The 144,179-nt window shown below is 37.7% G+C and overlaps 2 protein-coding genes across 3 annotated transcripts; both read right to left on the bottom strand.

Moving 5' to 3' along the window:
• Positions 1-22,057: 22,057 nt before the first annotated feature.
• On the bottom strand, positions 22,058-42,930 carry ALDH8A1 (aldehyde dehydrogenase 8 family member A1). Its single transcript, XM_060167836.1, has 6 exons — positions 42,793-42,930; positions 39,494-39,641; positions 37,396-37,551; positions 35,648-35,797; positions 30,666-30,922; positions 22,058-22,835 (listed from the first exon to the last, which is right to left on the bottom strand). The coding sequence occupies exons 1-6, from the start codon at positions 42,928-42,930 to the stop codon at positions 22,383-22,385; spliced, it is 1,302 nt and encodes a 433-aa protein (XP_060023819.1). The 3' UTR covers positions 22,058-22,382.
• Positions 42,931-49,961: 7,031 nt separating this feature from the next.
• Positions 49,962-131,829, bottom strand: HBS1L (HBS1 like translational GTPase). 2 transcript variants are annotated; one of them, XM_060167742.1, is made up of 20 exons: positions 131,643-131,829; positions 128,152-128,217; positions 119,825-119,953; positions 116,535-116,729; positions 115,088-115,306; positions 88,597-88,719; positions 79,804-79,912; positions 75,137-75,399; positions 74,500-74,665; positions 71,679-71,796; positions 68,951-69,097; positions 67,199-67,273; positions 66,361-66,478; positions 65,667-65,735; positions 62,789-62,893; positions 59,837-59,927; positions 59,301-59,409; positions 55,124-55,224; positions 52,459-52,603; positions 49,962-50,485 (listed from the first exon to the last, which is right to left on the bottom strand). In XM_060167742.1, the coding sequence occupies exons 1-20, from the start codon at positions 131,683-131,685 to the stop codon at positions 50,474-50,476; spliced, it is 2,403 nt and encodes an 800-aa protein (XP_060023725.1). In that variant the 5' UTR covers positions 131,686-131,829; the 3' UTR covers positions 49,962-50,473. The 2 variants fall into 2 exon arrangements, with proteins under 2 accessions (XP_060023725.1, XP_060023724.1); XM_060167741.1 differs by lacking the exons at positions 88,597-88,719; positions 115,088-115,306.
• Between the last annotated feature and the right edge of the window lie 12,350 nt (positions 131,830-144,179).

The raw sequence follows: 144,179 nt of genomic DNA, 5'->3' as shown, positions 1-144,179 counted from the left end.
AAACAGATCTTTTACTCTGTCCACTGTGATTACTTCTTAGCACAACTCTTACTTGCTATTTGTTAGTGTGCTTGAAAGCCTCTCTCTCTCTCTCTCTCTCTTTCATTTCCTCTCTGACTCCCCATAAAAATACAAGTTTGTGTATCTTGTAGAAGCGCTCCACCTCAAAGCGCTCTATTATAAGGACTCCATTCCGTTATGCTTTGTATGTGCCCTGCCTCTCTTGGGAGACAGAAAAGCTTCAGGAAGGGAAAACTGAGGAGGAAAACCATCAGGCCACCAAAAATGTAGACATAGTGTTGTTAAAAACACTATGCTTTTCAACAAAAGATGCTTGAAAAGCATAGGATGCTTTTCAAACGTATTTCCTTTGTAGAACATGTAGTTTATGTGCAGGTTTTCACCCTTTTAAATAAGGTTGGAGGAAGAAGCATGTAGCTAAATCATTGGGAATATTTAAAATATTTTCTGAAATAAACTCCTAAAAGTGTTATTGCTGATGGAAATTTGTGCACATATGTATACAGATTGAAAAATTACTCTCTAAAAATTTTGTTCCAATTAACCCTTAGCAGTATATGAGAGTGCTTGATTCCTTAGTCATTGGCTATTGTCCTTTTTAAAATCTCCATTAGTCTGATAGGTAGCAAATTGTATTCCTTGTTTAAATTTGCATATCTATAAGTATTCATGCAGTTGGATGATTTTTCTATCTTTATTAGCCATGGTGTTCTGCTCTCATTAGCTCTTGGTGTTTAAATTCACAGTTCAGTTAAACTGTTTGAGAAGAAAGCCTTAGCTCATCTGCAGCTTTCCCAGTGGTTAAGGCTCAAAGCAAACTATGGACCCAAGTACCAGCCGGCAAAACCAACTCCAGCGTTGGATTTCAGGCCAGGAGCCTGCAGTTCTGAATCGCTCTCCACCACTTTCAAGCACTTAACCAACTCTTGAAGCATAATAGATTTCTTGGTTACAGATTGCCCTGGGACACATAATTTAATCAAAAAACTTTGAAGAGTTCTCTGTGCTACCTCGGAGGAGATAGATAAGCTCAGGGGTCTTGGAGGATGTAATCAGATCAGTACAGCCCTATTGACCTAAGAATCAGGCTTGCAATAGAATCTTTGCAAGATAAATTTAAATAACAATATACTCTTTAGTGTAAAGTTAAAGAGAATGAGAGCCCAGCTCACCTCTGCACAGTCCTCAGGGTCCCATTGTCATTGATTAGTAATTCCCTTCCTTCCTGCCTGCCTGCCTTTAGCTCTTCCTATTTGGAAATACCTGTACAAGGTCTTTGGAATTTCAAAACAAAGAAAGTAAGTAATAGACTCTGTTCCAAAGGTATGCATAGGACACACATTCAGAAAATAATTTTTAAATTAGGGTTTTTTTTTTTTAAAGGAAAAATCTTTCACTGTTTTGACACCTTTGCTTACTACAGCCTAGTAAAAAAAAGGAAGATTCCCAAAGGTGAGCTATTCATGTTTAAATTTTTGTATAGATGAAAGTAGCAAATGTTATTTTAAAAAGTTAGGCAATATAAAATTGTGTAAAGCAAATAGTAAAAGTGGCCCCGTGCACGCATAATACCACCGAAAAGAAGCCACAGATGTTTCACTCCCCAGTGTGAATGTGCCCTTGCGGACATTTTCCCATGTCCATGCACATTTGTAACACATAAGTAGCAAAATGCTGCATAAGTCTTCTCCCTTAGTCTTGAAATTTTGGCTAAAGTTCCAAAGCTGAGGCCGGTAGTCTCAACATAGCTTCATGTTGTAAACACAGTGCCAAGGAGCTGTCCCAACTCCCTTCAGCCTTATAAAGGTTGGCCAAAGGGATCCCTTACCCTCACCGCACTGCCCCATCCATCCTCCAGAAGCAGGTCAGTCTCATGGAAAGAGAAAGGGAGTCATCCAGGTAGTGCATAAGGTTATACCCAATTAGGGTGGGTCCTTAATCCAGTATGACTGGTGTTCTTATGAGAAGAGGAGAAAAGACATAGAAACGCAGGGGAATGATGGTGTTCAGGGCAGGTCACCCCAAGAGGTGCGACTCTGGCATGCACATTTCAAGCTGAAAACAATAGAGACACAAAAGACTCAGGAAGAACCTTTGAACTTCCCCCTCACTGCCTACAAGAATGTATGACAGGAGGCCTGTCCCAGGAAGGAGCTATCACCTTGCATAACTATAGTAAAGATTAGGTGTGGTGAACAGGGAGGAACCTAGCAGAGCCCATTTGATCCAAGTCCTCTCTGTGTCCCATTGTCTTTGGATGGCCCAGCAAACATTTGTTTTGTTCTGTGAATTTGAGGTTCTTGATGTGAATTTGAGGTTCTTGATGTCTGTGAATTTGAGGTTCTTGATGTCTCATCACAGAAAGAATTCAGCGAGAGACAAAGCTACAGGTAAGAAGTGGATTTATTTAGAGAGGAACACCTACAGACAGTGTGGACAATCTCAGAAGGTGAGAAAGCCTCAAAATATGGCGTGGTTAGTTTCTATGGGCTGGGTAATTTCATAGGCTAATGAGTAGGAGGATTATTCCAATTATTTCAGGGGAGGGGCAGGGATTTCCGGAATTGGGCCACCGCCCACTTTTTGACCTTTTATGGTTGGCCTCAGAACTGTCACGGCGCTGGTGGGTGTGTCACTTAGCATGTTAGTGTATTATAACGAGCACATAAGGAGGCTCAAGGTCTACTGGAAGTTGAATTTTCCACCATCTTGGACCCAATTGGTTCTAACCTTTCTTTGCCATGTCCTATGGCTCTGTCATTCTTTTAAAGGGTATGCCCTGCCCCCTTCCTTCCTGTTTCAGTTTACCAAACATTAACTCTGCTTATCTTCCTGTGAATGACCTTACTTCCTCTTAAAGCCCCAGACCTCTGCCTCCTTCTCCTTCGTTCAGAATATGTACTTCACCTTACCTTGCTGTCTTTGGAATCTTCCTATGTATGCGAATTCCTCGTGCACACATAATCAATTCAATTTTTTCCTATTAATCTGCCTTATGTCATTTTAATTGCCAGAAAAGAACAGAGATGGGAAAGAGGAGGTTACCTCTGCCCCCATAGGAGAATGCCACATGGTAACAGAGGCAGAGATTGGAGTGATACTTCTACAAGCCAAAGAATGTCAAGATGACCAGAAACTAAGAGAAAGGCATGGAATAGATTCTTCCCTAGAGCCTTCACGGAGAGCATGCCCTGCTGACACCTTGATTTTGGACTTCTAGCCTCCAGAACTATGAGAGAATAAAGCTGTTGTTTTAAGCCACCTCGTCTGTGATGCTTTGTGAGGGCAGGCTTGGAAAACTAATACTGAGGCCAATTGATGTGTGGTCAAGAAGAGGGAGGGATCAAAGATGACCTAGAGGGCTTCCCTGGTGGCGCAGTGGTTGGGAGTCCGCCTGCCGATGCAGGGGACGCGGGTTCGTGCCCCGGTCCGGGAGGATCCCGCGTGCCGCGGAGCGGCTGGGCCCGTGAGCCTTGGCCGCTGGGCCCGCGCGTCCGGAGCCTGTGCTCCGCGGCGGGAGAGGCCACAGCAGTGAGAGGCCCGCGTACTGCAAAAACAAAAACAAAAACAAAACAAAACAAAAGATGACCTAGATATGCCTGGCGTGGGCCACTGGGTAGATGCTAGTGCCATAAGCAAATAGGTAGGGGATCCCCCGAGAAAGAAAACCAGGCATGGCTTTCTTGACATAAGAGAAGCCATTTTTGACCTAAGCCATTTTGTGATCTAAGCCTGGCCAAAATGCGTGTCCTTGAACAGGTCTCAGTAATTAATGATCTTAAGAGAACAAAAGAATGCAGGAACAAATGACTGTTATCAGGCAAGAGAAGTAACAATAGCAAAGATAATATATCATCGCAAAGACTCCCAGGTCCATTTCAACGGTAAAGATTAGCCTGAAGCGCTCAACCACCAGGTCAACTGGAACCTAACAGATGATGATGTTGACCTTTTCTGACCCTCAGTGACATCAGTCAACTAAAGCGTGGACTCTGTCAACCTTTGCTCCAATTCTATGCTGAATTCTCCTCTGCTCAAACCCTATCATGAATATGCATACACCACCCAAGCCCCTTCATGAATATGCATGTACTCTTAGCTTAAAACTTCCCCAATTTTGCTGTTTGGGGAAACACAGCTCTGGGAAAGATCTCAGTGTTCCTACTTGTTGCAAGTAATAAATCCTTCCTTCTCCCGATCTTTGGTTTGGCTGTGTCTTTTGGCTCGAAACCCACCAAAAGGTGAACCCAGTTTTCCAGTCACAGTGCCATGAACTGTAATAATGGATACAGAAGATACACAAGGAGGGGCAGTTGAGTTGGGGCAGGGCACGAGTAATGAGTTCGGTGCCTGACATGGTTAAGTCACAACTTCACGGTCCACCCATTTGGATATGTCCAGTCAGTGTTTAGAAGGCGAAGCTAAGCAGATCAAAAAGTACCTGGAGGTACAGGTGATGCCTTGGGAGATGTCATCTTCGTTTGAAAAGTGTCCATATTCAAACTGGAAAGCCTTCATTCTCTCAAATTGACAGACTCTGCTCTGTGATAGAAACATTAATTTCTTGGCAGATTTATACCCAGAACCAATCTGGTGAGTTCTGAGAACTAGATTTATTTCCCACCCACAAAGGATCCCCATCTTGAGCTGATAACTCTAGAGCTGACATGGGTCTGCTCTGGCTCCCTCCGCCCCACCCCCTACCCCCTGTGTGATGCAGGCAGCCCGGCAGCCCAGAATGTGTGAAACTCACTGCAGGAACCGTGGGAGGCGGGGAGTGGCATGGCCTGTCCCTGACTAGAGGGCAGCCCTGGCCGGGATGCTTAACTCTCAGAACCCCATTCACAGTGAGAAACCACAGTGGGACGATACATAAAGGAGAGTGAGAACTGAAGTAACCTCACAGTCAGTAAAAGCAGTTTATTTTACAGAGGAGGAAAATCAGACCCAGAAAAGTTCAGTGGTTTACTCAAGGTCACAAACAATTGGGGCTCAGGGCTGAAACTGGAAAGTGCTCTTTTCATTACAGCATTTCTAAGGTCTCTTTCAGCCTTTAAACCCTATGCTTTATAAAAAGTTTATAAATAGAATGGGGGTGCTAGAAGTTTCTAAATAGCACCACACACCAAACACTGCTATTTATAAGAAAGAACTAATTGGAATTCGTCAATCTCACAATTCAGTCTCACATTAATTTTGTGCATTGGAGCGAAACTTGTATGGCAGATCATTTGAATGCAGGTCGGTCAATCCGATTGCATCTTCAGATCTTCAAGAATGTTCAAGAGGTCTGTCAAAATCCTTTCACGGATGTGGGATTTTCACTGATGTTCCCTGCGACCCAGCAATTGGGTTGATTAAAAATTTTCCCCAACATGCCCCACTCCGACTCAAAAAGGAAAGCAAACGTGGTGACAGCAGCCTTGCCCTAATCTCAGTATCTGGAAATTGTGAAAAGTAGCAACTGATGGCTCTCCTGGGTGAGGTGTTCCCTGAAAAAGGGCTTCCCTCAGGCCAAACCAAGGCAGGCTCCTGGGGCTGAGCTGAACTTGGAGTGTGTCTGACAAATGAAGGGTGGGGTCTACAGAGGAGCAGCCTGCGGGTGCATTCACCTGCCAGCTTCCACCCCCAGAGGGAATCACAGACCAAGACTCAGCTGTTGCTGGAAGCTGCCAGCTATAGAGCAGACAGTGAATCTTCCAGAGAGCAAGAGAGAGGAAGGCAGAGAGGATGCCCCTCTCCCTGACCCCATCTCTTTTTCTCTCTTACTCTTTTCTCTGTCTTGGGCCGTCCGATTTCCCCTCCTTCCCTTTTCTTTGTCTTCATTCTTATTCTTCCTTCTCTGTTCCTCTTCTTCTTTTACATTTTCCCCCTTTACCATGTCTCTTCCCCCAAATCCTCTACTCCAACCCTGATCTATTACTGGATACATAGAAATGAAGTCACTTTCAATCAATATAAGTCAATAATTTCAATGCCTTAAAAAGATGAGTTTTATGGTAATAAATGGGGTCTGTTCTTTCCTCCAAAAAGGCTGAAGTGAGTACAAATGGTCATGGACTGGCCACCATGGAATCAGGGATCACCAGCCCAAAGAGGACACACCAAGCGCCAGAAAGGCAACACCATCTTGGTTCCCTGATTTCCTGGATGGCCAAGCATCAAAATCTTCAAAAGTTAATAATATGGATTCCTTGCTCCATTTCTTAACTGAGATGGTAAACTGGACGTACATAGGAACTACCCCTTCTACTCCCACCATATAGAACAGGTAGAAATACTGGATAAGACATATATATTCATATATACATACATATATATATATATAATTTGCTATATAACATATCTATATGCTGTATAATACAGCCAGATTCAAAAGAAAGAAATAAAATCTTGAGGATAAGACGTCTAAGGACAAAGCTGTGAGAAGGTGTTTGAGCCCCGTAGCCCTCATGTGTTTCGGGAGGAGCTATGTGTCTCAGAACTGTTGCTCTAGAGTTTTAACCTCAAGCCCCTACTCAGCAGGTAGTTGGAACTGCGTAAAGCCAAGAGTGAAAAAGCCAAGTGCCATCCCTGAATGAGTGCCCAGAAAATTCTACCCCAAAGTTATAAAGCTGGTAGCATTTCTTCCAACCACCTTTGAGGCTGATCAATCCATACCTCTAATAACCGGCCCTCCCTGAAAGTTTTAATCTATGCAAATGACAGAACCAGAAGAATCTTGCAGTGAAACCTGCTTTAATTCTGTATTTTGCATCTCATGTCAGCAAATAAGCAGTTATCACAGAAATAGGCCATTGATATCTACAGCCAAATCTTTGGAATGCCTGGAATCAATCATTCTTTTATTTGCCCAAATTCTGTACCAGACATAGGTCAGATGTATCCAACAGGCACCCATTACTGGGTTTTATGGATGTTAATTAACAGCTTCATTGTTGGCAGGCCATTTAGAGACACTCAGCTGGAAAGACGGGCTGCTCCACTGAAGCTGTGGATGTATCTGGCCTCCCATGGAGGCTGTAAGTCTTAATGGAGTAGCAGCATGGTAGGGTGATTCAGGCCCATGTCGATTTTGCAGCATGCCTGTGAACAGCTGTCTCCTGTCCTGCTCTTATTTTGATTCTAACCCTTTCCATCCGCCTGGGAGGGTCAGCTTCCAAATACTAACCTAAGGAAGTGGTGGTCGCCACTTACCCTACAGGTCACCGAAATATGAATTTACAACAGGCTTTTCCACGCCCTTGGGTAGTAATGCCTACATGTGTGTAGAATTTTATAAGTTTACAAAATACTTTCACAGGATAACCCAGTTCCTCTGAGATAGAACACAGGGTCCTGGTTTCTAACCACAAGTGAGAAAAAGAGGTCAAGGAGGCTTGGTGACCTGCTCACTGATGAGCTGGGCTTGGGTCCAGGTTTCTGGCTCACCTCACCAGTGCTCAGGTGGCTTTTCCTTCCAATGACCATGACCTTCTATTATCCCTCTCTTGACACATTGACTTTAGCTATCCCATACTTTTTTTTCTTATGGTGGTAAAATATACATGACATAAAATTTACCATTTTATCCATTTTTAAGTGTACAGTGTAGTGATATTAAGTACATTTGCCTTGTTGCGCAAACATCGGTACCATCTACCTCCAGAACTTTTTTCTCATCCCAAACGGAGACTCCATACCCATTAAACAACACCTCCCCAATTCCTGGTAACCACTGTTCTACTTTCTGTCTTTTTTTGTTTGGCCTCGCCATGCGGCACGCGGGATCTTAGTCCCCCCACCAGGGATCAAACCCGTGCCCCCTGCAATGGAAGCGTGGAGTCTTAACCGCTGGACCACCAGGGCAGTCCCACCACTGTTCTACTTTATGTCTCTATGAATTTGATGACTCTAGGTGCCTCATATAAGTGAAAGCCTACACTATGTGCCCTTTTGCATCTGACTTATTTCAATTTGCATCATGTTTTCAAGGTTCATCCATACAATTGCAACCATCAGAATTTCATCATTTTTAACACTCAATAATATTGCATTGTATGTATACACCACATTTTGTTTATTTATTTGTCTGTTGAAGGTGCCCTGAACTCTCATCTCCTTCTCTGGGAAATAACACTTCCATTATTTTTTAAGAAATTAGCTCTGCCCATTGGATAATGTCTGGTGGAAGTATTGATTACGATGTTCCGGGCTGAAAGCAACCCAAGAAGCTGCTCTCTCCTAGAATTTGAAACCCAAGCAACATGATAAAAAAGAATAAAAATGGAATAGGCTTAAAAGACACAGCCATAACCAGGTAAGACTGAGTAGTAGTTTTGGCTACATAGAGATGTGCCGGTGTTTATTAATCCCCAAGCCTGGTCTTCTAGCCTTCCCTTTGATTATGTGAATTACACCACAGCAAGTAGTAGATTCTGTTGCTGGAAACCAAAGAACTCTAACATTCTTCGAAACCGAATGAGGGGTACCTCACTTCTACAGCCTCCATTCTAGTTATGGGCATGACCTATGGTCATCTTAAAGGATGTATTCAATGTTTATTTTTATATTACTTATCTACATACATATGGGTGGACAGGGTACAGAGTGCAGGGGGTAGGGAGAAGGAAAAATAAAATTTGTTGGCCTCTATTTGCCCTATCAGTGAACTTGAATTTCCTTAAAGAAACTACTTATCTTCACTTTTGCTTATTTTTAGGTCAAACCTGGGCCTGATGTATAAGGACTTACTTAATTGTCAGTACTCAGAGTCTTTATAGCTTCCTCCAGTCTGGTCTCCCCAAATTCATTGGGAGTCTCTGAAATGTGTTTACAGAATAACCTACTTTCATAAGCTCTCTACAGTATCGAATACCAACAGTCATGCTCCTGTTTTCACCTACAAAAATAAGTCCCGTTTCTCTCAAAATACTCATGCATTCAACAAATAATTAGTAAACACCTGAAATATACCAGGAACGAGTCTAGGTTCTAGGGACCCATTAGCCAACAGGACGGACAGGCTCTCTGTCCTCATGAAGTTGTTTTCTAGTGGGAGAGACCCAAGGTAATTAAATAATCAGGCAAACTATGTAAAATTCTACCTCAACTTGGAAGGAAGATGTTGCCCAGCCAGGGATGCAGGCTTCCCTGAGAAACGGTGATGGAAATGAGTTTTAAACGCTAAGTAGAATAGGTAGGAGTGACTGAAGTGGACGGTGGGAGCCTGAGGGGGGAAGGGTTTGACAGAAGAACAGACAGTACAGGCAACTGTTCTATGGTTGAAGATGGCCTGGCACCTCTGTTAATGAAATTTCAATCCTTCCATTCTTATTTCACCTAATAGTTTTCAAGTGGATTTTCTTTTGTAAGTGCCGTATCTAATGTTGAGCTCACAATAGCTCTGTTAGACTGAGAAGGATCCGGTTTGGGCTCGGTCCCAGCTTCTGCAGCTGTTTCTCACTCCACCTCCTTCCATCTTCCACACACACCATCCACTTGAACTTCATACACAGGCTCATCAGCCCTGCCAGACTGAGCATCCCCTGGGCTGGGAAACAAGGGATCAAAGGAGCTCCAGGCTCAAGTCAATATGAAGTCTGGTCTAACCCTGACCTTGCACATTAGTTCTCATAACCAAGTCCCTAAGATAAGACTATTTTACCTGTAAGACTAGTGACAGCTCCCCCCTGGGTAACCGTCCTGTTGCTGGCATTAGTGTCTAGCACTGGGGTTCTGTCTTGCTTTTTCCTACCTCCCTTCTGGAAATCAGAACCGCACCCCTGAATTCCAGCAGAGCCTTCTGTCTACAACCACATCTCCTGAGACCAGCCCTGCTTGCCAGAGTTTGGGAACCTCTGCTGCTCTTCCTTTCTATTGTAATGTCTGCCCTTCTGCTTCCAGCTGTTTGCAGTGACTGCTCCCTGGTGGTCATTGCCTCAATGGTTCTCTCGCTTCCTGCCCCAGCTCTGCTGGGCAGGCCCTCCAGCACCTGCCCCACTTCGCTGGGGACATCCAGTGCAGGGTCCTAGCTCTTTCTAGACTTCTACAGCTAACCAGGCCATGCCCCAGCCATACCAGACCCTGTGTTGAACGATACAGCAAAACTACCTGTTCTTACCTTACTAGTCTAAGCTCTTCTCACTCCGTTCAAGTCCTATAACCAGTAAATAAAACTATGTTAACTGGGATTTGTGAACTCCAGTTCAGATGTAAAAAATAATTCATGCTCAGAGAGGCATTTTCTTTTCATTACTTGAGGAGCACTGTCGTCCTCGGCATGTACTTCCTCGGCTGGTCAAGAAACATTCATAATGAAGCCATTTTCAGCCCGACGAAACTCACACTGTCTACAGATTGACAGAGACCATGAGCCATAAACCAAGTGGCCAGGATCCATGATGCTTAGATCAGGGTATACAAATAGATCTGACGAAATCTCACTCACTTCCCCTCCCAGAGGTCCTCCAGGATTCTTGTGGGGAAAGGCTACACGTGGCTGCCGGGGTCACCTAGCTCTCCCACCCCAGGGCTCTCCCACCCCAGGGCCCTCAAGACAGCAGAGAAATGAAAAGCATCAACTCTTCCCAATACAGAGCAGCTCTGTGCAGGAAAACAGCCAGCCCCAAAGGAGCCCATATTTCCCCAGCCACCTTCCATCCCTGTACCAGGAGGGTACTTCAGTGCACATCAGCTCATGTACCAGGTCAGTGCCAAGGACGACTAGCCAGGCTGGACTTTCTTTCTGTTCCTTCTCTTTGGCACAATTTGAAGCTAGACGAGTGTCTCCTCATCTGTCCCCATTCCCTGCCACGGACCAAAACAAAACCACTCAGCCATTTCCTTAAAAACTGCACAGGTTGCAGAGAGGCTGCTCTCAAAAACTGCACCAGGGAACATTAGTTGTCATGCAAACTCACATGCTGTCTCAAGAATCTGTAACCTAATACAAATCCCCATAATCTCAATGCTTCATCTTACTTAGCAATATTCAGTGACAGAAATGCGTGTACAGGTTGCAGGGGAGCCCGTGATACAAGCTCTGAGCACAGGCTGTTCTGACCGTATCTGAGAAATACCTTAGGGTGGAGAATGTTTGATGAGGCAGATATTTAAAAAAAAAAAAAATTCCAGAGACCGGCACACAGATAAAGTTACTCTATAAAACATACCAAAAATAAAAAATGAAAAGAACAAGGTGTTCTACATCCCCACTCCCAGGTGAGGGGCCCACACAGGCATCACACACACCGAGGCAGTTGCTACTGCAGGCCCTCTGTCTGGTTCTACAGAGAAGGTTTAATAACATTTGTAAAAGGAGTCATCCCGACCTCCTCAGCTTTGGTGAGCTTATGTCACCAGGATGGGAAAACAAACAATTATTATTCTGTTGTTTTTACTGGCTGCCCGGCTTGCAGGATCTCAGTTCCTCAACCAAGGATTGAACCCGGGCCATGGCAGTGAAAGGCCGGAATCCTAACCTCTAGGCCACCAGGGAACTCCCAGATAAATTATGTCCCAACCCAGTGAAGCTCTGAAAGCAAATGAAGCTGAGTGCTGTGGTCCCAGGTCTCCCACCACAGTTAGGAAATGCAATTCATTAATGTCATTCCCACTGAGGAGGATTTGAGGTTGGGGATAACTAGTTCAACTCCGGATTCTATTTTTCCCATTACCTTGAAGTCATGTGCCAGTCACTTCAGCACTGCCCAGACCTTGGTAAATGACCCCCCTCTGAGCCCGCCATGGGTCAGGCGGCCTCTCAGTATTTTCCATCCATCGTAAGGCAGAGTGAGCCAAGTGGGACTCAATGACTGAATAAGGTCGAATAGGATTGAGGCACGGTGTGCCCTTAAATCTGGCCAGGTCCAATATGTACATCATTTCACAGCTCCAACAGAGGAGGTAGGTATAGAAATATTTGCATTTTAAAATCCCGTGCTAACATCTTTAAGGTAAACCCTGCTAGAGCAATGTAACAGTTTGCAAACTTAGCCTTCAAAGGATTTGAGAAGTTGTTAAAAGAAAGTTTTTCTTACAAAACATGTGTTTTTAGGGATGCGATTATTTAATTCAGGAAATCTCCATTCAGTTAAAAAAAATCAGGTCAAAAATAAATATCCAAATGGGGGAAATTCCACACCATAAAATAAACATCGAACAGGCCAAGGAAAGTTTAATGGGAGATTAGAAATTCCTGGAGGAAAGCAAATGAGGATGTGAAAAATCATCGTGAACCAAATAGCTCCCCAGAAGACAGTGAGTGTCCCCAGATTAAACAGAGACTCCCAGCACCAGAATGCATTGTTTCAGTTAACCTACCTCAGAGGACCTGGCTTCTTTTAAGGAAACTCACACTGAACACAATTCACGCACAGTTACCTCAGCCTGGGCAAAGGGATAAAAGAGATGTCTGTTTAGAAACACTCCTCTTTTGCAAGAGCCACTAAATTCACCAATTCCTGAAGAATGGAATCATCCTCTAGAAAAGAGTAACATGATCACAATAATGTTTTACTAAAACTGTCTCCATGCTCATAAATGCATTTCCTTTTCTAGCATTTCAGTAACCCACCCGTTAACTAAACCCTGTGCTCTTCCAGACTTTCCTGACCATTTCCTATGAGGAAAATACCACCTTGTGATAATTTCCACCTTGCTTTGTATTTTATTTACTTATATGAGTTTGCGTTTTAATTAAAAATTTTTAATTTAATTAATTGTAATTAATTATTTAATTTTGTTTTTATTCCTTAGTCATCTTTTTTCATTCTCCCTCACTTAAAATCTCTGTAAAGCAAAAGACTCAGAATCTGGTCTTCTTTTTCTGTTTCATTGTATGACCCTACAAATACAAAGGGCGTTCAAAATGTTCTCATTGAATATTGAAAATATAACATTCTAAAAATCAAACCCTTGATGAAATCTCTGTTCTAAGTTATTACTGAAAAGATTCGTTTCAGATACAAAATCTTGAGAAAACTATGAAAAATGTCCACTTCCATTTCACACTCATGACCTGGACTTCCTGTCCACTTTACCATAACAGACTAGTAGTTAGACTTGGTAAAGTCCTTATGGGTTAGTTCAACTCCTTTTTTCATAGACCTTCTTAAAATGATGATTCTACCCACTGGAACTCACCTTTTTCATTTCTGTCCTCGAATAAGCCTGGAACCCAGAAATACAGAATCCGTACTAGCCCTTGCATTTTCTCCTTGTTCGTATGCAGCTCTCTGAGTACACAGGGCCTTGCAAACCCTATGTTTAAAAATCCCAATTACTCACAGCATCCACATCACTTGCCCTCCAACTGGGCACGTTTTTCTCTCAGAATATTCTCATCCAAGTGTAACATCTAAATATTGTTTCACTTAGACTGTAATGGGCATTGTTTTCTTTAAGAGATGGGAAATATATAAAATAAAGGGGATCAGTATATGCCACCCCAAAGTATACCATTATGGTATAAGGATTATTTTGAACTGAAAGCAAAATACCTACCAAAAAACGGCATAAATTCCCCTTGTGCAGGTGTCCCCCACCCTCTCCCACACCAGAAAGAGAACAACCTTTATCACCAGAGATGGAGGTATCACCTAGGTGAGTCTGCATCAACAAATCTTACTAAATAACCCTTATCTAGCATTAGTTTCCCCCATATACTTACCTTCCCACAATTTACCATCCCTAGAAGTCCTAACTCTCTTTCCTTCACTTAGTCCCTTCTCCACGATTTATTGCCCTTTGTTAAAATGGTATATAATCCCTTCCCCCCAGGTATAACTGCCTTTTTTGGGGGGGCTTTATTTCTTTTCTCTGGAGCCCCCATACACATAAAATTAAAAATAAACTTGTTACCTTTTTTCTTGTTAATCCGTCTTTTGTTAGTTTAATTTACAGGCCCCAGGGACAAACCTAAGAAGATAGAGGAAAAGTTTTTTCTATACTACAGCAATAAGATGAATATTTTTGTTTCTCGGGCATGGATGTAATTCAGAACTTTACATATTCCATGATAACAGAACTATCACAGGAATAAAAAGGGGAAAAGGGAAGAAAATGGCTTCAGGGTTTTAGGCACTGAAAGTAGAAGTTGTGAATGACACGTCCAAGCTCTGGCCCCAGGGACTTTTCTGGCCCCTGATGTCACCTCCTCATTAAATGGCCAGATTATTCCATTCATTTTATAAGGTATGAATGCATTGCTTTAGTGAGTTTAATCTGAAACACTTAAGTCAATACATATCTGATTTCAAATTCCCACAAAAATGTTAGTTCACGCTGCCAATTTGACTTTTTTTATTAGATTTATTTGTTAGTACCTACTCTCTCTTAAGTTTTCGAGTACAAGGTGTTTCTTCCTCCTTCAGATCCCAGACATACACTTTGGAGAGCATTACAGAAATTCTGAGTCATTCTGGGAGAACTAAGGCACTGGTGACACAACCACTGCCTTTCAGCCACACAGTGGAACCAAGGCCCTTGAAGAGTGGTGGTCAAGGGGTCACTTTTAATGAACTCTCTGAATACAATGCACTTGAACAAGGCCTGGGCCAGGCCACACCTCCTGAGTGGTCTGAGGGCTCTGGCTCCACTCCCCACCACTTGGGCCACCAACCTTTTGCCAAGAACAAGCACCTGGCATCAGACTGTCTGATGGGCCAGGACGCCTGGCTTCTGTATTCTTGTTTGTGGGATGAATGCACCTACCCAGAAATAAGTAAAGACTAGCCTAATTATTACGACTTGGTTTCAGTCTCATCGTAAATAGTATGTTATTTCTCCAGAACACAAGACAGTTCATACAGTCATATAGTGATTTTTATTTTTATTAAATTTAGTACAGGAAACTTGTATTCAGTCTCCACTCTGTCAAAGGCACCAGGGACTTCCCTGGCAGTCCAGTGGTTAAGACTCCGTGCTTCCACTGCAGGGGTCTGGGAACTAAGATCCCGCATGCCCCGCGCCACAGCAAAAAAAAAAAAAAAAAAAAAAAAAAAAAAATCCTGGCATGCATCTAATATAAAAAATAATCCCTGCCTTCTGGGAGCTTGCAGTCTGTGGAGAATAGAGGAGTGTTGAAATTCATCTTCAGAGCACTGCGTGGGAAGCATAGGGATGACACTTACGTGTTTCAAAATATACAAATGATGACAAAAGGGAAAACAGGACTGAGCCACCTTTAGATCCTTCAGAGCTTGAAAATTAAATGTTGCTTTCTGTATGGTTGACCTCCAAAGCCATCAGAATAGGATATACAAATCTATCTATTGCTGCCAAGGTTTAAATCATTTTTCCAAAAGGGGTTGGTGAAGACAGAAGGAGATTTCTTCTGTGATGAAGGAGAGGTGAATGACAGGGAGAGCGTGTTGAACAGTCTGAAGTAATTACAGCATTTATTTAGGTTTCTGGAGCTATCTGGGTTCTTGTGATAGATAGCAAAGCAAAATGAACAGTCAAAAGGCAGAAATAGCAAAGCTCATGTTATCATGCCACGGGATGTCATATTCTTTCTATAAACAATATAGTGCAAAGGTTCACGGAGAGTGAGAAGTCTGGCCTGGAGCAATGTTTTCAGTACTCATCATTTTTGACAGTTACAAGAAATCAAGGGAAGGGATTTTCTTGTCTAATTATTTCTAACCTTAAAGTTCAGGGAGTTAGTCTTTCTCAAGATTAGGATGCACTATGAACATCCTGAGGAAAGGGTGCAGTACATTCCTTGTGACCACTGTCCAGGAGCTGTGAACTCTCTCCCTTTATTTAGGCTAACGGAGGAAGGGCAGGAGAGGAGAGGAGAGGGCGGTCACAACTCGGAGCAAGTGCTTCATAAGCGCTTTATGTCACTGCCACAGGGAACAGGGCAATATCCATCCTGATGATGGAACACAGTCTGACCACAGACCACTAACTCAGCCCAAGTCCCAGCCAGGGGCCATGGAATCCCAGGGAGTTATAAATAACCCCTTGGAACTGCTTTCTGGTGATTTATTACTACTTAGTAGGAGAGTGCACTTCACCCAAGATACCTGAACTGAATGCAAAAAGGACTCCAGAAGCAGGTATTCTGCTCAACTTTAAATATCAGAGAAATAGTTCAAAAATCCCCCTGAAGAGACAAATATGCTGATCTTCAGGTTTTTACCCATCCTGATGATTCTTACACGCTCTGATTTCTCAAGGATGTTGCGTGAAAATCAGATTTCTCCTGTTTAGAAATTTGTGCGCCCCTGCTGCTTATTTCCCAGAGGGAGACCTTGTGATCTGATATGTGGACCCCTTGATGAGATGCTGCATGCTACGGAGAGAACGTTTGATGCCCGTGCGGGAATCCGCTTCCACACTGGCAACCGGCACCTGGTGAGCTCGTGCTGTCACAGAAGTTACTCCCAACCCTCACCCCTGCAGCTTATCTGCCCCTGACAGGGGCACCAGCCATGCTTAGAGTCCAGAAAGGGGCTCCCACCCTCCTTCACCATTCATTATTTCTGAGATTGAAACATTCAAATGAAGTACTTCTTTTACATAAAAACTCAAACTGTAATTAAGAACCTTTCCCCCACCCCCCATATCTTATCCTCAGTGGAGATAGAGGCCAGCTGCTTACTATCTGTGGGAGGAATACCAAAATATTTACCAGAATTTGCAATTATTTCCATTGTCCTCAGAATACCTCTACCTCTTTGATACTTGTGTATTTCTGTACATCCAGTTCCAATGAGAGGCTCTATTTGCTGTAAGATCTTTGGCAAGTCAGTTAATCCCTTTGTGCTTCAGCTGTCCATTTGGGAGTGGGAGAGAGCTGTACAGGGTGATCTCAAGGTCCCTGGAGACTCTACCTGGTTATGATTCAGTGACTCCACCAGTCCTTAGTATTCCAAGGAGTATTTTTCAAAGTTTTGTTAGAAACTGTTGAGTCACACTGGAATGGCAGTTATCTGAGATTGGAGTATAATGGTATCTCCTGAAATAAAGACTGGACTAAGGATGTGGATGAGAAATGCAATGAGGTGTGGGATGTGAAAGCTTAATCAGAGCATGAAGAGGGCATATCCTGGGCCAACAGACAAGATTAGGCAAATTCCAGACGTTTGATGAATGGCCGGCTGCAATCAGAAATATGACTCTTCCCAGAAGAGCTACCTAGCATTTGTTTGGCAGAAGCCTCAGAGTAGTGACGCCAATGGTTTGCCCAGGCCCTGGGTGAGTCAGTACTGACTGCAGCGCTGACAAGTGTGGCAACAGAGACTGACAACGTGAACGCTTGGGACCGTTAGACTAATGAACACCGGGACATATTCCAGAAGGCTTGCTTTAGATACGCATGAGCAAAATGTCTTCCTAAAGGTACACCTGGAAACGCTCATCTGCAAAGCCTGAAGTGAGGGGCTCATCACTGGGACAGCTTGGGGAGGATCTACCTACTGTTAATGGTGGTGACAGGAAGCTGCAAAGAGCTCCAAGGAAAGGACACCAGAAATTGCCAGGAGCTAAGCAAATCCAAAGCAAAGAAGGACCACAGATTTTGAAGATTTCTTTTAAAAGTCTGGGCTCAGGCTTAGGGGAATATCCATTACAGACGGCCAGAAGGGCCTCTCACCCTCCCTGCGTGGGCAGGAGGGAAAGAACAGGTGAGGTGGGAGGAGGGGTCTCCTGGGTCTGCCTCTCTAGAACCTGCTGCTGGGCAGACCTGCAGCACTCAGGGCGCTGGAGGACATCTTCCAAGGTTAATTTAGGTAAGTTTCCAAAATAGTTTGACTTTAAAAACTGAAAACCAGTAACAGGTATTCAGATATTCAAAATATATAAATATTAACTGCAGCATCAAGTAGTATGTAAGGCCCATAAAGATGGGAATGTGATTTTATGCTATCAAAAATATACACCCCCCAAAAAATGATGGAAAAATGGATTCTTTTTACTTACACCCCTTCTATTTTTCCAAGTCACGTCACATTTCAGTTTGCTTTGTCTTATCATGATATCTGAATAGTTTTTGTTTCCTTTATTCTAATGGATAGAACAGCCATACATGTACCTTCTTACATATCTAAGATCTTCCAGATTATTAAACATGTTCTTCAATCACTACTTCCTGTCTTCCTTGTTCTAATTTGGGCCAGTTGCCTTCTAGGCCTGATTAACAGCTGGTAACTGGAAACATCTTTTCATTTTATTCCTCAGACAGTTCTGTTCGTTGGATTCAGTTTTCCTTTTCCTGCACTACATCCCCAAGTCATTCCAGGAAGAGTACACAGGACAAACTTTCTCAGTCATTGGATATCTTATTTTGTCTTAATTCTTGAGTAACAGTTTGCTGGCTATAATTGCTGGCAGAAGTTCAAAATAATTTTCCCTGAGAATTTTGAAGTCTTGCTCCACTGTCTTCTAGCATCAATATTATTAATCTTCTGGGTTTTTTGTTTTTTGTTTTTTTGTAGGTATCTTGGTAATTCTCTCTGAAAGCTTTATACTAGGAATTTCAAAATTTCAACAGAATAGTTCTTGGCACATGGTGGGTATTTTCCATCTGAAAGTCATTTTTTAGGTCAGGAAAGTTATCTTTTCTAATTTATTTGATTATTCATTTTTGTTCTCTAATCTTGGATTAGTTACATATGAATAGATTTCTACATCTATCCTCCATCCCAACTTTTGGATACTTTCCTTTTCTGTCATTCTCTACATTCTGAGCTATTTTCTCAACTTTATCTTCCAGATTACTGATTTAGTTTTCAGCCATACCAATGGTTCAATTCTCCTGATTTTTAAAATGTATTTGGGGAATTTTTAATTTGTCATGGCTTCTTTCATGTTCCCTGCCTGCTCTTTTTTTTTTTTTTTTTTTTTGTGGTACGCAGGCCTCTCACTGTTGTGGCCTCTCCCGTTGCGGAGCACAGGCTCCGGACGCGCAGGCTCAGCGGCCATGGCTCACGGGCCCAGCCGCTCCGCGGCATGCGGGATCCTCCCGGACCGGGGCACGAACCCGTGTCCCCTGCATCAGCAGGCAGACTCTCAACCACTGCGCCACCAGGGAAGCCCTCCCTGCTCCTTTTTCATAGTAGCCTCTTCTTTTGTGGGAACCCGCTATTGCCTCAAACCACTCTGAAGATGCTAGTTCACTTTTTCTTGTCTTCTTTCTTTTATCTGTTTCTCCTGTGGTGAGTCACTCTTTTACACATCTTGACATTTCTCTTTTACCAAATATTTGATGATCCTTGATTGGTCATTAATATTTTTTTAAATAAGAAAGTATGTTGGTTGGTTATTATAGGTAGTTGGCAAAGTTATTCTTTGCAGTTTGGAAAAGCAGTTTACTCATAAGACCCATCACTGAGTGGGGGACTAACTGTACAGTTCCATGTGTGAGAGGGTCAGCGACAGGCTTCTTTCTAGGGTGTTCAGACAGTTCAGCTTGTATCCTCATAACCTTCGAAGTGAGGCGGACTTTATCACAGATGGTGACACTCTTCGGTGGATCTCACCCTTAGGTGGAGTTGCCTTTCCTTCCGCCTCCTCTGAGTTGCATGCGAAGGGCCCGAGTTATCTCCCGCTTTGTGCCAACAGCCATACAGGAGGCCTCCCCAGGAAGCTCTTCTACCCTGGTTTTTGAGCACTTCCTTTGTCTCTAGGAGGGGCAGATGCTGCAGCCAGCTGCTCCAGGGACCTGGGGAGTGGGGAGACACCTGCACCCGTGTTTCACAAAGTGTCTTCTAAGTCCTTCCACACTGAAAGTGTAATCAGGTCCCACCCCAGACCTGCTGAATCTGAGTCTGCATTTTAACAAGAGTCCTCGGTGAATCAGAAGCACATCAAAATCTGAGAAGTGCTGCTCCGCAGGGTCCTTGTTGCTGCCCTTCAGCTCCTGCTCTCCATCCCTGCTGCCTGGGCCCAGGCCCTCGGAGGCTGGCATGGCTCCGCCTCTGCTCAGCACTCTCCTGGGCATGCTCCAGGTTGCCTTTCACATCAGCCACTCTCCCTTTGCTATATAAGTATTTCCTACTTAGGAAATAGTACAGTAAATGCCCAAGTGCCCAGTATCCAGCTTAGAAATAAAATGTTACAAATATAGTTGAAACCCTTGTGACCATCTCTCCTGATTCTCTTTACTTCAGTTCTGAGCACAGCCCCATGGCCACAGAGGTACCACTCTGGTGGGACTCTGTAGTGGGGTAGGCACAGACCCAAATGGCACCCTTAGCTGATGTGGGGCCTGAGACAGTATGAGATGGCCAGGGACGGGTAAGGTGTTAGGACTAAACTCACCCACTTGGTTGGGATAGAACAGATGAGGAAAAATCTAACTGGGGAGCTAAGACACTGTAGCCAATGGTTTGAACTGAGAATAAGGCAGTGGTGAGTTGAGGGAGAACAGCATTTGGTCAAATCTGCATCCATGAGACTGACACGTGAGCCCACAGGAGCTTCTAGAGACCCAAAGAGACACAGATACAGGGAAATGGCATCCAGAATGTGTCAGTAGGAAGCAAGCCCCTCCACAAGGTGGGATCCAGAGCCCAGGAAAGAAGTGACAAGAGCAGGGCTGACTCCAAATCCTAGAGAGAACAGTCTCCTGGACAGAAAACCAGTGTGGTGGGAGATGGGTATTCAGGCACTGGGAGCTAAGAGGTTCAGTTGTCAGAATTTGGAATCAAAATAGGGCTTAGGTCTTAGAAATAAGGATGAGCTTGGATCAGACCAACTACAAGAGTGAAGATGCAAATTCTTAGACACTGGAGCTACTGAATTTCTTTCTGCTGACACTCAGAACTGGTCCTAGACTTATCTGATCAAGGTCAAGGAACCTCAGCCGGGGAAGAGGGAAAGCAAGGAAAGGAGAGGGGAGAGGAGGCAGAAGCTAAGGACCAGGTACGATCCGACACCCATCACTTGACCTCAGAGGGACTTATATTTTTCAGCATTTGTAAACAAGCCAACATATGCCAAGTTCTACACAGAAGTATAAAGATTATTCTGCACCCCCTGACCCAAACCCCCAATCGCCACGCAACAAATACCCCAGTGCCCCAGGAAGACCTCGTTCCATCCCATAACTCATTTTGAGCATCTTCTATGTGCCAGGCACTGGGCTGTGAACCGAGTCTTCAAAGGGAATAACACCTGCCTTGACCTTCAGCAACTCCTGTCCCATCAGGAAATGAGACATGCAAACAGATCGTTTCAGTCAGCATGGAAAGGGCTGTACTGGAGGAATTCCTGGCTTCATGGAGTGGGTTGCATGACTGAGTGGAGTGAGGTAGGAGAAAAGGGGTGGGGGGGAGGAGAGGCAAAGCAGGAGGGAAACACAGAGGGGACACCCAACACGATGTGTTCCATGAACCATAAGGACTTCGCTGCTTCTGAAGCACAATCCAAGGTAAGCGCGAAATGGCCAGAGATCCTAGGGTATGGAGTCTGAGAGCCCCGGGTTCAAATCCTTCCTCTGCCCCACACCATTTGTGTGACCTTGAACATGCTACTTAATCTCTGTAAACCTCAGATTTCTCCTCTGATTATTGGGGGATTCAGGAAACAAGTGCTAGATATACCACTGTTACTTAGTAAAAGGTCCATGCTCCTAAGAGGATGAGGCTAAGGATGAATAAAAGACAATTCATAAACAAGGTGTATGCCATACTGCTTACTAAAATTGCTTAACATTTATTGCTTCCTTTAGGATTAGTAAATTTTAAGTCTCCTGAGATACATACGCTAAAAATTGGAATTGATTAGACTCCACAGTAGGAATGGATCAAACTCTCCTTGTTCTAAGTTTCCTCCAAAAGTAGTAATTTTATTCTTCTTTGTCCTTATACAGATATATTTAGTGAGACCTACCATATATGCCTGCTCTGACAAACCCCACGTAAAGCACATCATCAACATTCACGGCCCCCTTGCATAATGAGGTACAGTCAATTACCAGTGGGCCATGCCCGTGTCTGATGGATGGGGAGACAACCTCTACAATCTCCCCAAAGGTAGAAATTATGGTGATTTCTCTTGGCTTTGTAGATTATTTTTTTTATTTTTACCGTATACTTGCAAATGAAAAAAATAAATCTGGTTATCTGTGAATTTCCAAGAATTTTATCAAAATGATGAAAAAATACTATGAAGACACAAGTTAAGAGGAGCCTGATCATTGTCTGGCTTCCTTTTTGTGCCTTCCTATTCTTCAACTCTTCACTGAAAAGAAATAGCATATCTTCACCAGAGGGTAAAAATACTAAGTACAGAGGATAAGCTATAGAGATAACCTTCTGCTGAGTCAAGACGTGGCTGAAATTTATGCCAGGAATTCCGTTCATCACACTGGATGACTGATTCTCTCTGCAGCCAGGCGTCAACTGTAACAGCTTCTCCAATGGCCAAGGTCAGTGTTTAATGGTGATGGTTTTGATTTCAGTGAAGAATTCATAAGAGTCCTTGGCTCCTTCTCTACCCACACCAGAACTCTTCATCCCCCCGAAAGGCAGGTTCAGCTCTCTGATGAGCCAGCAGTTGGTCCAGACCAAGCCTGACTGTAACTTCTTGGCCACCCGGTGGACACGCCCCACGTTGCCTGACCACACCGTGGCGGCCAGTCCATATTTAACACTGTTGGCTCTTTGAATCACTTCCTCTTCACTATCAAAGGGGACGACACACGTCACCGGACCAAATATCTCTTCCTTCATGCAGCAGGACTCGTCCTTAATGTCTGTTATCACCGTGGGAAGCATGAAGTACCCTGCTTGATTCCTGGGGGGGAGGTTTAACTTATCCACTCCCTCACCGCACAGAATTTGGGCTCCTTCCATGCGAGCTTTCTTGATGTAACTTCTGACCTGGAGAGGTAAAAAATATACTAACAACTTATCGTTTGTCTTCACACAAAGCACAGAAAATTCAATATTTTTGAAGCATCAAGATGTATAAGGTCATTCCCCCCCAAAATCTAAGGTTGATTATATTTTCACTCAGCTGCTAAGTAAGCCTGAGTGCAGAAGTGCTCTAAGTATTATCTGGGCGTTCAGCCCTCATAGGTAAGAGGAGGAGAGTTTTTTATTTAATGTCTAAGTGCTAGGCATGCAGATAAATGCTTTTCTCACATTCTCAGGTAATTCTCTCAAAACCATTATAAACTACGTATTATTATCTCCTATTTGCTGATTATATAATTGAGCCTCAGAAAGGGCAGAGGGTTCAAACGGATAATAAACAGTAAAGCTAGAACTCACACTCAGGTATATTCAGTAGTTAAATACACAGACTAATATTTTCTCACTTTGGGGGAGACTATGTCCATTGCAGAAAATGGGAAGTTGAATGGTATATAAGACTTAATTAAAAGCCAGGGTGCCCTTCAATAGCTGAGCTTCCAGAACAAATAATTTCTAATGTCTCATCTCAGTACTGATTATATTGTGAAAATATATCTAGGTAATAGAGTAAAGCTCACAATAAGGGGAAATAAATTATGTAATAAGTTGACCCAGTGACTCGGAGATAATGACAGATTTTTTTTTTAATATTGGTTACAGAAATGCCTCATTATAATAATGGCATATCTATTTATATTTGAAAATGTTGTTGAAGTCACAATGATACACTCTTCTACCCTTGAGGGGCGTTATAAGCATAGGAGAAGTAGAAAAGTAATCTCCAAAAGTAAAAGTCTAAAACAACAGTCAAATAGTACATCAAAGGCAGGGTAAAGTGTGGAATGATATTTTGGAATCCTACGGATTATCATGTATCTATTTGAGCATTCTGCCCCAATATTAGATTAGTACTCCATTGTAGAACTATATTCATTGTAGAGCTATATGTTTGCCATGTAAAAATAAAAAGATAATGTCTCATTATTAATTTTGCTTCAGTTTATAGAACACTTAATAAGCCATGAAGTCAAAGACATTTGAAAAATAGAGCATTTGGTAGAGCTTTATATTCTCCACTATTCCTCCTCCCCAACATGAACAATGATCTCAAAGCTTTCCCAGAAAAGCTCTCATTGAGTTTGTGGGTAGAGTCCACAATACATCTGGACTTTTCCTTCCCCGACTCTCTTGCTCTTTTGAAGCAACCCGGTCACATTAATTAAAAGATGCCAGAGGCAGCATCCTGTGTGAACAAGGCGAGTGCAGGTGAGTCTCCAGAGGCCCCTGCTGGATGTAGAGCCAAAACTTTTATCAGTGATTCAAACAGTGCAAGGAGCGCTCTGGTTTGAGATGATTGTGTCTAAACAGAACTACATGATTCTCTCTTTGAAGCTCTTGGGATAATAAAATACCAAGAGAAGTGTCAGTTTTCAAATTGTGAACTTATCAAATTATTTAACATATAAGTTACACACTAAACTGAATTTCTTTTCTAGAGAAAGTATCACTGGATGACACAATGATATCTATACTTGCAGCTCAGAAAAACAACTTTGTAACTGTTAATGTGCTGTAAAATGCAATGAAATATTCTTATAAAACCTTTTCTTGAGAGGAGAGAGCAGAGAGTAGTTAGCACTTAATATTGAGTAGTTTTGGCCATAAAATCAAAGCATAGAGGTTAGAAGAGTGGGCTTGGGAGCACAGCAGTGCTCAAATCCCAGTTCCTCCACTTATCAGCTGAGGGATTTTAAATGCTCTACACCTGGACTTCCTTGGTGGCGCAGTGGTTAAGAATCCATCTGCCAGTGCAGGGGACACGGCTTCAAGTCCTGGTCCGAGAAGATCCCACATGCCGCAAAGCAACTAAGCCTGTGCGCCACAACTACTGAGCCTGCGCTCTAGAGCCCACGAGCCACAACTACTGAGCCTGCGAGCTACAACTACTGAAGCCCGCACGCCTAGAGCCCATGCTGCACAACAAAGAGAAGCCACCGCAATGAGAAGCCCACGCACCACAATGAAGCCACAATGAAGCCACAATGTGGCTCCCAGTCACCACAACTAGAGAAAAGCCCACACGCAGCAATGAAGACCCAATGCAGCCAAAAATAAATTAAAAAAAAAAAAAAGAAGAGCTCTACGCCTCAGTTTCCTCACTGGAAAAATGGGATTGACTGTGTCACCTGTTCATAGGGCTCTTGAGAGGACTAAATAAAATAATATACATAAAATACCTAGTGTGATACCTGACACATAGTAAGTTTTTGAAAGTCAGCTGCTGTCGTTTGCGTTGATGTTCCTGGTGATGGTGATGATGATGATGATCTAATGCACGATCTGACACTCACGAGCTAAGAGATTTCAGGGATGCTCCCCACTGTGTACATCGGGGTGCGGGGTTAACTGACAGAGGAGGACAGGAAACCGCAAGAGTGGACCTTAGTGTGGACCTTATTGGGGGATATACCCGTGAACTTCCTCTGTGCTTCCCCCCCACCCCGCCTCACTGTCAACACTCAAGGATTCTCTCTCTCTGGCTATCTGCATCTTTGGAAGTCTGGCCTAGAGCCAGATTCTCCAGACAGTCAAGCAGGGAAGGATTCTGGAGAGTCAAAAGGAAAACAAAAATGAAAACAAAAAGCAACCCTGTGAAATAGGCAAGGGAGATTTTTCTGCATTCCCTGAGGATAGAATCACCTGCCATTTCCTGTGGGGTCCGCGCCACCGTCCTGGGAACCTACGAAGTCACACTTGCACTTAGGAGCCCTTGGCCATTACAAAACAACTGTCACAGCCTCTAGCTGGATTCTTCTGTCACTGCATCACCATCTGTTGTGACAATCCCACAGGATGGAAACAAAGATCCCGTGGCTAATTTGATTTATTTATTTATTCATTCATTCATTTATTTTTGGCCGTGCACGGCACGCAGGATCTTAGTTCCTGACCAGGCGACCAGGGATCAAACCCGCGCCCCCTGCGGTGGAAGCACAGAGCTTTAACCACTGGACCGCCAGGGAAGTCAATTAATTTGATTTGGAGAAGACAGAGACCTACTGCAGAAGAGGAGGGGTGGAATGCAAGGATGGCAGCCGGCCATTCTTTGGCTCGCAGACCCCAAAGCTTCCTGGCGAAAGGAGAGGGAAGACGACTCTCAGTGGAGTGTACCTGCTGCCGCCTTGATCCCAGATCAAGGTCTGGCACACTGAACTGAAGAGTCACAGCCTGAAAAAGACACGCACACACTTCCCAAGCTGCTTCCACTGGGTCCCTCTCAAAGGGCAGAGACACCTAGCGCTTGCTCACAAGACCTGAGCTGAGAGCCCCCCATCAGGGGCCCACCTGGTGAGAGACCCAGAGGGTAAAGCTGTGACTCCTTGCATCCAGGCACGTGTTCTGGGCAGAGTAGTAGGGATGGAAGGTGTCCAGGGACCCTCTGAGCCACAGCAGGAAGGTTCTGAGACTTTATACTGGGGAGGGGTGGGGACTCTGAGCACAGCTGAGGGGAGGGATCCACCTACAAAACAAGGGGAACCCAGAGCTACCCGAAGTTTTATGTGTGATGGGATTATGGAAATACCATCTTCATTGCTCTTCCTTAAAAAATAAAAATAAATGGCTTACGATAAACACTATTTTTAAGTTTTTAACTATGAAAAACTATTTTTAACACTGTGCAAAATCTTCCCCCTTAGAAGCAATAGAACCGTGGAGCTGAGATGAGCTACCATCTTTCCGAGCTGGACTTCTTAAAAGGGCAGCGCATGAGCTCAGCACAACCAGGCTTTAAGTCACATCCTCTTGGCTGTCTCGTTATCATGGGGCATCATCTAAGGGGCACCCATGGGACCTTGATTATCATTCTCCACTGAAAGGAACCAGGGCTCAGTAGACAGAGGTCCTGTTGCCCGTGTGGGGCAGAACAACTCACATGGCCTGAGGCTGCTTGCTGTCAGAGAGCAGAAATGCTTCGGGGAGGGCCTGCGGTGGAGCTCAGGAGGGCATTGGGGGGACAGGCTAAAGAGAGGACCCCTTTGGGCCAGCAGGGATACACTGAGCATCACAAATATTGTATTAAAGCCCACAGGCGTTACAATACACTGAAACCTGGTGAGCCTGTATTTGACCCAAGTTCACTATGTGGGGAAAAAGGGACAAACACTCAGAGTACAACAGAGAAAAGCCCTAACTACCAATAGGAATCAGTGAACGGCATCAGTTTCTCTCACACACAAAAGACAGGGGGCTACAAATCTTTCAACCGCTACAGGAAAGTCAAATACTTTGATTTGTTTCACTGATACACCTCCCCTCATTGGGGAACTTAAATAGTTATTATAACAGCGCCTACGACGGAAGAACAGTTTTTCTGTTGAGTTAATAAAGAGAACTTTGAGTCTCTGGTGAATGGTGAATTGCAAAGGGGACCTTAGATGACACCATGGCCTGAGTCTACTGGAAGATGCTTCTGGGAAGTTAATTCTGTGCCACAGAAAGCATTCGGGAACATGCAGGAGGTTATTTTTCACCACTTATTTGCATGTGTGGGCAGGTAGCGTGTATCCCTTTGCCTAGAACCGCCAGATAAGGGAGGACAAGGGAGCCTCTTGTATCTGGTGATGCCTCACTCCACAAGGGTGGGAACATCCACAACTGTGGGTCCACCACAGGCACTCTGGGGACAGCTGCCCATGTGCCTGCAATCTTGTAGGTGAATGTGACTGGAGGAAAACACAGTCATGCTGGCCGGTCTCACTTTAAATAAATGACCACATATTTATTTAATGTGATCATAAATGATCACAGCTCCAGGTGAGCCCTTGGAGCTGCCCCAGCAACAATACAGTCACTTGGAAGCCCATTCTCTCTCTTGATCTCCTGCAAGACTATCTCACACCTTTTCCTCCTTCTTGAAACCTTCAACACCATCTCCCCTCCTCACCCTGCTTCCCATTTTACTGAGAAAACAAGTACGAAAAGACCAGCAAGACTGAGACTACACCTTCCCACCTACGGGCATCTGTGCTCCACACTATAGTGAAGGTAAAAGTTAAAATGTAGTAAGTCTACCAAATCTGTGCAGTGTCAGAGAGTTCTTCAAACTTAAGTGAAGGCTCTGTCCCTCACTGGTTAACTGATAGGGGTGTATTACCATTACCCTTGGTTGGCCTGAGTTACTACAGCTGGAAATGAGGTCTTTTTAGCTCTGAAATTCTATGACTTATTTTGGGAGTCCCACCAGGTAATGAATTAAAATGACCTTGAAGACCCAAATTCCATAAGCCACCCAGAGAACATCAATGGCTTCTCCCACGGAGGCTCCCACAAGTCACCCCACCAACTAAGGACCGCATCATTTGGATTGGATTCGCACTTCTAGACTCCCGTTTGCTGTAAGCCAGAGGCAGACCCTTACTGCCTGGGGACTGACTGGGAACATTTACCGGTGGAAATCCCTGCCACTCTCAGCTCACATCATTCTCATCACCTGACCTTTATGCTCTGCAACTTGCCTTCCTCACTCTACTGGTGGCATCTCTTTACTGACTTCTCAAGTTCATTTATGCCATGTAGACGCTGCTTTAACCTGGACTACATTTCTGTATTCATCTCTAACATTTTCAGACTCTGTATCCAGAGACAATTTCCCACACATCATAATTATCAAAAAATAGGGTAGTAATTAACAGTATTTCAAAGCACAGATAGTGTTATGCCTCACGCTGAGCTCCTCTCAAAATAAGAACTCTTTCTGTAACTTACACACAGGGATTTACTTACTTTCTCCAAATGAGCTTTACTGATCAGAGCTCCCATGTCGGCTGATGGGTCAGAGGGAATGCCAACTTTCCACATTCTGGTAGCTTCTACAAACCTCTTTAAAAATTCACTATAGATGCTCTTCTGGACAAAGATCCTGCTGGTGCAGAGGCAAATTTCACCCTGCCAAGAATGACACATGCGGACAGTGACAAAACAGGAGGGCCCACTCCTTCTTGGATAGATAACCCTGCACTTCTGAGTGCCTGTCACGTATCAGGCACTGGTCTGGACAATGGGAGACAGTGGTAAACAAGATGAAGTTTCACCATGTGGAATGCACTGTCTTATAGGGAAGACAGGCAAGAGCACAAGTAAAGCTCAATGAACAATATAACTTCAGGTTGTGACCAAAACAATACAAGAAAACTAAGCAGAGAATGAGAATAGAAAATAATGGGGGGGGCAGCTTTTACTCCCTTTTATTAAAGGGAGTCCTGGAAGGCACTGGTGAACAGGGGATATTTGAACTGACCCTTGATTGACGTGAAGGAGCTGGATGGATGAAGATCTGAAGGAAGAGAATTCTCAGCTGTAAATGTAAAGGACCTGCCACAGGAATGAGCTTGGAGTGTGTGAGGAAAGGCAGGAAGGTGAGTGGGGCTGAGGGTGGGGATGGAGGCAGGGACAGGGGTCAGAGGGATGTAGAAGACAAAGGCAGGGGGCGAGGAGCGAGGCAACATCACACAGGGTCTTACAGGCTCATAGACTCACAGAGAGCTTGCATTTTATCCGCAGTATCATGAAAGGACCATGGAAGGCTTTAAGCAGCAAGATGATGGGATTGGATTTACATTTTAAAATGATCATTCTGGCAGCTGTGTGGAGAATATAATTGGAGAGAAGGAGAGTGGGAACAGGGGAGTGTTAAGAGAGCTTTTCAGACATTTGGATAAGTGGAGGTAGCTTGGACAAGGCAGGATCAATGGAGATGAGAAAAGTGATAGGAGTCCACTGAGGTTAACAAATTCTTAAAGGGGCATGGGACCCCAAAAGCATAAGGAAACTGGCATAGATGCTCTGGAGAAATGATAGGATTCAGGATAGATTTTAAAGATAGAACTAACAGGACCTGTTGGTGGATTAGTGAGGTATAAGGAAAAGAGAAAGTAAGAACAAGGATGAGTCCCAGATTTGGGGCCTGAGTCTCAGAGTGGATGGTAGTCTCTTCCCTGGAGAGGCAAACACAAGGCGGGGAGAGCAGAGGTACCGCAGGGAAAGGAGAGGGAGGGGAATCAAGAGTTCTGCTCTGCACAGGTTAAGTTTCAGATGCTACTGGACATCCAAATAGAGGTACTGAGTGTTTCAGGGAGAGGTGCTAACAGATTTCTGAGTGAAAAATCATCCTTATCATCATTTGAACATAACATGTAATAGTTTACAAACCACATTCTGGACTTGTCAGTATTGTGTATGTATGATTGTACATATATGCATAAATAAATATTTTCATCACATTGATATTTCATCTTCACAACAACCCATCCAACAATCAGGAGAAACAAAGTTGCCCAAGGCTCCTCCATGACGTTAAGTTAAGAAACTTGCTTGAGACTTGTTCAGGTATTTATTTCTAAGTGTGTGAATGCATTTGGGATGCTTTGGGGAGGGATAATAAGGTTTCCAGGAGCTAGGACACCTGGACAGCAAGAAAAGACTGGGAAAACTATAAATAAAGGAATGGGGAAGCTTGGAGAAGCAAAAAAGAAGTCATCACCTGATAAAAGCCGTGTAACTCAAGAAGAGGAGTTCGCTGCACAGGAGACGCCACAAGGCTTCTGAGTGACATTATGATTGAACAGATAGTCAATGGAGTAACACAATGTAACCATTCTCCTTTCACTGAAATAGTCCTGGATTGACTTACTCACCCCAGTTTTGCACTGTGATGCAACAGATCCAGCTTGACAGGGCTACTGAGTTAAAAACAAGCAAATAAACAAAGGGGAAGAAAAAACCCAGAGGACATACCTGGTTGGCAAAGCTGGACCTGACTGTGGTCGGAACACACTCCTCCAGGTTGGCATCTTCAAAGATGATGGCAGGGTTCTTGCCCCCCAGCTCCAGCGAGAGCTTCTTGCAGTGGGGAGCACTCAGCTGTGTGATCCGCTCAGCCGTGGGCTGGCTCCCAGTGAAGGAGATGAGGGGCACCTCTGGGTGGGACACCAGTGCCTCGCCTACCCTGGGTCCCGTTCCGAACACAATATTTACAACACCTGGTGGAACACCTGGGTGGGAAGCAGTATCGGTTTCAGTGATTCTTCTCAGTATGTCGAGGACTTCAGGTTACATGGAGATTCTCCTTCAAAGTTCAACGGCGTGAATGGGGTTGGGAGGGAATGTTAACGGCTGTCTCTGGTTCAATAGCAAAACAAAGACTACAGCATCACCTCTGCCTATACTATGCCCCGGGCGGGATTTCTCCGGGGGCTTTGTCCTAGAAAAATGCAGGGTTGAACATTCTATATAATTCATTCCATAGTATTGACTGGGCCTCAGGGGCTGAAGATACAAATACATCCTCAGGCAGGTCGGGCCCCAGGAGGGAGGAGAGCCCTGCTCCAAGCTGGCATCCACGACTCACAGTTCAGTGGTCAAATGTGAAGTAGAGGGAGCATTCATGCACTAAAGAAACCAGAGAAGGGCTGGGCTTCCCTGGTGGCGCAGTGGTTGAGAGTCCGCCTGCCGATGCAGGGGACACGGGTTCATACCCCAGTCCGGGAAGATCCCACATGCCGCGGAGCGGCTGGGCCCGTGAGCCATGGCTGCTGAGCCTGCGCGTCCGGAGCCTGTTGCTCCGCAACGGGAGAGGCCACGGCAGTGCAAGAGGCCCGCGTACCGCCAAAAAAAAAAAAAAAGGAAGCCAGAGAAGAGACTGACTACCTCGGCCCAGGGGAGTGAGGGACGGCTCCCCCAGGAAGGTGAGTCTTGAGGTGAAGGTCCACCTCCCCATGATATGGACGCACCATCACCCTCTAAGACTGACTGACCAAGAACACCCCCAAGTAGGTGCCCCAATTTTTCTATCAGGAAACTCTACTGCTCTATATCTGCATGTATTCATTTATGTGTTTTATGGATTTTCCTGTTCATTACATATCGACCACTAGAAGGTACTCCAGCTAAGGGCAGACATGGGGTCTGTGTTTTGCCTTTCGTTGTATCCACTGTGCCATGGCCTACTTTGCCCTATAGAATGAATACCCATTAAAAAAAATTTTTTTTAACACATCACATTTAAAATAAATTAATGATAGCCATTATCAAAAAATCTGGAAACAATAAATGCTAGAAAGGGTGTGGTGAAAAGGGAACCCTCCTGCACTGTTGGTGGGAATGTAAATTGATACAGCCACTATGGAGAACAGTATGGATGTTCCTTAAAAAACTAAAACTGTAACTACCATGTGACCCAGCAATCCTACTACTGGGCATATACCCTGAGAAAACCATAATTCAAAAAGAGTCATGTACCAAAATGTTCATTGCAGCACTATTTACAATAGCCAGGACATGGAAGCAACCCAAGTGTCCATCAACAGATGAATGGATAAAGAAGATGTGGCACATATATACAATGGAATATTACTCAGCCATAAAAAGAAACGAAACTGAGTTATTTGTAGTGAGGTGGATGGACCTAGAGTCTGTCATACAGAGTGAAGTAAGTCAGAGAGAGAAAAACAAATACTGTATGCTAACGCATATATATGGAATCTAAAAAAAAAAAGGTACTGATGAACCTAGTTGCAGGGCAGGAATAAAAATGTAGACATAGAGAATGGACTTGAGGACACAGGGTGGGAGGGGAAAGCTGGGGCAAAGTGAGAGTAGCATCGACATACATACACTACCAAATGTAAAATAGATAGCTAGTGGGAAGCAGCAGCATAGCACAGAGAGATCATCTCAGTGCTTTGCGATGACCTAGAGGGGTGGGATAGGGAGGGTGGGAGGGAGGCTCAAGAGGGAGGGCATATGGGGACATGCGTATGCATATGGCTGATTCACTTTTGTGTACAACAGAAGCTAATGCAGTATTGTGAAGCAATTATACTCCAATAAAGATCTATTAATAAATAAATAAATGAAAAATAAGATATAATGCTACATATGTATGCTATTAAAATAATTTTAATGAGAATAAAAAATAAAAAATTTAAAGAGTACCAGTAAACGTTCACATTTATTGGGTACTTCCTGTGGGTTGGTCATTGTTGTAAGTGGGCTACACCCTATAGATCTCCCAAAGCTCTGTGAGGTTCGTCGTATTAATACATTGATTGATTACGTTTCTTTGAGCTCCGATGTTAATAAGTTAAGAGCTATCTACTGGCCAGTACTTCTCAGAACCATTTTGCCATTTGATCCAGACACTAATGAAATTTTTCTAGATAAATCTGCCTTCTACCCTTAAAAGATTCTGGTTATAAGAGAAAGAAGGCAGTTTAATTGGCAAATAACAATTCAGTAAAACTCAGAGTAGGAGGCTAAGAGACAGGAAAGGGAAGGAAGTCCCTCCAGAGCTAGGATGTGCCTGGGTCACGACAAGGAAAATTTTAAGCTTAAACAGAGCAGAACCAAAATTAATAGGAAGGGCCAGAAATCTGCCGTCAGTGGACACTTCAGGAATGAGAGCAAACGTTTGGTGCCCACAAGGGAAAAAACCAAATATTCTAGGGCTCCCAAAGAGGTATTCATGGTGTATCTATATAAATATTCGATGATTTTATTTCAAAGAAAGTTCATTTACCAAGTCTGTTTGAATGCCCCGGACTAGAGGAGCTGGCTGTTGACATATCCAGAATGCCTTAGCACGTTGTTTTAGCTTTCTTTTCTTACGCAAGTTTCTCTTAGAGTGCTCTAAAGCAGAATTAAGTGATGTCATTCACACCCTCTCCCAATCCCAGTGGAGAAACTGAGGGCTCATGTCAGGTGCAATTGGACCATCATACTCTCAGTGTTTGTTGGAGGAGGAAAGTTTGGCAAAGCCAGCCCAGGGAGGGAGGGAGGATGGGAGGGAGGGACAGACTGTCTCGGTACAATAGGTTTATTCATTCACAAGAATAAGAGCAATGCTGGGTAAATAAATGGAAACATAAAACTCTCAGGCAGACCAGGTTCTGGGTTATATGAAAGAGGAGGGTGATTAGAAAAGAGAAATCAGGGGCTTTCCTGGTGGCGTACTGGTTGAGAATCTGCCTGCAAATGCAGGGGACACGGGTTCGAGCCCTGGTCTGGGAGGATCCCACATGCCACGGAGCAACTAGGCCCGTGAGCCACAACTACTGAGCCTGAGCTTCTGGAGCCCGTGCTCCGCAACAAGAGAGGCCGCGATAGTGAGAGGCCCGCGCACCGCGATGAAGAGTGGCCCCCACTTGCCACAACTAGAGAAAGCCCTTGCACAGAAACGAAGACCCAACACAGCCAAAAATAAATTAATTAATTAATGTCAGATGTAGGCTTGTGACATCCTCTGTCACATAGGGGAGGACGTAAGTCAGCCACCAGCAGATAAACAAAGCTTTAAAAAAAAAAGAAAAGAGAAATCATCATAGATCAAGACGTAGCTGATCTTAGGAGTGAGTGGTCTCTGGAACACGGCTCTGTGGCACCCTCCCCAGCTCCCTGTGTATCCAACACAGGATCAAAGCAGAGCGGAGGCCCCACTTCTATCTCACACCAGGGAACCGGCAGTCAACAGGCAGGGAAGAAACACCTTGGACCTTTGCAGATACTAGAGATTCCATTTTGCAAAGAAAGGGATAGAATGCGGTCTCTTTTGTAAGGGAGGGATGGCACGTTCTGGGACAGGAGGGAGGTAGGGATGTTCATATCATGCACCTTCCAGAGGCCTGGGGCAGCCATCGACATCATCCCAAAGACCTAGGCTGGGTGGCCTCATTCTTCCATAGGATACAAGGGAAATGGGCAGCTAAACTAGGGTCATGAGGCCCAGTGCTCTTCCCTCAACAGGCACAATTTAACCTGTCATCTAAAACCTGGAGTAGGAACTGGCTCAACTTTCCTGGAAGCCAATGTGTATGTTTTTGCTTTGAGAGAAAAGGCATACAGGAGAGAGATGGGCTCTTACCAACCACTCCTTCTATGGATCTAAGTGAGCCCAGCAACACCTTCTTTGTGGGCTTGAAGGAAACGAGCACAGCAGAGACTGACAGAGCCTGTTCCCCACCACCTGCCCATCATTCCCACCCAGGCTGGGCAGAGACATGAGCTGAGGGCCTAACAGTGAGGGGCTTCCTGTGGGTTACAAGCTAGAGCCTCCTGCCTGCAACCTTCCAACCCCAGTGCAGTGTTGGCTGAACACTCCAGGCGAAACCAGGAACACACCTTCCACGTTTTAAACCATCGGCAAAAGGGGGACAAGGAACCATAGTATATCAGCATCTCAGCAGTGGTTCCAAATGCTGGGAAAACTGAGGGGTGTATATTCAATTCTCTTGAAAATGGGCTGTTTCTCTTAGGCATTCTATAGCTGTGCAAACCAGAGAGGTACCTAGCAATATTCTTCTTTGCATCAAAATCCACTGTTGTTTCAAACGTACTATTTAAACTGACTATTGGAGACATAGTCTGGGGCAGGCTGGTGTCTGAGTTTATCAAGCTCTTTAAGCCGTTTGCTGTACTGCTATCCTATGCTCAGGGGACTGCCTGTGGAGCCCGTGCAGGGAGGAGCTATCCTGCAGTAGCATGTTCTGGGGATGAAGAAAGGAAGCAGTGGGTACGAGCCCTGTGGATGAAGGGGATTTCTCAGAAGAGGATCAGGGAAACGAAAAATCAGAGATGTCCCTGGGATCTGTTTTGGTGCTGAGCAGATTTCTATCCAAAATAACTTTTCAAATGTCAGTGACCCTACGGTGGCCGAGGCCTACAAAACATACATCTCCAAAGCCAACCGCGTGCCCCCCCCTTAAACCCCATCTCCCAATTACCTGCTTTCTCCAGGAGTTTGCACATCATCCACGCGGTCACAGAAGTCAGCTCGCTGGGCTTGGCTATCACAGTGTTGCCAGCAGCGATCGCTGGAGCCAGCTTCCAGGTCAGCAAGTAGAGGGGCAGATTCCAGGGACTGATCAGACCAGCTAACAGAGGATAACAGAAGCATTGCCAGCAATGACATGCCCCTCAAAGCAGATGGGCCAGACAGGCTTTATGAATGCAAACTCCTTCATGCTACACCAAACTTCAGCTTACTCTTCCAAAATCCCAAACTTTTGTAGCCAACTTCAGGGAACTAATTCTAAACTGTATTACAAGCAGCTGTACCTTTTAAGACTATAATCAGGACAGTCTACTCTTTTCTTGATGATTACAATTATATTTATGAACAACAGCAATATAAGTTCTGGGGCTAAAAGACTGTCACCTGTCCCTAAACATTCTCAGAATGTGATCAGTTTTGAGATTTATAGACTGATCTCTGTACTGTTTAAACTTCTCCCTCCTCATTAATCAAACAGGCCAGCTACTATTTCTTCTAAATTTCTCCATCTCTGTTTCTAATCTCTTGTGGATTGAAACATAAAAGTTCTAGCTGTTCAGAATTATTTGTAAAATAAGAGCAATAGGTTCTGAGACTGTGAAATCCATTTTCGCTAACCCAGAGTATTTTTTAATTAAAAAAAAAAATCTTTCTAGGTTCTCACCTGTATCCTGACCAGATAGGTTTGCTGGGTAAGTAACAGAACCAACATCTGCAGTGGGTCTCCATGTAACATTCTGAAACCACCTAGGCTTCTGACCATAAAACGTGTAAAAATAAAACCTACATTATGAATCAGTAAATGGATCCACCTTATTTTATACTCTGCCCTCAAGCCTGAGCTATGAAAGTGAACATAGTTTACATTATTAAATTTCCCACTGAAAAATCTGCTCTTTAGGGGATAACAATATTTTTGCAGCATAATGTACTAGCATACTTCTTAGGAGGAGGTTTGAGCTTTCATAACGCCTTGAAAATACCATTTCCGAAGGGCTCAGGTAAAATGTTCCATTTTCTTCCCCTTTAACTTATCTTCTTTTATTCTATCATAAAATATAACTAGTAAAGTATGGACAGTAGTTGGTTTTTTCTCAGAGGAAACAGTGACATCTAGTGGAAACTTTTAGTTATTGCAGATATTTATATGTCCTCTAAAGGGCAGGAAGCAGAGAAATGAAAGAGGGAAGTAGATAATCCAGTCAAGGCTTATTTACCATGTACCTGGCACTGTTCTAAGTGCTCTACACTTACTAACTTACATAATTCACACAAAGATATATAAAGATAAAATTAAACGATCCTCCCAGTTTCCAGATCAGGATACTGAAGCACACAAAATTTAAATCACTTACCCCACACATAACCTAAAATCTATGATCTTAATCACAACGTTCTCTGGAAATAATTTGGTTTTTTTAAATTACAAGGGACAAAAAGTCCTGGATTGTGAATTTACAATCAGTATCATTCTTTTTTTCTGTGATTCCTCCAGAACAAGTTTCCAGGAATAACTAGGGAATTTGACACAAAGAAAATAAACTAGAATTGGATTTTTAAGGCCAATTAAATTTCAGATAAAGTAGAAGAAATTTCTACTTTCCTTTTTTTAAAGTCTGTTCCTTTAGATCAATTCTACAGGGCTGACTGAGCATCTCTACGTACAGCTGTGGTCCAGGCTTTCACTGCAGCACCTACCGATGCCCACGGGGGTCCGAACCGTGTAGTGGAGACAGCCCAGGTGGTCCATCTGTGTGCACTCGGACGTGTGGTGCAGGATGGAGGAAGCGAAGAACCGGAAGTTCTGTACAGACCGGGGAATGTCCATGGTTCTCGCCAGGGTTAGGGTTTTCCCTGTAAGAAGTCAACAGCAGAAGGCGCTGTCAGTGTTCTTCACCTCAGACTGGGAGGAAGCAATACCACACACGTATCCTGCTCACACTGAAGTAGCCTCTGTTTCTTCCAGCCTGGGATGGGCATTCATTGGTTACAGAGAGCGTTGATCATAGTTTGATAAAACTGTGAAACAATTAGATGTGAGGTTGTAAGATGAAGTAGAGGCGGTTAGAGTTGAGTCAAATAATCTTTGTTTTGTGGACTGAACAATTCATAGCTATCATCAGGAATTCGCCAGATGCTATCACTTCACCCACACCAGCTCTTTCAATTCAAAATCACCAAGCTTTGGACATGCTACAGAGGGGTTGGAATAATGGGTGTTAAGACAGCTGTATTTGCACATCACCAAGAAAGCACGTGATGATATTAACTGTCCCCTCAACACACAGTGGAGTCACTAAGATGGACACATGGCAGAACCGCTGGTGGGAAGCTGGCACAGGATGCTGTGTGGCCCTTGCTCACCCATCATGTGCCCCATGCACATCCTAGATATATGCTTCCCTGGATTGTTCCTCAGTTATCTATAGTGATACAGGGAGACTGCAGTGTCAGGAAGCATTTTTTTCTTAAGGGTTTGGAGTCAGGCTGCTTCTTAACTTTAGGCTGCTTTACAGCACGCATGTAAATTAAAAAGATCTTGGCCTTTCCTAACAGATATCATTACAAAGATTTACAGACATTTACTCCATTACCCTGACTTCTGGGAAGCAGTTAAAAAAATTGGGAAATTGTGTTGGGAGTGGAACAGTGACCGACATATCAGAAATCTTTCTAAAAAACTGTGTGACTGCTCTTCAAGTTATCTTTGCCTTTAGCAAACAAACTTATGTTTACCAAAGGGGAAAGGAGGGGGAGGGATAAATTAGGAGGTTGGGATTAACATATACACACTACTATATATAAAATAGATAACCAACAAGGACTTACTGTAGAGCACAGGAATTATATTCAATATCCTGTAATAACCTATAAGGAGTAAGAATCTGAAAAAGAACATATATATGTATATATACATACATATATACATATATAAGACAATTTGAAGAGCTGTCACATGTATATGTATAGATATAGATATATATCTGAATCACTGTGCTGTACACCTGAAACTAACACATTGTAAATCAACTATACTTCAATTAAAAAATAAATATCATGCCACAACTACTGAAGCCCGTGCACCTAGAGCCTGTGCTCTGCAACAAGAGAAGCCACCGCAATGAGAAGCCCGCACGCCACAACGAACAGTAGCCCCTGCTTGCCACAACTAGAGAAAGCCTGCTCGCAGCAAGGAAGACTCAATGCAGCCAAAATTAATTAATTAATTAATTAAAATTTTAAAATAATAAATGAATCACGTAGTGAAAAGAAAAGAAACAAATTTGCTTTGAAACTCTCTACTTAGAACTAGTGGAGGGCTGCACCCTCAGCCCTCGTTCTTCCTCTCTCCCCATATCCACGCCCTTTGCCATACATCTTTGCAGTTCCTTCCACCAAATATACAGTGTATTTATTTCCGTTCCTCCTGAACTGGCGTTGGGCCTTGACTTGCTTTGGCCATCAGAATGAAGCAGAAGTGGGCTAGTTGCAAGCCTCGGCCTTCAGAGGCCTTGGCTGGTTTGGCTTTCCATCCTCTACCACTGCCGTGAGAAGCACATGGGTGGGCTAGCTGATAGGTCCAAGTGGGTGGGGGTAACATGAAGAAAGTGTCCTGAGTTCCATCCACACGGTTAAGAGGCAAGAGATCAACTGACAACCTGGAAGGAGCGTGTGAACCGCCAGGAAGATAGTGCGTGCACTTCCCATAAAGAAGGAACAGCGGCGCTAAACCCCGGCTCCGCCAGAGAGAGCAAGCGCGGGAAAGAGGGAAGAGGCTGGCACAGATGCCTCTCACCTTGGTCCCTGGATTCAGCCTGGGCCAGCTCCTCCAGGGACTGTTCCAGCAAATCCGCCAGCCGCTGCAGCACCTGCGAGCGCTCCTGGGGGCTCCGGGAGGACCAGCCCGGAAAAGCTGCTCTGGCGGCCTCCACCGCGGCTTCGATCTCGGAGGGGCAAACGGCAGAGGGTCGCCTTAGACTGTTGCTCCCGAGGGTTGGATGAATCCAGAATCCACAGGTCCGTACATGGCTAACGTTTTTTCTGCCTAATTGCAAGTATTCGACACTCCCAATACTGAGTCGCCCACAAAGTGGTGTTTACCTGACCAGCAAAGTCGGGGCACCATAATAAAAGAAAAATGCTCCATTTTGACCAAGGTATCCAGAATGTGGCGATAATAGAATCTATTTGAGTAGCAGGTATACGTTTTCAATAATTTCAAAATATAGAAAATTTCTGAATATCATATGAGAGGAAACTTAATTAAGATGTATGGAATCTCTAAACTCTTAATGCAGTTTTGACATACTTGATAAGGTCTAAAAGTTTCTTTGAAATCACATCCCAGACTGTCATTTTCACTTGGAATGACTAATCATATTAGTTATTTATTGACTAATTTTTATATATAACGGAATGTGCTAAATGCTTTACACAAATTATTTCATTAAATCCCTTTTAAAATTCTGTAACATGAGTATTGCTAAGCCTGTTTTACAGATAAGGAAACTGAAACACAGAGAGCTCAAGTAATTTGCCAGAGGTCACACAGCTAATAAGTGGCAGAATCAGGATGCAAACCCAGATCTCTGTGGCTCCCAAGACCACAGCTGGCCTGCTATGGCATAACCACAGTCCCAGTCCCCTGCCTGGCTCCGCCCAATGGAAAGGTCCTCTGTTGGAGAAGAGGGCATCTGTGGTTGAACAGATAGCTTGGGGACCTGGTTTTAGAGCTAAATCCAAAAGGAAACAATGTATAGGAAGGTGTCAGCAAAGCCAGTTCATGGAGGCAGAATGAATTATCAGGGTTTCTGCTGTCTTTCTCCTCTCTTAGGCAAACGTCTAAGCAATGCCTTTTCCAGAGATGGCAAATCCAGAGCCTGTGTCTCTCCCTTCTCCTCTCTCACATGCATGACATTTATAATCACTCACAGCTTTCTTCCTCCACTGGACCCAGGCTCAGTCTCAGAATCTTTTTCCACAAGCTTCCGGCATCTTTCTTGTATTACATGATCTGACAATTCAGCTGCCCTATCACCCCAAATCGGATCTACATGCCTTCTCATTTTCTTTATGTGAACAAAGTCACCTTCAGCTGAGCTACAATAGGTATAAAAGGATTCTTGTCTTAATTATAAATGTCTGGAAAGTTGGTAGTTGACGCCCTGCTTCCAGCCAACAAGAGGACGGTTCCTACCTACAGCAGTCAACGTCAAATCTAATCTTCCTACAGTTGTTGATGCAAAACTCTGATCTTTTAAAAAAGCAGAAAACTCAAGTCCAGTCATATTTTCTAAGTTGTCCTATGTCACATGTCCTACATCCATTTAATGTAGAACACATATAATGTACTACATACAATAATATTAGCAAAAGATAATACTTATAAAGCATTTACTATATGCCAGATGCAAAGGGCTCTACATATGTCAGTCTGTTTAATCTTCAGAACAACACTCTGAAGTAGGTATTATTATTATCCCCATTTTATAGATGAGGAGACTGAGGTTCAGCTGCAGGTCAAGAACATAGGTATTAAGCGGTGCAGCTGATCTCTGAAGCCAGGCAGTCGGACCCCAATGCTACAGTGCAAATGCTACTGCGAGTGTGTGTGTGACCACTAATCTAAGCATGCTGTGATCTGTAAAATAAGGATGATGATAGAGTCTTATTTATAGGTTATGACTCAGATTTGGAACAATTTGTGTTCAATGGCTTAATGAACGCACAGCACAAAGCAAACGCTGAATGAATGGGAGTCCTGTTGACAGACTGGCAGCACTTTCTGTGAGTGACTTTTGGGGAAATTGGGCATGTGGCTTGCATGGTAACCATATTTTTCAAGCCAGAAAAACCTGGGGTTTATGGTATCAGATGGAATGTTTGCAAGCTGGATTGCTGGAAAATCCAAAATATCTATTCCTCTGCGAGCAAGTGTATCCATCCCTCATTCTCTCTTCTGCAAGGGCTGAGCCATTAGCTGCAGAAAATATTTCATCTGAATTTGGCATACTTGTCAATTTTAACTTTACTTTGGAAAGGACTCTGAGACAATGAGGGCTGGAAAAGCTGGATTTTCCACGTCTATCCCAGGTCATTTGAAGCAAACAAAATTGCAGGTTACAGCTTAACCAACAGATTAGCCAATATTTGCAAACTTTAATCCGAAAGTCTAAAGGTTTCTTTTTAATGCAAAGACAGATTTAGAATATTATTAACAGTAGAGAAAGAATAGCTTAGTTCTTTTTTTAAAAAAACCTTGCATATAATACTCATTTACATATGAAGGCTACAATTATCTTTTAAATAATCTAGTTCTTTGTGCCTTAAAAAAATAAATTAAAATCCATTTAATTTGAGCATAAATCCAGTTAGATGAGTATACATTCATCAGCCACATTTATCACCCCAAATATATTTATACTCTCAGTGCAATAACTAATCAAATATATCGCAAATATTTTACAAAACTCCTCAATAATATTAATTCTACATCACTGAAAAAAAGTTTTAATGTGTGCACCATTAAGTACTTTGAGTAAGAAAAAGTAGTGTTAAATTTAACTTCAAAAATATGCAGGAATTTGATTCTGCATTTCATCATTCAAATGATTGGTTTTACTTTACTAGATATTTTGAAGACATGAAGAATTATTACAGGATAATATAAAATAAATCCCTGGGTTTTAAGATTTTGCTAATTTTTGTGAAGTAATGCATTTTGTGGAAATCCACGAATATAATGGCAAATTTAGGCAACACTTGGTTGAGAAAAAGGATCACTTAGTAATACTGATCATTCTTACAAATAATGCTTTTTACTAGGCACCCATCAAGGAATGTCTGTGAGTTGTGGCTTTGTGTTAGGCTACCTGGATTATTATTTGTTTCTGCATATGGTAACCTGAGATTGGTGCCGTGTATCCTATATACCCAATTACAAAATAAACCTTCCTAGAACTAAAAACCTTCCTTCTGCTAATGTTTAACAATCCTACACCTTTTCTCAATCTCCTTTGCTCCTAGAAAATTAAGTTACCATAAATCACCAACAGGCAAAGTAGATTTCAGTCTTCTCTGAGTGAATATACTCACCTCTTCTTTTCCACTGTTTGGCACTCGGCAGTACACTTCCCCTGTAGAGGGATCGTAGGAATCTAGGTATGAGCTACAAGGTAAAAATTTCCCATCTATGAAATTTTCCAGCATCAAAAGGGCCCTTGTTCCAGCCATAGGAAAGGACATGCCTGCCCTTCCCCTTTGCGTTACTCACGAAGGTTATCCCCCCACCGCTCTCCCGACTCCTGACTTAAGTCTCCTCCTCACTTCCAGCCCCAGTGACCCCATCTGCCAGTCAGTGAAAGTGGGAGGTGACATGATATTCTCCGAGAGTATTTCAGTCTCTAAACTCCGAATGAAGAGTTCCCAAATATTTCACAGCTGTCCAGTACGTTGTGAGAAATGGATAATAATATGTTAAAGTAACATCAGCTTATGTGTTCATGGCCCTTTAAAATGGTCAAAAGGCATCTGTGTGTATCATTTTATTGGATTCACACTATATTCACTGCTCGAACATTGATTAAGTGCCAGGCCGTGAGGCAGGTCTTTACATGAATTTACTCGTTTATTCCGCACAACAATCCTATAGAACGTAAAGGTCATTACTTCCCTTCTTTTGTCCTCGGAGAGGTGAATTTGTCCAAAATTGCAGAGTTGGTAAGGGTCCTTTTGTCTCCAAATCATGTGCTTTTTCCTCAGTGCATCACTGCCCTCACCCTCAGAGGTGGCTGAAGGCAGACTTTCTCTTTCCATCACCCACCAGTTTCTCTCTGCCTTGTCGCTGAACTGTCCATCCTAAAACCAGGGCTGCCACCCCAGCCCACATCTTCCCAGATGTGCCATGAAGATGACGGTATCAGCCCAAACTATATACAATGTATGTAACACACCCAGGACTCATGTCCATGATGTATATAAGAAGTTCTACAAATTGGTAAGAGAAATGAACAACCTCATAGAAAGGTAAGCAAAGGATATGAAAAGCAACTCATAGCAAAGGGAACACAGTGGGCTAATGAGTGCGTGAAAGGATGTGTGTCACAGTTAATCAGGGAATGTGAGAGACAAAGAAGACTGGAAAAGTTGTTTTTTTTAAATTGAGGTATAGTTGATTTACAATGTGTTAGTTTCAGGTGTACAGCAAAATTTTATATGTATATATATATATATATATATACACACACACACACACACACACACACACACTTTTTCAGATTCTCTTCCCTTATAGGTCATTACAAGATATTGAGTAGAGTTCCCTGTGCTATAAAGTAGGACCTTGTTGATTATCTATTTTATATATAGTAGTGTGTATCTGTTAATCCAAATTCCCAATTTATCTCTCTCCCCTTCCCCTTTGGTTACCATAAGTTTCTTTGTGAGTCTGTTTCTGTTTTGTAAATAAGTTCACTTGTATCATTTTTTTAGATTCCACATATAAGCGATATCATATGATACTTGTCTTTGTCTGACTTATTTCACTCAGTATGATAATCTCTAGGTCCATCCCTGTTGCTGCAAATGGCATTATTTCATTCTTTTTGTGGCTAAGTAATATTCCATTGTGTATACATACCACATCTTCTTTATCCACTCATCTATCAATGGACATTTAGGTTGTTTCCATGTCTTGGCTATTGTAAATAGTGCTGCCACATTTATTTCATTTATTTCACCATAAATTTACCAATACATATTTAAGTGGTTTCAATGTGAGAGAGAAAAGGGATCTTCTGAAAGCTAAAAGCTGGCCTGGCACTCACAGCTGGGCCATGGTGTTCTCCTACTGAACACTGACAATTCCTAAATCTCTGACATCAGAGACATCTGTGCTCCTGATGAAGTGAGATACTGTCCTCACACCTGAGCACAGACCAAAAGGCACCGTGCAAACCATGAAAATGACTTAACATCGCCCTCTTGTGGTCAATATGCATGACTGCTGCTTTACTGCTTTCCATTTCTCCTACCTCCTATATGAAAATTGATACCCAACTGCAGAATTATTCCCACTTTCTGACCGTGCCCAGTCCAGAAGAAACCCCTGCTCACCTGAGCCCTCCCTCCTCATTACCTACATGTGCTCAATTCTTCACACCTTCTTATGAGAAGCACGTAGACTCCACCGCGGTCTCTGCCTGCAACAAGCATCAAAAAAAATAATAATAATTTTGACTACGGTTGTGTCCTGGTGGTCTTTGACTGATGACATCAACAAATGATCGGCATCAACATATGCTTGCTGAAGAATTTTCTACCATGATATCCCCAATCTTAAAGTGTTCAACTACCTCTTCATGATCTGGACATTTAAAATCCTGCCTCCCCAATCCCTTCACCCTCTCCCAGAAGGACATCTTTTGAGACTCTTACCCCGCCTATAAATAACGTCATATGAGTGATGAATTTGTGAGTTACAGTCCCTCTAACTTTGAGTTTTATATATTTAGCTCCTGTGTCCGTCTTTTGGAATTTAGCGCTGCCGAAAAGACTAAAGCTAATTTTTTGTTTCTTTGAAGATGATTTTTGGGGGAGTTTTGTTTTGTTTCCAAGATTGGCTTAATCTCATTAAAATTCCCTTGTAATGTTTTACATAAAATATGGTGCAATCTTGGGGTCTTCCTGTTCATCATTTTCACCTATCTGCATCCTAGGAGTGGTTTCCAAGGACAACCTCTATATCATCAACTCGTCTGCAATTGCTATCTATTTTACAGGCTTCACTGAATGTTTAAATTTTGCTACTATGATTTAGGCTTCCATGGAGTCTCTTCTAACCTGTTCTGATTCTTTTCTCAGCTCAGCAATATCCCCTTACATCTCACAGACACCATGCAGCAGTTATTGAAAGAAAACTTTTGTTTCCTGCAATACACCTGAAAGAAAGCTTTTTGCCTGCATGTCCTCAGGTACTACCGATTTTGCCACAAGCCTCTTATTTCTTAACCATCTTTAAATAAAAAGAAATATACCCAAGTCCAGTATTGGAAAGTACTAATGTGTCAATTACTCCCACCATCTATCTCATAGTCCACCTGAGAGCTAGGAGAATCCCTAGAAGCCAGTCGATTGCTGGGCCCCTTTCTGAAATGCAGGCACATTTGAATCTTCCGGGATCAAGAGGGTCACCCCAGCTCAAGAAAGACGCCAAATTACAGCTGAGGTTCACCAGACAAGAGGACAGACAGAAGCAGTTTTAAAGTTTGCTTCTAACAAGTTTTCTCTTTCCTTCACTTTAAAAAACAGCGCCTTCACACACAGCATTATCACAGAAATAAAAGCTTGTAATTTTCTGACAATACAGATGTAAAGAAATGAAAATCCTCCATAATGCCACCACCAGTGTTAATTCTTTCACTCATTTAACAATTGCATGTTTGAAGGACTACACCAATTGCTGAAAAAGAATCAGAAGCAAAACAGAAAAGGTCTCTTTCCTCTTGGGACTTAACATTTCAGCGGAAGGAAAACATAAATGAATCATACAAGTCAATATAAAATTGCACCCACGAAAATATTCCAAGGAGAGAGACAAGGTCCCACTGAAGCACATAGTAACCCATTTTTCTCAGGGCCGGGGGTTCCCTGAGAAAACAGCAATGAGCTGGTACACAGGAGCAGAACCCAGTGTTAGACAGTGTTCTAATTAATCATTAACACATATAGTTACATGGTTCATCTCACCCCTAGTGTGTTCATTTTTTTTTTTTCCTTTTAAAAATCTTGAATATCTTTGGCATTTTCAAAGAACCAGGTTGTAAATTACTTGATCCGTTCTACTTTTGCTCTGCTGGCAAGATTCTAAAGCTAAGAAGGACTTTAGGTGTCTTCAACTAGGGTTATTGCTGGGCTCTCCTCATCTTGCCACTTGTACCCATACCTCATGTCAATGTGTGGTTCTGCTGGCTTGTGCCCCACTGTTAAGATTCTCACTGACGTGGTTCTTCTTACTGGAGGTGGGTGGGTTCTAAAGAATGGTTTTTACTGTTGGTGGGATCTTGATGTTGCTACTTTGAAGGCTAAAAGCTGCCCTGTTGGATGATTTTGCCAATGCAAAACCTGCCCCCCCTCCCTCCACTAATCCAGAATTGGTAGGAGATTGTGGCTTACGGGTTGAATTAGTTTAACTCAAGAGACTCTTGTATAGAAGTATTACAATTTTACTTCAGTATTAATGGTCCCCCCTCACCTAGCCCCCTTCTAATGTTGTCTTTAGGGTGCATTCCTCCTGAATACTTTCACACTGTTAACTCTCATTTGTAGTTTGTAGTGCTGAGAAGGGCCCCTGGCTGAACTGTCAGCCCCATGACGACCGGTGCTCCAGAGCTCCCTCTGTGCATGGATACGGCAGACTCTTAGGGATGAAGGAAGGAATGTTTTCCTATTTACATATTCCTGTGACTATTTTAGAGGGAAGTTTGAAAATAATGGCCCAGGAGTTTTTATTGAGCCTTCTTACCTAGCAGCTTTTTAAAAAATTAGCTGTATAATCCTAATTCCAATATATCTAGGTTTCTAATTTTATATTTTTACATCATTTTTAAAAAGCTACTATTTCTATCAAAAAATCTTGATTACATTATAAAATGAAAAGAGCTTGACCAATGATCACAACTCCAAGAAAAAATATGCCCTAGAGACAGAAAAGAAATACATCAACATGTTAGCAGCAGTAATATTGATATTTAGGCAATATTACTATGGGTGAGTTTTATTCTTTACTTTTCTGTATTTTCCAAATTTTCTAGAGGGAATGATTACATTTTAACAATAGTTAAAATTATTACTGATCTGCATATTATTGGGAGAAAACAAACTATGTCCAGAAATTGTTTTCTAAACCAATATTTGAGTTTCTAAAATTCAAATATTGTCATAAATAACGAACATGTGGAAAAACACTAACAAGCCCAAACATGGATCTGAAATTTTTTTAAGCCAGGTTACCACAGAGGCAACTGATCCAGTGGAGACCCATGAAGAGTCATGGTAAGAGGACAAAGCCACTTGTGTAAAGAAACAGCGTGACCATAAATAGGAAGAAGCAGAGACAAGAAGTACCTGAAGCACAGTGACCCAATATGGATGTACTATTTAGTATGGTAAGTGTCAGGGGGAGGATTTCAGACCAAACCCAAGCTTGGGCGTGCTCGCCGGACACCTTGTCATTTAACCCCCAACCTCCCACAGTGGGTTCTCTTAATATTACCACCCCTCAACAACAATCAATTGTAAACATAATGTAAATAAAAAGATCACTCTATCACAATTTAGGAAGGAAGAAATAAACTCATTTTTACTACTGCTGCTACTATTTGTTTTATGCTAAAATTTTATCTAAAATTCTTAATGCTATCATGACCTTGTATGCTATACAGAGTGGATGTTTCTTGTTTTTGCATCCCACCCCCTCCCCCCGCCCCCAATCCATTTCCCCTTCTTCATAGCATCCTGAATTTCCTTCCAACCCTTCCATAATTCTCAGCTGTGCACTTTGGGTGATACTCACATCACATCTAAAGGATGCCCCAAGGAAAGAAATTACACTCAGTTATAGTCCATGGTGAGATGTTTCTAGGACTTCTGGAAAAGACATGTTCTTTTAGCCTGTCCTTGCCCTTGATGGAGGGTCTGAGGATCTAAGTGTGGAATCGCAGGGGGTTCCGTATGGAGTCTGAGGGCAAAACCAACACTGGAGAAGGCAGAGTACAGATTAGTCCTTGCCTGACACTGTGACTCGAGCAAGACCAGCTGAAAGTCAGGGCTACTGCAGGTCTTTCTTTTTTGCTTAAGTCACTTTAAATTAGGTTTCTGTCAGTTGTATCTGTTAAATTTCTGACTAATATAAATAAAACGCTTTTTTGCCTTAGCAAGTTTACTCTCAAATGACAGCTACACATATACTTTTTAGTAAAGAAATGTGTTCACTTTGTGATCGTCCACCAAGCAGCACATTCATGTTCTGTACACTTTACCATATGGATGTTATTCTTCAATTAAGAAGAAATGCTGTTGAATATGGTAAGCCATCAATATATAAATCACACCATTTCCCAATATAAAAAAATTGTATCGGTGCTTCCCTGGTGGCGCAGTGGTTGAGAATCTGCCTGCCATTGCAGGGGACATGGGTTCGAGCCCTGGTCTGGGAGGATCCCACATGGCACGGGGCAACTAGGCCCGTGAGCCACAACTACTGAGCCTGCGCATCTGGAGCCCGTGCTCCGCAACAAGAGAGGCCGCGATAGTGAGAGGCCTGCGCACCGCGATGAAGAGTGGCCCCCGCTTGCCACAACTAGAGAAAGCCCTCGCACAGAAACGAAGACCCAACACAGCCAAAAATAAATTAAAAAATAAACTAATTTAAAAAAAAATTGTATCATATGGTCCATCAGAACACAGTCCCAGCTGTGACAAAGCGAGACAGTGGCATGGACATATATACACTACCAAACGTAAAATAGATAGCTAGTGGGAAGCAGCTGCATAGCACAGGGAGATCAGCTCAGTGCTTTGTGACCACCTAGAGGGGTGGGATAGGGAGGGTGGGAGGGAGGGAGACGCAAGAGGGAAGAGATATGGGAACATATGTATATGTATAACTGATTCACTTTGTTATAAAGCAGAAACTAACACACCATTGTAAAGCAATTATACTCCAATAAAGATGTGGAAAAAAAAAACACAGTCCCAGCCTCAGCTGAGGACAAAATCCACTCGAAAGCAATGGTACCCAGGAGGGAGCTCAAGAAATACCTGTTAACTAAATATACCTTGGAGTTTGTTGAAACTTTAAAGAAAAACATGACTCTTACTCATAGGGGACTTACAATCTACAAGGAATACGAGATAAAGTCATCATACATGTAATTATAAAAGTGAGAATGGGAAAAATAAAATTAAGTTATGGTTAGAAATGGATGAGATTAAATTTGATCTGCTACTAGGATAAAAAGCAAGAATTCACGTGAAAGACTGGGGAAACCCTCAGGTGAAAAAGATCCCATAAAACCCAAGTCCTACTTAGAATCTCATAAACATCGAAGAAACACAACACATTTTGTTGTTATGCTCAAACAAAGGCATTTTATTAGCTGGCTTTACACCTTAAATAATATCTTGGTTACCAAAGGAACAATTTCCAATAACTGCAAACTAAGCAGTTCCAAATGGTTGTTTGTTGAAGGAAGAACACTCACTGCTCAACACAAAATACCTTTATTAACCTTCAACAAATCTTTTCTTACAGTTAACTAAAAAACTGCTCAGGTCAAATATTAACTACCTCAATAACCCATTTTAGTTATTCTTCCTTAAAAATGTGTGTTGTAAGTTGAAATCAAAAGAGAAAACTGAAAACATTTGGTGGTTTGGCTGGAAGTAGAGTTCACGTCATGATGATTCAATGTCTTCTAACACATATTTCTGATAACTTCCGTAAGTCTCAGAAAGGTAAATCCATTAGTAACATTTCAAAGGAAAAGCTAGTTTTTTAAATGAAAGTGCAATATTAGCCTTTCTTTGCCAGTTGGCAACTTAAAATTTTTGTAGGAGTGGTGAATAATACTTCTTTGCAGCTGATTATAGCTTGAATTTTCTCATTTAAAAAAATATCAATTGCACATTGTTGCTTTAACTGAATAACTGGATTCTTTCAAAACATGGAGGTTAACTATCTCACTGTCTTTAGAAACATGGTAGAAATTCTGACCCATCAGCCTTTTATCTGTAAAAGAAAAAAAAAGCATTTGCTATAATTTAACCAACCACATTATATGAACAACAACAACAAAAGGAAAAAATGGCAGTGGAGTAATCATTACATCAGGTGAAACTTTTTTGTTTTTCCTGCAACTTTTTTCCTTCCCTAGTCTTGTTATTTGAGATTTTCTATAATCTCTCCATTACTTTCCACAAGAGACTGCATCTTATTTTTAGAATGCTCTTTTATAAAGAATGTTTTGACAGTTAAATGTGATGCTGCTGCTGCTGCTATTAGGTAACATTTACTGAATGCTTTCTAAATGCAATCACTGTGCCAAGTGCTTTATGCAGACCATTTCATTTCACAACTCCAGAAGGTAGATTCTATTACCCCATTTTCATAGATGGATAAATTACAGGACAAATGTTGTTCTTCTGCAGCTAGGAATTAGTGGAGCAGTAACTCAGACTTAGACTTAAGTTTAACTCCAGAGCCTTTTTCATGGTACATGTATAACTGAATTTTGATACAACCTAAAGCCCTATGTCCAAAGTATCCATCCAGTTAAATGAACTGAGTAATTTTTATGCAGAAAACAAGCATATGAAGTAATGAATCCCCTTTTAAAAATACATGCATACCTCGCAGATATTGTGGGTTCCGTTCCAGGCCACCTCGATAAAGTGAGAATCGCAGTAAAGCAAGTCATAGGAATTTTTTGGTTTTCCAGTGCATAGAAAAGTTATGTTTACACTATGCTATAGTCTATTAAGAGTGCAATAGCATTATGTCTAAGAAAACAATGTACATACCTTAACTTAAAAATACTTTATTGCTAAAAAAGGCTAACGATCATCTGAGCCTTCAGTGAGTCATAACCTTTTTGTAGGCATAACATCAAAGATTACTGATCACAGATCACCATAACAAATATGTAATAATAATAATGTAAAAGTCTGAAATACTGCAAGAATTACCAAAGTGTGAAACAGAGACATGAAGTGAGCAAATGCTGTTGGGAAAATGGTGCCTAGAGACTTGCTCAATGCAAGGCTGCCACAAACCTTCATTTTGTAGAACACAGTATCTCTGAAGTGCAATAAAATAAGGCATGCATGTATTCATAAGATCTATATTAATCATGATAGTGTGGGAGAAAATTTAAATCACTGAAATTCTGGTTCATTTCTGGCTATTTTCTCCAAAACTCAACTGTACCTTACATTATATATTAATGTTTGAGAAACATTACTGATACATTAACTTTCTGAATGAATGAACTGAGAACCAGTTATTAAAAAAAAAATGTAATGAGGGCACTTTGTTAAACAAAACCACTACCCCCAATTCATTTGACTCTTATTAAAGTCTATTCTCATGATTTGGACTGCATACAGATGTATTTTTCAATGGATTTCCTTTAATTTTGAGCAATATTACTGGTGGAGAAGACAGTTTGGAAGTTTCGTTATGAGAAGATCTAAGATGAAACATTTTCTTCCCGTCATTCTTTTAATCTTTAATAAAAATTTAAAATGTTGTTCTAATATAACTGCACTCCCGTTAAGCCATAAAATCTCAGTAATCATTCTTAAAAAGTAGAAATGAGGGCTTCCCTGGTGGCACAGTGGTTAAGAATCCGTCTACCAATGCAGGGGACACGGGTTCGATCCCTGGTCCGGGAAGATCGCACATGCCGCGGAGCAACTAAGCCTGTGCCACAACTACTGAGCCTGCACTCTAGAGTCTGCGAGCCACAACTACTGAAGACCATGCACATACAGCCTGTGCTCCGCAAGAAGAGAAGCCACTGCGATGAGAAGCCCGCGCACCGCAACGAAGAGTAGCCCCTGCTCGCCACAACTAGAGAAAGCCCGTGCGCAGCAACGAAGACCCAACGCGGCCAAAAAATAAAAATAAATAAGTAAAATTTTAACAGGAAAGTAGAAAAAGACATAATAACCATGGATACATAATCAGTCACTTTAAAATACCTCGGTGACTACACCAGCAGCTATGGTAGAACCACTGTAGCGCAGCATGAATCTCCCCAGCTCTTTAAAGTCTTTGTACAGCTCAAGAGCCACTGGTCTTTGTGTCTGTAGCTCCACCAATGCATTCTGGCCTTTGGTCAACAATCTATCACGAAAAATAAAATGGAAATCTAATAAAGGTAAAGAAATGTAATTAAAACCTGAAAAATATTTCACATTCCATCTACACATCAACTTAGTTTTTCAAAAACTTAAAAAGTAAAAAGGGATTTTCTTAAAATGAAAATATATGCCTTTGAATTTTAGGGGGTTAGTTGAAAGAAATGAGAGGAGTAATTCTAGATTTAAGAAATATTAGCTAGTTCGTGTGTGTATGAGTATGAGTGAGTGAGTGTGTGTGTGTGTGTGTGTGTGTGTGTGTGTGTGTGTGTGTTTTAAACAATCCTCCAAATTGAACTCTATCCTTTGAAGGACACTATAATCTAAAATACTCAAGACACCTCCACCAAAGTCTTCCCTTTCATTCCCTCATGAAATTAAAGAAGAGTGATGCAGCTGCATTTAAAGAAAGGAATGCAATGTCCTATGTCTTCCATAGTGAAATCCTAATTGGTAGATTATGTGTTAAAAAGTTATCTTTAAAGAGGATAATCTCCTAGTGCCAACACACTACCCTAGATCTCTCTCTCCCTCCCTCCTCTCTCTTTTCTCACATAGGAAGAGTGGTTCTTTAACAGACGTTCAGGATAAAATCATGTAAGATTCTTTCACAGTATGATGTTTGTAGGAAATGAAGGGAGATGAGGCATGGGCCTGATTGCAAACAGCTTCACACAAATAAGCAAAACCACCAAGCATCCTTGTGCACGGGCCCCACCAGACTTACTGAAAGAGGGAGAACCCTAAGGGGACATTCTGAAATGTTCCCTAATTCAATTTTGATGTGTTCTAGAAGGATAGAGAACAGCATTCATAAACTCCCCTTCTGAAAGATTAATTCAGGGACAGACAGATACAATAAGCCAAAGTTTCTAAAAAACGTATTCCCAAAATTCTAAATATTGGCTTTGGGCAATTTCAGCTTAAGGTCCCATTCCTTAGGAAGGAGAACATCTAATATATTCATAATTTGCATTAAGTTTGGTTCTAGAAAGCTTGATTCCATCCCATATAAAGCAATCGAGTCTACAATGTGCCAGGAATGGAAACAAAGGGGAAAGGCCAAATGGTGTTGGTGCAAAATAAAAGGACAAAGCTACAAATACGGTGACAGGAAAAACTAGCATGAGAATATATGAAAACCTAGAGTTACCATCATTGAGCTAGACTCTGCAGCATGAGCAGGGAGGGTAAAATTCAGGATTACATCTGATGAGCCAATGTCAGATTGAGAATTTTCCAAGCCAAACAGCCCGCCTCCTGCCAAAAGAATTTATGTGACCCAACTAACTAGATTAGAATCCTGGGCCTGCCACTTGCTAGCTTTGTGATCTCAAACGTGTTATACAATCTCTTTAAGCCTCAGCTTCCTCATTTGAAACATGGGAAACATAATAATACCTGCTTCATACGGTTGCTGAGAATGAAAACCATGTGAAAGCACTTATGACAGAGCCTAGAAAATAGTGGTCCTCAAGAAACATCAGCCATTAGCTCTATCACACTTCTCAATACATTATGGCAGACACTCATGCTAGAAGCTAAAGACTCAGGTTAAAAATAAAGAACTATCTTTAAAAGAGAGGTGAAGTAGCCTCTTTTTTCTAACTAACGGAGAAACAGGCATGGGTTTAGAACAGTGTGAAGATTCTTTCTTCTACGTGCAGCCAATCCTAAATTAACCCTCTAACCACCTTGGCCTCTTACACAGGTGCAAATGAGGAGGAACACCCCAGGACTGAAAAAAAAGGGGATTTTGGGTGGGATTCCCCATAGGGCTGAAGTGAGGAAAACCCCAAAGCTGAAGCAGCCAAACCAAACTGTGGTCAACCTTTAGTTGAATTAGAGTAAGAAACTCAAGATTCTCAGGAAGCACCTCCTCTGAAAAATCCCGTGCCTATCCCAGCCAAGGGGGAACTGTCCACACCTAGACCTAGCTATTAATGGTAAGCAGAGGGGACCAACATGTGGTGACCACCTCAGCCTAGGCACCAGGTGGACTTCAAGCAGAAAACAAAAGTACTTTCCAGGTGGGAAAAAAACAGTGTTTAGTTCACTCTCTTCCTGAGGTATTCTTAGCATAGGGCATGATTCCCATGAGGGGGTGACAAGAAAGTTAAGAAGCACAATCAGCTGGAATTTGGGACAAGTGGCTAGGCATAAATCAAATTCATCTTCAAAAATGTAGGACTGATTTTTTAAATGCCTTCATTTTTACATCATCAGTATCTAGGGCTTGATACTTACATATAAACTTACATTTACATTTTTATTTACAACTCACACCCATCACCATCATATATAACTGAAATTATATCTAGCATTCCTACCTAAACAGGAGCTTAAATATTTGTTTTTGTGTTTTCATCTAGTCCTTTAAAAAAATGATTTCTGGAACAAGTAAAAACAGACTTCACTTATCGCAAAGAGAAATATTACACAAATGAATTAATCTGTAAGGAATGTGCTTAAATTGTGTTTATTATTTATGCATTAAAACACTTACTTAGGCTTTTTCTTTGTGACTTCACCAGTGCTTTTGTTTAAGACGCTAATCAATCGTTTAACCACGGCAGGTTCACTGACAGTTTGGTAGTGTAACAGCACCTAAAACAAAAAATTGTAACACTACAAAGTTGTTCGCTGCAGCATCTCTGGTCTTTTACTCTGGCACTCACACGGAATCACGTTAGCCTCAGCACTACTGCCTGGAGTTGCAGGATCTCCAGGTGCTTCCCCTAAGTCCCACCACTCCAATCAGGTTGTCCCTTAACTCACTAGGGGAAAAGGTCATAGGAAGCAGTTCCAATTTCTCCTCCACCACTTACTGTGTAAACTTGAGTAAATTACATAACCTTCCTTATAGGATTATGATAAGAACTAAATAACAGAAGAGACAGTGTCTGGTACAGCAGATGTTCAACAAATGTGAATTGTTTCACCATAAAAATGAGGGAAGGGGAATTGCACGATATTCAGCAGTAACGAATTGTATTCATTGCTGGATAATGAGAGTAAAATATTATATGGGAGTTTAGACAGGCTTTGAAGTCAGGCAGACCTGAGTTCAAATCCTAACTTTACACATTCTAGTTGTGTGATCTGGGGCAAATCCTGTAATAACCGTTTTCCCCCCAATATCCCCAGCATCAGGTCTCTCGTCACTAAATGAGGAAAACCCGATAATGTTATTTTAAAGTGGGGCCTAACACATGGTAAACCTGAAGTTAACTGACGGCCTTATATATTAGCTATTACTGTTCATGTTTTATATGTAAGGAAATTAATATCAAATAGGTTAAGCAGCAATAAGGGTGCCAAGACCACTCAATAGGGAGAGAACAGTCTTTTCAACAAACGGTGCTGGGAAAATTAGATATCTACATGCAAAAGAATCTTACACCATATACAAAAATTAACTCAAAATGGATCAAAGACCTAAACAAAAGGACTAAAACTATGAAACTCTTAGAAGAAAACAGAGTGGGAAATCTTCTTAATGTTCAATCTGGTAATGACTTCTTGGATATGACACCAAAGTAAAGGCAACAAAAGGAAGTGTAGATAAACTGGACTTCATCAAAATGTAAAACTCTTGTACATCAAAGGATACTTAAGAGTAAAAAGACAACCCACAGCACATGGAAGAAGATATTTGCAAATCATACACTGATAAGAAATTAAAACCCAAAATACATAAAGAAATGAAAAGATGCTCAACATTACTAGCCATTAGGGAAATGCAAATCAAAACCACGATACACCCCTTCACACTCATCAGTATGCCTATTATAAACAAACAAACTAACAAAAAAATCACCCCCCCCCAACACCCATACACACAAGAAAGGCAAATAACAAGGAAGAGGAGAAATTAGAACCCTTGTGTACTGCTGGTGGGAATGTAAAAATGGTGCAGCTGCTGTGGAAAACAGTTTAGTGGTTCCTCAAAAGTTAAACACAAAATTTCCATACAATCAAGCAATTCTATTCCGAGATATATACTCGGAAGAATTGAAAGCAGGGGTTCAAACAGATACTTGTATGCCAGTGTTCACAGAAGCATCATTTACATCTGCCAAAAGACAGAAACAACCCAAACATCCATCAACGTATGAATGGATAAATAAAATGTGGTAAATACTTACAATAGAATATTATTCAGTTTTAAAAAGAAATGAAATTCTGATACATGTTATAACATGGATGAACCTCAAAAACATTATGTTAAGTGAAAAAAGTCAGACACAAAAGGACAAATATTGTATGATTCACTTATATGAGGGATGTAGAATAGGCAAATTCATAGAGAAACAAAGTAGAACTGTGGTTACCAGAGGACAGGGGGAAAGCGTGATAGGGGGAGTTATTGTTTAATGGGTACAGAGTTTGGGATAAGGAAAAAGTTCTGGAGATGGGAGGTGGTGATGGTTGCACAAGGTGTATGTACTTAAGGCCACTGAACTGTACACTTAAAAATGGTTAAAATGGTAAATTTTCTGCTATAAATATTTTATCACAATAAATCAAAACATGAATTTAGTTAAAGTCTAACCCATTCTTTTTTTTTCTTCTTAAATATGTAGACAGTTTACCATATAAGCTAAGGGAAACAAAAATATTTATGTATTAAGGAACTAGTCCCTAAATAGTGAAATTTAATTGCTTAGGAAGCCTCTCCTTGGTTAAATTTTTAAAAATTGTTTAAGTTTCTTCCCACAGAGAGTGGATTAAATGGCAAAACGTGATGTTTTTTTTCTGAAACAAATTTCATCCTGGTATTCGTGAATCAACATAAGCAAGTAGAATCTCATAAAGCAGCACTGAAAAACTTTTAATTCATAAAAGGAACTACAGTACACAGGAAGACAGTATTACTGTTCAAAGTAACTACCAACCTCCTGACCTCTCTACCTCTCCACTGGCAAAAATTATTGCCGCATGAGTAGAAACACAGTAACCAACCTCTTCAGCTTCTCTCCATTGGACATACTGCTTTCTAAGAATGAGTGCCATTCGTTCATAGCAATTTCTTGCTTATCAACACATGAATTTTAAATATTTAAAAGAAGTATTTGCAACAACAACTGTTTTTTTGGACACAGCTTTTGCCCCTCCCCTTTTTTAGCATATGGGAGAAATGGAATATAATTATAAAACTAAAATACTTAAACACTATTTTATAAATATAATTTTATAGGATCAAGTTTACATAGAAATAATTACAAAGAATTATAAGCAAAGCACATGGTTATCTCAAATAAAGGTGCAGAGGTATAAAATAAATTTAAATGTGCTAAATAAATTTATTCCCAATCTTTAAAATACTATCACTAATTTAAATAAAGTTTAAAGGTCAATTACTATTACTCCCTTACTTTTATTTCAAAGATGCATCAAATGGAGAAAATGATCTGTTTATATTTTTAAAGGCAAGCCATTTAATTCCACCGAGAAACATTTTTGATTCTCATGCAGAACCTGTACTATATAATAAGCTGATCAAGAAAAGAAAAATAAGTCTAATGGGGAAAATGTCCATTAGTTAAATGGCAAAAGCAAGGTACCAAACTATAAACAGAGTACGGCCCCAAATAGCTGAAAAAAAATTTACACATAAAACAAAGAATTCATGCTATTCACAAGTAGTATCTTTTCTGGATAAGTAACAATATAGTATAAAATTCCCCTCTTCCCATAAATGTGCATGTTCAAATGGTGCTAGTCAATGATAACCTGCAAACCAACCTCACAGCTTCAGCGTTAATTAAAGTTTACCTAGGTCAAGCATCCCCAAAATATACCCACAGATACCAATGTACACAAAAAAATACCCTGAAATGTAAAGAACAGATAATTATAGGTTACACAATTACAGAAGATTCTGTTTTTTAATAAGATGTTAAATATGATTTTTTAAATTTATTTATTTATTTTTGGCTGTGTTGGGTCTTTTGCTGTGCGTGTGCTTTCTCTACTTGTGGAGAATGGGGGCTACTCTTCGTTGCGTTGCACGGGCTTCTCATTGCGGTGGCTTCTCTTGTTGCAGAGCACGGGCTCTAGGGTGCACGGGCTTCAGCAATTGTGGCTCGAGGGCTCTAGAGCACAGGCTCAGTAGTTGTGGCACACAGAATTAGTTGCTCCATGGCATGTGGGATCTTCCCAGACCAGGGCTTAAACCCGTGTCCCCTGCATTGGCAGGAGGATTCTTAACTGCTGTGTCCCAGAATTTTCTTATCATTTTTATTTTTTCTGTGTTTTCCAAAATTTTCCATAACAATGTATTACCTTTATAATCAGAAAAACTACAAATAAGCTTATTATAAAAAAAAAAAACCAAAACAGAAAGACCCAATCTAAGAAGTAACATTTGGAACTCAGCAAAAAAGTGTCTACGATTTTCCCTAAACGATTTTTTTATCATCAGTTTGTATCCTATTGATTATGAAATTTCTTCTCAATGCCTTTTTGAAGAAAACATCCCCAGACTTAAGGATCAAAATTTTAAAAAAAACACAATAAAGATGATTTTCAAATTCCAATTTCATGTTTTTCTGGATGAGAGTAATACAAATGTTAGTTGAAAATAACAATAGCAACATCACCTATAAAGAGAGTTACTACTTTTTAGGATAAAGTTATATTGAATTTATAAAAACAGTAACAAACATTTTGAAACTTACAGGAAATCCTTTAGTGATAGGAATTTCAATATTAAAGATGAGGATTCGGGCTCTGAAACGAGTGCAAACCTTAATGGGTTCTTTGGGGCCACAAAATATGCAGCCAACACTGTAACAACAACAAAACAAAAACAAAAAAGGAGAGCAGGTAGTTGGGGGGATAATTAAATACACATCCAATAGGAAACCTTTAAAACCATTAACAAGGTAAAACAATCCAGTAAATTAGGGACTTTTTCTAAATAGTCCCTTTTGGGTTAAAGCATGGCTTTACACCATTATTAACCTTATGTCATTTTCATACATTACTGTTTTCCCTCAAAGAACATGTCAGGTACACACGCTGACACGTATTAATTTAAATTTTAGTAGGTTCTGCTTATCATTCTTACACTTCCACAAGTGCCTATTTCTGGCCAAATGAGATTCAGAATTAACACTCAATTCTTTCATTTGAGCTGGTGAATTGCAAATTTTACGCGTTTTGAGGTCCTACATCCAAAACAATGGTCGCTTAAACTCATTTTCTCACTCACTTGATTTTGATGACATCCATCCCAACCAACGTAAGACTAACATGATCGCCTGCTGCCGCCCAGTCGACAGGTTCATCATGCAGAGTGATTCCTGGAAATGAGTAAGAACCAAAGCATACAGTGAAACATCTCAATATCAAACCATAACAACCAAGGGAGTTTGGCTGATTTGTGCCTCATCAGTCACTACTCATCATTTTCAATATGAATGGATTGAGATTGAGAAGTGTTAACTGTAAGCACTGAGGAAAACACACTTCCTCTAGACTTGACTCTTCTGGACCACCACCCTAAACATAAAGTGACTTGTATTTGTCCATAAAAGGCTGATTTCTACTTATTTAATCAAGATTTTTAAACTCATTTATACGACTGGTATATTCATTAAATAGGCCCCATTCTAATACTTCTCTTCTATTAATGGATACAGGAATAATAGTACAGTCCCAGTTATTTTCAAAACATAATAGATGAGACTGGGGAAGATGTCTAGTAGTATTTAAGCTTTGCTCTAATTAGACAACGACGTAAACAATCTCTGAGTAACCCACAGGGCATCGGTACTCAGTCAGATGGTACCCTCGGCAGGCCCCTTCATTATTCATGGCTCAAAAGAACTGCTTCCCAGAGAGACAGATGCACAATGATAAATAGTTTTATGAAAAGGAGGAGATTAATAGTGTAAGAAAATTTAATTTAAAAATGATCCCAGCTATTGCTACCTTTATTACCTAGGGAAAATCCTAGAGTATAATTGCAAAGGGCAATAAAACTCAGGTATTTGAATAAAGGCTTTTAAAAGGTTTCTCATATTTTCTGATTCTGTGGGGTAAGTTCCTTTCTATAGGAACTTGAGTCTTAACGATGAAGACAGTATGTAGACCAACCACTGGGGAACAGTTCTTGATTGACATGTTTTTAGTAAGTTACAATTCACCCATCTCCTCCTGAAAATACTTATTTTTTCCATATAGCATACTCTTAAGTGAGTTTCTTTGAGACTTTTTGGGAGTTCAAGGAGAACTTTAAGGGCTCTGAGACAACCTAAAGGTTTATTCAAAGTTTCATGTAGGTGCACATCTGCATTAATCTGAGAAGAGGGGCCATACTTTCATCAAAGTATCAAAGAGGTTCCTGACTCTAAAAACATTAACAATTATGATATTTTAAAATGTCTGTCAAATTTTCAACTAATTACATTTAGTTTTTACATGTAAATTTAAAATGACCATATCTGAGTTTTGGTATGAAATGTGGAATTCAAGTCAGGAGCTAGCTACTTACATAGACTAGAGATTGCCTTTAGCTTAGGATTTAAGAGCTTTCATACTAGAAGTTCAATTAACAATATAAAATTTTCTGAAGATAATATATAATCTGACTTCCTTCCCCCAAACATGTTACACTGTCCTACATGTGATATTTATCTTCTTAAGCACTTTCTTCACTGGAGAAAGAAGTTCTTTTTTAACACTCTATGAACTTATACGTTAATAAAGTGAAAATGTAATTTCGAATTTCCATTTGTTGGTAGCAGATTTAGTCAGTTCTCTTTTTTAGGACACTACTGGTTAGTGAGCCATAGTAGCACCTAAAGTGTTCAGACAGAAGCGTGCATTAAAAAATCAAATAAATCAATCAAAAGCATTAGGGTGAGAAATTGAGGACTGAGAATCTCCAAGTTGGGTTAGAAGGGTGGCTCTCAAGGAGTGAAGCAGTGCTTCTCATATGGCTTCCCTTTAAGAACCACTGGGTTAAAGATAAGTGGTTGGAGTTTTTCTGGTAGGGTAGGGACAGGAAAGAAAGAGGGAAAGAATGTAGAACTTTCAGAGGTGACCAAATTATGATTTTGGAGCTCACAAAGGAGCCAATCTGTAAGGTCTATGACCATGGTTTAGGATCATGGTTTTAATTCATGTCTGATTATATTAAAAAAAATTTCCTATTCTCAAAAAGGTCTTTAACATATAAAGAAATTAGTATTTCAATAGTATTGCAGCTCTTGATCACTTTAAGAAACAACAGCAGAGATAATTTAACCTAAATTTAAAGATGAATAAGGGAATGAAAGCCAAGTTATTTCCATTTAACCTTTTTCTTTCTACTTGCTTAGAGATCAAGAAAATTTTGTTTGATAAAAATAATATACACTTTTTAAAAAAGAATCATTTTCCACAGACCTTTTGTTTGCAAGTTTACTTTATAGTATAAAACAGATCTTCAGTTTTATGTTGAAGTCAGAAGTTTAGTTGGAAGCTAGAATAAGGTAAGTGCAGAATTATAAACTTTTAAGCAGAATTCAAAAAAGAAGAACATGTATACAGGTAAGGTCAAATGATCAGAAGATAGAAACAGTTATGAGCTATTATGAAAGGTCATATACATGCAAAAGCAATAACTGAGGCACTTAAAACTAGCTCAATTTCTCTTTTCAACATTAGGATTCTCTCCATTTGCATCTTATTTTCTTAAGTCTTCCTGTGAAAAATTTCTTCTGGTATAAACATGATCTAGGTTGTTAACTTATAGTAATTCTGAAATACACATTTCAAAACAACAGACTGTAGCACTCTGCTTTGCCATTGACTATTTAGTGCCAGGATGGGGTCAGACTTAATTTCTGCTACTGCATACTATTTTAAATGTATCTGACAGGTGTCTATACATCTGGGTCAATCCTAGCCAGCCTTCTTGAATCAATGTCAAAAAAAAAGAAAAAAAAATGCTACCACAGTTAGAATGTTATATGTACATTTATACACACATAGTCACAACAGAAAAAAATCGTTTAATGTTTTCACATTTTTACCTTCAACAGTTAGTATCATTTTGACAGTCAGTTACAATTTCAGTAAGAGGTTATTTACTCTGGAGTTAATAACTAAACTACTTTTAAAAATCTGCTGTCTCAACTTAAGGGTTATTTAACAAAAGAATCTTGCAGAGGAATACCTTTTGCAGTACAAGTTTCATTAGGAGGCATTGCTAGTAGTCGGTCACCAGTTTGGATATAACCAGCTTCAATTTTACCAGTTACACAAAATCCAGATCCTTGATCTACAAAACATGCCAAAATTTTATAATGGTTCACATAACAATATCATCTATGTTTAATACTGCTAGCTATACTGTTTCCTAGTAGTTATATAAAACTAGTAGTTCAATGAACATTAAGCAATGATCATTTCAGAATTTTTAATATATCTACTAAATATGACACACCACATTCTACTCTTGATTTTCTTATAAATAAAAATATTTATATTAGAAAAAGTGGGAATTCATTCCTTTTTCAATTTTATTGAAATGAAATTTATTGAATACTTACTAAGTACCAGGCACAGTGCTAAACTCTGGGAATAAAGAGATGAAAATATAAGCCCCTACCTACAAGGAGTTTACACTAGTGAAGAGAAAGGCAAAAACAATTACATTGTCCTGAGACAAATGTTATGTATAATGTGCAATGGAAAAAAAACAAGGTTCATCAAAGAATCCATGATGATGGGGAATGACTACACTTTAGCAAGGCACTTAGAAGAAGGAAAAGGAGTTTACCAGATAGTTTGTGTGCACGTGCAAAGGCACAGTCATAACCAAATGTGGGACGTGCTAAGACCCATGTGTCATTTATATGGAATTATAAATGACACATGGGTCATGTGTCATTTATGGGGACCATTTGGAATAATGAGGGAAAGGGCAAGACAGGAGGCAAAAGAGGTAGACATGGGACAAATAATAACGGGGCCTCATAAATCACACTTAGGGCTTGAATTTCATCCTCAGTTAAGTAATGGGAAACCAGAAAAGAATTGTGAATGGAAAAGTGACATGATGGTGTTTCTGTGTCAGAGAGATGGGGAGGTTGATTGAAATGCATACATGGACTACAGAAAGGGAAGAAACTCAAGAATTTGAGAATAAGGTATGACAGATTTAAGGTGATAAGGTAAATGGGGGATAATCGCAAAAACAGAAAAATCTGAGATGCGCATTAACTGTGAGATAGAAAATTAAAGAACAAGATCCATTTTAGCCTTGGTGAATTTGAAGTATCTGCAAGACATACAGATGGAGAAGATGCATTCAGGGGGGCACCAATCACACCAAACCCATGAGAATGGTACCCTGGGAGCACACTCCCTGTGGAGATGCCCAGCAGCAGTTAGCAGATGTATCTGCAGAGTGAGAACAGGTCTGGGTTGGAGATTTGGGAAGCATCAAGATGCAGGAGATAGACGAAATCATGGATGTCGGTCCAAAGGGAGCATGTAGAATAAGAAGAGGACTGAAGTGACAGAACACGAGTCAAGGGACAGGGAAAGAGGAGCCCACAGAGAGGATACAGAGAGGTGAAAGGAACAGAAGAGCAGGAGAAAGTCGGTCACAGAAACCAAGGGGGAAAAGTTTCAAGGTGGATGTGGCTACAAGCCTCAGAAGTAATGCCAAATTCAAGTATGATGGAAGTAAGATAGAACTGAAAAATGTGTACTGACGTTGGCAACCAAGAGTTCATTTGATAATCTCAGCGGGAACTGAGATTGAGGCAAGTAATGCAGGCAGAAGCCAGGAAGCTGCCTGAAGAAAGAAGAGGTAAACAAGTAGAGTCAGCAAACCCTATTAATCAAAAAGAAAATTAAGCACCTCTTATATTTTAAATAGATAATAAGCATTTTGAAAAGAATTACCGTACTTCCTCTTCTACTAGAATGCTGGAAAATGATAATAATAAATTTCCATTTCATTGAATGATTTTTGTGAAGCACCTTCATTTATTCATTTATTAAACAACATTTATTAAGTATGTTTTATACGCCAGGCACTAAGCTAGGTCTTGCAAATATGGATATAGAAGTGACAGTACTTGCCCTCAAGGAGTTCACAATCTAAGTGAAATAAACAGCACAGGAACAATTATAAAACTGCATGAAAAATGCAGTGACAGAGGATACAGAGAACACAGAGCAACACCTTAGGGTATGTGTGTGGGTGACCTCAATTATCACCCCAGAATTATCAATTTATTGCTGCTCAGTTCCAAATCTACTCTCTACTTCCTGCTCTGTGATAATGGAGACTTGGGGAGCAGCTGACATCTTTACCATACCGATTATTCCAATATATAAGTTATATATTGGAATAATAAGTTACATCCTTTTATTTATTAAGACCTTTTATTCCATTTCCATTTTATATTTTTCTGTGTAGGGCCTTGTACACATTAAACTGGATGTATTCTTAGGTATTTAATACACCTCCTACAACACCTCTTCTGAGTTTGTCCTTCCTTGGGTTCTCTTCCTCAGCCCTAGGGTACCATGTAGTGCCCTTGTATCTTATAGTCACTCTTTTTAATATATTAATAATCCTTGATATTAAACTTCCCATTTTACATATGTGTGGTGTCTATTTCCTGACCCAGACTGCTATATATGGGTAGGAAATGGACAAGTAAAGAGAGAGAAGAGCACAACATGGGTAGACATAGTGGCAATAAAAACCCTATGTGATTAGGAAATACTGAATGATCCAGTTCAGTTGAAGGATACAGAAACTAAAGGAATCTAACGGGAGAAAAAAACTATGAGGCTAGACAGATAAAGGGTCAGGGTGTTTTTATACTTGGAAGGTGAGTATGAGATGGGGAAATGGTAAGTAAATTGAAGATTCTTCTAGGCAGGGGTGTTAAGTAACTATAATTGTATACCACTGGCATAAAGAAGGAAGAATCTGAAGACAACATAATAATTTTGTCCAACAAAAGAGGTCAGGAGTGAATGGAAAGGCAGGGACCATACTGAAGTAGGCCAATAGAGGTAGCACTTACCTTTGAAAACATCAGATACACATAATCTGAAAGGCTTGTCAACAGATCTTTGAGGAGGCTTGAAGGAATCTGGAAAAAATGGTAAAATGGCAAGGTTTAATTTTAAAGTAATTTTTTTTTTTTTTTTTTTTTGCGGTACGCAGGCCTCTCACTGTTGTGGCCTTTCCCATTGCGGAGCACAGGCTCTGGACACCCAGGCTCAGCGGCCATGGCTCACAGGCCTAGCCGCTCCGCGGCATGTGGGATCTTCCCGGACTGGGGCACGAACCCGTGTCCCCTGCATCGGCAGGCGGACTCTCAACCACTGCGCCACCAGGGAAGCCCTAAAGTAATTTTTGACTCATGTCCAATGAGTCCACTATACTCCCATGTCTCTCAGAAAATAATTGTTTAATAAATACTAACAGCAAATTGACTGTGATTCATATAATACTCTAGTTTATAAAATGTTTTCACATGTGTTTTCTCATTAATGTCACAACAGTCTGTGAGGTAGGTAGGGCAGGCATTAATTAAACAAGAAAAATTTAGCATCAGTTTAAATATTGCATATAATTTCAAAATCGGTGACCTAGCTCCTCTGACTACAAATCCTATGCTTTTTCACACATATCACTGTCCCCCATAAAGAACTCTAAATAATAATTAATATCAAGTTCATAATGCATTAAAATTAATATGGCAGTATTCTTACCAATTTGTTCTAATAAACATAGTCCTTTATACCATTTTGTAAGTTCCCTTGACTGAGATCTTGTGATTAGATTTTCACCACTGAGACCACTTGTAGGGATAAAAGCTACATCACTTTCCTATAAAAAAGATTGAACATATGAAACTCAATACAACATTGTTTTTAAAAAATTAAAAGGTTCACTATTAGCATAACTGTACCAAGTTTGCAAAAGCAACAGTGTACTTTTTAAAAAGTAATAGAAATCAGAGAACTACTGCCCTGAAGTTATCTGATACAACAGTTTTCAACTTTCTTGATTTTGTGGGAGGGAAACTTACAAGCATTAAGCATTGAGTGTTTCCAAAACACTCAAGCATTTTTACCTAGTAACGTAGGCATATTTCACATTTTTGCTGGAGAAATTTCTCTCTACTAGTTTCCACATTCCTCTGTGACCTCCCTAAACCTATACATCTAATTTAATAGGTGGAGAAAAAGTCTTCTACTTATACTAGATCCAAGCCAATTTATAAAATGTATGCAATTTTCTAAAATGAAGTAATCCAGGGAATTCCCAGGCAGTCCAGCGATTAGGGCTCTGCGCTCCCACTGCAGGGATCCCTGGTTGGGGAACTAAGATCCTGCATGCCACGCATGGCATGGCAATAAACGGTCAGTCAAACAAACAAACAAACAAACAAAGTAATCCAAAGAATGTAAGACATACATAATATCAGGGAGAAATAAAAACAAAAAGAATTAAAATACTGAACAAGAATAGCAAAGTAGTTTTTTCTCTCATATCAGTAAGATGAGACTTAAGGAAAGTACCCAAATAAATTTAAAATTATCTTACCTTAAAACCTGCTTGCTTAAGAAAGTGCCCAAGTTTTCCAGTAATCTCTTGAAACCTTTCTTGTTGCCAATTAACCTGATAAAGATCCAATTTATTTTTAAAACTATGCTTCAGACCATGCTATATATAAAAAATTAAAATTTTTGCAATAAAATATAAACAGTCAAGACTATAAAATTATAAAATCTATTAAATATGAAATCTATTAAAATTAAAGCTCACAATGTCAGATCTTACTATTAATATGATCTAAAAGTAAATTTTCTTACAACAGAAAGGCTGGAAACAAACTCCAATGTTTATAGAATTTTTTGGATATGCTAAAAGTGACTTCAAATGTGGGGAGAAAAAGTGAATAACTTATTAAATTGTGCCTGGACCAACTGCTGAAATAAAATAAAATTACTGACACCCCCCCCAAGTCAAACAGACATCTTAGTGTATGTATATGTAATATGAACTCTAGATAACCATTCCCATGCTATAGTATTTAGGAGTAAATGTAACACTGTCTGTAACTTGTAACTTACATGGAAATTCATGTCAAAATAAGATAGATAAATGGATGGATACAGGGGTAGATAGACAAAAATGAGATAAAGCAAGTGGCAGAATATTATGTAGCAGGTATAATATGGGTGTTACTGTAACATTCTTTCAACTTTTCTTTATGTCTGAAAATTTACATACCAAAGTACTGGGAAAAAATAAAAGGTATATGTAATAATGATACTATAAAAGAGCAGGTAGAAAAACTTAGGTGAATATGAATTTGATCCCAGGGTAAGAAAATACCTAAGCATAATGAAAGAAATCAAAAGGAAATAGTAATATCTTTAAATTAAGCTTACAAATTGATTTTTTTAAAGTTTCAAAAATGAGCAAACTACATAAATTCCAAAAGAAAAAATACAAATGATAATATACAAGGTATATTTAAATATTATGACCATTCATAGAAGAGTAAGTTTAAAGAAGAAAAATCATGTTTTATATATCAAATTGGAATACAATCTTTTAATAACAGCAGTGTTGATAAGAATTTGGGGAAGTGAACACATCATATAGAAGTAAATAACTAGAACTTTTCTCAAAGGTATTTTCATCATGTACAGCAAGTCTTAAAATATAAATTTATATCCTTAGGCCCAGAAATTTCCATAGAATAGACTATTTCTAAACACACACATACACAAAACTGGAAATATTCAGAAGTAGGGGACTGTCTGAATAAATGTTAGTGTATCTTTAAAATACACTAGAATAAAGCTATAAAAACTACCTCTTTGCCTCTTTGCATAAAAATTATTAATTACTTGGAAACATGAACAAGAATATTGTCAATTTTTTGAAACAGTAGATAATGAAACAGACTAGAACCCAATATTATTAAAAAAAGATTTTTACGTGTAAAAATAAATTGGATGGAAGTACAAAATGAAAAGTTAAAAATTGGGCGGGGGAGTTAGAAATATAGGTTATTTCAGGTTTTCTTTATACTAAAATAAATATGCATTTTTATAACTTAAAATGACTTTAAGATTTATAAATTAATTCTGAAAGTGAGAATTTATCTTCTTGCTTAAAAATTACTAATACCTCATTTATTTACTATTAGCATCATGAATTTATTTTTTAAAATGTGACAACTGGACTAAGAAAATGTATACTAGTCACACCTGAGGTCATCAGTACGGCAGAACATCATCTTAACTACCATCGAAAACGAATTTTCAAGAAGCCTTTAAATACCTGATCCATTTTATTGACTGCAACTGCAAGCTGGGTCACTCCCAGAGAACGAACCAAGAGGCCATGTTCTCGTGTTTGTCCCCCAGTCTCAAATCCAGCTTCAAACTCTCCCCTGCTGGCATCTACAACTAAAACTGCTACATCTGCCTAAAAAAGAAAAAAATAACAATCAAAACAGCAAATAATGTCACAGCATTTTAATTCAAAGGACAGATTATTAAATTAGTTGTGTGGGTGAGATTTTAAAGGCAGACTCCAACCTGACACCAAACACAAAGCAAATCAAAGGAATTACACAAATGGATTAAAATTTTGGCACGAGCATGTGCCAAAAAAATAATGACATAAAAAAGTAAAAATTCCCATATTTGATTACATAATAATTATTATAACCAGGCAAAGGGGTTATGTTTCTGCTATCAGTTTTTAAAGATTTTCACATGTCATCATATAATCCACACCATAATAGGAAATGAAATGATCATAAAGTAAGTAAAGAATTTATCAGGTACTTTGTTCGGGATACAACAGAACTTTATAATTTAAATCAGAAGTATCATGTACATACTTTGGTGGGGGCAATTTACACTATTATTTCTATTCTTTTTCCTTTAATTCTTACCCAAATATTCCTTCTGCTTTATATCTACTCTTAAGTGCATCATTCATACCCAATCCTTCATGACTTCTAATGTTAAACTCCTAATTTCTTCAATGAGATCCAGTTCTTTTGATCAAGGATTCTTAGTTAAGAGCACAAACTAAAGCAATCAATGTGAAAATTGGCTCTTTCACTCATGTGTAGTCACTAGCAGGTCTCACACCTCAGGCAAATAGACAGCTATCTCACCTCACAGAAACACTGGGGGATAACTGTAGTTTACTTAAAGCCCTGACCATCCAAATCCTAGGCTCAATGACTGTAAATCTCCTTCTCATCAGGTTTTGCTAATAACTGTCAAATTATATTTACTTTTTTAGATTAAAAATTGAAAGTCATTGAACTGGTATTAAGATACCTAAGTCAGTAAGTATCCTTCCTGATCCTCTTTCCTATTAACATCTCAAAAAACATTACTGGGCAATTTCTCTATTCTTTCTAAGCAACAGCTTGTCTTTGGGAGCTTAAATGCCTATACATTTTCAAGGAAGCCTTTTAAGTGGTAAAAAGCGATCTCTCCTCATCCATCATGTATACTGTGTATATTCTTCTTGTAGTACATCTGTGTTAGCCTTTCATTGTTACATGTCTTACCTTTCTACACTGTGATTTCCTTGAGGAGAGGCAACATGTGCTATATGTATCTCTGTATCCAGAAAAGCCTACCACAGTACCTCATACACTGGGTACGTTACTTAATATCTTTGAGCCTATTTCTTCATTTGTCTTATAATGGAATTCAATTAAATAATCTCTAAAATCCTTTCCTACCCTAATTCCATCAGGAGTTTGGAGTAAATGTTCTTTATGATTACTCCGGACTCTAAGATTCTAGGATTAAAAAACATTTCAGTGTCATTGTATGTTCTGGTGTTTGCCTCTCCCATTAAACTATCAAAATGTGCTTTGTAGTCCATCATATCTCCACACTGCCTACCATTGTGCTTGGCACATTCAGTAAGTTTTCACTGAATGAAAACATATATACATACACACACATACACACACATACACACACACACACACATACATACATACGTACACACACATACACATAAGGAAACAAAGAAAAATATACCCTTTGGTAAATGCAATGAGAAGTATATCAATTTAAAATGGGGCTAATATGTATTTCACAGAATTGTTACAAGGATTAGATTAAACTAAATGCATGCAAAATACCTAGTACAGAGTCTGGCCTGTATTCAGTAGTCAATCAACGTGATAATTATTACTTTTCAATCTTCATTATCTCATTCAGTCCATGGACTGTAAATTAATATTCTGAAATTATATGTCAACTTCCTTAAATAGAATCAAATACTTCCTTATTTATCTTCAAATATATTCTAATTTATTCATATAACATCCTTTTTAGGTTGACATGCTGATAACATTTGTTGATAAACATTCCCTTTAAATGGGTGGAAGAACTCAGAAAATGGTCAATCATTGAACACTTTTGCCAAGTGACACAAACTTCTGAACTCTCCATATTTTCCAGTAGTCATCTATTAGAGAAGAAATCAATGTCCTATATGTGTAGTGCTATTTGCATTGTTTTAATTATTTAAAGTTATTATCTTTGGTTTTTTCAGTATCCTCATTAAGAATCATGTAAGCTTACAAATTGCAATGGTTTTTTAATCTTAAGAAAGCAAATAAACCACAGGGGGAAGACTCCCAAGCTTCACTATTTCTGCATAAATTAGCTCTTTAAAAAGATATATGACTTGAATATAAATATAGTAAAAAGGCAGATGTTGAAATATTCACTCCAACTTAGTAATAAATGAATTATAAAGCTATGCCTCATTGAGCCCTTACCATTATTTTTACTACAAAGAAATTTGTAGCTTTTATACATTTGCTTCTTTGTAATAAATTAAAAAAGGTTTTATAAAGCACCAATAGAGATCATGAAAAATACATTTCTCTATTTTTTTTCAAATTTTTTAAAAAGTTAAAATTTTAATATTTTAAAAGTTATAATCCTAGCATTATAACCTCAGCATCAGGAAATTTTATGTACAATCAGTGTACTTTGGTTAAGAAAATATCTGGTACCTGGGCTGCTCCTGTAATCATATTTGGAATGAAATCCTTATGGCCTGGAGCATCCATTAATATAATAACTTTGGTTTTGGTCTCAAACTTTGTCATACCAACATCCATTGTTACTCCCCTTAAAGAAAACATAAAATGGTTAGAATGCACCATAGAAATAATCAGTGTTATGGATTGTTTAATAATATAGGTGAAATGACAGTCTAAATTCTTAAGTAATAATGGGAATTCTATTATATAGTCTATTATTTTGAATAATTAGGCTATCTGGAATTTCTGCTGTAACAGATCACACTGGTATGGCTTTAAAACAAGGTTTGGATACAACAAGAGCTTAATCAAAATGATTGATGCTTCCCATTTCCTTTTTTTTTTCAGTAAGAAGCAGTACAGATTGTGAACAAAGAAAGATATATAGGGACATATCTGGAGTGGGAAACAATAAATATTGCAGATGAGAAAAGATAAAAATGAAGAATGACCACTATCAGGATGTACCTTTCCTCATTTTCTTACATTTATGCTTCACTAATTATAGAAATAAACTTATAAAACTTTCATTTGTAAGGCTGGTCAGTATGTTACACATTTAGCAAACAGGAAATATCAAAGGAGATGAACAATTTTTTAACAATTGAGAGACAGGGACAGTAGTGGTTTTACATCCCATGTCATCCTCTTGGAGTCCAACACAGTGCCTCTTCTTAGCCACAGAAACATAGATTCAGATATAAGGAAGCCCAGGAGGGTCTACAAAAGTAGCAAGTCTTTCTAGACTGCAGGAATTTAAAAAGGGAAATCACATGGGCAATAAACTAGGTAATTATTCATCCTGGTTTGCCCAGGATAGTCCATAGTAAGGAATGAGCACTCCCTTCTACTACCAAAGTGTCCCAACAATTATAATGGTAAATTATGTGTTCACCCTAGCAGTCAGGTAACTGTGGGTCTCCTTAGTCAAGTTATTCTAGTTTAATCCGAAACCATGGGCCATTTGAGTTTGCAAAAATGATACTTAATTCTCTTTAATAATCCCCAAGTAAGTGCCTGAGAATAGTGATGAACCAAGACTGAGTCTGAGCTCCTCCCTGGACTGCTTTGACCATACTCTTTTGACCCAGCTCTGCTCTGCATTTGTAACTGAGAGGATATGAAAATGTCACTCAGGCTACTAATTTCTGTCCAACACATGAGCAGAACAGAGGATTTATAAATATTTAACATGGTAGGATAAGCAATTCACTGTATTTTTGAAATGCTACTAAGGAATATATAGTGGTGAATTAAAACTCCCATTATGTATATGGAAGCTTCTGCTACCTACAGAATAAAGGAATATTCTAAAAATTGTAGCATGCTGAGCAACAGAAAACTACCAGCAGCAAAAATATGACAGCCAACTAGCAGATTTATTGTTAAAAAACACTAAAATTATTAATTATTCTAGGAGATAGATTATTAGCTTACTTGCCTGCTCAACTCACACATGAAGTAAATTCAAACAAAGCCATTCTAACTTAATTATACTGTCCTCAATCTCTTTACCTACTTAATAGATAGTACAAAAAAACTAAAAAGCCATGTCAATAATCTGCTTAATAAGCTGATAGGTGGAAATTTAGTCTTCTAATACTGATATCATACAAAATTCTGTTTTCCAATATTCATTTTCCCAAAATGTGTAACTGTCCAACTATTTTTTCTTACTAGGTTGTAAAACAAGCTTGTGATACTATGAAGAATAAGAAAGACACCTACAAGGAAAAAACAAAACAAAACTCAAACCTCTATGATATAAAATTCTATTTACCAGAAGAGCTAAGGAATATTGTGACCTGCTTTATTGAGAATTATCTTATATCAATACTCCAAGAAAATAAACATACTTTTAAAAAGTATGAAAATCCAAATATGTTCTCTAATCATATTCAGAATGAAGACATCAGAGAACAGAGTAACTTCTTTGTTGATTCAGGATTTTCAGAGGGCTTCAGTCTTTATTATTTTGAGACAGTAGGTATATTTGCCATTTCACTTAATTATAAGTGTCCTCTTTCTTTCCTGACAAAGGTGCCATTGGCTTCCCCATCCCTACCAGTTCTAACATGAAATATCTAAAAAGACTTCAAAAGAAATACTTTGGCCAGAGGTATATGAATATCTATATTCTCCTAAAATCTCACCAAAGTTAGCATTGAACACAGTAACACATACAGAAGTAACCAAATGGATTAGATCTACCTGGTAGGAGACAGGTTTAATTACTTGTTTGTTGACTCTGTCTCATAAAAGCATAGTACAGAAAGTATAAAGATGAATTAAGCCTGGTAATTTGAATTTACCGGTCATTTTGATTCTAGACAGAAGACAGTTTACTACAAAAAGTTACCTTTCCTTTATAACCTGATATAATAATCTTATGTATATTAACATTATATATATTAATTTTAAATTAAGAGTCTTGCTCATAATTTTCATTCAAAATCAAGACAATTTGACATATACTCAGGGAAGTGACAACCGAAACTTCTCCCACAGAATAATTAGCTAAGGGTTTTTACTGCCTTTTTCTCTGCTTTTAAAAAAAATTTTTAATAAACATTTTTTAAACTATTTTCATAGAATTTGGAAGAGTAAAAAATGTATGTAGACTACAATGAAAACTACAATAAAAACATTTCCCTGATAATTGAAAACTTTTTTCTAAAAATAGTCTCTAAAATATTTCATGCTTTGTTTCATGCATATTCAACATATTTACATACTTATTTAAAAGACTATATACCATTTCAGAATGAAAATTTTGAAATATAGTGACTACCTTTCCCTTTCTTCGCCAGTCTCATCCAAGACCCACGCATATGCAAACGAAGATTTGCCAGCCTTTTTAGACTCTTGTTCATACTTATGCATAGTTCTTTTGTTTACATTACCCAGAAGATAAAGCAAATGGCCCATCAGAGTACTTTTCCCAGCATCAACATGACCTAAGGAAAATTGATTGAGGATTAATACTAGATACATTTTCTAGATGTTGTTCACATTGAGGCATTGCAGGAATATGTAATTCAATAGTTCATGTCAGTGTTTAGAGTAATAAATACCAATTTTTATCAAATAACAGTTAAGATGTCTAAATGGAGGGAAAAAAGCATGTCTCTTTAAAGGGGGGAAATTTTCCTTTATTTCTGGAAATTAAGATTATCAATGAGACAGGCAATTTTCAAATGTTCACAAAATGAAAATGCCACAACCAAGTCTAATGACCTCTTTAGTGACTTGGCATTATTTCACCCAGAGTGACCTTGGAAACTTGACATTATGATGCAATGCCTCCTTGCTTCATGTCTATTTACACCCACAGAGAAATGCAGAGTGGAACGAGTTTCCATGCTGCCACTAGAAAGTTTCTGGGCTTAAGCAGTTGACTGACAATCCAGAGGAACAAAGGGCATTACCAATGACCACTAGGTTGAGGAGTTGCTTCCCTCCTTGCCGCTTTTCCAGCTCCGCTTTGATATCTATTTGTTGCCTCAGCTTGCTAGACTTTTTCACTGGTGTCGGTGTTGAACTCTGCTCTTCTGATGCTTGAATGGTGTGGGATGGAAGGGCTGATTTAGAAGCGGTCTCAAGTACATCAGAAGAAACAAGGCCGGTATCTTCACTAGAATGTCCTTTTTGAGGTGTGTGGAAAATATGACCATTTTCTTCAGCAGTTACTCTACAGAAAGCATAGATAGGAATAAAGTGCTTAAAACAATTCGACTGATATCCTATAATGTCAGAAGGGCAGGGAAGTTGTCTCTTCATATTCCTTACACTTGCAGACCAAAAAATGATCTTCACTAAGTGGCTAGAGTCTGTTAAGGTGGAAATGATAAGTAGCTAGACCCAAACCACACAAATACATACATGGAAGATCCCAGGAGAAAAACAGACGACCAAAAACTAAGATAAGAAGAAAATATCCCATAAAATAACTGAAATTCAATGTGTAAGCCCATAGCTTAGCCATACAATCCTATCAAAACAGATGGCATAAAGGAGATATTTTGTAAAAATTGGCATTGTGTTCCTGGAGATAAATCAGTACTAAAAAAATAGCTTTATCAGTTTTATCCCTAACTCATTCCTCCAACCAGACAGAGACTTACAATTTTTTTTGCTCAAACACTATCCGTAAGAGAGATATTGCTAAATGTGTACATTTTCTTATTACTTTTGGCAAAAGAGTTTTAATTCATTAATTCAACAAACACTTGATTCACTAAAAACTATATTAACATATACTAGCACTGATGTTGAGAAGAAAAGATAAAGAAATGAAAAAGTTATCAACTGATCCCAAAAGCTTACAATCTATTGAGGAACTCAGATATGTAAAGTAGAAGCAATACCATCTAGCTTAACTTATTTCCTCCTTGACAATGACATTGCCTCCAAAAGTAAACACTGATGTTATTTCTTCGATAGTTCTTGGACTATCCTCCATAGAAACTATAACAGTGCTATGCCATGGATAGCTATAAAGGATGTAATCTAATCAACCAGACTACGATTTGTCTTACCTTTCCTTCACAGAATTAGGACACAGAATTAGGACAAAGAACAGGTTAAATTGCAAGTTATTAAGAATGAAACCAATTACATGTGACTCAATGTGGATCTGGCAGAGAAGAATTACATACAGAAAGCAGTTTACAAAAATAACTTAAGGATTGCAGCTAATGGAAATGTATACGAACAGTGAATCTGCCAATATTTTCTTCTTGCCCACAATAACAAAAACAGATTCATTGTTCCCCCTCAGGGTGTTTTTACGTGCTCAACACTGACCCTTCCTCCTACGCCTCAGGAAAAAATCACATTCGTTATATTTGCAACTTCATTAAAAGCCTCATATTCATTCCCATTTTATTTGGTTTTGCAAATCTCCACTAACCAACTTTGGTGTTCACTTTTTAACACTGCTTAGACAGATTAGCTTCATCTCAAACTACAGGGAAAAAATATCAGTATGTGGAAAATGTTCCCATTCTTTTTTTTAAGAGTCCAACCAAGTTAAGTAAATCAAATTTAAACTATAATTTGCAAACATTTATTTGAATGACCACTGCTAGTTCTCTAAAACAAAAACATGATAACTCTGCATTTAGGGGAGTAAAAAAAAACCCTACAAATTACAATGAAAGTATTCAACCAGAATGACTAGTCACGTCACAGAACCTGGTTCTGATCAGACCTGAGAGAAATCACAATCTCTGGCTGCAAATCTTTCTGTTTTCAGTGACAGAGGCTTTTCTTCAAAGGAAAGCTCACGCTAACTCCAACATGGAAAACAGATAAAAGCAGAACAGCTATGGCTGACACAGTGGGTTGAGGCCTGAAACTCAGCTCATCCACCCATCCAGGCAGCCCTGCTCAGGATAGGAAGAGCGTCACAAAACATGGCCTGACTCGATTATTTCATTTACAATTCAGTAACATGAAAGGTTTGCTTTTCTTTCACTTTCATAATAACATTCCCTTCAAGTAAATTTTAGGCAAACTGCAAATTAGTTCACTAAACTGTACAATGTTAGAGAAAAGGGTCAAAGTAATTAGAAAAGCATCGACGAAAGTCTGTACTTAGTAAAAACTCCTGCGTAATATGAAGTAAAAGCTAATGTTTTAAGATTTTGAAAAATCTCAAAGATGAGATCTAAAAATGACCATTCTGGGTTCAGGATTATAATTACTGACTGGTACAAAAGAAAGTATAGGTTGGTTGAATATTTTTTCAGGTGCTTTCTGATATAATTTTGTAACCTTATCTACTATTTTAAAGTGACCGGTCTGTTTTTTTTAAAACCATCTTTCCAAGATTTTCCAATCTTTCCATCTTTCCAATATTTCTACATGAATCTAGAGGCTTAATCTTTCTTTGAGAGTTATTTAAATGATACTGGAAAGCTAATAATTTAGATTGAAGAGGTTAAGCACAGAGTTATTTGTTCTCTATGCAAGGTTCTAATGATTTTTACTTACTGCACTTTCTAGAGAAATATTTACTATCTTTACTATTAGTGAAGAAAAAGTTTGCTGTTTCAGTTTCTTCTAAGAAATGCATTATTCTTTCTTTATAAGCTGCCACTGGGAATCACACTATGTAGAAATCTATGATGCTGAAATCTTGACTCAAAAGTGTTTATGTTTCTCTGTGCTTTCTTGAGACCAAATCAAAACAACAGCCTAAGTATTATCCCTACTATAAATGTCTCCCCAAAATCCTATAAAAGTATTTGAAGTAAATATAGCTTGGTCCTTGAGCAACTATATGCATTCTGAGTATCTCCATTTGTACTTGCAGACCTTTCACATTCTGATGACGTCTCCCACAGGGCCACATCAAAATATTGGCTCACAGGCTGCCTTTTACCTTTATATTATTTCCAGGTTTATTTTTAAAATAAAATGTATTTCTCCAAGGACTCTGATCAATAAATATTTAAACAACTATTCTACGAAAGGAATATGATGATGAACATTAATGGTCCCTGTCCTCATGAAGCATATAGTCTTGTAAGATTTTGAAACGCTTGCATTATACTTGTAAAGCATAGAGGTGGGTTTCTAAGAATTATTTACTTATATTTACTATTTATTTTTTTCTTGATCATTTATTACCCATTATTTTTATAAATATTCACATAGATAACTATGCATTTACTTCTAATATATAGATTAATATACATAGACAAGTCTAGAATCAAGCCTATTTTCTCATTCCCTTTTCTTTGTACTATGCTCATCTGCATGTTGCTTTCTAAACCTTCTGCATAAGATTATAAAATCCTTAGAACAAGGAATTGTGTATTCTATTTATTTTTTCCTCTCTCAATGAAAATAATTCCATAATAGGATTAAATGGCACTCAAGACATGAGAATAAAAAAGGTACTTACGATTCTTACAACCCAACCTTCATTCAGAGAGAAAAGACATACATTGAGCTTTTTGTTACTGAATCAGGATTCAGAATTATTTTAACGGGCTAAAGTTACTCAAATTAAAAATTAACGTTTTCATTCATTCATTTAACTAACATATACTGAATGCCTACTATGTCCTAGATATGGACTTCTTTCCCTCACTAAATTTGAAATCTAATGAATAAAGTCTTGCTTCTATAAAATAAAACAAAAAAAATGAACTAGGTAATCATTAACATTCTTCCCAACCAAGACTCATGGATACTTCTATTAATTTACATAAAAGAATGTTGTAAGGGAGAAAAAAATGGCTGCTGAGTTTGTATTTCCTGAAATTGGGGGAAAAAAATCCTCTATTGTTTATATTTGATAATAGTGTTTCGTGTCTGATAGACAAAATATATATAATTTATAAATAATAGATATAGGAAATGATTGAAAAACCTGAAAACTTTTAAAGAAGTTTAAAGTTAATGTCTTTAGGGGAACTAAGATCCCACATGCTGCACGGTGCGGCCAAAAAAAAAAAAAAAAATAAAGTTAATGTCTTTAAACTGTGCTGTTATGTCTCAAGTAACCCACTTTCCTTGTCTATAAAAACTCCTGAGAGAATCCTAAAGACTGTGAAAAGAAAGAATAAATGAGTGCTACTAAAGTATGACTTATTATCATTTCTCACTAGATATTTGCAATTCTAGGTAAGTTTTATTTTATATTTTGTCTTTGTTATACTGATCCATTTTATTCAGTATGAAAATCTAAAAGAGTTTAAAGATAATAGTAAAAAAATTTTAATTAATGATTCCTTGATTCACCAACTACATTTAATTCCCAAACACTGCTTGCTTACACCATCTAGTGGCAAAGGATTCCCTACCTCACAGTGCTAGATTTCACAAAATCATAGGTTTTTAACGTTAAAGTAGCTATATTTAATTTGTATAAGGAAATTGACAGTGAGGTAGGTTAATATACATAGGTAAGTCTAGAATCAAGCTTAATTTCTCATCCCCTTTTCTTTGTACTATGCCATACTGAGGACCCATTATACTTCAATGATTATATTATGCAAAATTGAAATAGATTCTCTTTCTTACAGTCTAACAAGAAGACAATACTAATTTCAAAAAAGGGGGGAAGGGTTAAAAACCTTACCCAGGCACTTCAAATCCCATAGTTTGCTTCTTTCCAGATACAGTCATTTTAGCAACTTTTGGCACAATTTCAGATTCACTTCGAGATGACTGGGAATCTATTGATTTTCCTAATGAAAGAGTAAAATATAAAAGTCTAGTTAATTCAAATTGATTCCTAGAAATATTTATTACACATTAAATACATATTATGGTAATTTTCACAGAATCACATCTTTATACGTATTTTTTCTCTAAAAAATATTCAGCGAAATTTTAAAATGCTGAAAGAAATTCTTCTGTCACCCTATTCTGGGAAATCCCCCATTGTCAGGACTCTGCTGTGCTTAACCTCCACCAAATCTCTTCCTAATTTTGAACTGACTCTTAAGTTTCAGTATTAAGAGGTCACAAGGTGGTTTCTGCATTGAGCCTCATTCTGACATTATACCTAGACCCTGTATCTCCCTCTCCTACCACACCCTTTCACAATACTAAAATTGTCCAGTCAGTTAGCAGATGGCTAAACTATTTTTAATCGTGATACCTACAAACTGATGAGCAAGTTGAGAGTCTGCTGAATTGTGCTAGATACTGCATATATTTCACTTGCTCACAATACTAGACTTAGTAAGATATTTGATATCTCCACAGAATACGGGGGAAGAAGTCAACATAGAAAAAGTAAATTAAGAACATGAAGGAGAATAAATTACGAGCTAGATCAAAGTAAGACTTTTATGCATTTGATCCTTTATAAAATATATATGAAATTCTTCAGAATGTATCTTTATTATTTTCAGTAAGAGTACCATCAGGATTGGGTCCACATAAAACTATGGAAACCGCATTGCTACACTGGTAAATATATATACAGAAATTACTTTTAAAAATTAGAAAAGATAAATTAATGTACATAATTCATTCAAAATGTTTGCTATTTGCTTACTATATGCCAAGCACTACGCTGGAAATATAGTGGTGAACAAAAGCAGACATAATCCTTGTACTGAGAGAGCTTACAGTCTAGTGGAGAAAACTGATCACAAAAAATAAAATTACGACTGTTATTAGTGTTATAATCTGTATACGGTACTATCAGATTTGGTGACAGGGCACATGAATTAGAGTGCTTCCATAGGAAAATGAGAGTTAAGTGAAGACACGAAAAATGAGCAAGAATAAACTACCCAGAAAGGAAGAGCATTCCAAACAGAGAGTAGCTGTATGAGGGCCCTGCTGTAGGAGGCAGCATGGCCTTCAGAGGGAGTAAAAGCAGAGGGGAGAGGGAACATAGTTAAATGGAGCTGAAGAGGGGGGCAATGGCCAGGCAATGCAGGACCTTTAAGCCACAGCAAAGATCCTAATGCTTTTTCTAACACATCTGGAAGCCAACAAAATGATGTAAGAAAGTGGGGGGAAGGGAAAGAGAAGAGAAGATAAAACAAAGGGTCAAACTCAAAGGAGAAGTCTGGGCTGGAGCATATATTTATGATTCATCAGTACATAATTAGTTGTTGAAGGCACTGACATAAGTGAGATCACCAAGGGAGAGAATACTGAGTAAGAAAAGGAGTGGTCTCAGGACAAAGCCTTGGAAGAAATTCAACCTTTAATCACAGATAGAGGACAGCAAGAAAGAGGACAGTGAGCCTACAAAAAGGTGACAGAGGAGGGCCGGGGAGGATGGTGCCCAGGAAGCTAAGGGAAGTGGCATCACCAGAGTCTGAAGTTGCTGTTCAGTCAAGTGAGACGACTGAAAACATTCACTAGTGACACGATTCCTTTAGATAAAGGTCATTGGTAGAGTTAGCAAGAACCATCTGAGAGAAGTGAGGGAAGGCAAAGCCAGAATGGGTTAAAGAAAAGAAGGTGAGAAAACAGGCAGCAAGTACATGTCCACTATCTCTTACGCATAATTCCAAAATCCAAAAGCTCTGAAAAATTAAGGTTTTTTGTTTTAACTCATTTGGAAGCAAAACCTGACCTGGACTAAAGTGAAGCTTTTTGTAGCCCTTATTTATCCCATTTAAAGTGGAAAGCCATACATTTCAGTGCAGAAATAACAATGTGATGATTAAAGGGTGCTGCCCCAAATTCCACTGGGGTGATCATACCACAGACGTTAATGCTTTTCTCAATCCAAAAAATCTGAGTTCTGAGTCAAATCTGGTCCCAAGGGCTTTAGATAAGCAATTGTAGATATGGACTAATGACCCTCTCAAAAAAATCTGGTCGGAAAGGGAGGAATGTGGTAGAATGGTAGCAAAAGGGAAACATGGCATCATCTGATGGAGAACATAAAACTGAAAGGGCTGGCTGAAAATATCAGGAAGAAAAAAGATCATGTCAGATATTTTAGAATTTCTGAGAATGTAGAGAGGGATGGGACATAAAGCACAGGTAGAAACTGAACTAAAATAGGAGAAAGGCACTTTTACTGTAATAGAAGCCAGATCTCAACATTCTCATACAATGTTGAGAAGCTAGAAGATGAAAACCCCTGACAGTTAGCTTCTATTCTCTCCGTAACATAGCAACAAGTTACCTGGTGAGACTGAGGGTGAATGAGAAAAGTAAAAAGACTGGTGAAGCAAATACAGTTTTCAATAATCTTTGCACAAAGAATGAGTTGAATACACACAAAAACAGGGGAATCGTTGGATAGTATTGAGGGTCCATTTAAGATCTGCAATAACGAATCTGCAGTGGAATCCATCTGCCTATCCATGTGGCTTTTTCCAGCAAGGTTCAGCCATTCAGGAACATGCACAGAGAAGACACTGACTGCTTCATTCAGAGTGAAGTTTCTACCCAACAGGTACAAAAAAAGGGCAGAGTAACAAGGTGGTTGAAGGTACTGGCAACAAAAGGGGGGAAAGTTATTGAAATGATAAATAATGAGCTCTAAGCTGAATTAAACAAATAAAATGACAAAGGAAGAGTACTGATGTACTGAAAGAAAGTTGAGGGGTCCAAAGGTCAAGAAAAGGTAACAATGTAAGAAGTACAACTAGGTGGCTGTTGTCAGAATGGGACAAGCGGTTTCATGATTTCGGAAGAGGCGGAGTTACAGTGAATTGCTGACGAGAGGGGAAGGTCACTGGAAATGAGGGGGTCAAGGAACTGCAAGTCCAGGCCGCTGGACTTGTTTCTTCACATTGATGCACAAGCTATGATCATGAAGAGTTTAGGGTGTAGAAGAACACTGTCAGCCAGCTTCCAAAGTCTTGATGAATAAGGAAAAGTAACCATGAGATTGTTCAGGAGATGAGAGCAGTGAAGAGTAATAAAAGGCTGGTTCGGGCAAAAGACAGAAACTTCAAAGGAGCAGAGATGGAAGGGGAGAAAAGGAAGGAGGGTGGGTGAAGGAATAATTGTTGGAAAAGGCAGAAAAGAAAATAAAGTTGACCTTCCAGACCCTGGGGTTTGAGAGGATATACATGAAGTAAGGCAAGGAAGTAGAAAAAAACACTAGGAAAACAGATTGAGAATTGTGGAGGGGTTTGATTTCCAGGATAAAAGCAGTTCCAAAGTTCTAGCAAAGGTAAAAAAGAGTGAGAGGTGAGTGAGTGATAAGGAAGGAGGAAACTGAGAGCATGATGGTGATGGTGATGGTGATGGTGATGGTGATGGTGAGGGAGAGGAGGGGGCAGGGCAGTCGTGTGTGTAGGTGGGGAGAACACCCTGACTGATAGAGGCATGGCAGACTTTGGCCTCTGTCAAAACAGGGAAAAAGAACCGTAAAGCATAAAAACGTCTCAGTCCAGGCTATACAGGGCTAATCCCCACTTCCTATTAAGATTAATTTTAATACCTTCTATTTTGTGTGTAAAAAATCCCTTGACTCACTTATACATTTAGTACATTGAAATACTGTTAATGTTGACTTTTTTAAAAAAGTAGGTGGATCTTTAAGCAAAGAAAAGTCACAATATGAACCTGTAATATTTCTGGGGATGCAGTAAATATATTATTTTTCATTTCTGGTGATCCTATCTAGAGGATATCAAACCTCAAACCTAAGATGTAGTATTTCAAAAATTTGGTTATGTAAATGAAAGTATTTTTTAGAGGAAAAAGTACTACAGATCTGAATATAACCCATTAAAGCAATGGTTCATAAACTTTTTTATTTAGGTCAGATACCCCTTTGAAATAGCTAATGAAAACAATGGGACACTCTTGGCAGAGAAATACAACACACACAAAATTTTGCATGCTATTTCAAGGGGTTCAATAATTCCAATCCTAGAACCCTCCACTTGAGAGATAACCTTGATTCAGGCTATTTTGGAAATATGTTAATTCAATTTGATGTTCTCCATAGTCAATGAAAACATACATTTAGTAAATTTTCCATTAAGCTGTTATTAATGGCAATGTGACATACTTTGACTTATCCAACCGCATTATACAGTCCCCCTCGTAACTAGCATCATGCTGATGACAGGCAAAATCTACTGACAGGTCAGAAATGAACTAATAACTAAAATAATCAGTCATGGATCAGTAAGAGATACATATATCCATCACATAAAAGTGTAAAATGTTTACTGTATTCCTTCATCTTCCCCAACCAAATAACAAATCCATTTTCTGTATAACAACCTCAAGAAACTGAGCACTGAAAGTCCCAAAATAATGGCAGCATATGGAATGAGTACTGGATGCAAATAAGGAGCTTGGATTCTGATTCCTGCTCTGCCACTAATTAACTGTTACCTACTTTACAGCTTAAACAGTTCATTTAATTTCACTAGCTTCCGTTTTCTCGTCTACATAATGAAGTAAATTAAACGGTTTCTAGTTCTGTGGATGTATGTGTCTGTGACTCCCAAACCATTAAGGTGTCCTTTAAATCAAATAGCCTACTAGGAGGTTAAAATGTGCCATTCCAAAGAAAAGTACCAATGTCCTCCCCCAAGTCATGTAAAACCCACCCACCAAATCATAGTCACCAGAAAGAAACATGTTCTGAAGATTCATATATTAGTGATTAATATATTAGTGATTAGTGTTCAGTCTCTAGTAGGATGAAGAATTGATCATCTTTTAGATTTTTCATTTGGATGAAAATAACAGCTACCCAGTTAATCAAGTCCAACCTGCTTGTTTTGTAGACAAAAAAAACCAACAACAACAAAACCAAGGAACAAAGAAGTGACTTCACCTTAGCAGCAGGGCATGTACTTAATTAATCAGCTCACCTACCTGTCCACTTCTCCTTTCTCATACTCCATTTGTCTCTAAAGCAACGCTTCTTCTACCCCTAGTGGTTACCCCTTGCTGGACTACTTCTTCCAGAATTCTACTGTTTCCTTCCTGGGGTTAAGATCTAAGCAGCAAAATCTACTTGGCTCTGTCTCTTGAATATGAAGTTATCTAGGTCCCTTTCCTGAAGACATTTTTCAATGTATATTCCTTTGTAAAGGATTCAAAGCCAAATTTCCCTAGCACCACACGACTGTCATAGACTTGATGAATTTAATGAAACTTCCTGCTTACATATCCACAAGATTTACGCTCTTTCGACTAATTCCTTTGGTCTTTACAACACAATCAATATTAGACTAACTAGCTCTTTGAGGATAAGAAATGCCTCATACACCTGTCCACATAGTACAAAGCACACAACACAGTGCTCTACTCACAACAAGCATTCAAGAAACAGAGTTTAATGATCAACCCCTAAGGGTTTAAGTTTTGAAACCTTGAGTTGATCTCTATTGTTTTTGCAAGTTATCTTAGTTCTCTTCTTAAGGCAATAACCTCAATTTACTCTCTACCTACTTCCTGCACTTATAATCAGCCACCTTGGACTTCCCTGGTGGTACAGTGGTTAAGAGTCCGCCTGTCAATGCAGGGGACACAGGTTCTATCTCTGGTCAAGGAAGATCCCCTATGCCGCGGAGCAACTAAGCCTGTGCACCACAACTACTGAGCCTGCGCTCTAGAGCCCGCGAGCCACAACTACTGAGCCCAGGTGCTGCAACTACTGAAGCCTGCGCCCCTAGAGCCCGTGCTCCACAAGAAAAGCCACTGCAATAAGAAGCCCACGCACCGCAATGAAGAGCAGCCCCCGCTCGCGGCAACTAGAGAAAGCCCATGTGCAGCAACGAAGTCCCAACGCAGCCATAAATAAATAAGTGAATGAATGAATAAATAAATAAAATACCAGCCACCTCCTAGTGTTTAGAGCGCTGGGTTCTAGAAAGTCCACCTGGCACTTCCTATGGGCACTCTTGTACGCTTTCCTGCCAGGAGGTTTTTATATGCTCTTTTTTACCTTCACAGCAACCACGCAGAATGGGTATAATTATTCCTACTTTACTTTAGAGAAACTAAAGTTCAAAACAGTTGATTTGCCAAAGATTATGCAGCCTTGGGCAGTGACAGAGCTAGATTTAAAAAAAAGGTATGAATCATATTTTTTTCTTTGATGTGGACCATTTTTTTTTTAAATCTTTATTGAATTTGTTACAATATTGCTTCTGTTTTATGTTTTGTTTTTTTGGCCCCGAGGCATGTGGGATCTTAGCTCCCTGACCAGGGATCGAACCCGCACCCCCTACATTGGAAGGTGAAGTCTTAACCACTGGACCGCCTGGGAAGTCCCTCAAAGAGTTTATACACTATTCTGAGACAATTATAAACACTGTGGAGATTAAGGTGTAGAAAGAATAAGCAAGAGTATTCTATGTATGCACCTGAGTAATTAGGAACAACTTAACAAATGAAATGAGATTTGATCTGACCCTGAAAAATAAACAAAAAGGAGGAGAAAATAACATGGAAAAGTCATTTGTAAGGGTTAATGGGGCAAATATTCTGAAAAAGACTGGGCAGTGATCAATAAATTTTTAAAGACTATATAACTGAAGCTTTGAAGGAAAGAACTCTTTAAAACAAAAAAGATCTTTTATAGATTTATTTTCAAGGACTATTTTCTCATTCAATAAGTAGAAAGTAAAACAATATTAAATATTCTAAATTAGGGAAGATAATAATTGAGACTATTTAGAAATGGGAAAGGCTAAATTAAGAAGAGGTAAGAGAAAAAACCATAGAAACTTATATGTAATAATGATTTCTTCATAAAAGATGCTGCCATGTCTCATCAGTCTATAATTCCCTAACTTCTCCGTAGCCATTAATGAGGCATCCCCCACTCTTCAGTCCTAGGGTGCTTTAAACTCTACGGATATCTTCCACCCTGCAGTAATCAGTTCTAATCAGCATGGCTGGAAATCTAAGGCTCTGCCACCAAAACATTCACGACCTTGAGCCTTGACCTAGTCATCAAATACTCCAGAGACTGAGTTTATCCCATGTGCAAAATAAGGGTATCACCACCAATACCATCTACCTGACAAAGATTTTGTAATAAATATTATACTTGTAAAAGCACACCAACTATTTTAAAATATTCTCAACAACAACAAAAAAGACCTTATTCTATGGAATTATCTCATCATTGTTCATAGAATATCCTTGCCAGAAAACTCATAAATCAAAAATAATTACTGAAGTTTGTGGTCAATACATATTTACTGTAAGTATCTTTAGTTTGACTGGATGTTGTTGCACCCATTAACCGCCTTTATTTTTTAAATGATTTTAGGCATTTATAGGATCAAAAAGTGCTAGAATAAACATGCACCTAGTCACAGATAAGCAGTAACACAAAAAGTATACCTCACCTTGGCTTGAACCCAGTGGTTTTTTTAATTCGCTTAAGTGTCATACAAGTTAAGTTTCAAGAGTACATACAAAAAAAGAGAAGAACATGCTAAGCTGATGTTCATCTGGAAAAGTAAATGTGAGAGAATGACCAATAAAATTTTTAAGTTAAGGATAATGATAGGGGACTAGAACTACCAAGATATCAAATATCATAAAGCTGAAGTAAGTTAAAATGTGGTAATGGCACAAAAATAGCTTGATGAATTAGAACAGAGCATCTGTAAATGAACCAATTAATAGTAATATATTTATGTTTGCTATACATAAAAATAAGAACTGAATGTTCTTATAGGAATATATAGGTTACACAGTTTTAAGTAGGAATTCAACATATGCAAAGAGATGTTTCAAATCAGTGGGAAGAGAATGGGTTATATTCAATATTGTATTGGGAATACTGGCTATCCATTTGAGAAAAAGACTCTATCATACGTTTATGGTTTTTCATACATAAATTCCTTGTTGATTAAAGATATGAAGAATAATATAAAAATATATTTGATTTTCAAATAAGGAAGACTGACAAATTTTACATAAAATTTTTAAAAATTTTCCCTGATTAAAGATACCACAAGCAAACATAAAAGTATGTGAGGAAATACATACAAGGGGTTAATATATGTGTGTGTGTGTGTGTGTGTGTGTGTGTATGTGTGTGTGTGTATAAAGAGCTCCTACAAACCAATAAATAGACCAGTTCAAAATACACAAGTCAAAGAAAGGTGTGGCAGAGGAAACGGGGGTGGGGGGGGTGGGGACGGATAAGCAGGAGGAGCAAGGGGAGGACTGAAAAGAGGAGCTGGTGGAAGGGGGGGACAAACGGAAAAACGGCACAGAGGAATAAGTAAAAGGATTTCTACTTTTTTTTATTAGCATCCAGCGTTGCAAAGGGAAATGGGGAAAAGAGCACTATCTGACACCGTTGGCAAGAGTACAGCCTGGTACAACCATTGGCAGGGAGAAAATTTGATAAAGTAAAAAACTTTACTATATACACTATATTTCTGGGAATGCATTCTACAGAAATACTAACGCTACTGTGCAACAATGTATGAACAACATTGTTTACCGTGATGATGTCTGTAATGGTGAAAAAACTGTAGATGTACCTCAATAAGGGAATCGTTAAACAAATTATGATGTATCCAAACAATGAAATAATTTGCTTCAGATAACATAGTAAACCTACATGCTTGAAAAGAAAACAATAACACATTAAATGGGAAAAGCAATTGCAATATTATACAGCAAAGATGCTACATTATTATGTTATTGGCATTAAAAAGTCTACAAGAATGTAAGTGAACTTTTAAAAGAGATTACCTCTACAGAGAGAGAAAGAGAAATATCGTATGAATCCCTTATATGAAGAATCTAAAAAGAAATGATACAAATGAACTTATTTACAAAACAGAAACAGAGACTCACAGACTTAGAGAACAAACTTATGCTTACCAGCGGGGAAGGGTGGGGAGAAGGGATAGTTAGGGAGTTTGGGACTGACATGTACACACTGCTATATTTAAAATGGATAACCAACAAGGACCTACTGTATAGCACAGGGAACTCTGCTGAATGTTATGTGGCAGCCTGGATGGGAGGGGAGTTTGGGGGAGAATGGATACATGTATATGTATTGCTGAGTCTCTTTGCTGTGCACCTGAAACTATAACAACATTGTTAATCAGCTTTACTCCAATATAAAATAAAAAGTTTAAAAAAAAAGTTATTACTTCTAGAGAGTGATATTAGGAAAGAGAGGAAGTGACTTTTCATATCAAAATTTACATACTTCTATGTTACAATGACTATGTATAATTTTTATAATTAAAAACCTTTAAGTGAGAAGCATATATATTAAAACATTTCAAAACACTAAAAACTTATTTCTATACTATTCTTCAGAGATGCTCTTGATTTTTTCTTATTTCATGTTTTGAAACAAAGGTACAAAGTTCATCCAATCAATAATCCAATGACAACTTTATATTCAGAATGCTCTAGTAAGGCTGAAAGTAATGCTCTAAACAGTTTTGTCTTTTGTGTTAAGTAACCCCTTGTTAGGCTCTGAGGCTTCTTGACAGCAAGGACTGAATCTTTTGGATTTTTCTATTTCCGCAACCAAAGTATGTGATACATGGCACATCATTTATACATGTCTGTTGAATGCTGAATTGAATAAACAAAATAATTTCCTAATAGCTCTTTCAATGCTCTAATAAATTCCTAAAGGAATGAAGGTGAAAACTAAAGGGAATTATAAATGTGACGTCTTTGAACATGTCATCTCTTACGGGGAAAAAAAAACATGGTCAAATCTATCCTGCTCTTCTCAGATTTTCTAAAGCAGGATTTCTCAACCTCAGGACTACTGACATTTTGGGCAGGATATTTCTCTGATGGAGGCAAAGGGGTGTCCCAGGTATTGCCGGATGCTTAACAGCATCCCCAAAATGTCTACAGACAGAGCCAAATGTCCTTTGTGGGGCAAAATCACCTCCAGTTGAATACTGCTCTAAATAGTTATTAACAAAAGAATTAAATACATATTATACACCCAATAACCACTCCATGTCAAAATCCTCCAATTCAACTCTCACTTGAGAGTCTGGTCAAGTAGGTAAGACATAGACTCTGCTGCCACATAGCCTGGGTTGAATACAGGCCCTGCCACTTTAGTTATGTGACTTCAAGTAAGTCACTTCACTTCCCTCAGTGCCTAGTTTCCTCATCTGTAAAATGGTAACAATATTAGAACCTACCTAATAGGTATGTTAAGAGAATTTAATGAGTTAACACATGTTAAGTGTTTAGAGTAATGCCTGGCATATATTAAGTACTGAATGATTCACACCACATTGAATCTATAGACACAAATTACTCTCTGACAATCACATATTAATTCATGGTGGGGAGGGAAATTGTCAGCTGTATGACACTGTGCTAGGTATTGGAATAGAGAGATCAAAGAATAAGACATGATTCCTATCCTCAAGAAACCTTAAGTCTAATAGAGATACCACACAAACATTATTACAGTATGAACTGATATAATGCAGGTACAGTGACAGTGCATAGGAAAGGTACTAACCCACCATACTGGAAGAATTAGGCAAGGTTTCCTTCAAAAGATTCCTAATGAATCTTGGAGGGAAAAATAAGGAACAGGGGCTCAGGGAATGTGACACAATGCATACAACTGACAGTAGATCAGCATGGCTGGGATATAGGGAAAGAGATTAATTGTGTGAGACTTAAGGACAGAAAAACTGGCAACTCATTTAGGGCCACATATAACATTTAGGTACTTAACTTGATTTTGAAACATAAGAGCCACTAAAAGAATTTAAGCATTGGTATGACATACCATATTGTGCTTTAAAATGAATTGTGGAGACAAGACTGAGAGAAAGCACATAGAAAATTGTTGTACTGATATGCGTAAGGAATTCTATGAACTGACGTAAGATAAGAACGATGGCGATGGAGAAAGGGTTATTTAAAAGATACTACAAGGTAAAATTAGGAACGTTTGCTGCCGGAATGTATGTAGGAAAGTGAGAGAAAGAACAGTTCCCAAATTTTCTAGCAAGGAAAAGTGGATGCCTATGTCATTACCCAATAGAGAATACATTCCAGAGAGCTAAAGAAGTCTGCTGGTCAGGATATTGCTTCTCTTCGATAGTCTTTTATTCAAGTGCAAAATTAGAGCAGTCCATAGAGGAACTGCTTCGTCCTAAATAGATGGAGATTGCCACCAATATTTTGTGGTTTTTTAAACACTGCTTACACACTATCTCGGGTCTTTAGAGTTTTTCAAGTTAAATTATAACATTTACTTGTCATGGGGGACACAAGATGACTAATACTCTCTGTTATCAGGTAGCTTTCATTCTAGATGTGATGCACATGTAGAATGACAAGACTGAAAGAAAATATAAACAAAGAAATTAAGAGAATTTTGCATGAGACCACAAGTGCTATGACTACAGCTGAGCAAGCACTAGAGCATAGGAAATAAGTAAGAGGGGCAAGCATGAAAGACAATATAGTAACAGAATATGGTGATGAATTAAATGTTAGGGAGGCAAAAAAACAGAGATCTAAATCCCTAGGGCTCTAAATTAGATATGAATATAGAACACATTGGATCTGAGATTCTTTCAAGACAAATAGAAATTGGATAGAAACCTGGATAATTGAGTCTGCAGAACAGAAGAAATGAGAGCACCATTAAAACACAAGAAGTAACTTGAGACCTGGAAATGGATGAAATAACGTACAGAAAATGAAAGGTGAGAAGGTAGCAAATGTCCAATGAAGGAATGCTGGCTAACAGAGCCAGGCAGAAAATAAGCGTTCACATTCCTTGTACAGTCCCTACATGGAATTGAGGTTCATGCAATCATGCAAATTTGCAGGTTGCATTATTAAAGGTCATTTGGTGCAGTCCACCATTTTACAGAAGAAAATTTAAGTAGATTTCTAAAGATCACGTGCCTGGTAAATGGAGTCTTTTTCTCCAGGCTGTTTCCAAGGCACCCTCTCCGTTCTACCATGTTTCTGGTTGCACTTCCTCAGGACCTCATGGAAGGGGATTTCCCAAGATAACCAAACCAGGTTTATTTTGAAGTTAAAAGTATACTAAACTTGCTCAATCAAGTGCCTCTATAAAATGTTAATGCTCTGTCCAAATCATGATTTTCTGATTTTTAGTATCTACTCAGATACTTCTGATAATAATGTTCAAATCAGTAATGCTGACTTCATTTAACGTTTGCATTTCAAAATCTCCTAAGAATACAGTTACAGCCTAGCAGTTAAATCATTCTCAGCATAACAAAGAAGTTTCTATTTAGTACAATTTTTATTTCCAGTGGGAAATTACAAGGGTAGGCTAGTCTTCCTCTAATAACAAACATCTAGATACTATCTTCTTCACCTTTTGCTTATGCTCATTTTAGGTGGGAAACATGACATTTAGGGTCTAAAGCATACGTTATAGCATAATACTATCAATTTTAGGTCACACGTGATAATCCCAAATTCTTTTATTTATTTATTTTTTTGCGGTACACGGGCCTCTCACTGCTGTGGCCTCTCCCATTGCAGAGCACAGGCTCCGGATGCGCAGGCTCAGCGGCCATGGCTCACGGGCCCAGCCACTCCGCAGCATGTGGGATCTTCCCGGACCGAGGCACAAACCCGTGTCCCCTGCATCGGCAGGCGGACTCTCAACCACTGCGCCACCAAAGAAGCCCCCCAAATTCTTGAAAATGATAATTCCAGACCAAAATGATGTGACTTGAAATAAAAAACCTTTATTGTATATTTTGATGGAGCATATATTGTTTTCATCTGTATTGTAAAATATCAATATAAGTATGTGCCTTACCTCTCCAACTAACCTCTGAGTTCCAAGTGTATTTTTAAAACTTTTTCCACAAGATCCAGTCCAGTGGCCTAGTACATACTAGACACTCAAATATTTACTAAGATTACATAATCTGATATATGGAAAAAAGTAATATATTCTCTGAGCCAGGGATTCTCAGCTTGGGAGGAGAAGGTAGATCAAGAAAACAAGCACAGCCTTGCCCCCGCCCCCTCTGAAAATCATTGTCACTGACAGATCTGATGCTGACAAGAAAGTGGTATATCTCAGGTGTCCTGGGACAGAAAAAATTATTGAGAATGACTTATCTGGTATAAAACTAATTTTATAGATGAAGAAGTGAGGTTCATGTAAGTTAAACAATTTGTCCAGTTTAACATTCTTTGCAAATTATATCTTGTTGCCTGGTCTGAGGTTCATAACTAAAAAGATGTTTGAAGATCTGTCTCAAGTCAGGAAACTAGTTCAAATGACCTTTTAAGGTTCCTGCCCTCATACTCCTAGTTTTAAAAAATAACTACTTAGCCTATTCAGTGAGAATCTCTCCCCCACATATATATCATTAAATCTCTAAATGACATCAGCTGTAAAATGTTTGAACATTTTAATACTATTAGCCACATCAAATAGGGTATTAGTTAATTAAAACTGTTCTCTAGGAAATAACATTCTTAAATCCAATTAAAAACAACCAAGGGTTATACCCCAATAAAGATGTTAAAAAAAAAAAAAAAAACCAAGGTTTGTTTTTTGGTTTGTTTCACATAAAATCCATAACTAAACATGAGAGGATTACAAGGGACATTTTAAAAAATAAGCTTGTTTACCTGATGGCATTAAGTAATTTCAAATTTGAATAGGACCTATAAAGATGTTGAAACACTAGTTCAGAACAGTAGTTTTTGTTTAAATTTAAAATGCCCTTTATAATTTTTTAATCAATATTTTTAAAGTAGTCTGTGGATCAAACTGGGACGTAAAAATTGACTCCACGTTTAAAAATGTGTGCTGCAGTTAGAAAATGAAAAAAGGGAAAACACAGGATACAAAATTGTATGTATAACTGTATGTACAAACCTTAATAACATAAAAAATAAAAATGCATAGGAAAAAAAACTAAAAGGAAATGTGGCAAAACACAAGATTTTTGTCTTTGGGTAAGAAAATCATGAGTGGGACTTTCCTGGTGGTGCAGTGGTTAAGAATCCACCTGCCAATGCAGGGAACATGGGTTCAAGCCCTCGTCTGGGAAGATCTCACATGCCGCGAAGCAACTAAGCCCGTGCACCACAACTACTAAGCCTGTGCTCTAGAGCCTGCAAGCCACAACTACTGAGCCCGTGTGCCACAACTACTTAAGTCCGTGCGCCTAGAGCCTGTGCTCTACAACAAGAGAAGCCACCGCAGTGAGAAGCCCGCGCACCACGATGAAAAGTAGCCCCCACTCACCACAACTAGAGAAAGCCCACACGCAGCATCGAAGACCCAACGCAGCAAATAAATAAATAAATAAATGACAAAAAAAGAAAGCAAATCATGAGTGATTTTTCCCCTTTTTCTACATTAAAAATATATTACTTTGATATTTAGGAAAATAGTAAGTTAATAGGTGATTTGAAAGACTTCAAAAGGAAGAAATTCTTTTTGTATTTATATGGTTAAGATAGAAGACAAGTTTACAACTTAAAATCATTCAGATCAAAACACCCTGAGTTTAAAAAACATTTAAGGTTCTTTTTTTTTAAACTGAGGTTTTCCAGGTAAATACAATTTTTGCCATCAATCATTATAGTTCCTATAAATGTTTCAATATGGGCATACCCACAAAAATAAAGATTTTCAAAATTTCAAAGAAATGAGTGTTAAATTTTCAATGAAAAACTATTTCAAATAGAAAATCATTTCACTGAATCTGACTACACGTTTAAATTCTAGTTACCAGATGTACATTCAGAAAGCACACCAACTAGGCTACAAAGAATAAACCACTTCCTTCAATATTACAACCACACTGTGATTTCTTTAGTATGAATTATGTTTTCATTTTAAAACAACCTTCATATAGCATAAACTGCCTCATCAAATCCATTATGCAGTATCCATCTCCTATGACACAGAAGACAAAAATGTTGTATCCTAAAAAAATATTCACTGGGATCAGATTTCAATTTTCTATAAATATCATTGAGCCGGCAATCTTAAAAATTAAAAGAAACTTTTGATGAATAGATTTCAACCTTATATTGGGCTGGATTATATGCCTTGAAGTAGTATCCACAAAATTTTATAATCCATGTAATTAATTTAAATTATATTAGGACCAATAAGAGTTCTTGCTACTTCCAGAGTTAAGAAATAAAGGCAATACTATGTTACTAATAATTTTCCTTTAAAAAAGCCATTTATATTTCATTTTTAAATATTGCTGTAATAAAAATTTTGTTAGACCAGAAATAGGACAGCCTATAAAACAAAGCGTTTTATTTTACAGAATGAAACTGTATATACCAAAACCCTTTTTCAAAAAACTAGACAAATGTAGCAGTGTTCCTCACCATTCTTCCCTAGGCCTTCTGTTTTAACTTATTCTAAACTCTCCCTGAGAGCTCTAATCTATATCACCATCACTGGAATTATCTACCCTTAAGCATCTCCCTAACAAGTCCTGTTAATCCTTCATGTCTTAAGCTTCGGCATGACGTTATTAAGGGCAAAGCTAAGAATGTATATTTGAGAAATGCCTCCTCAACAACACAGAATAATCTAAATATAATGAGCTCCTACTGTCTGCCAAGAAATGCTATAATGGCTTCATTTAAGACTTCATTTAACATCAAAACTACCCTAAAAAATAAGAATTATTTTTATCCTAATTTTGCAAATGAGAAAACTGTGACACAGGATGTTAAGTAATTTGCTAAGGGCACACAGCTAACAGATAGGTGGTTCCACTATAATGTAAATCCAGTCTACACAAGCAGCTGTGCTCTTCCAAATCACTGTGGAAACTAGCAGTGAGAATCGACAACTTCTAGTCATAAGATCAGAAAAACACTAAACATTTAGGTAGAGGAAAAGGCACAGTAGAAATAAAAGGCTCATAGTATGCATATGAGCTGAAATAAGGAAAAGAGTTAATAAGAACCTTGCTGAAAATTTCAAGAAAGGAGTCCAACTAGCGAGAGATGATAAATGATAATTAAACTGGCATTAATAGTCAAATTAAAGACATGAATTTTCATTAATATTCTCATTATTTAGGTGTCATTTACACCATTTTATTTTAGTGACTGTAAAATACACACATGTGCACACATACATGGGCCTATACAGATTCAATTTAATCCTTATTTCAACTTTGTCTTCAATTTCTTTCCTAAATTCTATCTTTGAGATTTTCAAGAACATGACTGTAAGAAGGGAGAGGCTGCTGTATTTGAATAATCCTAAACAATTTAAGTTTTAAAAAGATATACACAAAATGGGAAGGGGGAGGGATAAATTAAGAGTCTGGGATTAACATATACACACTACTATATATAAAATAGATACTACTATATATAAAATAGATAACCAACAAGGACTTACTGTATAGTACAGGGAACTATACTCAATATCTTATAATAATCTATAAGGGAAAAAATCTGAAAAGGAATAGATACATATAACTGAATCTCTTTGCCATACATCTGAAACCAACACATTGTAAATCAACTAGACTTCAATTTTAAAGAAAAAGAATTAAAAAAAAGATATACGGTAGGTCACAACCATCTCCACACTTCATCTTGAATTCATAATTGGGGCAAAGAGTCATTCCTAAATAACTTAAGAAAACTTAGTAATATCCAATATTATCCAATATCCAGAAATAACTCCATAATAACAAATGTAATGAACTTTAAAGCAATTAATAAAGGGAAGGAAAGGGAAACTAATATTGTTTTAAGATACTACTATATGGTACAAGCTGGGTTAAGGATAAATCATAATACTTTGAGATAGATAATATTTTTGCCATTTTAAAGAAAAAAACCAAGTCTCAGAGAAATCCAGTAAGTTTACAGATAGCAAATGAAAGAGCTAGATTACAAACTATAATCTGAGAGCTATCATCCTTTTCTACTATACCACATGCCACTGGTCAGAGCATAAAGTTGATGCATCTTTTAAATTCTAATGAAACTCTGAAAGAAAATAAAGTTCGACCACTTTTTACACTTTACACAGAAATAAATTTTAGAGGAATTAAATGTCTTAAATGTAAAAAACTCACATAATAGTTCTCTCAAAAGAAAACTGAGAATATTTATAACCTAGAGGTTAAGGTTTTTTGGGGTTTTTTTTAATCCAAGACTGCAACCTGATAAGTTAAAAAAGACAGATATAATGGCATCCAATTTTTAAATTTTTCTGGAAAGATACCATAAATAAAGAAAATGAAAAGATTGGGAAAATTATTTACAATGCATATACTAATAAAAGATTAATATCTATAATACCAAGACTTCAATTAATAAGAAAAAGACAACCCAATTAAAAAATGGGCAAAGGATATAATTAGCAATTCACAAATTCAAATTGCAAGTGAATATATGAAAATATACTCAACTTCGTTAATGGTCATGGAAATGAAAATTAAATCAGCAATGAGACATTAACTTGTTACCTGTCAGACTGTCCAAAATGAAACATAACACCTCTCATAAAGCAAAGGCCATATCTATTTAAAGCAAACAGTATACCTTTAAAATAGCAATCCCACCACAGGGGATCTATCTGATAGAATCAAAAGCCCTAGTTTTTAAGGATATGTACACAGATGTTCTGTAAACAGAATAGTTCATAGAAGCAAAAATTGGAAATAAAATGAATATCCTTCAATATGGGAAATCTTGAATAAATTGTAGCACAGCCATACCACGGAATATTATGTAATTACCAAAAAGAATACATTGGAAAATACTCCAGTTGACAGTGTATTATAAGGAAAATGAAAATTATAGTACATCATTTTTTTACAATAGTAATAAAAAATCCCTCTATGTATATGTGTCTATTTTTATATATTAGGTGAAAATAAAGAAATACATGGAAGAATCTATATCAAGCTGTTAAAAATGGCTGAGGAGATAGGTAATCCCCTCAAAAGAGCTTACATCAAAACATCATGAATGACTTAAAAAAAAGAAAAGTGAGTGGAAGTAATATAAGCCCCTCAATGCATTCAACTTTAATATAGTCACTTTTTATAGCACTTGTTCCTTAGATGGTAGTAAAAGAACACTTTATTTCTTTGAACTAAGTTCAGCTATCACTTGTTGAGCATTCTCTATGTGCCAGACACTGTGCCAACTGCATTACATGAGTTATTTTACTTACAGAAACTTGTAAGTTAGGTACTGCTTTCTCATGAATAAATGGTATTTTAACACTGCCAACCTATAACAGCATGCACAATGCACCATGGATACAATTTTCAGGGACACAAAGGTGACTGTCATCACAACAAGCTCCCCCACCCAAAAGGCATAATCGATCTCTGACTCTTACCTACTCTGTTAATGAATGAAAACATCAATATGAATATAAAATCCTTTCATGGAATATAATTGTCCTTTATAAACTAATGCTATCAATGCTATTATGATTCACAGTTAAATACAAGAAGTAAATTAGTAAGTCTTCCCAAAGGTAACTTCACAATGTGTACTAAAAGCATTAAAAATGCCTGTACCTTTTTATCCAGCAATACTACTCTAGAAAAATCTTTTATAAAATAATTGAAAAAAATGCACAAAAAGTACAAAAATGTTTACTGAAGCATTTTTGGTAAAAATACATTGAAAAACTTAAGTTCCTATAATAGGTATTTGGTAGATAAAATAACAATACTATGAAGCCTAAATTATTGGCATACCAAAAAAGTCTGTGAGTGGTTGCTAGGGACTAAGAAAGGGGGAAATGGATAGCTGTCGAATGAGTATTGAGTTTCAGTTTTACAAGATGAAAAAGTTCTGGAGATTGGTTGCATAACAATGTGAATATACTTAACACTACTGAACTATAGGCTTAAAAATGGTTAACCCAGTAAATTTTATGCTTTCTGTATTTTACCACAATTAAAAATAAAATTTAACAAAGTTAAAAAAAATTTTTAAGTCTGCAGCATATGATTAAGTTAATGGGTTAAAAAGTGGAGTGGTTCCATTAAAAAAAAAAACTAATATTCCCTATACGTAGAAACACATACACAAATTATAAAAGATAGAACTTCAGAAGCATCTTATTCTGAATGTTGGCTCCACCATTTACTAGTTTTGTGGCCTTGGGCAAGGTGTTTAGCCATTTTTCAGCCTCAGAGCCTCCTGGTGACATGAGAATAAAAAATAAAAATCCCTATGTGATTATTGTTAATATTAAATAAAATAGCAGATATAAAGAGTTTAGTACAATATTTGGTGTGTAGTAAGTGTTCATTAATAGTGCCTACTATTATTGCTTAAATGCATCAAAATGCTAACAGTTCTGAATTCTGAATAATGGGATTAGGTATCCATTGGCTCATTTGGATTTTCTAGCTTTACTCAATAAACACTGTTATTTATTATTTAAGCATGTGCTTAAAGATGGCACCAAGCTAGCAACTATTAAAAAATTAAATTCTTCAGAATTTTAAATCAAACAGAATTGTTGCTTAAGTAAGGAATAGAAGACAACATAGTGATTTAAGATTAAATGAACTAGAAAAGGACTTCATTTCTTAGGACCACTAATTTGCAAGGATTTAGAAATTGACATCAATTCTCTTATAGGAATGCCAAAGTCTGTAAGTAATACCAGCAGAAAAAAATAGTTGAAAGTAATTTTTAAGTACCTCACTAATGATAAAACTGGTTTCCCTAACAAGGGATTTAATTTTATCCGTAAGATACTTACCAACAAATACAAAATAAGATTGAATAATTATAGTATAAAAACTTGTTGCAAGTAATATATAACAATGAAAAGGGTAATGAACTAACACAATATTGTAAATCAACTATACTTCAATTAAAAAAATTAAAATTAAAAAAAAATTTTAAAGGGGTGTTCAAGTTCAAAAGAACTCAGTTTGAGTTACAATGTGCCTCTAATAGCTGTGTGAAATAACAAACTATTTCATATAAGCCTCAGTTTCTTCCACCTACCTCACAGATTCTCATAATAATCAAATAAAATATACACAAAGCCCGACACAAAGTTTACATTCAATGTATTAATTCACTTCCCTATCTTCCCTTGAGAAATAGCAGCTCCCAAAACAGAATACTTTTACACATAGTCAATAAAAAGCAACAGGCAACTTGTTCAGAGGGAGAACATCCTGGCTATATTTGGTGCTTCTATTAAACCAGACTTAGCCCCTGAGGGGCTACTATAAAGTTCTAAGAAAGAGTCTGGGGCTTAAATCTATGTCCTCAATGGCTACCACATTTTTCTGATAAAAAGCGAACGTGCAGTAAATGTTGGCTAAACTGAATTGTATTTATCGGCTCCCATTCTAATCCTAATCCCTTACTGAATACTTAGCAATTCTTTAGCACATGCCAAGCACTCAAAAAATATTAAAAAGTATATATAATTGCCTGGGAATGAAACAAGAAAGTATATACAAATATAAGTAATCTGATTATAATTTCTATGGTTTAAAAAAAAGCAAGGTAATTAGGATTAAAAGAAAACTGCATTTAACATTCATGCAATTCTTATATGGTACTAGCTATTCGAAGAAGATAAGCTGTTTTGAGAGTCTAAAGCAAATTATTTTTAAATTAAGCAATTAATGCTTCAGTTTTTCCAGTGTAGGTGTATACACAAAGAGAATCTTAAGACATATCTGAGAACATTCTGAACTACTTTTTTTCACTGAAATAAACCACTTCCTTTCAAAAGCCCACAGAATTTTAAAGCAGAAAGCCAATTCTAAAGTTTTCTGTACAAGTATAAAATTCTTCTAACTGCTTTAATAAAATTACTCAGTGACAGAAAAATTAATGAAAATATTTTTCAAGGAAAAAATATATTTAAAAGGGGACATCAGAAAAACTGTAGTTAAATATAGCTCTATATAAAAAAGAATTAAAGCAAAATAATATATTTTAAGTACATTACTGAAAAGTTCATACATAATAGATTCAGAAGTGTTCATAACATCCTATAGTAATAATTTTTCTTTATAACGCCGACTTTTCAAATTAATCATAGTCTTTATTTCCAGGATAAGGATAAAAATCTCATAATATATTTGACCGGAGAAGGGAGAAAAAAGAGGTTACATCTCTTCTTAAAGATCTAACATCACTAGCACTCCTATTTAGTTACTCAGGTAATGTTGAAGAAAGAGACAAATACAGCACAATAACCAAGTTAAAAAAAAATGACCTTGTTCCAAGTGTTTACAACTCTGCTTTATCTTTAATTTCTTGTACCTTCTCTAGGGAACAATCTGCCATTGAGATGCAAGAATATGATAATCATCATCTGAGTATAGTCACAAATAATACTTTACAGATATTCAAATAGTACTATGCAGATAAACTGTATGACGTTTGTTTAATAGACTATTAATACTACAAAACTAGCAAAACAATGCTAGCAAATAACTATATCCTCATTATGTAAAATTAGGCTTTATTTTTTGTAAATGAAAAAACTTTGTTTGAAGGAAAAATGATGAAATTCAAAGGGAAAGGAAAATGATGCATAATAGGTTTCTAAACAGTATGAGCAAACCAATGCTACTCAAGACAAATCTTAGCAAAAATAGTACCTGAGGACTTCCCTGGTGGTGCAGTGATTAAGAATCTGCCTGCCAATGCAAGGCACACGGGTTCGAGCCCTGGTCCGGGAAGGTCACCCACACCGCGGAGCAACTAAGCCCGTGCTCCACAACAAGAGAAGCCACCACAATGAGAAGCCCACGCACCACAGGCTCTTCTACTATTCCTTTTCTACTGAGCCTGCGTTCTGGAGCCCCCATGCCACAACTCCTGAGCCCGCATGTCACAACTCCTGAAGCCCGCACGCCCAGAGCCCATGCTCCACAACAAGAGAAGCCACCACAATGAGAAGCCCACGCACCGCAACTAAGAGTAGTCCCCGCTCACCACAACTAGAGAAAGCTAGCGCGCAGCAATGAAGACTCAATGCAGCCAAAAATAAATAAATTAATTAATTAAAAAAAATAGTACCTGAATTGTCCAGTATTAAAGTATATTTCTCCAGAGACTCCAACGCTTTTAAACAATGAATTTCCTTAATGATATGATTAATATAAACATTTATTGGCTACTTTATTTGTGAGGCAAATGGAAATATCAACTTTAAGAACCATATAAAATGCTAACTTTTTTTTTTTTTTGGTCACACTGCGCAGCATGTAAGATCTTAGTTCCGTGACCAGGGATTGAACCCCCAGGAATCAAACCCATGCCCCCTGCAGTGGAAGCGCAGAGTCTTAACCACTGGACAGCCACGCAAGTCCCCAAAATGTTAAATTACGCATGATTCCTTTTCCATATTTGTGGACCAACTATTTTTTCTTTAATGTTTACTTTTATTTAGATCAACTATTTTTCTAGAAGAATCAAAGTAAACCCAACATTAGAAAAAGACTCAACAGCAATCAAAAGAGTTAAACCTCATTTCAAACAGTAATATCCATTTTGTCGAAAACTATTTCTCTTCCAAGTTTCTCTTCTAATCATAAAATTTTAAACCATAAATAGTAAGATTTTTCTGCCCAGAATTTTCCTTTCAAACAATAATACTGTGTGTATCTCAATTGCTGGATTTTTTGTGGGAAAAAACCCAAGAGTCTATGTTACTTAGTTTTACAGTTTTGGCAATGAATCCCCCTGCCCTTGGTAGGTTTAAGGTGGCAAGGAAAATACCAACAGAAAACAGATTGTCCCATGATTTTACCCCCTAAATATACACTCTTTTAGCAGTTCACCCATATGAATGTATAACAAAATTATATGATAACCCATTCTAAGGTTATTTGTATTTGCTATAATGGTTACTTTCAATATTATATATGTTAATAAAATGAACTAAAACGTTATCTAAGAAGACACATAAACACTTAATACATCATTTTAGAAATTAAAGAGTTCCAACTTATTATAAGATAAAAGGTTAATTTTCATACAGATATTAAGTTCTCATTCAAAATTCTAAAAATACTGAAAAATTTTCCAAGTAAGTATAATAAAAGAAACTTCTCCTAGACTGTTCAATGGTATGTCATTTTAAAGTCATGTTGATATGGACAGTAGAATTATTATACCTAAGCATCTAAACCTTTGGAACAAGGTCTGTCATAGCACACACCCAGAAAGAAATTATTCACAAGCCTCTCAAATTAATCTAGTTTCACAGTTGATAGGGGCATTTAATCTAATCAAGTGCTGCCGGAAAGATATATCCAGTTAAAGAGACAAAGTAAAGATGTTTCTATCCCACTTTTCCCAAAAAACATACCACACACACACACACACACACACACACACACACACACACGATAAAAGAAAAGATGATAAAAACAACAGAAGAAAAAGTTGAAAAGTAAGCCAGCAGAGCTCACAAGAAATACAGATTAAAAAAAAAAAAAAAAAAAACTACTTACAGAAATAAAAAAAGCCACACTAGAAGCAGTGGAATGGGCTAGCTAGCAACATATAATAATAGAAAATGATACAGCAATGTCTGCAAAGCCTTCCAGGAAAGAAAGAGGAACCAGGAACTATTATTTATAATGCAGATACAGGTCACAGAATCATTTTCATACATTCAATGATTTGGGAAATATTTCAAACATGTATATTTTGGGAGTAGGGGAAGGTGAGAGGTGGAAAAGATGTCAAAGTCGAACAAGAGATAAACAGAGGCCTAATCATGAGAAACCAATCAATTTTAAGATAACTATGGTTGGTTTAAAACTAAGGAAATTTTGAGTACAGAATCTAAGAAAATGCTATAAATCTTGGCACTACGTATATAATGACTAAAACTATTAGGAGATAAAGGGAGAGAAGAGGTCAAGTATGAAAAAGTATAACTCTGATAAGCTCAACTTTTAAAGCCAGGACTCATTAAAGAACTGTTTAAAGTTAATTCAGTTAATAAGAGTTTAAATATATTATAAAAGGTGTAAAGGTAAATACTTTCCCTAAGAACTTAAAATATTAACAAAAATTATGAAAAATAAAGAGGAGGTGAAGTATAAGTGTGTTAATTTCTTCATCTTTCATGATAGATCAACACATATATACTGTTTAAAGTTGGCAAAATTTTTAAATGGTAACATGTTATTACATTATAAAGATAGGGACTTCCCTGGTGGTACAGTGGTTAAGAATCTGCCTGCCAGGGGGCTTCCCTGGTGGCGCAGTGGTTGAGAGTCCACCTGCCGATGCAGGGGACACGGGTTCGTGCCCCGGTCCGGGAAGATCCCACATACCGCGGAGCGGCTAGGCCCGTGAGCCATGGCCACTGAGCCTGCGCATCCGGAGCCTGTGCTCCACAATGGGAGAGGCCACAACAGTGAGAGGCCTGCGTACCGCAAAAAAAAAAAAGAATCTGCCTGCCAATGCAGGGGACACTGGTTCAAGTCCTGGTCCAGGAAGATCCCACATGCCACGGAGCAACTAAGCCTGCACACAGCAATGAAGAGTAGCCTCCACTCGCCACAACTAGAGAAAGCCTGCGTGCAGCAACAAAGACCCAACGCAGCCAAAAGAAAAGAAATTAAAAAACAAACAAAAAGATAAACTACAATATTTCCAGTTTATCAAAGGGTATATACAAAGTCAAAACAAACACAGACCATATATTAAAATACATAAATATAAAAGACAACAACATATTTTTTAAGTGACAGAAGGTACTACATCTATCCTATCAATGCCATAAATGGGAAAAAACTATCTGTCTCTGACAAACCAAATTACACACAAATATAGAAAACGCAACTAAACCCAAGTGACTGAAAACACTGAAAGCAAAAGAATGGACAAATAAAACTTAGAGAAAGCAGCAAACATGATATTAATGTTAAACAAACTGAATTTAAGGCAAAAGGCATAAAACAAGCAAACCAGGAACTTTATATTAATGAAAATTTCAAATCCACAGAAAAATCAGGTATCTTCTATCAAAATGTACAGGGTGAAATGCTTATGCAATAAAATATATTTTAACTTACCTCTCTGCCTATAGCCAATCAAGGAAATAGAATTTAAGTAAGAATACTGAACTCTACAAAAATTTGAAAAGTAACAGAAATATATCATATCTTGGTTTCTTAAAACAGAATTCGTATACTTGACAGAGGTCTATGAAATCATTATAAAACTACATTGGACCACAAAGAAAAACTCAATAAACTTCAAAGAGTAAAAGGTACAGACCACATTCTCTGATAACAGTACAATGAAACCAGTAATCATAACAAAAATAGCAAACAAAAATCCCACCACAACCTGGGATTTAAAAAAACAAAAAAGATTCTTGGCTTAAAAAGAAGATCAAAATTAAATTCTGGATTATCCAGAAAATAATAGTTAACTCTAAAAGAACCCATATGCTACAGCAAATACAGTAAGCAACCTAAATGTCCATCAACAGATGAATGCATAAAGATGTGGTACATATATACAATGGAATATTGCTCAGCCATAAAAAGGAACGAAACTGGGTCACTTGTAGAGACGTGGATGGACTTACTTCACTCTATCATACAGAGTGAAGTAAGTCAGAAAGAGAAAAACAAATGTCGTATATTAACACATATATGTGGAACCTAGAAAAATGGTACAGATGAACCAGTTTGCAAGGCAGAAATAGAGACACAGATGTAGAGAACAAACGTATGGACACCAGGGGGGAAAGCGGGGGCAGGGGAAGGGGTGGTGGGATGAATTGGGAGATTGGGATTGACATATATACACTAATATGTATAAAATAGATAACTAATGAGAACCTGCTGTATAGCACAGGGAACTCTGCTTCGCTGTACAGTAGAAACACAACATTCCAAAACAGTGATACCCCAATAAAAATTTTAAAAAATAAAAGAATAATTAGGTTCTTGGCTTAAAAAGGAAATCAAAATTAAATTGTGGATTATCCAGAAAATAACAGTAACTCTAAAAGAACCCATATGCTACAGCAAACACAGTATTCATAAGAAAAACAATAACTACAGAGACAAAAGTTAAGCAAGAGAAAATAGAAACACGCATATCAACTTCAAGGGAGTGGGGAGGAACAAGGAAAGGGTAGAACTTGGATTCTAATCTAACAATTTATTTCTTAGAACAGAGAGAGAGATCAGAAGTATGTGTGGCAAATGTTACCTTCTGTTGAAACTAAATGGTGGGTGGGTTCATGAGTGTTTGTTATATTATTATCTGTGTTTGAAATTTCAAATATTAATATTAATTTTTATGGTAAAAAACTTTAATGTATTTAAATTAAATGTTCTACTCAGAAAGGTAGAATATTAAAAATAGAAGAGATTAGGTCATAAACTCACAAACTAATGAATTAAAAACAGCAGAACTAATTACCAATTTAGGAGCCCATCTTTGGGGAAGAAAATTAAATTACAAGGTAAAACTCAAGAGGAAAAAGAGCAGGCAGAGGGGGAAAGTAGAGGAAAGAAAACAATATTTAAAATAAGAATGGAGATTTAACCACAGTATAGAAGAATCTAAAATAATAGTAAGACAATGTTTGTTACAATGCTAAACAAATACATTTGTCAACCTGGATGAAATGGACAGCTTTCTCAGAAAACTAAAGCTTCCCAAACTAAGCTTAGAATACTGAGAAAGATAATTCCTATCATAAAACAAATAATTTTAATGCTCTTCAAATTATTATAGGATACAGGAAAACTTTCTAAGCTCTCTATAAAACCACGAGAAACCAAAACCTGACAACACACACACACACACACACACACACACACACACACACACAACTGTAAATTAATTTTATGGATAGAACAATTTTAAATAAAATATTTTCAAATAAAATCCATCCCATTAAAAGAATAAACCCATGACCAATTAGGAATGTTCCAGTGTTGACCAATACTAGAAAACCTATTTAAATAATGTAATGTTTACTGTCTATTAGTGTAATGCTAAAGCCTTTTAAATCTATGAAAATGGTTTATTTTTTTCTCCAAAAATCTTTTGATAACATTAAACATCCCAATAAAAATTAGAACTAGATTTTTTTCAGTAATTTGATAAGTTGTTTCTAAAGCTAATGTGGGAAAAAGAGCCACGTAAGGTAATTCAAGAAAACTATGAAAAAGGAGAAAAAAAATAGGACAGCCTATAAAATATTTAAAAACTAATAGTAATAAAAAGCTACAGTAATTAAAAAGCTGATACTGGCATAGAACAAGACAAAGAAATGGAATAGTACAGAGTCCCAAAACAGACAAGACAGATGGAGAGAGAAGAATTTAGCATATTTCAAAGATGGCATTTCTAAGCAGGTTAAAAAAGAAAAAGGATGTGTAACACAACAAAAGGTAACTGTGACAAATCCAGCCATCAAAAAAGAAAAGATGTTGGCAGAAAAACTCTATTTCTACCTTATCCCCTAATAGCAGCTAGACTAAACACTCAAATGTTTAAAAAAATAAATTAAAAAACAGAGAGAAACTGTCAAACATATAAGACATAATTTTTTAAAATTATCTTGTAGTAAAGTAGAACTTTCAAACAAAAGCCCATAAAAGATTAGTAAATTTGAATATAATAAAGTCAACAATTTGTCTTATAAATAATGATTTAAAAGATGACAAACTGAAAGTAAGAAAAAGTATATGCCATGCATATAACAAAAGGATTTTCTAAGAATTTAAATATAAAAATTGAATATATTAAATACACACACACACATATATAAGTCATTATGAAAGACAGCTAGCAGACAAATGGGTGAGGATTAGGAATAGGTAGTTCTAAGGAGGAGAAATACAAATAGATTTAAATATGTGAGAAAGCAGCCAGCCTCACTCATTAAAGACATATAAATAAATGAAAAAAATATTTTCCAATTATCAGGAAAAAAACACCAAAAAGAGTAATAATCCTATCTGTGAGAATCTGAACAAAAACACTCGTGAACTTGTGGGAAGGAAATTAGCACAGCCGCTATTAACAACAATTAGGCAGTATTTATCAAAAATTTTGAAGTATATACTCATTGGCATAGAAATTCAATTTCTAGAAACATAGGATGTTCATTTTGGGATCATTTAGTGATAGCAAGTTAAAATGTTTATCAACAGGGGCTGTTTAATGTACAAACATATTATGGAATTCTACACAGCTTTTAAAAAGAGTGAGATTGATCTCTATACACTGGTAAGGAAAGATCTGCAATATACTTTGCTAAGTGATATAGACACTGAAGTGTTTAATATCTTCCCATTTGTGTAATGACATATATACATTTGATATGTGTAACATGCAGATAGTTTCTAGAAGAATATAAAAGAAATTTTCTTTTCAGGTTTTACAGCTTCCTTTAGGGAACAAGATGTGGGACAGTATTTAAGAGTGGGACTTACTTTTTACTTTAAAAATCCTTTCCGACATTTATGTGCCAGACGTATTCTAAGCTGGGAATACAGCAATAAACACATAAAAACCCTACATTCATAGAAATTGCGTGGGAGGGTGGGGGGAGACTGGGGAGCAGTAGGAAGACAGATAAAAACTGTGTACACACACGCAATGTCAGATGATGTAAGGGTTGTGAGGAACAATAAAGCAGGGTTACAAAGGAAACGAACTATATGTATGGGGGGGTTATGATTTTATATGGGGTGGTAATAAAAAGGAATACAGTGAATTATGGGTACATATGAAGGTTCCCCTATCTCAGGATTAGGAGTAAAGTGAATATAAACTACAACCTCAAGAGCTAATTGCCAGGTGGAGAAATGGAGGGGGAAGGGCAAAGTACTATAGAAGCAGAGGAAACTCAGGTAGGTGTTCTTGGGTGGATTTGGGTAGTGGGTTACACAAAGTGAAACCAGTTGATAAAAGGTCTTATAAAATAAAGGGTTTATATAGGGGAACAGAAAATTAGAGCTACATTTTACAAAAGTTACTCTGGCTGTATTGCAGAAATTGTTTTGGAGAAAATTAACTGAGAAGTAAAGAAGCCAGTTTAATATTTTAGTAATTCTGCAAAGCTAATAGCCTTTAAGAGAAAAAGTAGCAGTAAGACCACAGAGTAGTGGGTCAAAAAATGTACAATCAATCCTCATTTTAGGATTCCATATTCATGAATTCAACTACTCACTAAAAATCATTACTTTGACAATTTTGTAGTCTCTTGTGGACAAGTGCAGAGCAGGACAAAATTTGAGTAGCCCAATAGGCACCTTCCCAGCTGAGGTCAAACAAGGTGACATTCTGCCTTCTTGTTTCAGCTCTCATACTATAAGCAAGTGCCCTTTTCATGGCCTCTTTATTGCCACATTTTTCACACTGAGCTGTTAGTTGGTAATTTTGCTGTTTAAAATGGTCCCCAAGAGTAGTCTGAAGCACTGTTTAGTGTTCCTAAGCACAAGGCAGCTGCAATATGCCTCACAAATAAAAGATTCATGTTAGATAACACTTTGCTTAGGCATTAAGTTATAGTGCTACTGGCTGTGAGTTCAATGTCAATTAATCAATAATATATAAATAATATATATTAAATAAAGTGTCTTTAAACATACATAAAACAAGGTTATGTATTGATTGGCTGACAAAAATGTTGTGACCAGAGGATCACAGGAACCTAACCCTGTGTTTCTTGTAGGAGCAATGGTTCAGTATTCACCAAGTCAATGTTCCCATATTTCGTTCACTAATTTATGAATTTATAAAACATAACTACCACAAATAACAACAATCAACTATATATCTACACACATATATTTACTTATTTGTAAAGCAGAAATAATAGGACTGGTAATCAGCTATAAGAAGTAAATGAGGGAGAGAAATCAAGGATGATGCTAACTAGGTTTCTGGCTTAAGCAACTGGAAGACGGTGATATTGCTTATAAAGACAGCAAGCAGAGGAGGAGGTGGCAGCTTGGATCAGGAAGACAAAGATGTCAGCTCTGGAGAGTGTAATGTCATGCATGCTACACACACTGTAACAAATATAATTATGTGTTTAAGAACCCATTTTCCCCTCCCATTTGAGAATCAGATCTTTGTTCATCTCAGGACATGTCCTATAACTAAAATGACACTTTCCTTTAGGTCATATAAACCAGGCATGTCAACATCAGAAATGTGTAGTTTTATCGATTCTTTTACTTTCCACTGCCATCTTTGCAATATTACCCATGTCACCATATTCTATACTTTAATAATGTTTCTATGTGAGTCCTAAAAAGTAAAAACATAAAATTCTACCTTTTGGAAAACAAGAATTCTAAATGACAAATATCTTCAAAGAAAGTCTTCACAACCACGTAGCTTGTTTTCCAATTTGTTTACAGAAACCTTCATCATAAATTATTAAAATACCACTCTGAAATATCAAGCCTACATAAAAAATCCTAATGGATAAATTGTGATGTTTTCACACCTGATTTTAGAAAACCTCTGAATTGTAATTTATTTCAATGTACTTTTATAAAAATGTATATATACTCTCAAAATGTAACAAGTCTTTTACACCCTAGAAATTAAAATTACAATATACAACTGCATACACTGAGCCTTATATAATTATAAAAGAAAACTACTAAAGAAATTCATATGAATCCCCCCGTCTAGTCAGCATTACCTTTGTTTATAAAAGTAATAGAAAATAATTTCTAGGTTATTACAAAACTGATTTTACAAGTAAATATACACTTGTGTGAACACAAAACAGAAACCTGATACATAGTTCTTCCTCAATATATAAACTGTGTACTTGTTTATTTGCAATGGTCCACATATAGAAAAGCACTGGACTAGTTTTATCCTTGGTATGACAATTAGTTCTATGACCTCCCACTGACTACTAGAAGTTAAATATAACACACTGGAAATGGTTATTAGTATTTACATGAGAAAAAAAAGGTGAAAGAAAAGTTTAAGAAAGAAAGATTCAAAGCTAAAGGGAGGAAAAGAGGCTAGAATACCAGTTCAGTAACTAGGAAATAGGAAAAAGATATAACAATTAAGAAAGAAAAGTTAAGCAAAATATTCTGTACAGAAGTGAAACCCTGGTTCTTGGCAATTAATGGTAAGAACCATAACCAAAAAAGTCAACTAAAGACTTTAGAATGCAAGAGGGGAAAACATCTATGAACACCAGCTCTTTTAAAAACCAAAAAAAGTGAAGAGGAAAAATGGTCATTTTAAGTCTTTTGTATTTTATATAATTTAGAAGATAATTACATTATTTCTATTCCTAAACTATCAATGCACTTGATCATAATGCAAATAAAAATGGCTTTGCACTTCAAAACTGGTATTTGAACTGGAAAATAAACCAAAAAACTTAGCATACCTGAGCTACCAAGACAGCAGTCAGTCAATAAACAGCAGCTGGTGCAGAATATGCACTTAGTGCAAACAACTGCTGTCACTAGCAATGTATCCGTGAACAAGCAGGCACTTGTCTACCTAGGGCCAATGGCCAAGGGTAGAAGGGACAGTGGGTCTTCTTGGTTCCAGTCTCTGAATCTCAGAGATCTCAGTCAACAGGACAAGAGCATGTCAGATACATGCCTGACAGACCAGTAGCCGTGAAAACGGAAATAGGGAGACATTTAAAAATTGTTACCTTCCCTATCACCCTGTAATACAGAAACTTTTTCCCCTAAAAAAATTAATCTCATAAATAGTAGTTACAATTCTGATCAGCCAACAAAAGGAGATCTAGTTCACTCTACAAGATCTGCTATATGGTTTAAAAAGTATATTTCCACTTGAAAATCAGTTTGTTATAAAAGAAGGTAATGTAACAGTAACACTATTCAACTTCAATATGGATTAAACAAGTATTTGTGGATTCATAAGTAAAGGGACCACTTGTGTAGCATTTAATCTATCGGGAATTATTGTCAGTTCCAAACAAACACTTAGAATACAATTCACTTCTAAACTGGAGACTGCCTACACTATATAAACCTAGTTGATGAGTCATAGACTAATAGTTCAAAATTACTAAAATGTTTGATTAAGGTTCAAGACTAGAAAAACAAAATCAGCAGTTGGAGTAATTCAAACTTTAAAATCAAGCATAAAATATAACTTGTGATTTATATTATCTAAGCATCAGTAATGATACATACTGAAATCTGCAATTAAAAACAAAAACTGAAGACATCACAAGAAAGTGGTCAAGAACAATGAAGACACAGGCTGGCTTAAGCTTTCCCACCAAAACACTGGATATAAAAACATCATACACAACGAAAAAGACTGGAATGTCATTCTGAAAATAAACAAGAAACAACAAAAAAAATTATCAAATGCATAGTAAAGTAGTTGTGAGAGAAAAATATTTCTTTACTGGGAAAATATAGCTATTTTATTCTCATTAAGAAATAACATTTTATATATTTTTTCCTGCAAGAAATAACTAATAATATAAAAACAGCATCTTCTTAGGCAAAAGACCCTAAATTCCTAATTAGCAATATTCCTTGGTATTCCTAATTACTGGAAAATACAAATTAAAAATTCAAGTTGGCCAATGTTATCCTTAGCATTAGTAATTTCTTTCATTCTACTGATTTCTTTAAGGCAGCGGTTCTCAAGTAGAAGTAACTCATCAGAATCAACTGGGGACAATTTTGAAAATACACATTCCCAAGTGTCATCCCTCAGAGATTGATTTCACCATAGCTGGAGTGAAACCACAGTACCTGTGTTTTGAAAAAAACTCCCCCAGTGATTCTGACTGCTAGTTGAGGATGACTGCTTTAAGGGATGAATTACGTACTTGTTCTACTGACTAGAAAAGCTCTTATTTGGCCTGCCACTGTTGAAACTTTGTCATTATAGCACATAAAGCTGTCAGTAGCAAAGAGGAAAACTCCACATTTCATTACTTATAGTAAAAAATGTGAAGGAAATCTGATAAGATTATCTATTCAAGAACATGCAACCATACTTGAAAAGACTTTATATATATTTATTTTAAAGTGTTCATTTAGCACAAATGGTTTTGAAAATGTATAAAAATAATTTATGTATTAATCCATCTTTAATATGTACATGGTCCCTTAAAAGGATTTTCATTTCATTATCATGAAAAATGTACTTCAACAACCTCCACACTATTATTAAAAGTCAGAAATTTTAAGATTTTCTAATAGAAAAGTTTTAGTACTCACCTGCAGAAAAATAATGAAACTGGGAATGATTTCACTAATATTTTAAAATATAATACGGTCTCAGCTATGCTATGCCACATATCGTAAGAAAAATCTTCATCACTAAACCGTAATAATCCCAAGTGGTGGCATTTTCATTTAAGAACAAAGCACAAAATTATTTTATAAAAGAAAATGTCTCATCGTAAAAACTTATAAAGCTGAATGCTTTAAACAAAAATAGCTGCGGTTTGATTTCACAATATCAAGTTTCCATAAGCACTTTGTAAACATACACCCATTGTAGGCTATCAACTTAAAGCCAATTATCACTAAAAGAAGACAGAGTAAAAAAAAATAGTTCAGTGCAAAAGTACATATCAACTGAAGTTATCAACTGACTTAAGACAATTTTAATACAAAAATCACAACTTAAATCCCATAATATAAAGTAATCCTATAAAGACTTTAAAAGAAAAAGCTCTACAACAGTTACTAAGTTTTCCTTTTGTTACTATTCTCTAGTAAAAGCTTTCTTTTGATTAGCTTTCACAGTGTCATCAGGAGATGCTGATTTGAAGTCAAATGGTGTTATTGCTATAAGAGGACTTATCTCTTTGTCCTTTACGTCTTGAACTTGTCTACTATACAGAAAAGTCTTATAGAGGTTAAGGGTGCGTCGCTTGCAGCTTTTCAATGGGTAACGAAGACACAGTGTTGCAGCAAAAGCTGAAGGTCTGGCAGCAAGGGCCTTGGTCCAAGAGACAGAAAAAGGTGGTTTCCTAGTCAGAGAGCCTTTACTGTTTCTCTTATTATCATCAGAAGAATTGGAACTTTTCCCTAATTTTGAACTTAGAACTTTAGTTCCTGCTATTGGAGCAACTGATTGGTCTACTACACGTTTTGGAACAAAATCTGGGGCTTTTATGAGGACACTAAGATCGATATTAGAATCTATTCCAGGTGACCTCATTTCACATAAACTGAGCATACAGGAATCTTTCTTAATCTGAGAGCTATCTATATCAATTGTTTCTGCAATCAAATCAGAAAGTGACAAATTCTCAACGTCTCTTGTTGGAGAAGCTTTACAAAACGCCAAAGATGACAGAGATCCTGTTAATTCTGATATTCCAGTTGAAGACTGATACCGATTTGCTAGTTGTGACAAGGGAAAGGATCCCAAACTTAGATCTGTGAAACTGGCAGATGGTTGGTTACAAAGATCAGATAAAGTAAAGCATTGGCTCGGATTGTTCTCTTTGTGCTCCTGAAACAGTTCAGCTAAGGATGGACTTTCACATTGGAAAAACTGCAAGTTGTCATTTTTTAATATGCAATTCTTGGTGCTTTGTTCAACTGAAGAAACACTTCCAACTTCAGTCATTTTACTAGCATTTAAATTACCAACAGCCATATTTTCCAATGAGCTAGTTAAGAGCAAAGGATTATTTAAACTTCCTAAACTGTTTTGTACTGGAATGTTTTGCAAATCAGGTACTGAATTATTGTGAATAAATAAAGAGTTATTAGGTGCTGTGCTCTTTATCATCAAGGATTTTAAATCTGGTATTCCTTTGAACGCAGAATCATCTTTGGAAATACATTCAGATGCATGAGGTCTTAACAAATCAGCATCTAGACGCTTTGAAAGTAGACTCTCCAGACTATCTGTGGATGATAATCTGACTGATGGCTGACTTTTACAAGAATCTCTTGGCATATCATCAATTAGGTCAGCTAGCGACAGCTCTTTTGTTAACTTACATGATTCTAGTTTCTTTTCACTTTTAGGTCTGTCAAGTTTCTTTTTTTTACGGAGTAAATAGTGACTTGGTACAACCGAAGAATTATGATATAATCCATATTTCGCTACTGGGCCAGAAAAATCAAAGGGTTTGCTACTGCAATCCAAATGGTTTGCAGATTGAGGACAAGAGCTTTGAACATTATCAGCTGAAACTTCAGAGGAAGATAATAAGACTCCTTACCTTACAAGAGCCATTAATTTTCAGATGAATAGGTTCACATATGCAGAAGACAGTCACAGCAACCAAAAGGAAACATGAAATGAGGCATTTAATTACTAAATGTTTCTTTTGATTATGGCATGAATAAAGTGACACTTGATCATTATTTAATAAAAAGCGAACATTCTTAAAAAAAAAAGGATTTTACCTTCCTTTAACCATCTTAAGTGACCTTCATACTTTGTTCACTGATATATACAAAGGTAATTACCAAGTTAGTCAATGTTCTAATTTTCACAAGTTTTATAAATGTGAGGTTTTAAGATACTTAAACTATAGTCAGGATTGTCTCAAATTCAAAACGTTTAAAAAACCAATGGAAAGAACTAGGTTCATCTTCTGTATTTTTAATGTATTAAAAACATGCAAACAAATAATACCCTATAATTTCTACTGTGATCTGGGATAAACTATTAATATAGATGACACATTACAGACTCATTCTCATATTACTGGTCAGTTAAAAGTGCATCCCACCCCCCACCAAAATAAAAAAATCTTAATTTACATAAAAATGACCCTTATTTCATAGTAACAGACTGTATACAATTTCGCTATGGCAAAAATCTAGTCTTTAGGTTATGAGAAATATCAACCCAGTTAACAAATCACCATGCTCCTACTGACAGGCATCATACCAATTAATATAATTGGTTCCCTTCTCTTGTGGACTAAGTTCTAAATTTAACCCCAAATACTAAAATTTAAAATTAAAGATCTGGCTATGAAATGAAAGAGTAGTAGAATTATAATACTTAGGATATTTAAATAAAACTAAATTATATTCATAAAATGTTATAACCATAAAGGGATTTTTTTGACATTGTCTGGCTATTAATTTCTATCTCCTGACCCATTAAAGTTAAAAAAAAACCCAATAATTAAAAGCAAAAAGTGTTCTGTCTTGCTGTTATCTAATTTTATTTCCCTTATATTCTGTTAGTTACAAGAACAAGCAGGGAAGTTAAAAAACAGGCTTTAACAGAGTGAAGGGAACGCAGCCATTGAGCTTAAAAATTCACAAACTGGAAAATCAATTGATAATAATTAAGAATTATTATAACATGCAAAATTTTCTGCCCATTTTTCTTAACAGCTCAATCAAATTCTTTCTTAACAGCTCAATCAAATGCCTCTTTCAAAGCATTAACTGTAAAACTAAAAGAGAACAAGTAAAAGCATACCTTTTGCTATCTTTCCTGTAGATATTGCTCCCTCACTCTTGACCTTCAAATTCTGCATTTTATCTTGCTCCAGAACCACTGACAAAGCCTTCTGCACATCAAACTTGTTCTTCAGAACTGCTTCAATCAGTATGTCATCTGGCACAGCATCTCCAAGTACCTCTCTCATGTGATCAAGGCATGAAAAAAGACGAGCTAGAACAGACAACAATAATTAAAATCTATACTACGTGGTGTCATGAAAGAACCCTCAATCTTCAAAACTGAAAAAAGGATTTGAAACTATAGTAGGATGTTCAACTCATTTTCCCTTGGCAAAAATTACAGTGATTATATTTTTATCCACAATATACCTAGCTTCCCTTATCAGAGGAACAATTTCAATAATTAAGAAATCACTACAATAAATGTCTCCAAAGTAATACTGACTAATCCTTGAAAAAAGCGTAAATTGTACACACTAAAATCTATTTCAGTCAATGAGGATGATGAGGTCTATACTGATGAGTTTTTACGTGTGTAGAAAGGGAGGGTTAATTATGAAAATATTTCTAACGAGTTAGTGAACCCAGTTAATCACTAAGTACATTTCTTAAATTTCTTGCATTACTACCTTAACTATTATTAAGTACATTCTATTTTAGGCTAACTTCAGTTTCTACTCAGCCGACTAAAATCATCCTTAGCAATGCTTTAAAAATGGGCAAGATAACTTGGCATAAAAATGCCATAAATATTAGGAAATCCAATAGGTTAAGGAAAGGATGGACATTTCTTTTCTTTTCTTTTTTTTTTTTGGCCACATCGCACAGCATGTGGGATCTTAGTTCCCCAACCAGGGATCAAACCCGCACCCCCTACAGTGGAAGCATGGATTTCCAGCCACTGGACTGCCAGGGAAGTCCCTGGACATTCATTTTAAACACAAAAATTTAAATCTGGATGTCTAAAATATTTAAGGATTTTTATTTTCTGATGACTATGTTACTATAAAAAGTAATTACTAATAACATTCAATAATGACGTAAATTCCACGACAGCAAAGGCTTTATATCCCTAGATCCTAAAATAGTACCTGGTACCTAGGGGCCACCGAATAAAAATGCATGAATATATTAATTTATATTTGTATAGCAGTTGACAATTTTCAAAATATTAATACATATATATGCACTATACATATACACATATGTATATATATCCTTTGTAATCCTCACGGTAACTCTATGACTTAGATATATCAAATTCTAAGTCATAAAGAGGACTGAAAATCATGGCACTACTAAGTTTAGCAGTAATCAAAATATAACTCAAGTTTTCAGACTCCCTAATCCAATGAAACCAGTTCACAGAATGCACTGTACATTACATTTTTACATGCTTACATACTGAACAAGGAATCTACTCGCAATATACTTTCTTTTTAAAAAAAGAAGTATTTAATACTTTTTCCATTGCTCCCTTTTTTAATTATTAAAAATAAATTCTCAAATATTTGGGTAATTCTACTTTGCTTGAGTCCAAAATTAATTATAGGCTAATAAGCTAAACTTGAAAAATTATACCTATTTCATAAATACATGAATTACTAAAACTGGAATACTTAGTATACTTAGTATATAGTATACTATTAGTATACTAATAGTATACTAATAGTATAGTATATAGTATATATATATATACTATATAGTATATACTATTAGTATAGTAATACTACTATTATTATTATTATACTATTATAATATTATACTATTATACTACTAATACTACTATTATACTACTATATTAATATAGTAATACTACTTAGTATAGTAATACTAAGAATACTTAGTATATAGTTAGCATCAGGGCCTCTTCTAATTAATTATAGTAACTGTTGTCTACACATACACAAAGAGTAGACATACAGAGTCAGGCTGTCTTGGTTCATATCCTAATGCCACTTACTAGCTGGTGCAACTTCAGCCAAGTAACTTTGCGTCTCATTTTTTTCCCCTGTAAAATGAAGACAATACCTGGCCTACCTCATAAGGTTGTTATGAAGACTAAATATGCAATTACCTGAACAGCACTTAGAACAATACCCAGAAAGCAGTTAGTAGAGGTGAGCTACAATCATTATTGTTATCATGCAGTTACTCACATATGTCAGGTGGGAATGATTAACTTTCATTCTCAAACATAACTCTGAATTTCATACCTCCTTAATCATTCTGAGGCACAGCAGAGATTCTACTTTATTCCTACCCTCTCCCCCGACAATGACAACTATAACACAGTCTTTAAAAATATAATAGAAACTATCAAGGAATTTATACAGCAGCTCCTCTACAAACTTTTATCCAGATTGACAAATGTATTTGCCGAGTTGATGAATTTTTTTATTCTCTGTTGTTTCCCTTTCCGCTTTCTAATTTTGTATATTTGTGCTTCCTCCATTTTTCTTGATTTGGCTAGCAGCTGGCATATATTTTACCAATTTATTCAAAGATCAGCTCTCAGATTCATATACTCCCCCCTTCCTGTTTTTAAATTGTTATAAATTTTCAATTTAAAAACATTTCTAGAACAAAGCCACACTCCACAGAAAGAGCAAATCAGCTCAGCCCTACTCATTACCAACGGATGGCATTACTGTTATACTTGGTGATTTTAGGTCTACTACATTGTTCATCAATCTATAGCTTGAGTAGTATGTTTGAAACAATGTCATATTTGAAATTTATTTATAGAAGGCAAAAACCAAAATATAATATATCTTTGTTAAAATGTTTAAGAGAACTAAAAAGAAGCAAACTCAGAACCAATGCCATTACCATTTACGAGTTCTACCTTGAAACTTAATTTACATGACTGTGACCAATCAGGACACTGTATAGTATTACTTCAGACTTAATTTTTTTTTTAATAAAAACCAGACTTTTGGAACCTAATATTTTGCAAGGAAATGAGCTTCTGTAATCTAACCATAAGCTCTACATAGAGCTTATGAAACAATAAATATTGCTAAAAGAAAACAAATCATTGAAGTTTCTCTCCTAAGGAGATTTCAATAAAAAATTCCAGTTATTAAATAACAGCCACACAATTTTTCAACCATACTGTTAACCATCTAGTCCTCACAAAATATAATAAAATGTAAATTTTCCTTGAAGATATAAGATATAATGGTAGTTCATACCATTACTACCCACGATCATTATTATGAAAAATAAAATTGATAATTTCCGGTAAACTGATTATTAATCATTTTCAGATAAGAAACATAGATAGACTACTTTTTACTATACCTTGATCAATTCCGCTTAGCTGATGGTTCAAAAGAGAATTGGAGGATTCTTTCAAATCTTCATAATCATATTCTTCTACAGGTTCAACAACTGAAGGTCTGTCACGTCGTGAGTAAATAAACTGAGCAGCTAGAATATACAATGATTAAAGAATGTTGTACTATAGCCATTTCCCATTAACTTTTTTCTTTAACAACAGTTAAAATAAAAATCAAAGATTCTGACCTACCACCTACAGCCATTTGCCCACATTTATAATAATGGATGAAAACAAAGACAAAACATATCACACCCAAATTCTGCTCAAATGTCCTTACTAACCTAACCATTCACTAGCCTCTTATAATTGTCTCCCTTCTTTCCTTCTATCTCATAAACACTGAGCTTACTTTCTCCACAGTTTTCAAAAATTATCTTTCCTAATCCTTGCCTGCTATTCCATCTTCTCTGAAATTGTTTCTTTGATACAAATACTTTAAACCTCATATCAAATTTGTTCATTTGCATAATTAAAAAATACCAAAAACAGACTAGATTTTCACTTTCCAAGAACTACTAATTTTGCCTGAACCCAAGAGTTGACCAAAATCATAGGCCTTAACTATTTTTTTTTTAAGATTTTTTTTTGATGTGGACCATTTTTAAAGCCTTTAGTGAATCTGTTACAACATTGCTTCTGTTCTATGTTTTGGTTTTTTGGCCACAGGGCATGTGGGATCTTAGCTCCCCAACCAGGAATCGAAACCACTGCATTGGAAGGCGAAGTCTTAACCACTGGACCGCCCAGGAAGTCCCCATAGGCCTTAACTTTTAAACAGTTTATACTTCAATCATACACTGAGACTGTATATTAATGTCATATACCTAACTTTGACTTTCAGACAGAAGTCTGTGCTACTCTGCAGTATTGGCAGTGTCATTACTCAATATATAACTGGGCATTATATTTTTCATTAATAGGTAGAAAGACAAAATATCAAAGTGCCAACATATGCTTGAGTATCATACACGAAATACGTGTGAGCAAAGGAGAGAATCATCATGAATGCCCAAAGTGTTCACTCTTCCACGTCAACTGGATGCCCACTGAACTCAAGTCCTGGAGAATGTGTTCAATTGCCAAGGAATAAAATTAAAGAATAAGTTTAAGAAGGATAAAAACATCAATACAGTATTCTAAAGGCAAGGTGTTATCAAGGATTTTATATTATTTAGCTTTCTGGAAGAGCACATAACATGTATGTCTATTGCTTAGAGTGCCCACATTTGACTTTTGTGCATGTTTTCAGGAAGGCACTATTCATGAAAGGGAATCTCTAACTGCATTCAAAATGTAAAGATAACACATATATAGACGATAGAAAATACTATGACTTAAGGGTAACACCTATACTCAGACGGTCATGGCGTAAGTGCTACTTATTTATAGTATAAATCAATGATGGCCTTACAGATTAGCAGGAAAGGCAAAAGAAGAAAAGGTAATGACATATTTTATAAAGCCAAATGAGTAGTACAGATGACAAGTGCTACAGAAGCATAGAAGATTAAGTAATCACTGAAGACTAGAGCAGTTATAATAAAGAAGGCAAGAACATCAGAAAAACTGAAGAAGAGGTGGAAGACATCCTGAACAGGAGAACAGAATAAGACAAATAAAGAGCAGTTGAGAGAATTTAATCTATTCTGCTATAATGCATGTTTCCTTAACATAAACTAGTTTATATCAAATGGTCAACAGGGGAATGATGACAGTAACATTCAAGTTGCTTTGGTTTATGAGATTTTCCCCCCAACACTTTGTAATGCAAATACAAAGTTCAGTAACACCAACCATAGAACATTATACTGTAATTGGAATTGTACTTTAATGCCAGATAGCCCCACATTCTTCCTTTTGGCTCCATTTGGCCATGTGTCCTGTTTTGTGCATGCTTACCGCTTGGCTCTCTAAGACCTGTGAGTATTTTGCCTTTGCAACATTACTCATTAGTTTCAACTCTTCCTTACACCTCTATCAAGCTTCTACCTTTTTGTTAAATGTAAAGTCCCATATATATTGGAATATATCTTTATTAGGAAGTTAATGTAACTTTCCAAATGTGCAAGCATTTTTATTAGATGATTACTGGTTTATTAGTATTGATACTTTACGGGCTGAGTGGTCTGTTATGATCCTATTTTTTCCCAGAGGTTTTGCTATTTTTTAGTATACAATTTTAAAGACCACAAGGTTTTTCAAAAATGTACATATTATGCTATATACATATCACTATTTTCCCTCCCTCTTGTGCAAGTAAAATACAATACTGCCATTATAAAGTCAACATGGTTAAACAGCAGGAAAAATATCCTGTTTCACAGATTTTCTAAGATGACCACTTTTTTCATATGTTAAAAATCTCAGAATGAGGGATGTCTTACAATCAAATGGCATCTTAGTATTATATAATACTTAGACTGACAGCTGATTATTTTTTAAGTGGTACGTAAAATAACAATATGTCTTACAATCCATGGCATTTTAGATACAATAAAATGTGGTAGCATTAAAAAATGTAAACCAGGCCATTTTGTGCCTGATGATTTTCAAACTACTTTCCTGGCTGTAATTAACTATTCAGTTTAGCCTAAAAGTAACAAATATACTTTCCCCAACTTTCTCTCATAGCTCTGAACTGTGAGGAAAAACCTAAGACAAATCAAAAATTAAGTGAGTGGGCTTCCCTGGTGGCGCAGTGGTTGAGAGTCCACCTGCCGATGCAGGGGACACGGGTTCGTGCCCCGGTCTGGGAAGATCCCACATGCCGCGGAGCGGCTGGGCCCGTGAGCCATGGCCACTGAGCCTGCGCGTCCGGAGCCTGTGCTCTGCAACAGGAGAGGCCACAACAGTGAGAGGCCCGCGTACCGCAAAAAAAAAAAAAAAAAATTAAGTGAGAGAAGAAATCAGATACGTCCGTGAACAATTTTCACTTAGGAAATACTGACAGGGAAAAAGGAAGTTATCAAAATCCAGAATTCTACTCTACCCCCAAGAAGCTATTCTTCCTGGAGGCTTCCTACCCCCTCCCACATACAAATCCAACTCAGAAACTGTGGCCATTGTTTTAGAAGTAAATGATGGTTGGATTTGCCCAGGAGTGCAGAGGGATGGTGGGTAGGAAAATTCCCCAGGGAAAATAGTTGCTGGGGAAAAAAGAAGTATCCATATCTCTGAAGTTGAAATGAGAGCCAAAAGGCAACAAATATGATAAAAAAGAGTGAGAGAAAAGCAATGGAGAGAAAAGGATAAATATAAAGTGCTCTTCTTTTCTAAAAATTTAATCACAAACTTTGACAGAAATGCTTTCTGAAAAATTGGACACCCATAGTGACTTTTACAATTTAAAGCATTTTGCTAAACATAAAAATTCAGAGAATTCAAAACCTGACTCTGCAATTGCCTAATATTGCTTCCTAAACATCTTAAAATAAAAATCATGTGAGGCACTCATTAAAGATACAGCTTTCTAGGCTTCTTCCCCTGGAGGTTCTGGTTAAGTGGTGTTGGAATGGGGCAGGGAATCTCTATTTTTACAATTACTCCCAGCTGACTGGTATCATCAGGGAAGGTAGGAAAGAGCCTACAAGTCTCCCCTTTCATCTGTCCCAGATGTAGTCCACTTTGTATACGGTCATCAGTTACTTTCCTAAAACATGACCCCCTTAACTAAAAAACCTTCAATAAGCTAAAACTACACACCTAAAATTAAAAACCATCTTCCACAATTTGGCTATTTCCTTTCTGAGCCCTCTTTGTGCTGCAACTGCATTAATCATGTGAGTCTTCCCAAACATGCCTCACTTAGAGGCCACTGCTCAAGCACTGTTGTTTCCTCTCTAGGATGCCATTCTCACTCCCAAATTTACCAGTCCCAATCCCACCTCCTTCCAGAAGCCTTTCCAGACTCCTTCAGGCAGGACTACTTCTTTACCCACCATACTGTCATTTGAAGGGAACTTTTAACAAGCTTCCTTACATGTTAATTGATGCTCAATAAATTAACATGGAATGGACTGAATAAGGTTAACTACTGTTAAATTAATCATACAAGGTGGCCATGAGACTGAAGTGGCTCTAACGCCTTGGTTGCAAAGGGAAAACCAATCCAGAGTCAATCCTGCAAAGGCCTCAGGACTAAGAACAACCAATCACAGAAAGCCAACTACTCTCCCCCAAATAATGTAATGGGTTAAGCTGCAGCCAACCAAATAATTTCCTTGCTTTGCTTCATGTCTTCTCTATAAAAACCTTGCCCCAGCTCCTGTTGGTGGAGTGCTCCTAACCACTTCCAGTTTGGAGCTACCTGATTCAAACTGATATCTGCTCAAATAAACTCTTAAAAATGTTAATATGCTTCAGTTTATCTTTTACCACTTCTAATTATATTAGTTGAAACAAGATTTGTAACTGTTCAAAGTTTTATTTATAGGCTCTTTTTGCTATCACCAGCTCCCTAATGTATGTTCAATATTCAGCATCAAAGTCAATCTTTCTAAAGAAAAAAAAAAAAGCAACAACATTTAGAAATCACCTTTCCATCAAGAAAACTGTGCTTAGCAGAGTTAAAAAAATACATAATAAAATTTAGAGAAACTCCTATTAATTGATAAAGTCATTCAATTACCAGAATTCATTAGACCATGAATTCAATCATCTCTTCGATGACATTAGCTGCTTCTTTAAGAACAGAAAGTATCCTTCTAAAACTATTCATTTTTAATTGAAAGTTGCTTGGAAAAATATACCACTAAAGAGGAAAAGTGTCTGATCTGATATTACTACTACTTTATACATGTTCTGGAAAATTTAAAAATCCAAAACTACATGCTTTTGTTAAAAATACCAGTTTGTCACAGAAGAAAGTCAAAACCATTTAACTATCTCATGCTTTGATAAAGTCGGTTGACTTCCTGGAGTATATACAAAAGTAACTCTCAAAGAGTCAGTCTGTCCTGAATATGAACCACAGACAAGACACATATCAAGGGCTGTGAGAGACAAGGGATAAACTATGACCTCAAGAAAGGTAGGCCATAAAAGCAAATCTCAGAAAAACACCTTCAGAATGCCTGACCTTGTGTAGTGTTAGCTCATTACTCAAGGTTAAGCATGATTTATTTAGACAAGCCTAGATAAATGAATGCATTAATCTGCAATATTAAGATGTCTTTCAGTAGTCCCTCTCCCTATGAAGGTTTCCTTGTGCAAGCCAAAGTCAACCAACTTCCAAGTAGACCTTAGCTCCTGCAATTATCTCTTGAATCTATCTGCAAATCCCCTGCTGTCACCCCTGTCCTAAACAAATGGTTCTCAAAGCAGTAGCTGTGTCCCACCCTCAAGAGTTTCTGACTACGGGGTGGGGCCCAGAATTACTTTTCGAACAAATCCTCAAGTAATGCAAATGATACATGGACCACATTCTGAAAACACAGTCCTGAAATATCCTCATCTCCTCTAGATTAGTATAATAGTCTCCTAACTACTCTATCTACAACCACTTATGTACCACCTTCAATCCAGTCTCTATTATATGAGATTTTTTAAAAAACTCAAATCTAATTATCACACCCACATCACCTTCTCAGTTTCATGAACATGCCATGACCTTTACTTCACTTGTAACACTAGTTAGTGCTACCAGACATTACTTTGTCACCTTGTCAACTGATGATAATGAACTGTAGGCACCCCAAAAGGTTAACCCATAGTTTTTTTAACACACTGCAAATGACAAGTGCCTGGGAGGTTCCTTGGAAAAACTGAAATTTCTTTTATCCCTAATCCCTACAAAATATGGTCTTTTTGAATCACTGAATAAGAAGCTTTAAAGGAATGCTGATTAAGCTGCCTCTCAGCTTCTAACCCAGTCTCTTTACTCTGCTCTGTGACGCTGGGGTTGAAGTCTGCAAAGCACATTTCTTCTATGACAGCTGGCTCCCTTTTAGGATGAGCCAACGGGCAGATGCTAAAGGGAGACTGGAAGGCTGGAAGAGGAACACACATGCTCCTTTCCTTTTTGTTTCTTATCTGCTCACCATCACCCCAGCAACACTTCATCTTGCAGAATCATTTGTTCCAGTAACTGCAATTTATATCAGTTTGCAGTTTTTCCAAAACTCCCAGAACCAGCTTCAACCATGATCATACAGCCCGCTAGAATTCCCTTTTCAAAAGGCTGAAGCCCAGCTTCACAGTGTCCCTTCAGAGACACCAGCCACAGAGCATCCCCTCCCCAGGTCTCAGTCCCAGCTCTACAGTCCCTCCTCTGAACTTCAATGGCAAAGCAACAAAGCAGAACCCTCTTGCTACACATCTAGGTCCCAGCTCAAAGGAGCCCCCCACCAGATTCTAAAGGTTGGCTTCAACCTTGTCCATTGGTTCCCCTAGGAACTAGAGATGATAAATGCTTCCTAAAGTTACTACCTCCTTGATATTTTGGTTTGCATTTTTTGTCTCTAATACCTAGTTAACAACTTTTTACATTAGAATCTCTGGCAAAACAACTGGTGTAATTTCTATCTTCTAATAAAATCGTGACTGATAACAGTGTAACACTAAAGGAAGAGAAGAAAGGCTCTGATTAGTTAGGCTAAATGATTAAAGTACACATAAAGAGCTAGATGCATTACAGAGTAATAAGTTAACAGGAAAAAAGATGACAGGAAGAGTAGAGGTGCTATGACAACTTCTAGAGCACCTATGCCTTTATAAAGAAAAAGAAATTCTAAAAAGTCAGAAGGGACATAGTTGGTCTTCAGAGACTAAGAGGAGGCATAAAGCAGGTTCACAAAACAGCTCAGGAGACGATAAGTTATTAAAGACAAGGCACACTGATAGAAATTTTAATTACTATATTAAACCTTCCAACTTGTGGAAAGTGAGTTTTATGAATTATATTTATGCTGTACATAGCTATATGTAACTGTACCCACTTTTATGGCATAGTAAAATTTATCAAGGCATTTTAACCAACTGTTTATGGAGTAGGCTAAAATTTGAAGACAAACGCATTTTTAGGGAAATTAGTGAGAAAAGGTCTGGATCAAAGACACTGTCTCTCATGTACCACAATGTTCACTGCAGCACTATTTACAATCGCCAGGACATGGAAGCAACCTAACTGTCCATCAACAGATGAATGGATAAAGAAGATGTGGCACATATATACAATGGAATATTACTCAGCCATAAAAAGAAATGAAATTGAGTTATTTGTAGTGAGGTGGATGGACCCAGAGTCTGTCATACAGAGTGAAGTAAGTCAGAAAGAGAAAAACACATACTGTATGCTAACACATATATATGGCATCTAAAAAAAAAAGGTTCTGAAGAACCTAGGGGCAGGACAGGAATAAAGATGCAGACGTAGAGAATGGACTTGAGGACACAGTGAGGGAGAAGGGTAAGCTGGGACAAAGTCAGAGAGTGGTGTGGACATATATACACTACCAAACGTAAGATAGATAGCTAGTGGGAAGCAGCCACATAGCAGCTGGGTGCTTTGTGACCACCTAGAGGGGTGGGACAGGGAGGGTGGGAGGGAGACACAAAAGAGGGAGGAAATATGGGGATATATGTATATGTATAGCTGATTCACTATGTTGTAAAGCAGAAACTAACACAGCACTGTAAAGCAATTATACTCCAATAAAGACATTAAAATATATATATATAAAGACACTGTCTCTGCTGTAAAGAACATAGGAAATGTTTTTGTAATATGGTCGCAAAGAAGAAATTTTTCAGCAAATGAGACAGAAGATGCAGCTCTTATTTGGAATCCTACAGGAATTTGAACTCTAAATCACTTTGCAGTTCCATCAGAAGTTTGAATTACATGTATTTGGTTTATTTACAGTAGATAAAGTACTGTATGAAGGGAAGTCTATGCATAACACTTCAGTGTTTCTAATATTCAAGATTTTCCTGGGAATATAAAATTAACTGCTGTCTTCCTTCAGAAGTTTTAGATTTGCATTATTGACTAAATTACCATTTTAGTCAATTCAGATTAATTGTATGCTGCAAAGAATATCGGAAAACCATAGTTTTCAGAATTTTCTTCAAACTGTTTAAAGTCAAATGATGGAATCAAAATTTTAAATTCCATTTGTAAGTTAAGAAATTATTTTATATACCTTTAAAGTTCACATACAATTATCTTTCTAAAGGGTACATAATATAACAGTCTCCTGGAACATGCTTGTCCTAGAATGACAATAACATTTACTTAACATTTTTAAATACCCAAATAATGAAAATCAAATTATTTTTAAAAATTCACCTGTTGATGGTGAAATACAATAATCATCCTCTACAGACTGGCCATAGAGATCATCATCTTCAAAATCTAAAATAAAAATACAAGAGATAAATTCACTTACAAGTTCTTTTTATATTCTTAGTTATTAATGAGGAAACATCTGAATTCTCTCCGAAATAAATTAAATTAAATTAATTAAATTGTTCATCTAAATTAAAGGAACTTAGAATGTCCACTTTTCAAAAAAAATTCTAAAAATTCTACCCAAAGTAGTTATTTACCGACTTTCTATATTTATAAAGACATACATGTTTTTAGATTTTTAAGCTAATTGAGTTTTAAGAAGTTTTTCCAAGTTTTCACTTCGTGTGATCAAAGAATAATCCCATACCCCATGTACTTGAATTGTCCTTCCAGTATTGACAAAAATCTGAAATAAGCCTTCCATCCATTTTTTCACCAGATGCCTGCTCTAAGCAAAACATTTATTTTCCATACAACTGACTAGCGCAGGGTATACAATCAGACCATGAAGGCAGTTTTTCTTCATGTAAAGCTAGGTAATGCACAAAACCCAGCTTATCCTAAACTCCCCTCTGCTCTAGCTAATTGGCCTTTTTTCAAACTGACTACAATATGCTCTTTGCCCAGATTTTCCTACCGCTGTTTCCTTCTCCTAGTTAAGGTTCCAGCTCAAATGTCATCTATTTCAGAAGTCTTCCCTGACCACTCCGGGTAAAGCAGCAAGCCCTGCCTGCCACTTTTATTCTCTAGCACACTCCTCTAACTGAACGTCTTCAAAGCACCATACCTGGTTCACTCCATTGACTATAAGCTCCTTCAGGGCAAGACTGTCTAGACAACTACCTGACACATGCTTGGCATAAATTAATACTTGTTTTATTATAAATTAATGAATCAATCTATAAAACCCCACAAAGAACATAAACATGTTTACATAAGTGTATTTATTCATTCAACAAATACTAACACTATGCCAGGGGCTATCAGAGACATTTGGGGTACAAGACTGAGTGGCAGGCACATTCCCAGATCTCTACAAACCTAAAATCTAACAAGGGAAGACAGACGAGAAAACGAGCAATTATAAAACGATATTACGACTGTTTGAGACATAAGAATACAGAATGATCTGGGAACACACATAGGAACAACAAAAACAGAATTGGGAGTGGGGTGGCTAGGGAAAGATCCCCAGGAATATCATATTTTAAACCAATTCTAAAGGATAGTTAGCTAATTTCTGAGGGTATTCATGTAGCAGCAGCAGGAACAGCATGTTCAAAGGCTGAGACCAAATATTTATGGCAAAGAAAAATTACATAAATGCTACTATTGGATGAAAATGTGTAAATTTTTACACATTCAATAAATTATTAGATCACAATCCCGACTTAATAAAAAATATTAGCAAATAAATGAGAAGCCATTCACAAAAAAATATATTTGGATATTAAAGACAAGAATCTTTTTATACTGGGTCAGTTTTTCACTACTGAAATGAACCCTAAAAGTGTTAGAGTATCAGAAGATAAAGAGAATTCTTTCCTGGGATTTTTGTCAAGTGGTTCTTTTCCTCAACAATATTTTGGAGTATTTGCTGCACATAAAGCATTGTACTGGCTAATGGAGTAAATATAAAAATAAAGTATGGGCTTTGCCTTCCTGGGACTTTTATTAATTAGTAGGTGAGGCAGTCTTGTAAACTACTACCCATATTACAGAGAAGAACACAATGAGAGTTAAGGAGAGGAGCCAATAGATTTTGGAGCATAAAAATCTCTGTAATGAAAAAAAAAAATCTCTCTAGTGAAGTTATATTACTTTTGAGAATTTTTAAATGATTATCTGAGAGAAGGGAAAGCTTAACTGAGAAGAGAAAAAAACTGGACACTTAAAATAAGTAGAACTTTCACAAGCAAGAAAAGGGGATGGACCTCCAATGCTATAGGAACAGCTTGGTTATGATGTCATCAACTGTTCCAAAGAAATCTGAACACCTGATGTGGGGTGGCTAAGGTGAGAAGATACTTAGCACTCACTCCCTCAAGCCAAGCACCTCTCCTTCAGGATACCTTCCTTCACATACGAGTTCTGCTTAAAGTCCTCCGACTCATTCTGAACAGTTGTTCTCACTTAAGTAGCTCCCATAGCACTTCATAATCATCCGTTACTTGTGTATCTCCCTCTTTAAACTCCCTCAAACATCTTGCTGTTGGTCCCCAAAGCTCAAACAGTACTCCAAGCACTCACTGTTGATTGAGGACATGATAAATATCTATTAAAGAAATGCGTAAGTAATAATTAGACCTATTCGTGTCTTTTACAGCATATTTGCAAAAATATCTCCCAAGCTAAAGTCATTTCTCAGGTAACAGTGGTCCACAGGCAATACTTAACATCCACCGCAATACTGAAAAAGAATTCCATTCTGAAGTGACCACCAGGAACCTAACACGTGCCAGGCTAACTGGATCACTGCCTTCAAATGCAGCAAAGGGTATTAGCTGCCCTCCGCTATGATTAGAGCATACTGATGTTCTAGAATAATCTGCTGGGAATGCTAATCACCACCACCAATATACTAAGCACACTGCATGCCCTGTACTCAACAAAGTGATAGATCTTTATTCATTTGCACTCCTTCATACTTGTTTACAGTTTTAGTTTGTGTGATGCTTGGTGATGCCTACAAGTATCCACTGTATAGAAATTAAACTTCTGGACAACATTCATATTTTTTTATTTCACTTTTAAAATCAGTAAGTCCTTTTAGAAGCCCCCTTTCTTCTAATACTACTTTTTTTTCCCAAAAAGTACATTTATATTCAGCATGACCAACCAAGAACTGAGTACACACCTCAAGATCATCTGATCAACTTACTCTTTGGGCCTTTTTAATATGTATTTTTTTCTACCATCTCCTAAGTTTCCAATTTAACTTGAAAAGCATACAAAATAAGTTAGTCAGCTAATTCAAGCCAGGTTCTGCACTAAGTGTGTAGGAACAAACACACAAGATTTACCCTTTAAATCTAACAGTTACAGCAGAACGGCTGAATGTAAGCATTAGGTCAATCCTTGTTTTACAAATAAGAAAGTTTCATGGGCCTGTTTGAAAGGAGGGTCGGGGAGAGAAGCTCGAAGTAGGAAAGTGTGTAGCCGACCTGGGGGGAAACAATGGGAGAAGTAATAATGCTTACGTGGGTAACTATCACCGGATCCCAACCTTTTCAAAAGTCCTTCCCATATGAGGCCCTGCAGCATCTCCCCTACCCTAAATAAAACCAATCCCAGAAGGAAAAAAACACTACTTAAAACAACGCCATTCGGTGGAGCTCAGGCGTCCTGTAATTTTCTCCAAATGAGCCTCCTCTGAACGCCAACCTGGCACCACTGACGAGAAACTAACATATGGAAGTGAGTGCCAACCGGCTGCTATCCCGGCTGGAACGATAAAAATGACGGCCCGGCATAACCCTGCCACCTACCTTCATCGTAGTTATAGCCTCGGACATTCCGATGCCTGGCCATGACGGCGGAGAGGGCGTTCGCCACAGCCGCTTACAAACTACCAGCTCGAATACTGACAAGGCGCCAACTGCGGCCTGCCGATTACCTATACGCCATCTTGGCTTCCGGCAGGCCTCAGCGCTGAGCGCCTGCGCACGCATGACGTCTTATCAGAGTACGGCAACCTCTCAGGGTCATTCCCCTCTCTGAGAACGCATGCGCACTCATGCTCACGGGAGGGGTGCGTTTCGGCGAGGCCGCGCCCATGGATAAATTGACTGACGGGGCTTTCGCCGGAGACGAATTACACCGCTTATAATTTGTTAGTTTGGACTTAATATTTCGAGTCGGGATCCTTGACCTACGCCGGCGTTCCAGATTATTTTCCAAATTTGGTTTCTGATAATCTAGTGAAAAAGCTGACTGTGTGCTCAGTAAGAGCACGAACCTTGTCTTACCCAGCTTTCATCTTTGCGGCCTACTTAGGCGCTAATGGGCATTAACAAACTTGTATACGTTTGGTGTAAGAATTAGTCCAAGTTTTAAAGGCGAAAAAAAGACTCTTCATAAACGGGTATATTTTCATTGAGAACCTGGCTACAATAGGTCACCATGCATTTGTGTATGCAATTCGTGGTTTCATGTATGTGCTCCATCCTGCATTAATACCTCTAGTAAAACACCTGTCTGCCCTTAGCCATGTAAATGATTATCATCAGATCATAGAGGATTCAGTGAACACTCATTCAACACAGTAACATGCTAAGATTACTAAATATAGCTTCTTAGATACTGGCCTTAAATGGTGATGAATGTTAATGAATAAATCTATACCTATTATTAAGCATCATTTCTTAGGTCACAAAGTGAATGATGCTATGTAAAAAATCAACCTCCTCATTTTACTGAAGAAACTACACTTTAGTTTTACTTTTATATTTTTGAAGTGGTGATATATCAAATTCTAGAAATAAAAGCTTACTTAGCTTTTTATTATCCATGATGGAAAAAAATAATGATACAAATTCAACTCATATTTGTAAGTGGCTTGAATGGTAACTTACACATGTGTTTGAATGTGTCTAACCACCAAATGTTTGTTTTTAACTATCATTGCTGTTCAATGTAACTCCAAGACAAAATTTTACACAAAAATAGTTGCTAATTTCATATGGCTTAAGTGTTTACACTTTTAGGTAATGTTTATGTTGTAGCCTGTTTCTTCGTCTGTAAAATGGCGATAGTAATAGTGTGTAACGTACAGAGTTGTGAATAATCATCCTTGTAGAAGGATTTCACACAGACAAGACAAAGGTTTGGGCTATGGGTTGTAAATTGTGACTAGGAAAAGTATTCTGGGGGCAAGGGAGGGGCAGCAAAACTAGTGGAAGATAAGGGATGTTTCAGTAAGTTTGTACAAACCCATTTCAGCATCAATTCCTAGTTTCTGTTGATAAGGATGGTATCTTATCTGTCTTCTGGTATAGGAAGGACAGTTTTCTCATAGGAAATTTTATGACCTGCTTTTAGGTGGAAAGGAAAAGGCCTGAGAGCCCTTCTTGATGTTTCTCAAGTTACTTCAATTCAAAATAATCAATATACCAAAGCATATTTTAGGGTGACATGCCCTGAACTCCTTCAGTACTCAGTAAATTCTAGTTCTCTACCCCACTAATTGGAAAGCTTTATGTTTGTTTCTCTAGCACCCTAATGTCTGGCACTTTGAATGTTTGCTAAATAAATTAATGAATTTGAAAAGACAGATATATAATAGATATAATATCTTGCTATGAGATATTTAACAAATACCACAAACAACTATCCAACTAATTCATCTTAATATCAATTTTTTAAAAAAATTATAAGTGAAAGTAGCATAACTACCTTATAAAGTTTTTAACACCTTTATTGAAGAATCATTGACAAGGAATAAACTGCACATATTTAAAATATACAATTTGATGAGCTTTGACATATATATTCACCAGCGAAGCCATCAACCCAACCGAGATAATGAACTTACCCAAATTTGCAAAATTTCCTCAAGTATCTTTATTATCTCTCCCTCCTGCACCTCGCTGCCTCCTCACCCTGGCCTTAGGCAAAAACTGATCACCTTTCTGTCGCTATAGATATAGGATGTATTTTATAAAATTTTATGTAGAGGAAGTCATGTAATATGTATTATTTTCTTCTCTGGCTTCATTCACTCAGCATAGTAATTTTGAGATTCATCCATGTAGGTGCTTGAATCATGTACAACTCTTTGTATGGACATAAACTTATTAATCCTGGGTCAATACCTAGGAGCAGAATGGTTGGATTATCAATATGATGTTATCTTTAGTTTTTTTTTTTTGTTTTTTTTTTTTTTTTTTTGCGGTACGCGGGCCTCTCACTGTTGTGGCCTCTCCCATTGCGGAGCACAGGCTCCGGACGCGCAGGCTCAGCGGCCATGGCTCACGGGCCCAGCCGCTCCGCGGCATGTGGGATCTTCCCGGAGCGGGGCATGAACCCGTGTTCCCTGCATTGGCAGGCGGACTCTCAACCACTGCGCCACCAGGGAAACCCCTATCTTTAGTTTTTTGAGAAACTGCCAAACTGTTTTCCAAAGTGGTTGCAATATTTTACATTCCTACCAGCAACATAGTTCCATTTTCTTCACAACCTTGCCAGCAGTTGGTATGGTCTAAAGATGTTATGTGTGTTTGACATTTCTGTATCCTCTTTGGTAAAGTGTCTGTTTGAATCTTTTTTCAATTTTTAATGTCAATATTAATTTTACTTTGGAGAGTTCTTTTTATATTCTGGATACAATTTCTTTGATATATAATTTGGACATACCTCTTTCAATGTGTAACTGGCCTTTTCATTCTCTTAATAGTGTCTTTCAAATAGGAGAAGTTAGTTTTGAGGAAGTTCAATTTATCAATTTTTTTTAATAATGGATTGTGCTATTGATTTCATACATAAGAAACCTTTGCTTAACCCAAGGTTACAAAAAATTTCTCCTATTTTTAAATAAGTGTTATAGTGTTAGGTTCTACATTTAGATTTATGATCTGTTTTCAGTTGATTTTTGTATATAATGTCAGGTTTGGATCAAAGATTGTTTTTTTGTATGTATTTTCAATGGTTCCAGCACCATTGTTGAAAAGAAGGTCCTTTCTCCACTGAATTACATCTGCATATTTATCAAAAATCTGTTATTCATATATGTGTGGTCTATTTCTGGACTCTCCATTATGTTCCATTGATCTACTGATCTTTTGATCTAGCTTGACACAAATACCATGCTGTCATGATTATTGTAGCTTCAAAAATCTTAAAATCAGGTAATGTTAATCCTCCAAATTTCATCTTCTTTTTCAAAATTCTCTTAGCTATTTTAGGTCCCTGGCATTTCCATATGAATTTTAAAATGAGGTTATCAATTACTACAGATATTCTGGCTGGGACTCTAATATTTTGTTGAATCTATAGATCAATTTGGGGAAAATTGACATTTTAAACATGCAGTCTTTCAACACATGCACATCATATGTCTAATTTCTTTCAGTAATGCTTTCTGGTTTTCAATGACTTGTTTGCACAACTTTTGAAGATTTAATTCTAATTATTCCATAATATTTTTATTCTGTTGTGAATAATACATTTTTAATATCAAGGTAAATATATATAATTAAACTATTAAAATTATTAAGTTGTTTAGCACCATCAATACCCACAAAATATATATAAGAAAAAACAGTAGGAAAATAAAAATTAAAAATAAATTAGCTATATTAGCATAAAAAATATCAAATACCTAGGATGAATATAGGAAAAATGGGTAAGCCCTAAACTGAAACTAGAAAACATTGCTGAGAAAAATAAAATAACATTAAATGGAAAAATATACAATGTCCATGGATTGGAAGAGTCACTAGTATTATGTTAAATGGAAGACAGGTCAATTCCTCCCAAGTTAATCTATATTTGATATTATCCTAGTCAAATCCTACAAGTTTTTTGATGGATATTGACATATTCTGTAATAAAAATGGAGCTGCAAAGATCCTAGAATAGCCAAGACAATCTCAGAAAAGAATCAAGTTGGAAGACTTACACTATCACTAAGACTTGCTTTAATGCCATAGTAAGTACAACAGTGTGATACTGATAAGGATAGACAAATATACTATTGAAACACTGTGAAGAAAGAAATCATCACGTGTGATCATCTAATTTACAACTGAGACACCACTGCAGTTTAGAAAGGAAGAGGATAGTCTTGTCAATAAGTTGTTTCATCACAACTGTAGAAAAAAAAAACAAACATAAGAGAATATCTTTAGAGCATGAAGGGGGGCAAAGATTTTTAATCAGGGCACAGAAAGCACTAACCATAAAAGATTCATAAAGTGAACTTTATTAAAATTAAGAACTTCTGTTCATCAAAAGACAACATTCAGAAAGTAAAAAGGCAAGTTGCAGACTAGGAGAAAATACTTGCAGCAAATATATCTCACAAAGAACTCGTATCTATAATATACAAAGAAGCATATGCACCCCCCCCAAAACCCCAACAATTTAAAAATGAGTAGGAGTCCCAAAGAGGCACTTCACAAAAAAATAATATCTGTAATGGGCATTGAGCATCCTCAACGTCATCCATCATCAAAAAATGCAAATAAAATCATAATGGGTGTACCCCTACCAGAATGACTAAAATTAGAAGCACTGACAATAGTAAGGGTTGACGAGGATGTGGAGCAGTTGGAAGTCTCATAGCTAGTGCATGTGCAAATTGGTATAACCACTTTGAAAACTTTCGGCAGCATTGCCAAATACTAAACATTTGTATGCCTTGTGACCCAGAAATGCCACATCTAAGTACAGACTCCACAAAAATCAGTGCTTGTGTACAAGAATGTTTATAACAATTTTATTCATAATAGCTCCAAAATGTAAACAAACCAAATGTTTTCAACAGTAGACTAGATTAATGAAATGTGGCATGTCCATTTAGTAGGAAAATACACAGCACTGAAAAACAGCAAGGGAGGTTTTATACATATGTAAAATTTTATTGTGCTGTATATTTAAGATATCTGCACCTTTCAGTACATAAGTTATACCTCTATAAAAAAAACTAAAGAAAAAGAAAAATGGGGGGAAAATCCTTGGTATATTCAAGCCTATCTTTGATATAGAATAAGAGACTATATATACCATACAGTTTTCAAATGTTTCCTTTATACCCTCTTAGTGTGCAATTTTTAAGATATATATAAAAACTAAGAACTTTGATATATCTGGGTTAGAATTCATTTGGTAATATATCAATATTTCCCAGAATGCAGTTTGTTTTCTGTTTTCTATTCTAAACCAATCAATTTAGACTGAAATTTAGAATTTTCTATTGTTGCTGAAACAACACTACTTTGGCACCTACTTAAATACTCATAGGAATTTTGGAAAATACATTATGGTGACTTCTGTACTCCATACTTCTTAAAAAGAAATAAAGGAATTACTCTTACTCATTAAGAAAGGAAGAGTTGGAAGAGAGGGAGAATCATTGTAATTGTGACAGTAGACACAGCATATGAGAAAAGTCTAGAGTTTTCTAATTAAATGCCTAGGAAAGTATGGCCTATAGTCCAAAATGTAAAACAACATATGTAGGTAGAGGATCCTTTTGGGGTCCTTTGCAGTTCTGTGATTATGATTACACATTAATAATGTACATCTATTCATCTTTATTATTACCAAATATCTGTAAAACTATAAACAGGTGACAATTTTCCTACTCACCTTCTAAATTAGTTACGTAACCCTCTGTCTGACCTAATGATATTCTTACCCTCGTCTATGGAACTTCCCCTATCTTCGTGTATTATTCATTTTTTCTCTTCTTTCCTTTTTTCTTTCATTTATTTTCTTTCTTACTTTCTTCCTCTCTCTCTCTCTCTCTTTTTTTTTTTTTTTTTTTTTTGCAGTACGCGGGCTCCTCACCATTGCGGCCCCTCCCGCCGCGGAGCACAGGCTCCGGACGCACAGGCTCAGAGGCCACATCCCACGGGCCCAGCTGCTCCGCGGCACGCGGGATCCTCCCGGACCGGGGCACGAACCCGCGTCCCCCGCATCGGTAGGCGGACTCCCAACCACTGCGCCACCGGGGAAGCCCCCTCTCTTTTTTTTAAACATGCACATAGATGAGTGAAAACTGGCAAGAGCCAGTGAATAGGTGCTACATCAAGATAAAGCTTTTCCCCCAAAGGGCTTGAGGCCATCCAGGGATTCCTTGTTTGACAGAAGCATTGACAGCATAACTAAACAAACAAGAAGGTGTTCAGGGAAGCTGAAAGAGATCTTCAAAGAAATTCAGTGGGTGATTTTAAAATTTCTGTGTGGTATTATAGAGCTTAATGCAGAACATATCAAAACTTTGAAAAGGCAATGGTGGGGTCCTGAACTTCATAAGGCAGAATGATTCTCTACAAGAACAAAGTAGAAGTCAAAGTGTTCTACATTTAGATGTGAACTACACTCATTGGGGAATACCAGCAAAACAATAATGCGAGGGCAAAACCTTCCTACACAGGTAAGTTCTTTCAACCACCAATCCTGGGCTGTCTAACTGTCAAGCACTTTGTCATAAAATATGACAGTAAATATGGTTCAGGAATTCTTTATAAGATTCACTTTTTCAAGTTCATGTTGTTCTAAGTGTTCTAAAAATAACTAATCCTCCAGTTTAAAATCTTTCAATGGAGCCACATTACTTACAAAGTAAGTTTAAATCCTTAGAAAGGCATTGGCATCCTTTGTAATTTCACTGCTGCCTGGTTTCACACATCACCTGCCATCACTCTGCCACCCTACCTGAGTCAATCTACACCATAGTTCTTGCTTTTAGTGTTTCATGCTCCTCCTGCCCCAGGACATTTGCAGATGCTACCCTTTCTGCCTAGAATGCCCTTCAATCTTCATGCCGTCTTATATTACTCAGGAGAACCCCAGTAGCATCACACATTCTGTGATGCCTTCCTTGACTCTCACAGAATAAGCACCCCTACTCTGGACACTCAAAGTACCTGCTGGTAGTCTCTGTTATAACACATATTAATAATATTCTAATTGTCTATGTTAGTATCTATCCATCTCCCCAGCTAGATATAAATTCCTTAAAAGCAGGACATCCTTTAGCTTATTTTGTATCTCCAGCATTCAATATAGTGACTAGTACAAAACTGGAAAAAATAAAATACATTTTGTTGAATGATTGTTGAGTAAATTTATAACTTATAAAATAAATATGTTTGTAAGGTAGAAGAATTTCATAACTTTGGAGACATCAATATCAATCGGATAAAAAGAAACTTTTTGCAAGGAATGAGAAAGAGAGAGTGAACAATACGGAAATATAGGCTGTGAGTAGAAATTTCTAGATTACAAGTCTCTTTTATATATACCCAAAAGAAACAAAACACATGTTCACACAAAATGTTGCAGACAAATGTTCACTGCAACATTATCCATGATAGTCAAAAGGCAGGATCAACTGAAATATCCATTAACTGATGAATGGATTCTTTTTTGAAGTGGTAATTCCACACAGTAGAATATTATCTGACAATAAAAAGGAATGAAATACTGATAATATGCTACAACATGGATGAATCTTGAAAACATTACATTAAGTGAAAGAAGTCAGTAAGAAAACATATATTGCATGATTGCATTTATAAGAAATGTCCCCCAAAGGCAAATTCGTAGAGAAAGAAAATAGGTTAATGACTACATAGGGCTAGGGAAGTTAGGGGCAAATGGGGAGTGACTGCTTATGGGCAGGGTGTTTCTTTTGGGAGTAATGGATTTGTTCTAAAATTGATTGTGGTGACGGCTACACATCTCTGAAAATATACATAAAAAACGCTTTAAAAATTGTACACTTTAAATGGGTGATATGTTAATTATATATCAATAAAGCTGGGTTTTTTTGAAGAGTCTCAGTGAAATTCAATCTCTTTCAGATAAATATTTAGTCAATTTGAAGATCAAATTTTCATCCTTGAAATTGAGGAACATGGGTGCAGTGAGAAGCTTCTGCAAATTCTCAGCTGAGAAGGAGAAATATCTAGCACAGTGGCAACTTACTACAGTGGTTAAGAGCTACCTGAGTGAAAAGCCTTGTTCTTCCATTTACCAACTATGCAATCTTGGGTCAATTGCTTGTCCTCTGATGCCTTATTTACCATGCTGTAAGACGGTGGATAAAAACTGAACAGCCTTAAAGGACAGTGAGGATTTAAATATAACATCTCCTGTTATATAGAAAGCATTCCAACAATTCTCCTTAGGCCCCATTGACTTCCGTTGCGTTCCGAAGCCCATCTTGTCTTTGAATGTTATGTCAGTCCCCACTGAGATGGGATTGGTCTGGTTTTGTGCCTTGGTGCTGACATCCATCACACTGACACCCTTGAACTTTACCACTACCTCCAGTGGTAATGCCCCCATGAGGCCTTCACAACATTACTTCAGGCCTCTTGGCCCATCAGAATGTTTAGTACTTTCTTGCCCCTTGGCAGGGCTGATCATTAAATGTTTTCTCAGCTCTGTGCTGTAGCAAGACAACTTCAAAACTTTTCTTTTAATATAAGTTTATTCCACAGTGATCATTCCCTTAGCACTAAAACATATTTTCTATGGAATTATTTTGTACTTATATTTGATGGTTAATATGTGTACTTTGTTGCCTTTATGATGGAATGATGCTTTGAATTATACCTGTAGAATTCTACCATGAAACATAAATGCATTTGAAAGATGCATGTTGAAAGAATGTTGAAAATGCCAACAAATCATAATTTAAAGTAAGTCATCAAGAAATCTGAACTCACCAAACTATAAACTCATATTCCTATTTCATGATGCCAAGCACATAATAGATTTTTTAAAAATATTTGTTGAAAATTTTATACAAATAGAAAGATTGAATTATCTTTCTATTCTCTCTACAGGAAATATTACAAAATTATTGTCATGGGAAGAGGTAATCAAATTATATGCAAATAAAGATATAGGAAAAAGTATTATAGAAGTGTAATAGGCAATTCATAGATGTATTGTTATTTTTAAGGATTTTATGATGGTGGTGGTATTTGCCAGCTTTTTAAATACATTTATAATCTTTTGAGATTCTTCTTTTCAATCTAAATATGTACCTACTTTTCAAAATAATTTTATAATTATTTCACGTTTCTCTTCCTAAAGAAAACTCCAAAACTGAATAAGCTACAAACCCCACCAAACCTGAATCTACTTTGATAAGCAAAGTCAAGGATAAATAAGCTGAATTAATGGGCTAACTTCCTGCATTTTACTCCTCTCCTTCAAGCATCGATCAGAAGTTGCACCTTAAAAGTCTACAGTTTCTTAGACAAGGAATAATGTAGAGCAGTGGTGAAGATACCAAATAAGAAAAGAAGGATCATGTGGTCTGATTGTTGCATTGTCTGAAAAAACATGAGCAAGGGAAACATATTAGTTCTGACGGGAAATTTGAAGAACATTGGACAAGAAAGATAGTTGGGTGGAAATACTTCAGTGAGAAGATGAAATACTTATTTGTCCATTCTGGTCTCGATTCAGGCTTGCTGGAAATACGTTGTTAGTGCACACATAACTTCTTGGATCTACAGCTTGTCCATTTCTTTGTGTCCTCTTGAATGCTGCCTGTGTTATGTTTAGTTTAGGGACGTATACGGCACCTTAGCCATGGGAAAGAGGTGTATCCACGGTACAAAATGCTGCAAGGCACCAGCAGAATATTAATAACACATCAAAGGGCAAAGCACTTTTAACTCCCAAGGGAAAATTCAAAGCAAAGAAAATTTACAAATTAAAGTTAAAGGAGAAAAAAAGCATACACATAAAAGGTAGGGTTTGAAAAGGTAAAATAGGGTCTCATTAGAAGTCATTCAGAACAGTGAACCGTTTGAGGAATTTCCCTCCCTTGCCTTGTCATGCTCTGTTTTCTTTGAAAAGGCAGAGATGAGGTATGGTGTCAATGGGTTGTCTAGGAACCTAAATCTGGAAAAACTCTGAGGAGACAAGAGTAAAATAATTTAAATCAAAACCATTTAAGCCACTTGGGATAGTTCTTAGAATTTCTTAAGAGGAAAGTTGGAAAATGGGAAAAGCAGAAGGGAAGTATTTTTTTCTTTCTCATCTCAATATGTGTATAAGTCTGGAGGTGTTGGTCATCTTGGCAAATTGGGGTATGGGACAGTCACACAACACTGTTGCCTATATATTAGACCACTGATTTTGCACACTATCCCATAAAATCTGTTAGCAGTTTTGAAAACATCACACTGAGAAGAGGCCACTTGATACCGATTAACTTTTTATGACCAAAGGTAATATAGGAGCTTGGCTCCTAATTTTTATTTGAACCAGGAAATTTTTCAATGTGATTAGTCATTTTCTGCTTAGTTTTCTTATACTGATTTGTGATTCTAGGGGTATGATTTAAATAAGCAAGAGTTTCTTTGACTATGGTTGAAATGTACATAATCACATTGATATGACTAGAAGGTTTATAGCCATGTTTGCATTTAGATAAATAATTGAATAGACATTAATCCTTTTCAAGTAGAACATTGAGCAATTACTCCTAATGGTCTCCCATCACAATTGTGGTAGATTATACTTTCCTAAAATGTTTGCACCAGTGTATTCCGTCCAACATATTTTCCTTACCGTGTGAATGCTGGCATTCTTCCATTGAGAGATGGAAGGGGGGCTATATATCCCCTCTTAAAACTGGGTAGACCAGTGCCTACAGTGGAAGCAACGTTATGCGCCTTCTACGCTGCCATAAGAGATGATGCAGCTTCCACCCAGTCCTCTTGGGATGCTCATTCTTGGAACTTAGCCACTTAGTATTGTAAAGACACCAAATAGCCACATGGGAAGACCATGTGTCAGTGTTTCAGCATCAGCCTTAGCTGAGGTCTCAGATGACAGCCAGCATCTACAACCATGAGGCTTCAGGTGATCCCAGGCCCCAGCCTTCCAGATGCCTCAGCTGATGCTGAGGGGAATAGAGAAAACCTGTCCTCACCCATCCTACTCATATTGCAGATTTATGAGCAAAAATAAATGTTGTCTTTGTTTTAAACCAATAAGTTTTGGGGTGATTTGATATGGAGCAACAGATAACCAGAATAATTATCAACCCAAAAATATTTCAGGGGGCGATAGCAATAAATACTGCCATGTTTTAATAAAGACTTCACATACCTACAGACTGATAATTCATAAAAATATTAACGTTAGTTAAAGTTAATGTTCAACACTATTGATTATGATCATTTGTATGACAAAGAATAAAAGTTTCAACAGTCTGTTTTAAGTGAGGTTTTGGTATTGTGGTAGGTTTGTTTTTTTTTTTTTTTTTTTGGTTACTAGCCACAATTCTGAAAACTGCCTCCTAGGTATTCCATGAATAATCACAAAAGATCTTTTTATTCCATTCCATTGATATTTTATACTAAAATAACTCAGGAAGGCTAGTGTAACAAGGACTTGATTTTCTAATTTAAAAATTTATGTTATGAAATTCTGTAGTCTCTACTCTTTAACATGTTACCCAACACATTAATTTCCTGAAAAGTATTAAGGAACAAATATTTTATTCAAAGGTTTATGCTTTTTTTAAAAACCACAACTCAACAAAGAAACGTTTGATACAATGCCCCCTTCCCAAGTAATTTAATATGGGTCATTTATGATTTTTTTTAAAAATATTATTACAATGTTATTACGTTTTAATTGTGCTGATAATTGATTCAAACTTATCTCAAGGACTTTTTATTCCTTAAGTCATTTTTTGAGTAGTGAAAGAGAAAGAGAGCAAGAAATTAAGCAAGTGACCACTACCCATGTCACTAAAATAGTCTTAATCAATTTCAATAAATACACAACATTCTCTATAAGAATGTTTTTAAAACTTTAATAAAATGCTTAAGAATTAATTGTTCCCTAGCAGGCATTTTATTTTATTTTTAATTAATTAATTTATTTTTGGCTGCGTTGGGTCTTCGTTGCTGTGTGGGCTTTCTCTAGTTGCGGCGAGTGGGGGCTACTCTTTGTTGCGGTGCACAGGCTTCTCATTGCGATGGCTTCTCTTGTTGCAGAGCACGGGCTCTAGGCGCGTGGGCTTCAGTGGTTGTAGCACATGGGATCAGTAGTTGTGGCTTGCAGGCTCTAGAGCGCAGGCTCAGTAGTTGTGGCACACGGGCTTAGTTGCTCCATGGCATGTGGGATCCTCCTGGACCAGGACTTGAACCCACGTCCCTTGCATTGGTAGGCAGATTCCCAACCACTGCGCCACCAGGGAAGTCCAGTCAGGTGTTTTAGACCTGGCAAAAGGTGAGACAATGCTTTTCCCACACTCAGAACATATTAATGTACATACATTTGTTTTAATGTGCTGGTAAGTATAGGTAAGTCTTAAC

Source organism: Lagenorhynchus albirostris, chromosome 12, assembly GCF_949774975.1.
Source record: "Lagenorhynchus albirostris chromosome 12, mLagAlb1.1, whole genome shotgun sequence".
Classification (NCBI taxonomy): Eukaryota; Metazoa; Chordata; class Mammalia; order Artiodactyla; family Delphinidae; genus Lagenorhynchus; species Lagenorhynchus albirostris.
The sequence above is the reverse complement of the archived record's forward strand: the minus strand, read 5'-3'. Positions and strand labels throughout refer to the sequence as shown.

Excerpts from the sequence above, each read along its gene's own strand:
- ALDH8A1 (XM_060167836.1), bottom strand. The coding sequence starts at position 42,930 with ATGGCTGGAACAAGGGCCCTTTTGATGCTGGAAAATTTCATAGATGGG. Across the intron at positions 37,552-39,493 it reads GGCTGAATCCAGGGACCAAG|GGAAAACCCTAACCCTGGCG; the intron begins GTGAGAGGCATC and ends GACTTCTTACAG. Across the intron at positions 35,798-37,395 it reads TCGGACCCCCGTGGGCATCG|CTGGTCTGATCAGTCCCTGG; the intron begins GTAGGTGCTGCA and ends ATCCTCTGTTAG.
- HBS1L (XM_060167742.1), bottom strand. The coding sequence starts at position 131,685 with ATGGCCAGGCATCGGAATGTCCGAGGCTATAACTACGATGAAG. Across the intron at positions 119,954-128,151 it reads TTGTATTTCACCATCAACAG|CTGCTCAGTTTATTTACTCA; the intron begins GTGAATTTTTAA and ends TGTATATTCTAG. Across the intron at positions 116,730-119,824 it reads GCTAAGCGGAATTGATCAAG|CTCGTCTTTTTTCATGCCTT; the intron begins GTATAGTAAAAA and ends TGTCTGTTCTAG.